The sequence below is a fragment of the Pleurodeles waltl genome, chromosome 5, assembly GCF_031143425.1.
Source record: "Pleurodeles waltl isolate 20211129_DDA chromosome 5, aPleWal1.hap1.20221129, whole genome shotgun sequence".
Classification (NCBI taxonomy): domain Eukaryota; kingdom Metazoa; phylum Chordata; class Amphibia; order Caudata; family Salamandridae; genus Pleurodeles; species Pleurodeles waltl.
Window position 1 is genome coordinate 286,020,319 of NC_090444.1, and position 144,179 is coordinate 286,164,497.

Sequence of the window (144,179 nt, forward strand, 5' to 3'; positions counted from 1 at the left end):
GGGTGACTTGTGGGGCTCTGACCAGGTTCTGTTACCCAGAATCCTTTGCAAACCTCAAAATTTGGCTAAAAAAACACATGTTCCTCACATTTCTGTGACAGAAAGTTCTGGAATCTGAGAGAAGGCACAAATTTCCTTCCACCCAGCGTTCCCCAAAGTCTCCCGATAAAAATGATACCTCACTTGTGTGGGTAGGCCTAGCGCCCCCGACAGGAAATGCCTCAAAACACAACGTGGACACATCCCATTTTTTAAAGAAAACAGAGGTGTTTTTTGCAAAGTGCCTACCTGTAGATTTTGGCCTCTAGCTCAGCCGGCACCTAGGGAAACCTACCAAACCTGTGCATTTTTTAAAACCAGAGACCTAGGGGAATCCAAGATGGGGTGAATTGTGGGGCTCTGACCAGGTTCTGTTACCCAGAATCCTTTGCAAACCTCAAAATTTGGCTACAAAACATATTTTCCTCACATTTCGGTGACAGAAAGTTCTGGAATCTGAGAGGAGCCACAAATTTCCTTCCACCCAGCGTTCCCCCAAGTCTCCCGATAAAAATGGTACCTCACTTGTGTGGGTAGGCCTAGCGCCCGTGACAGGATATGCCCCAAAACACAACGTGGACACATCAAAGAAAACAGAGCTGTTTTTTGCAAAGTGCCTACCTGTAGATTTTGGCCTCTAGCTCAGCCGGCACCTAGGGAAACCTACCAAGCCTGTGCATTTTTTAAAACTAGAGATCTAGGGGAATCCAAGATGGGGTGACTTGTGGGGCTCTGACCAGGTTCTGTTACCCAGAATCATTTGCAAACCTCAAAATTTGGCCACAAAATATATTTTCCTCACATTTCGGTGACAGAAAGTTCTGGAATCTGAGAGGAGCCACAAATTTCCTTCCACCCATCGTTCTCCCAAGTGTCCCGATAAAAATGATACCTCACTTGTGTGGGTAGGCCTAGCGCCCGTGACAGGATATGCCCCAAAACACAACGTGGACACATCAAAGAAAACAGAGCTGTTTTTTGCAAAGTGCCTACCTGTAGATTTTGGCCTCTAGCTCAGCCGGCACCTAGGGAAACCTACCAAGCCTGGGCATTTTTTAAAACTAGAGATCTAGGGGAATCCAAGATGGGGTGACTTGTGGGGCTCTGACCAGGTTCTGTTACCCAGAATCCTTTGCAAACCTCAAAATTTGGCCACAAAATATATTTTCCTCACATTTCGGTGACAGAAAGTTCTGGAATCTGAGAGGAGCCACAAATTTCCTTCCACCCAGCGTTCCCCCAAGTCTCCCGATAAAAATGGTACCTCACTTGTGTGGGTAGGCCTAGCGCCCACGACAGGATATGCCCCAAAACACAACGTGGACACATTACAGAAAACAGAGCTGTTTTTTGCAAAGTGCCTACCTGTAGATTTTGGCCTCTAGCTCAGCCGGCACCTAGGGAAACCTACCAAACCTGTGCATTTTTGAAAACTAGAGACCTAGGGCAATCCAAGATGGGGTGACTTGTGGGGTTCTGACCAGGTTCTGTTACCCAGAATCCTTTGCAAACCTCAAAATTTGGCTAAAAAAACACATGTTCCTCACATTTCTGTGACAGAAAGTTCTGGAATCTGAGAGGAGGCACAAATTTCCTTCCACCCATCGTTCCCCCAAGTCTCCCGATAAAAATGATACCTCACTTGTGTGGGTAGGCCTAGCTCCCGCGACAGGATATGCCCCAAAACACAACGTGGACCCATCCCATTTTTTTAAAGAAAACAGAGGTGTTTTTTGCAAAGTGCCTACCTGTAGATTTTGGCCTCTAGCTCAGCCGGCACCTAGGGAAACCTACCAAACCTGTGCATTTTTGAAAACTAGTGACCTAGGGCAATCCAAGATGGGGTGACTTGTGGGGTTCTGACCAGGTTCTGTTACCCAGAATCCTTTGCAAACCTCAAAATTTGGCTAAAAAAACACATTTTCCTCACATTTCGGTGACAGAAAGTTGTGGAATCTGAGAGGAGCCCCAAATATCCTTCCACCCAGCGTTCCCCCAAGTCTCCCGATAAAAATGATACCTCACTTGTGTGGGTAGGCCTAGCGCCCGCGACAGGAAACGCCCAAAAACATAACGTGGACACCTCCCATTTTTTGAAAGAAAACAGAGGTGTTTTTTGCAAAGTGCCTACCTGTAGATTTTGGCCTCTAGCTCAGCCGGCACCTAGGGAAACCTACCGAACATGTGCATTTTTGAAAACTAGAGACCTTGGGGAATCCAAGATGGGGTGACTTGTGGGGCTCTGACCAGGTTCTGTTACCCAGAATCCTTTGCAAACCTCAAAATTTGGCTAAAAAAACACATGTTCCTCACATTTCTGTGACAGAAAGTTCTGGGATCTGAGAGGAGGCACAAATTTCCTTCCACCCATCGTTCCCCAAAGTCTCCCGATAAAAATGATACCTCACTTGTGTGGGTAGGCCTAGCACCTGCGACAGGATATGCCCCAAAACACAACGTGGACACATCCCATTTTTTGAAAGAAAACAGAGGTGTTTTTTGCAAAGTGTCTACCTGTAGATTTTGGCCTCTAGCTCAGCCGGCACCTAGTGAAACCTACCAAACCTGTGCATTTTTTAAAACCAGAGACCTAGGGGAATCCAAGATGGGGTGAATTGTGGGGCTCTGACCAGGTTCTGTTACCCAGAATCCTTTGCAAACCTCAAAATTTGGCTACAAAACATATTTTCCTCACATTTCGGTGACAGAAAGTTCTGGAATCTGAGAGGAGCCACAAATTTCCTTCCACCCAGCGTTCCCCCAAGTCTCCCGATAAAAATGGTACCTCACTTGTGTGGGTAGGCCTAGCGCCCGCGACAGGATATGCCCCAAAACACAACGTGGACACATCAAAGAAAACAGAGCTGTTTTTTGCAAAGTGCCTACCTGTAGATTTTGGCCTCTAGCTCAGCCGGCACCTAGGGAAACCTACCAAACCTGTGCATTTTTTAAAACTAGAGACCTAGGGGAATCCAAGATGGGGTGACTTGTGGGGCTCTGACCAGGTTCTGTTACCCAGAATCCTTTGCAAACCTCAAAATTTGGCTACAAAGCATATTTTCCTCACATTTCGGTGACAGAAAGTTCTGGAATCTGAGAGAAGCCACAAATGTCCTTCCACCCAGCGTTCCCCCAAGTCTCCCGATAAAAATGGTACCTCACTTGTGTGGGTAGGCCTAGCGCCCACAACAGGATATGCCCCAAAACACAACGTGGACACATTACAGAAAACAGAGCTGTTTTTTGCAAAGTGCCTACCTGTAGATTTTGGCCTCTAGCTCAGCCGGCACCTAGGGAAACCTACCAAACCTGTGCATTTTTAAAAAATAGAGACGTAGGGGATCCCAACATGGGGTGACTTGTGGGGCTCTGACCAGGTTCTGTTACCCAGAATCCTTTGCAAACCTCAAAATTTGGCTAAAAAAACACATGTTCCTCACATTTCTGTGACAGAAAGTTCTGGAATCTGAGAGGAGGCACAAATTTCCTTCCACCCAGCGTTCCCCCAAGTGTCCCGATAAAAATGATACCTCACTTGTGTGGGTAGGCCTAGCGCCCGTGACAGGAAATGCCCCAAACCACAGCATGGACACATCCCATTTTTTGAAAGAAAACAGAGGTGTTTTTTGCAAAGTGCCTACCTGTAGATTTTGGCCTCTAGCTCAGCCGGCACCTAGGGAAACCTACCAAACCTGTGCATTTTTGAAAACTAGAGACCTAGGGCAATCCAAGATGGGGTGACTTGTGGGGTTCTGACCAGGTTCTGTTACCCAGAATCCTTTGCAAACCTCAAAATTTGGCTAAAAAAACACATGTTCCTCACATTTCTGTGACAGAAAGTTCTGGAATCTGACAGGAGGCACAAATTTCCTTCCAACCATCGTTCCCCCAAGTGTCCCGATAAAAATGATACCTCACTTGTGTGGGTAGGCCTAGCGCCCGCGACAGGATATGCCCCAAAACACAACGTGGACACATCCCATTTTTTGAAAGAAAACAGAGGTGTTTTTTGCAAAGTGCCTACCTGTAGATTTTGGTGTCTAGCTCAGCCGGCACCTAGGGAAACCTACCAAACCTGTGCATTTTTGAAAACTAGAGACCTAGGGGATTCCAAGATGGGGTGACTTGTGGGGTTCTGACCAGGTCTGTTACCCAGAATCCTTTGCAAACCTCAACATTTGGCTAAAAAAACACATTTTCCTCACATTTCGATGACAGAAAGTTCTGGAATCTGAGAGGAGCCACAAATATCCTTCCACCCAGCGTTCCCCCAAGTCTCCCGATAAAAATGATACCTCACTTGTGTGGGTAGGCCTAGCGCCCGCGACAGGAAACGCCCCAAAACATAACGTGGACACATCCCATTTTTTGAAAGAAAACAGAGGTGTTTTTTGCAAAGTGCCTACCTGTAGATTTTGGCCTCTAGCTCAGCCGGCACCTAGGGAAACCTACCAAACCTGTGCATTTTTGAAAACTAGAGACCTAGGGGAATCCAAGATGGGGTGACTTGTGGGGCTCTGACCAGGTTCTGTTACCCAGAATCCTTTGCAAACCTCAAAATTTGGCTAAAAAAACACATGTTCCTCACATTTCTGTGACAGAAAGTCTGGGATCTGAGAGGAGGCACAAATTTCCTTCCACCCATCGTTCCCCCAAGTCTCCCGATAAAAATGATACCTCACTTGTGTGGGTAGGCCTAGCGCCTGCAACAGGATATGCCCCAAAACACAACGTGGACACATCCCATTTTTTGAAAGAAAACAGAGGTGTTTTTTGCAAAGTGCCTACCTGTAGATTTTGGCCTCTAGCTCAGCCGGCACCTAGTGAAACCTACCAAACCTGTGCATTTTTTTAAACTAGAGACCTAGGGGACCTCACTTGTGTGGGTAGGCCTAGCGCCCACGACAGGATATGCCCCAAAACACAACGTGGACACATTACAGAAAACAGAGGTGTTTTTTGCAAAGTGCCTACCTGTAGATTTTGGCCTCTAGCTCAGCCGGCACCTAGGGAAACCTACCAAACCTGTGCATTTTTGAAAACTAGAGACCTAGGGGAATCCAAGATGGGGTGACTTGTGGGGCTCTGACCAGGTTCTGTTACCCAGAATCCTTTGCAAACCTCAAAATTTGGCTACAAAGCATATTTTCCTCACATTTCGGTGACAGAAAGTTCTGGAATCTGAGAGAAGCCACAAATTTCCTTCCACCCAGCGTTCCCCCAAGTCTCCCGATAAAAATGGTACCTCACTTGTGTGGGTAGGCCTAGCGCCCGCGACAGGATATGCCCCAAAACACAACGTGGACACATCAAAGAAAACAGAGCTGTTTTTTGCAAAGTGCCTACCTGTAGATTTTGGCCTCTAGCTCAGCCGGCACCTAGGGAAACCTACCAAACCTGTGCATTTTTTAAAACTAGAGACCTAGGGGAATCCAAGATGGGGTGACTTGTGGGGCTCTGACCAGGTTCTGTTACCCAGAATCCTTTGCAAACCTCAAAATTTGGCTACAAAGCATATTTTCCTCACATTTCGGTGACAGAAAGTTCTGGAATCTGAGAGAAGCCACAAATATCCTTCCACCCAGCGTTCCCCCAAGTCTCCCGATAAAAATGGTACCTCACTTGTGTGGGTAGGCCTAGCGCCCACAACAGGATATGCCCCAAAACACAACGTGGACACATTACAGAAAACAGAGCTGTTTTTTGCAAAGTGCCTACCTGTAGATTTTGGCCTCTAGCTCAGCCGGCACCTAGGGAAACCTACCAAACCTGTGCATTTTTAAAAAATAGAGACGTAGGGGATCCCAACATGGGGTGACTTGTGGGGCTCTGACCAGGTTCTGTTACCCAGAATCCTTTGCAAACCTCAAAATTTGGCTAAAAAAACACATGTTCCTCACATTTCTGTGACAGAAAGTTCTGGAATCTGAGAGGAGGCACAAATTTCCTTCCACCCAGCGTTCCCCCAAGTGTCCCGATAAAAATGATACCTCACTTGTGTGGGTAGGCCTAGCGCCCGTGACAGGAAATGCCCCAAACCACAGCATGGACACATCCCATTTTTTGAAAGAAAACAGAGGTGTTTTTTGCAAAGTGCCTACCTGTAGATTTTGGCCTCTAGCTCAGCCGGCACCTAGGGAAACCTACCAAACCTGTGCATTTTTTAAAACTAGAGACCTAGGGCAATCCAAGATGGGGTGACTTGTGGGGTTCTGACCAGGTTCTGTTACCCAGAATCCTTTGCAAACCTCAAAATTTGGCTAAAAAAACACATGTTCCTCACATTTCTGTGACAGAAAGTTCTGGAATCTGACAGGAGGCACAAATTTCCTTCCAACCATCGTTCCCCCGAGTGTCCCGATAAAAATGATACCTCACTTGTGTGGGTAGGCCTAGCGCCCGCGACAGGATATGCCCCAAAACACAACGTGGACACATCCCATTTTTTGAAAGAAAACAGAGGTGTTTTTTGCAAAGTGCCTACCTGTAGATTTTGGTGTCTAGCTCAGCCGGCACCTAGGGAAACCTACCAAACCTGTGCATTTTTGAAAACTAGAGACCTAGGGGATTCCAAGATGGGGTGACTTGTGGGGTTCTGACCAGGTCTGTTACCCAGAATCCTTTGCAAACCTCAACATTTGGCTAAAAAAACACATTTTCCTCACATTTCGATGACAGAAAGTTCTGGAATCTGAGAGGAGCCACAAATATCCTTCCACCCAGCGTTCCCCCAAGTCTCCCGATAAAAATGATACCTCACTTGTGTGGGTAGGCCTAGCGCCCGCGACAGGAAACGCCCCAAAACATAACGTGGACACATCCCATTTTTTGAAAGAAAACAGAGGTGTTTTTTGCAAAGTGCCTACCTGTAGATTTTGGCCTCTAGCTCAGCCGGCACCTAGGGAAACCTACCAAACCTGTGCATTTTTGAAAACTAGAGACCTAGGGGAATCCAAGATGGGGTGACTTGTGGGGCTCTGACCAGGTTCTGTTACCCAGAATCCTTTGCAAACCTCAAAATTTGGCTAAAAAAACACATGTTCCTCACATTTCTGTGACAGAAAGTTCTGGGATCTGAGAGGAGGCACAAATTTCCTTCCACCCATCGTTCCCCCAAGTCTCCCGATAAAAATGATACCTCACTTGTGTGGGTAGGCCTAGCGCCTGCAACAGGATATGCCCCAAAACACAACGTGGACACATCCCATTTTTTGAAAGAAAACAGAGGTGTTTTTTGCAAAGTGCCTACCTGTAGATTTTGGCCTCTAGCTCAGCCGGCACCTAGTGAAACCTACCAAACCTGTGCATTTTTTTAAACTAGAGACCTAGGGGAATCCAAGATGGGGTGACTTGTGGGGCTCTGACCAGGATCTGTTACCCAGAATCCTTTGCAAACCTCAAAATTTGGCTACAAAACATATTTTCCTCACATTTCGGTGACAGAAAGTTCTGGAATCTGAGAGGAGCCACAAATTTCCTTCCACCCAGCGTTCCCCCAAGTCTCCCGATAAAAATGGTACCTCACTTGTGTGGGTAGGCCTAGCGCCCACGACAGGATATGCCCCAAAACACAACGTGGACACATTACAGAAAACAGAGGTGTTTTTTGCAAAGTGCCTACCTGTAGATTTTGGCCTCTAGCTCAGCCGGCACCTAGGGAAACCTACCAAACCTGTGCATTTTTGAAAACTAGAGACCTAGGGGAACCCAACATGGGGTGACTTGTGGGGCTCTGACCAGGTTCTGTTGCCCAGAATCCTTTGGAAACCTCAAAATGTGGCTAAAAAAACACATGTTGCTCACATTTCTGTGACAGAAAGTTCTGGAATCTGAGAGGAGGCACAAATTTCCTTCCACCCAGCGTTCCCCCAAGTGTCCCGATAAAAATGATACCTCTCTTGTGTGGGTAGGCCTAGCGCCCCCGACAGGAAATGCCTCAAAACACAACGTGGACACATCCCATTTTTTAAAGAAAACAGAGGTGTTTTTTGCAAAGTGCCTACCTGTAGATTTTGGCCTCTAGCTCAGCCGGCACCTAGGGAAACCTACCAAACCTGTGCATTTTGCAAAACCAGAGACCTAGGGGAATCCAAGATGGGGTGAATTGTGGGGCTCTGACCAGGTTCTGTTACCCAGAATCCTTTGCAAACCTCAAAATTTGGCTACAAAACATATTTTCCTCACATTTCGGTGACAGAAAGTTCTGGAATCTGAGAGGAGCCACAAATTTCCTTCCACCCAGCGTTCCCCCAAGTCTCCCGATAAAAATGGTACCTCACTTGTGTGGGTAGGCCTAGCGCCCGTGACAGGATATGCCCCAAAACACAACGTGGACACATCAAAGAAAACAGAGCTGTTTTTTGCAAAGTGCCTACCTGTAGATTTTGGCCTCTAGCTCAGCCGGCACCTAGGGAAACCTACCAAGCCTGGGCATTTTTTAAAACTAGAGATCTAGGGGAATCCAAGATGGGGTGACTTGTGGGGCTCTGACCAGGTTCTGTTACCCAGAATCCTTTGCAAACCTCAAAATTTGGCCACAAAATATATTTTCCTCACATTTCGGTGACAGAAAGTTCTGGAATCTGAGAGGAGCCACAAATTTCCTTCCACCCATCGTTCTCCCAAGTTTCCCGATAAAAATGATACCTCACTTGTGTGGGTAGGCCTAGCGCCCGCGACAGGAAATGCCCCAAAACACAGCATGGACACATCCCATTTTTTGAAAGAAAACAGAGGTGTTTTTTGCAAAGTGCCTACCTGTAGATTTTGGCCTCTAGCTCAGCCGGCACCTAGGGAAACCTACCAAACCTGTGCATTTTTGAAAACTAGAGACCTAGGGGAATCCAAGATGGGGTGACTTGTGGGGTTCTGACCAGGTTCTGTTACCCAGAATCCTTTGCAAACCTCAAAATTTGGCTACAAAACATATTTTCCTCACATTTCGGTGACAGAAAGTTCTGGAATCTGAGAGGAGCCACAAATTGCCTTCCACCCAGCGTTCCCCCAAGTCTCCCGATAAAAATGGTACCTCACTTGTGTGGGTAGGCCTAGCGCCCACGACAGGATATGCCCCAAAACACAACGTGGACACATTACAGAAAACAGAGCTTTTTTTTGCAAAGTGCCTACCTGCAGATTTTGGCCTCTAGCTCAGCCGGCACCTAGGGAAACCTACCAAACCTGTGCATTTTTTTAAACTAGAGACGTAGGGGAACCCAACATGGGGTGCTTGTGGGGCTCTGACCAGGTTCTGTTACCCAGAATCCTTTGCAAACCTCAAAATTTGGCTAAAAAAACACATGTTCCTCACATTTCTGTGACAGAAAGTTCTGGAATCTGAGAGGAGGCACAAATTTCCTTCCACCCAGCGTTCCCCCAAGTGTCCCGATAAAAATGATACCTCTCTTGTGTGGGTAGGCCTAGCGCCCCCGACAGGAAATGCCTCAAAACACAACGTGGACACATCCCATTTTTTAAAGAAAACAGAGGTGTTTTTTGCAAAGTGTCTACCTGTAGATTTTGGCCTCTAGCTCAGCCGGCACCTAGGGAAACCTACCAAACCTGTGCATTTTGTAAAACCAGAGACCTAGGGGAATCCAAGATGGGGTGAATTGTGGGGCTCTGACCAGGTTCTGTTACCCAGAATCCTTTGCAAACCTCAAAATTTGGCTACAAAACATATTTTCCTCACATTTCGGTGACAGAAAGTTCTGGAATCTGAGAGGAGCCACAAATTTCCTTCCACCCAGCGTTCCCCCAAGTCTCCCGATAAAAATGGTACCTCACTTGTGTGGGTAGGCCTAGCGCCCGTGACAGGATATGCCCCAAAACACAACGTGGACACATCAAAGAAAACAGAGCTGTTTTTTGCAAAGTGCCTACCTGTAGATTTTGGCCTCTAGCTCAGCCGGCACCTAGGGAAACCTACCAAGCCTGGGCATTTTTTAAAACTAGAGATCTAGGGGAATCCAAGATGGGGTGACTTGTGGGGCTCTGACCAGGTTCTGTTACCCAGAATCCTTTGCAAACCTCAAAATTTGGCCACAAAATATATTTTCCTCACATTTCGGTGACAGAAAGTTCTGGAATCTGAGAGGAGCCACAAATTTCCTTCCACCCATCGTTCTCCCAAGTTTCCCGATAAAAATGATACCTCACTTGTGTGGGTAGGCCTAGCGCCCGCGACAGGAAATGCCCCAAAACACAGCATGGACACATCCCATTTTTTGAAAGAAAACAGAGGTGTTTTTTGCAAAGTGCCTACCTGTAGATTTTGGCCGCTAGCTCAGCCGGCACCTAGGGAAACCTACCAAACCTGTGCATTTTTGAAAACTAGAGACCTAGGGGAATCCAAGATGGGGTGACTTGTGGGGTTCTGACCAGGTTCTGTTACCCAGAATCCTTTGCAAACCTCAAAATTTGGCTACAAAACATATTTTCCTCACATTTCGGTGACAGAAAGTTCTGGAATCTGAGAGGAGCCACAAATTGCCTTCCACCCAGCGTTCCCCCAAGTCTCCCGATAAAAATGGTACCTCACTTGTGTGGGTAGGCCTAGCGCCCACGACAGGATATGCCCCAAAACACAACGTGGACACATTACAGAAAACAGAGCTTTTTTTTGCAAAGTGCCTACCTGCAGATTTTGGCCTCTAGCTCAGCCGGCACCTAGGGAAACCTACCAAACCTGTGCATTTTTTTAAACTAGAGACGTAGGGGAACCCAACATGGGGTGCTTGTGGGGCTCTGACCAGGTTCTGTTACCCAGAATCCTTTGCAAACCTCCAAATTTGGCTAAAAAAACACATGTTCCTCACATTTCTGTGACAGAAAGTTCTGGAATCTGAGAGGAGGCACAAATTTCCTTCCACCCAGCGTTCCCCCAAGTGTCCCGATAAAAATGATACCTCACTTGTGTGGGTAGGCCTAGCGCCCGCGACAGGAAATGCCCCAAAACACAGCATGGACACATCCCATTTTTTGAAAGAAAACAGAGGTGTTTTTTGTAAAGTGCCTACCTGTAGATTTTGGCCTCTAGCTCAGCCGGCACCTAGGGAAACCTACCAAACCTGTGCATTTTTTTAAACTAGAGACGTAGGGGAACCCAACATGGGGTGCTTGTGGGGCTCTGACCAGGTTCTGTTACCCAGAATCCTTTGCAAACCTCAAAATTTGGCTAAAAAAACACATGTTCCTCACATTTCTGTGACAGAAAGTTCTGGAATCTGAGAGGAGGCACAAATTTCCTTCCACCCAGCGTTCCCCCAAGTGTCCCGATAAAAATGATACCTCACTTGTGTGGGTAGGCCTAGCGCCCGCGACAGGAAATGCCCCAAAACACAGCATGGACACATCCCATTTTTTGAAAGAAAACAGAGGTGTTTTTTGTAAAGTGCCTACCTGTAGATTTTGGCCTCTAGCTCAGCCGGCACCTATGGAAACCTACCAAACCTTTGCATTTTTGAAAACTAGAGACCTAGGAGAATCCAAGATGGGGTGACTTGTGGGGTTCTGACCAGGTTCTGTTACCCAGAATCCTTTGCAAACCTCAAAATTTGGCTACAAAACATATTTTCCTCACATTTCGGTGACAGAAAGTTCTGGAATCTGAGAGGAGCCACAAATTTCCTTCCACCCAGAGTTCCCCCAAGTTTCCCGATAAAAATGATACCTCACTTGTGTGGGTAGGCCTAGCGCCTGCGACAGAAAATGCCCCAAAACACAACGTGGACACATCCCATTTTTTGAAAGAAAACAGAGGTGTTTTTTGCAAAGTGTCTACCTGTAGATTTTGGCCTCTTGCTCAGCCGTCACTTAGTGAAACCTACCAAACCTGTGCATGTTTTAAAACCAGAGACCTAGGGGAATCCAAGATGGGGTGAATTGTGGGGCTCTGACCAGGTTCTGTTACCCAGAATCCTTTGCAAACCTCAAAATTTGGCTACAAAACATATTTTCATCACATTTCGGTGACAGAAAGTTCTGGAATCTGAGAGGAGCCACAAATTTCCTTCCACCCAGCGTTCCCCCAAGTCTCCCGATAAAAATGGTACGTCACTTGTGTGGGTAGGCCTAGCGCCCGCGACAGGATATGCCCCAAAACACAACGTGGACACATCAAAGAAAACAGAGCTGTTTTTTGCAAAGTGCCTACCTGTAGATTTTGGCCTCTAGCTCAGCCGGCACCTAGGGAAACCTACCAAACCTGTGCATTTTTTAAAACTAGAGACCTAGGGGAATCCAAGATGGGGTGACTTGTGGGGCTCTGACCAGGTTCTGTTACCCAGAATCCTTTGCAAACCTCAAAATTTGGCTACAAAGCATATTTTCCTCACATTTCGGTGACAGAAAGTTCTGGAATCTGAGAGAAGCCACAAATTTCCTTCCACCCAGCGTTCCCCCAAGTCTCCCGATAAAAATGGTACCTCACTTGTGTGGGTAGGCCTAGCGCCCACGACAGGATATGCCCCAAAACACAACGTGGACACATTACAGAAAACAGAGCTTTTTTTTGCAAAGTGCCTACCTGCAGATTTTGGCCTCTAGCTCAGCCGGCACCTAGGGAAACCTACCAAACCTGTGCATTTTTTTAAACTAGAGACGTAGGGGAACCCAACATGGGGTGCTTGTGGGGCTCTGACCAGGTTCTGTTACCCAGAATCCTTTGCAAACCTCAAAATTTGGCTAAAAAAACACATGTTCCACACATTTCTGTGACAGAAAGTTCTGGAATCTGAGAGGAGGCACAAATTTCCTTCCACCCAGCGTTCCCCCAAGTGTCCCGATAAAAATGATACCTCACTTGTGTGGGTAGGCCTAGCGCCCACGACAGGATATGCCCCAAAACACAACGTGGACACATTACAGAAAACAGAGCTTTTTTTTGCAAAGTGCCTACCTGCAGATTTTGGCCTCTAGCTCAGCCGGCACCTAGGGAAACCTACCAAACCTGTGCATTTTTTTAAACTAGAGACGTAGGGGAACCCAACATGGGGTGCTTGTGGGGCTCTGACCAGGTTCTGTTACCCAGAATCCTTTGCAAACCTCAAAATTTGGCTAAAAAAACACATGTTCCTCACATTTCTGTGACAGAAAGTTCTGGAATCTGAGAGGAGGCACAAATTTCCTTCCACCCAGCGTTCCCCCAAGTGTCCCGATAAAAATGATACCTCACTTGTGTGGGTAGGCCTAGCGCCCGCGACAGGAAATGCCCCAAAACACAGCATGGACACATCCCATTTTTTGAAAGAAAACAGAGGTGTTTTTTGTAAAGTGCCTACCTGTAGATTTTGGCCTCTAGCTCAGCCGGCACCTATGGAAACCTACCAAACCTTTGCATTTTTGAAAACTAGAGACCTAGGAGAATCCAAGATGGGGTGACTTGTGGGGTTCTGACCAGGTTCTGTTACCCAGAATCCTTTGCAAACCTCAAAATTTGGCTACAAAACATATTTTCCTCACATTTCGGTGACAGAAAGTTCTGGAATCTGAGAGGAGCCACAAATTTCCTTCCACCCAGAGTTCCCCCAAGTTTCCCGATAAAAATGATACCTCACTTGTGTGGGTAGGCCTAGCGCCTGCGACAGAAAATGCCCCAAAACACAACGTGGACACATCCCATTTTTTGAAAGAAAACAGAGGTGTTTTTTGCAAAGTGTCTACCTGTAGATTTTGGCCTCTTGCTCAGCCGTCACTTAGTGAAACCTACCAAACCTGTGCATGTTTTAAAACCAGAGACCTAGGGGAATCCAAGATGGGGTGAATTGTGGGGCTCTGACCAGGTTCTGTTACCCAGAATCCTTTGCAAACCTCAAAATTTGGCTACAAAACATATTTTCATCACATTTCGGTGACAGAAAGTTCTGGAATCTGAGAGGAGCCACAAATTTCCTTCCACCCAGCGTTCCCCCAAGTCTCCCGATAAAAATGGTACGTCACTTGTGTGGGTAGGCCTAGCGCCCGCGACAGGATATGCCCCAAAACACAACGTGGACACATCAAAGAAAACAGAGCTGTTTTTTGCAAAGTGCCTACCTGTAGATTTTGGCCTCTAGCTCAGCCGGCACCTAGGGAAACCTACCAAACCTGTGCATTTTTTAAAACTAGAGACCTAGGGGAATCCAAGATGGGGTGACTTGTGGGGCTCTGACCAGGTTCTGTTACCCAGAATCCTTTGCAAACCTCAAAATTTGGCTACAAAGCATATTTTCCTCACATTTCGGTGACAGAAAGTTCTGGAATCTGAGAGAAGCCACAAATTTCCTTCCACCCAGCGTTCCCCCAAGTCTCCCGATAAAAATGGTACCTCACTTGTGTGGGTAGGCCTAGCGCCCACGACAGGATATGCCCCAAAACACAACGTGGACACATTACAGAAAACAGAGCTGTTTTTTGCAAAGTGCCTACCTGTAGATTTTGGCCTCTAGCTCAGCCGGCACCTAGGGAAACCTACCAAACCTGTGCATTTTTAAAAAATAGAGACGTAGGGGATCCCAACATGGGGTGACTTGTGGGGCTCTGACCAGGTTCTGTTACCCAGAATCCTTTGCAAACCTCAACATTTGGCTAAAAAAACACATGTTCCTCACATTTCTGTGACAGAAAGTTCTGGAATCTGAGAGGAGGCACAAATTTCCTTCCACCCAGCGTTCCCCCAAGTGTCCCGATAAAAATGATACCTCACTTGTGTGGGTAGGCCTAGCGCCCGTGACAGGAAATGCCCCAAAACACAGCATGGACACATCCCATTTTTTGAAAGAAAACAGAGGTGTTTTTTGCAAAGTGCCTACCTGTAGATTTTGGCCTCTAGCTCAGCCGGCACCTAGGGAAACCTACCAAACCTGTGCATTTTTGAAAACTAGAGACCTAGGGCAATCCAAGATGGGGTGACTTGTGGGGTTCTGACCAGGTTCTGTTACCCAGAATCCTTTGCAAACCTCAAAATTTGGCTAAAAAAACACATGTTCCTCACATTTCTGTGACACAAAGTTCTGGAATCTGAGAGGAGGCACAAATTTCCTTCCACCCATCGTTCCCCCAAGTCTCCCGATAAAAATGATACCTCACTTGTGTGGGTAGGCCTAGCGCCCGAGACAGGATATGCCCCAAAACACAATGTGGACCCATCCCATTTTTTTAAAGAAAACAGAGGTGTTTTTTGCAAAGTGCCTACCTGTAGATTTTGGCCTCTAGCTCAGCCGGCACCTAGGGAAACCTACCGAACATGTGCATTTTTGAAAACTAGAGACCTTGGGGAATCCAAGATGGGGTGACTTGTGGGGCTCTGACCAGGTTCTGTTACCCAGAATCCTTTGCAAACCTCAAAATTTGGCTAAAAAAACACATGTTCCTCACATTTCTGTGACAGAAAGTTCTGGGATCTGAGAGGAGGCACAAATTTCCTTCCACCCATCGTTCCCCCAAGTCTCCCGATAAAAATGATACCTCACTTGTGTGGGTAGGCCTAGCACCTGCGACAGGATATGCCCCAAAACACAACGTGGACACATCCCATTTTTTGAAAGAAAACAGAGGTGTTTTTTGCAAAGTGTCTACCTGTAGATTTTGGCCTCTAGCTCAGCCGGCACCTAGTGAAACCTACCAAACCTGTGCATTTTTTAAAACCAGAGACCTAGGGGAATCCAACATGGGGTGAATTGTGGGTCTCTGACCAGGTTCTGTTACCCAGAATCCTTTGCAAACCTCAAAATTTGGCTACAAAACATATTTTCCTCAAATTTCGGTGACAGAAAGTTCTGGAATCAGAGAGGAGGCACAAATTTCCTTCCACCCAGCGTTCCCCCAAGTGTCCCGATAAAAATGATACCTCACTTGTGTGGGTAGGCCTAGCGCCCGTGACAGGAAATGCCCCAAAACACAGCATGGACACATCCCATTTTTTGAAAGAAAACAGAGGTGTTTTTTGCAAAGTGCCTACCTGTAGATTTTGGCCTCTAGCTCAGCCGGCACCTAGGGAAACCTACCAAACCTGTGCATTTTTGAAAACTAGAGACCTAGGGCAATCCAAGATGGGGTGACTTGTGGGGTTCTGACCAGGTTCTGTTACCCAGAATCCTTTGCAAACCTCAAAATTTGGCTAAAAAAACACATGTTCCTCACATTTCTGTGACACAAAGTTCTGGAATCTGAGAGGAGGCACAAATTTCCTTCCACCCATCGTTCCCCCAAGTCTCCCGATAAAAATAATACCTCACTTGTGTGGGTAGGCCTAGCGCCCGAGACAGGATATGCCCCAAAACACAACGTGGACCCATCCCATTTTTTTAAAGAAAACAGAGGTGTTTTTTGCAAAGTGCCTACCTGTAGATTTTGGCCTCTAGCTCAGCCGGCACCTAGGGAAACCTACCGAACATGTGCATTTTTGAAAACTAGAGACCTTGGGGAATCCAAGATGGGGTGACTTGTGGGGCTCTGACCAGGTTCTGTTACCCAGAATCCTTTGCAAACCTCAAAATTTGGCTAAAAAAAACACATGTTCCTCACATTTCTGTGACAGAAAGTTCTGGGATCTGAGAGGAGGCACAAATTTCCTTCCACCCATCGTTCCCCCAAGTCTCCTGATAAAAATGGTACCTCACTTGTGTGGGTAGGCCTAGCGCCCGCGACAGGATATGCCCCAAAACACAACGTGGACACATCAAAGAAAACAGAGCTGTTTTTTGCAAAGTGCCTACCTGTAGATTTTGGCCTCTAGCTCAGCCGGCACCTAGGGAAACCTACCAAACCTGTGCATTTTTTAAAACTAGAGACCTAGGGGAATCCAAGATGGGGTGACTTGTGGGGCTCTGACCAGGTTCTGTTACCCAGAATCCTTTGCAAACCTCAAAATTTGGCTACAAAGCATATTTTCCTCACATTTCGGTGACAGAAAGTTCTGGAATCTGAGAGAAGCCACAAATTTCCTTCCACCCAGCGTTCCCCCAAGTCTCCCGATAAAAATGGTACCTCACTTGTGTGGGTAGGCCTAGCGCCCACGACAGGATATGCCCCAAAACACAACGTGGACACATTACAGAAAACAGAGCTGTTTTTTGCAAAGTGCCTACCTGTAGATTTTGGCCTCTAGCTCAGCCGGCACCTAGGGAAACCTACCAAACCTGTGCATTTTTCAAAACTAGAGACCTAGGGCAATCCAAGATGGGGTGACTTGTGGGGTTCTGACCAGGTTCTGTTACCCAGAATCCTTTGCAAACCTCAAAATTTGGCTAAAAAAACACATGTTCCTCACATTTCTGTGACAGAAAGTTCTGGAATCTGAGAGGAGGCACAAATTTCCTTCCACCCATCGTTCCCCCAAGTGTCCCGATAAAAATGATACCTCACTTGTGTGGGTAGGCCTAGCGCCCGCGACAGGATATGCCCCAAAACACAACGGGGACACATCCCATTTTTTTAAAGAAAACAGAGGTGTTTTTTGCAAAGTGCCTACCTGTAGATTTTGGTCTCTAGCTCAGCCGGCACCTAGGGAAACCTGCCAAACCTGTGCATTTTTGAAAACTAGAGACCTAGGGGATTCCAAGATGGGGTGACTTGTGGGGTTCTGACCAGGTCTGTTACCCAGAATCCTTTGCAAACCTCAAAATTTGGCTAAAAAAACACATTTTCCTCACATTTCGGTGACAGAAAGTTCTGGAATCTGAGAGGAGCCACAAATATCCTTCCACCCAGCGTTCCCCCAAGTCTCCCGATAAAAATGGTACCTCACTTGTGTGGGTAGGCCTAGCGCCCACGACAGGATATGCCCCAAAACACAACGTGGACACATTACAGAAAACAGAGGTGTTTTTTGCAAAGTGCCTACCTGTAGATTTTGGCCTCTAGCTCAGCCGGCACCTAGGGAAACCTACCAAACCTTTGCATTTTTGAAAACTAGAGACCTAGGGGAACCCAACATGGGGTGACTTGTGGGGCTCTGACCAGGTTCTGTTACCCAGAATCCTTTGGAAACCTCAAAATGTGGCTAAAAAAACACATGTTCCTCACATTTCTGTGACAGAAAGTTCTGGAATCTGAGAGGAGGCACAAATTTCCTTCCACCCAGCGTTCCCCCAAGTGTCCCGATAAAAATGATACCTCACTTGTGTGGGTAGGCCTAGCGCCCCCGACAGGAAATGCCCCAAAACACAACGTGGACACATCCCATTTTTTAAAGAAAACAGAGGTGTTTTTTGCAAAGTGCCTACCTGTAGATTTTGGCCTCTAGCTCAGCCGGCACCTAGGGAAACCTACCAAACCTGTGCATTTTCTAAAACCAGAGACCTAGGGGAATCCAAGATGGGGTGAATTGTGGGGCTCTGACCAGGTTCTGTTACCCAGAATCCTTTGCAAACCTCAAAATTTGGCTACAAAACATATTTTCCTCACATTTCGGTGACAGAAAGTTCTGGAATCTGAGAGGAGCCACAAATTTCCTTCCACCCAGCGTTCCCCCAAGTCTCCCGATAAAAATGGTACCTCACTTGTGTGGGTAGGCCTAGCGCCCACGACAGGATATGCCCCAAAACACAACGTGGACCCATTACAGAAAACAGAGGTGTTTTTTGCAAAGTGCCTACCTGTAGATTTTGGCCTCTAGCTCAGCCGGCACCTAGGGAAACCTACCAAACCTGTGCATTTTGGAAAACTAGAGACGTAGGGGAACCCAACAGGGGGGGCTTGTGGGGCTCTGACCAGGTTCTGTTACCAAGAATCCTTTGCAAACCTCAACATTTGGCTAAAAAAACACATGTTCCTTACATTTCTGTGAGAGAAAGTTCTGGAATCTGAGAGGAGGCACAAATTTCCTTCCACCCAGCGTTCCCCAAGTGTCCCGATAAAAATGATACCTCACTTGTGTGGGTAGGCCTAGCGCCCGCGACAGGAAATGCCCCAAAACACAGCATGGACACATCCCATTTTTTGAAAGAAAACAGAGGTGTTTTTTGCAAAGTGCCTACCTGTAGATTTTGGCCTCTAGCTCAGCCGGCACCTAGGGAAACCTACCAAACCTGTGCATTCTTTAAAACTAGAGACGTAGGGGAATCCAAGATGGGGTGACTTGTGGGGCTCTGACCAGGTTCTGTTACCCAGAATCCTTTGCAAACCTCAAAATTTGGCTACAAAACATATTTTCCTCACATTTCGGTGACAGAAAGTTCTGGAATCTGAGAGGAGCCACTAATTTCCTTCCACCCAGCGTTCCCCCAAGTCTCCCGATAAAAATGGTACCTCACTTGTGTGGGTAGGCCTAGCGCCCACGACAGGATATGCCCCAAAACACAACGTGGACCCATTACAGAAAACAGAGGTGTTTTTTGCAAAGTGCCTACCTGTAGATTTTGGCCTCTAGCTCAGCCGGCACCTAGGGAAACCTACCAAACCTGTGCATTTTTGAAAACTAGAGACCTAGGGGAATCCAAGATGGGGTGACTTGTGGGGTTCTGACCAGGTTCTGTTACCCAGAATCCTTTGCAAATCTCAAAATTTGGCTAAAAAAACACATGTTCCTCACATTTCTGTGACAGAAAGTTCTGGAATCTGAGAGGAGGCACAAATTTCCTTCCACCCATCGTTCCCCCAAGTCTCCCGATAAAAATTATACCTCACTTGTTTGGGTAGGCCTAGCGCCCGCGACAGTATATGCCCCAAAACACAACGTGGACACATCCCATTTTTTGAAAGAAAACAGAGGTGTTTTTTGCAAAGTGCCTACCTGTAGATTGTGGCCTCTAGCTCAGCCGGCACCTAGGGAAACCTACCAAACCTGTGCATTTTTGAAAACTAGAGACCTAGGGGAATCCAAGATGGGGTGACTTGTGGGGTTCTGACCAGGTCTGTTACCCAGAATCCTTTGCAAACCTCAAAATTTGGCTAAAAAAACACATGTTCCTCACATTTCGGTGACAGAAAGTTCTGGAATCTGAGAGGAGCCACAAATATCCTTCCACCCAGCGTTCCCCCAAGTCTCCCGATAAAAATGATACCTCACTTGTGTGGGTAGGCCTAGCGCCCGCGACAGGAAACGCCCCAAAACACAACGAGGACACATCCCATTTTTTGAAAGAAAACAGAGGTGTTTTTTGCAAAGTGCCTACCTGTAGATTTTGGCCTCTAGCTCAGCCGGCACCTAGGGAAACCTACCGAACCTGTGCATTTTTGAAAACTAGAGACCTAGGGGAATCCAAGATGGGGTGACTTGTGGGGCTCTGACCAGGTTCTGTTACCCAGAATCCTTTGCAAACCTCAAAATTTGGCTACAAAACATATTTTCCTCACATTTCGGTGACAGAAAGTTCTGGAATCTGAGAGGAGCCACAAATTTCCTTCCACCCAGCGTTCCCCCAAGTCTCCCGATAAAAATGGTACCTCACTTGTGTGGTTAGGCCTAGCGCACACGACAGGATATGCCCCAAAACACAACGTGGACACATTACAGAAAACAGAGCTGTTTTTTGCAAAGTGCCTACCTCTAGATTTTGGCCTCTAGCTCAGCCGGCACCTAGGGAAACCTACCAAACCTGTGCATTTTTGAAAACTAGAGACCTAGGGAACCCAACATGGGGTGACTTGTGGGGCTCTGACCAGGTTCTGTTACCCAGAATCCTTTGCAAACCTCAAAATTTGGCTAAAAAAACACATGTTCCTCACATTTCTGTGACAGAAAGTTCTGGAATCTGAGAGGAGGCACAAATTTCCTTCCACCCAGCGTTCCCCCAAGTGTCCCGATAAAAATGATACCTCACTTGTGTGGGTAGGCCTAGCGCCCGTGACAGGAAATGCCCCAAAACACAACGTGGACACATCCCATTTTTTGAAAGAAAACAGAGGTGTTTTTTGCATAGTGCCTACCTGTAGATTTTGGCCTCTAGCTCAGCCGGCACCTAGGGAAACCTACCAAACCTGTGCATTTTTTAAAACCAGAGACCTAGGGGAATCCAAGATGGGGTGAATTGTGGGGCTCTGACCAGGTTCTGTTACCCAGAATCCTTTGCAAACCTCAAAATTTGGCTACAAAACATATTTTCCTCACATTTCGGTGACAGAAAGTTCTGGAATCTGAGAGGAGCCTCAAATTTCCTTCCACCCAGCGTTCCCCCAAGTCTCCCGATAAAAATGGTACGTCACTTGTCTGGGTAGGCCTAGCGCCCGCGACAGGATATGCCCCAAAACACAACGTGGACACATCAAAGAAAACAGAGCTGTATTTTGCAAAGTGCCTACCTGTAGATTTTGGCCTCTAGCTCAGCCAGAACCTAGGGAAACATACCAAACCTGTGCAGTTTTTTAAAACTAGAGACCTTGGGGAATCCAAGATGGGGTGACTTGTGGGGCTCTGACCAGGTTCTGTTACCCAGAATCCTTTGCAAACCTCAAAATTTGGCTACAAAACATATTTTCCTCACATTTCGGTGACAGAAAGTTCTGGAATCTGAGAGGAGCCACAAATTTCCTTCCACCCAGCGTTCCCCCAAGTCTCCCGATAAAAATGGTACCTCACTTGTGTGGGTAGGCCTAGCGCCCACGACAGGATATGCCCCAAAACACAACGTGGACACATTACAGAAAACAGAGGTGTTTTTTGCAAAGTGCCTACCTGTAGATTTTGGCCTCTAGCTCAGCCGGCACCTAGGGAAACCTACCAAACCTGTGCATTTTTTAAAACTAGAGACGTAGGGGAACCCAACAGGGGGGGCTTGTAGGGCTCTGACCAGGTTCTGTTACCAAGAATCCTTTGCAAACCTCAAAATTTGGCTAAAAAAACACATGTTCCTCACATTTCTGTGACAGAAAGTTCTGGAATCTGAGAGGAGGCACAAATTTCCTTCCACCCAGCGTTCCCCCAAGTGTCCCGATAAAAATGATACCTCACTTGTGTGGGTAGGCCTAGCGCCCGCGACAGGAAATGCCCCAAAACACAGCATGGACACATCCCATTTTTTGAAAGAAAACAGAGGTGTTTTTTGCAAAGTGCCTACCTGTAGATTTTGGCCTCTAGCTCAGCCGGCACCTAGGGAAACCTACCAAACTTGTGCATTTTTGAAAACTAGAGACCTAAGGGAATCCAAGATGGGGTGACTTGTGGGGTTCTGACCAGGTTCTGTTACCCAGAATCCTTTGCAAACCTCAAAAATTGGCTAAAAAAACACATGTTCTTCACATTTCTGTGACAGAAAGTTCTGGAATCTGAGAGGAGGCACAAATTTCCTTCCACCCAGCGTTCCCCCAAGTCTCCCGATAAAAATGATACCTCACTTGTGTGGGTAGGCCTAGCGCCCGCGACAGGATATGCCCCAAAACACAACGTGGACACATCGCATTTTTTGAAAGAAAACAGAGGTGTTTTTTGCAAAGTGCCTACCTGTAGATTTTGGCCTCTAGGTCAGCCGGCACCTAGGGAAACCTACCGATCCTGTGCATTTTTGAAAACTAGAGACCTAGGGGATTCCAAGATGGGGTGACTTGTGGGGCTCTGACCAGGTTCTGTTACCCAGAATCCTTTGCAAACCTCAAAATTTGGCTAAAAAAACACATGTTCCTTACATTTCTGTGACAGAAAGTTCTGGAATCTGAGAGGAGGCACAAATTTCCTTCCACCCATCGTTCCCCCAAGTCTCCCGATAAAAATGATACCTCACTTGTGTGGGTAGGCCTAGCGCCCGCGACAGGATATGCCCCAAAACACAACGTGGACACATCCCATTTTTTTAAAGAAAACAGAGGTGTTTTTTGCAAAGTGCCTACCTGTAGATTTTGGCCTCTAGCTCAGCCGGCACCTAGGGAAACCTACCAAACCTGTGCATTTTTTAAAACTAGAGACCTAGGGGAATCCAAGATGGGGTGACTTGTGGGGTTCTGACCAGGTCTGTTACCCAGAATCCTTTGCAAACCTCAAAATTTGGCTAAAAAAACACATGTTCCTCACATTTCGGTGACAGAAAGTTCTGGAATCTGAGAGGAGCCACAAATATCCTTCCACCCAGCGTTCCCTCAAGTCTCCCGATGAAAATGATACCTCACTTGTGTGGGTAGGCCTAGCGCCCGCGACAGGAAACGCCCCAAAACACAACGTGGACACATCCCATTTTTTGAAAGAAAACAGAGGTGTTTTTTGCAAAGTGCCTACCTGTAGATTTTGGCCTCTAGCTCAGCCGGCACCTAGGGAAACCTACCGAACCTGTGCATTTTTGAAAACTAGAGACCTAGGGGAATCCAAGATGGGTTGACTTGTGGGGCTCTGACCAGGTTCTGTTACCCAGAATCCTTTGCAAACCTCAAAATTTGGCTAAAAAAACACATGTTCCTCACATTTCTGTGACAGAAAGTTCTGGGATCTGAGAGGAGGAACAAATTTCCTTCCACCCATCGTTCCCCCAAGTCTCCCGATAAAAATGATACCTCACTTGTGTGGGTAGGCCTAGCGCCTGCGACAGGATATGCCCCAAAACACAACGTGGACACATCCCATTTTTTGAAAGAAAACAGAGGTGTTTTTTGCAAAGTGCCTACCTGTAGATTTTGGCCTCTAGCTCAGCCGGCACCTAGGGAAACCTACCAAACCTGTGCATTTTTTTAAACTAGAGACCTAGGGGAATCCAAGATGGGGTGACTTGTGGGGCTCTGACCAGGATCTGTTACCCAGAATCCTTTGCAAACCTCAAAATTTGGCTGCAAAACATATTTTCCTCACATTTCGGTGACAGAAAGTTCTGGAATCTGAGAGGAGCCACAAATTTCCTTCCACCCAGCGTTCCCCCAAGTCTCCCGATAAAAATGGTACCTCACTTGTGTGGGTAGGCCTAGCGCCCACGACAGGATATGCCCCAAAACACAACGTGGACACATTACAGAAAACAGAGGTGTTTTTTGCAAAGTGCCTACCTGTAGATTTTGGCCTCTAGCTCAGCCGGCACCTAGGGAAACCTACCAAACCTGTGCATTTTTTAAAACTAGAGACCTAGGGGAATCCAAGATGGGGGGACTTGTGAGGCTCTGACCAGGTTCTGTTACCCAGAATCCTTTGCAAACCTCAAAATTTGGCTAAAAAAACACATGTTCCTCACATTTCTGTGACAGAAAGTTCTGGGATCTGAGAGGAGGCACAAATTTCCTTCCACCCATCGTTCCCCCAAGTCTCCCGATAAAAATGATACCGCACTTGTGTGGGTAGGCCTAGCGCCTGCGACAGGATATGCCCCAAAACACAACGTGGACACATCCCATTTTTTGAAAGAAAACAGAGGTGTTTTTTGCAAAGTGCCTACCTGTAGATTTTGGCCTCTAGCTCAGCCGGCACCTAGGGAAACCTACCAAACCTGTGCATTTTTTAAAACTAGAGACGTAGGGGAACCCAACAGGGGGGGCTTGTAGGGCTCTGACCAGGTTCTGTTACCAAGAATCCTTTGCAAACCTCAAAATTTGGCTAAAAAAACACATGTTCCTCACATTTCTGTGACAGAAAGTTCTGGAATCTGAGAGGAGGCACAAATTTCCTTCCACCCAGCGTTCCCCCAAGTGTCCCGATAAAAATGATACCTCACTTGTGTGGGTAGGCCTAGCGCCCGCGACAGGAAATGCCCCAAAACACAGCATGGACACATCCCATTTTTTGAAAGAAAACAGAGGTGTTTTTTGCAAAGTGCCTACCTGTAGATTTTGGCCTCTAGCTCAGCCGGCACCTAGGGAAACCTACCAAACTTGTGCATTTTTGAAAACTAGAGACCTAAGGGAATCCAAGATGGGGTGACTTGTGGGGTTCTGACCAGGTTCTGTTACCCAGAATCCTTTGCAAACCTCAAAAATTGGCTAAAAAAACACATGTTCTTCACATTTCTGTGACAGAAAGTTCTGGAATCTGAGAGGAGGCACAAATTTCCTTCCACCCATCGTTCCCCCAAGTCTCCCGATAAAAATGATACCTCACTTGTGTGGGTAGGCCTAGCGCCCGCGACAGGATATGCCCCAAAACACAACGTGGACACATCCCATTTTTTGAAAGAAAACAGAGGTGTTTTTTGCAAAGTGCCTACCTGTAGATTTTGGCCTCTAGGTCAGCCGGCACCTAGGGAAACCTACCGATCCTGTGCATTTTTGAAAACTAGAGACCTAGGGGATTCCAAGATGGGGTGACTTGTGGGGCTCTGACCAGGTTCTGTTACCCAGAATCCTTTGCAAACCTCAAAATTTGGCTAAAAAAACACATGTTCCTTACATTTCTGAGACAGAAAGTTCTGGAATCTGAGAGGAGGCACAAATTTCCTTCCACCCATCGTTCCCCCAAGTCTCCCGATAAAAATGATACCTCACTTGTGTGGGTAGGCCTAGCGCCCGCGACAGGATATGCCCCAAAACACAACGTGGACACATCCCATTTTTTGAAAGAAAACAGAGGTGTTTTTTGCAAAGTGCCTACCTGTAGATTTTGGCCTCTAGCTCAGCCGGCACCTAGGGAAACCTACCAAACCTGTGCATTTTTTAAAACTAGAGACCTAGGGGAATCCAAGATGGGGTGACTTGTGGGGTTCTGACCAGGTCTGTTACCCAGAATCCTTTGCAAACCTCAAAATTTGGCTAAAAAAACACATGTTCCTCACATTTCGGTGACAGAAAGTTCTGGAATCTGAGAGGAGCCACAAATATCCTTCCACCCAGCGTTCCCTCAAGTCTCCCGATAAAAATGATACCTCACTTGTGTGGGTAGGCCTAGCGCCCGCGACAGGAAACGCCCCAAAACACACCGTGGACACATCCCATTTTTTGAAAGAAAACAGAGGTGTTTTTTGCAAAGTGCCTACCTGTAGATTTTGGCCTCTAGCTCAGCCGGCACCTAGGGAAACCTACCGAACCTGTGCATTTTTGAAAACTAGAGACCTAGGGGAATCCAAGATGGGTTGACTTGTGGGGCTCTGACCAGGTTCTGTTACCCAGAATCCTTTGCAAACCTCAAAATTTGGCTAAAAAAACACATGTTCCTCACATTTCTGTGACAGAAAGTTCTGGGATCTGAGAGGAGGCACAAATTTCCTTCCACCCATCGTTCCCCCAAGTCTCCCGATAAAAATGATACCTCACTTGTGTGGGTAGGCCTAGCGCCTGCGACAGGATATGCCCCAAAACACAACGTGGACACATCCCATTTTTTGAAAGAAAACAGAGGTGTTTTTGGCAAAGTGCCTACCTGTAGATTTTGGCCTCTAGCTCAGCCGGCACCTAGGGAAACCTACCAAACCTGTGCATTTTTTTAAACTAGAGACCTAGGGGAATCCAAGATGGGGTGACTTGTGGGGCTCTGACCAGGATCTGTTACCCAGAATCCTTTGCAAACCTCAAAATTTGGCTGCAAAACATATTTTCCTCACATTTCGGTGACAGAAAGTTCTGGAATCTGAGAGGAGCCACAAATTTCCTTCCACCCAGCATTCCCCCAAGTCTCCCGATAAAAATGGTACCTCACTTGTGTGGGTAGGCCTAGCGCCCACGACAGGATATGCCCCAAAACACAACGTGGACACATTACAGAAAACAGAGGTGTTTTTTGCAAAGTGCCTACCTGTAGATTTTGGCCTCTAGCTCAGCCGGCACCTAGGGAAACCTACCAAACCTGTGCATTTTTTAAAACTAGAGACCTAGGGGAATCCAAGATGGGGGGACTTGTGGGGCTCTGACCAGGTTCTGTTACCCAGAATCCTTTGCAAACCTCAAAATTTGGCTAAAAAAACACATGTTCCTCACATTTCTGTGACAGAAAGTTCTGGGATCTGAGAGGAGGCACAAATTTCCTTCCACCCATCGTTCCCCCAAGTCTCCCGATAAAAATGATACCTCACTTGTGTGGGTAGGCCTAGCGCCTGCGACAGGATATGCCCCAAAACACAACGTGGACACATCCCATTTTTTGAAAGAAAACAGAGGTGTTTTTTGCAAAGTGCCTACCTGTAGATTTTGGCCTCTAGCTCAGCCGGCACCTAGGGAAACCTACCAAACCTGTGCATTTTTTTAAACTAGAGACCTAGGGGAATCCAATATGTGGTGACTTGTGGGGCTCTGACCAGGATCTGTTACCCAGAATCCTTTGCAAACCTCAAAATTTGGCTGCAAAACATATTTTCCTCACATTTCGGTGACAGAAAGTTCTGGAATCTGAGAGGAGCCACAAATTTCCTTCCACCCAGCGTTCCCCCAAGTCTCCCGATAAAAATGGTACCTCACTTGTGTGGGTAGGCCTAGCGCCCACGACAGGATATGCCCCAAAACACAACGTGGACACATTACAGAAAACAGAGGTGTTTTTTGCAAAGTGCCTACCTGTAGATTTTGGCCTCTAGCTCAGCCGGCACCTAGGGAAACCTACCAAACCTGTGCATTTTTTAAAACTAGAGACCTAGGGGAATCCAAGATGGGGGGACTTGTGGGGCTCTGACCAGGTTCTGTTACCCAGAATCCTTTGCAAACCTCAAAATTTGGCTAAAAAAACACATGTTCCTCACATTTCTGTGACAGAAAGTTCTGGGATCTGAGAGGAGGCACAAATTTCCTTCCACCCATCGTTCCCCCAAGTCTCCCGATAAAAATGATACCGCACTTGTGTGGGTAGGCCTAGCGCCTGCGACAGGATATGCCCCAAAACACAACGTGGACACATCCCATTTTTTGAAAGAAAACAGAGGTGTTTTTTGCAAAGTGCCTACCTGTAGATTTTGGCCTCTAGCTCAGCCGGCACCTAGGGAAACCTACCAAACCTGTGCATTTTTTAAAACTAGAGACGTAGGGGAACCCAACAGGGGGGGGCTTGTAGGGCTCTGACCAGGTTCTGTTACCAAGAATCCTTTGCAAACCTCAAAATTTGGCTAAAAAAACACATGTTCCTCACATTTCTGTGACAGAAAGTTCTGGAATCTGAGAGGAGGCACAAATTTCCTTCCACCCAGCGTTCCCCCAAGTGTCCCGATAAAAATGATACCTCACTTGTGTGGGTAGGCCTAGCGCCCGCGACAGGAAATGCCCCAAAACACAGCATGGACACATCCCATTTTTTGAAAGAAAACAGAGGTGTTTTTTGCAAAGTGCCTACCTGTAGATTTTGGCCTCTAGCTCAGCCGGCACCTAGGGAAACCTACCAAACTTGTGCATTTTTGAAAACTAGAGACCTAAGGGAATCCAAGATGGGGTGACTTGTGGGGTTCTGACCAGGTTCTGTTACCCAGAATCCTTTGCAAACCTCAAAAATTGGCTAAAAAAACACATGTTCTTCACATTTCTGTGACAGAAAGTTCTGGAATCTGAGAGGAGGCACAAATTTCCTTCCACCCATCGTTCCCCCAAGTCTCCCGATAAAAATGATACCTCACTTGTGTGGGTAGGCCTAGCGCCCGCGACAGGATATGCCCCAAAACACAACGTGGACACATCCCATTTTTTGAAAGAAAACAGAGGTGTTTTTTGCAAAGTGCCTACCTGTAGATTTTGGCCTCTAGGTCAGCCGGCACCTAGGGAAACCTACCGATCCTGTGCATTTTTGAAAACTAGAGACCTAGGGGATTCCAAGATGGGGTGACTTGTGGGGCTCTGACCAGGTTCTGTTACCCAGAATCCTTTGCAAACCTCAAAATTTGGCTAAAAAAACACATGTTCCTTACATTTCTGTGACAGAAAGTTCTGGAATCTGAGAGGAGGCACAAATTTCCTTCCACCCATCGTTCCCCCAAGTCTCCCGATAAAAATGATACCTCACTTGTGTGGGTAGGCCTAGCGCCCGCGACAGGATATGCCCCAAAACACAACGTGGACACATCCCATTTTTTGAAAGAAAACAGAGGTGTTTTTTGCAAAGTGCCTACCTGTAGATTTTGGCCTCTAGCTCAGCCAGCACCTAGGGAAACCTACCAAACCTGTGCATTTTTTAAAACTAGAGACCTAGGGGAATCCAAGATGGGGTGACTTGTGGGGTTCTGACCAGGTCTGTTACCCAGAATCCTTTGCAAACCTCAAAATTTGGCTAAAAAAACACATGTTCCTCACATTTCGGTGACAGAAAGTTCTGGAATCTGAGAGGAGCCACAAATATCCTTCCACCCAGCGTTCCCTCAAGTCTCCCGATAAAAATGATACCTCACTTGTGTGGGTAGGCCTAGCGCCCGCGACAGGAAACGCCCCAAAACACAACGTGGACACATCCCATTTTTTGAAAGAAAACAGAGGTGTTTTTTGCAAAGTGCCTACCTGTAGATTTTGGCCTCTAGCTCAGCCGGCACCTAGGGAAACCTACCGAACCTGTGCATTTTTGAAAACTAGAGACCTAGGGGAATCCAAGATGGGTTGACTTGTGGGGCTCTGACCAGGTTCTGTTACCCAGAATCCTTTGCAAACCTCAAAATTTGGCTAAAAAAACACATGTTCCTCACATTTCTGTGACAGAAAGTTCTGGGATCTGAGAGGAGGCACAAATTTCCTTCCACCCATCGTTCCCCCAAGTCTCCCGATAAAAATGATACCTCACTTGTGTGGGTAGGCCTAGCGCCTGCGACAGGATATGCCCCAAAACACAACGTGGACACATCCCATTTTTTGAAAGAAAACAGAGGTGTTTTTTGCAAAGTGCCTACCTGTAGATTTTGGCCTCTAGCTCAGCCGGCACCTAGGGAAACCTACCAAACCTGTGCATTTTTTTAAACTAGAGACCTAGGGGAATCCAAGATGGGGTGACTTGGGGGGCTCTGACCAGGATCTGTTACCCAGAATCCTTTGCAAACCTCAAAATTTGGCTGCAAAACATATTTTCCTCACATTTCGGTGACAGAAAGTTCTGGAATCTGAGAGGAGCCACAAATTTCCTTCCACCCAGCGTTCCCCCAAGTCTCCCGATAAAAATGGTACCTCACTTGTGTGGGTAGGCCTAGCGCCCACGACAGGATATGCCCCAAAACACAACGTGGACACATTACAGAAAACAGAGGTGTTTTTTGCAAAGTGCCTACCTGTAGATTTTGGCCTCTAGCTCAGCCGGCACCTAGGGAAACCTACCAAACCTGTGCATTTTTTAAAACTAGAGACCTAGGGGAATCCAAGATGGGGGGACTTGTGGGGCTCTGACCAGGTTCTGTTACCCAGAATCCTTTGCAAACCTCAAAATTTGGCTAAAAAAACACATGTTCCTCACATTTCTGTGACAGAAAGTTCTGGGATCTGAGAGGAGGCACAAATTTCCTTCCACCCATCGTTCCCCCAAGTCTCCCGATAAAAATGATACCTCACTTGTGTGGGTAGGCCTAGCGCCTGCGACAGGATATGCCCCAAAACACAACGTGGACACATCCCATTTTTTGAAAGAAAACAGAGGTGTTTTTTGCAAAGTGCCTACCTGTAGATTTTGGCCTCTAGCTCAGCCGGCACCTAGGGAAACCTACCAAACCTGTGCATTTTTTTAAACTAGAGACCTAGGGGAATCCAAGATGTGGTGACTTGTGGGGCTCTGACCAGGATCTGTTACCCAGAATCCTTTGCAAACCTCAAAATTTGGCTACAAAACATATTTTCCTCACATTTCGGTGACAGAAAGTTCTGGAATCTGAGAGGAGCCACAAATTTCCTTCCACCCAGCGTTCCCCCAAGTCTCCCGATAAAAATGGTACCTCACTTGTGTGGGTAGGCCTAGCGCCCACGACAGGATATGCCCCAAAACACAACGTGGACACATTACAGAAAACAGAGGTGTTTTTTGCAAAGTGCCTACCTGTAGATTTTGGCCTCTAGCTCAGCCGGCACCTAGGGAAACCTACCAAACCTTTGCATTTTTGAAAACTAGAGACCTAGGGGAACCCAACATGGGGTGACTTGTGGGGCTCTGACCAGGTTCTGTTACCCAGAATCCTTTGGAAACCTCAAAATGTGGCTAAAAAAACACATGTTCCTCACATTTCTGTGACAGAAAGTTCTGGAATCTGAGAGGAGGCACAAATTTCCTTCCACCCAGCGTTCCCCCAAGTGTCCCGATAAAAATGATACCTCACTTGTGTGGGTAGGCCTAGCGCCCCCGACAGGAAATGCCCCAAAACACAACGTGGACACATCCCATTTTTTAAAGAAAACAGAGGTGTTTTTTGCAAAGTGCCTACCTGTAGATTTTGGCCTCTAGCTCAGCCGGCACCTAGGGAAACCTACCAAACCTGTGCATTTTCTAAAACTAGAGACCTAGGGGAATCCAAGATGGGTTGACTTGTGGGGCTCTGACCAGGTTCTGTTACCCAGAATCCTTTGCAAACCTCAAAATTTGGCTAAAAAAACACATGTTCCTCACATTTCTGTGACAGAAAGTTCTGGGATCTGAGAGGAGGCACAAATTTCCTTCCACCCATCGTTCCCCCAAGTCTCCCGATAAAAATGATACCTCACTTGTGTGGGTAGGCCTAGCGCCTGCGACAGGATATGCCCCAAAACACAACGTGGACACATCCCATTTTTTGAAAGAAAACAGAGGTGTTTTTTGCAAAGTGCCTACCTGTAGATTTTGGCCTCTAGCTCAGCCGGCACCTAGGGAAACCTACCAAACCTGTGCATTTTTTTAAACTAGAGACCTAGGGGAATCCAAGATGGGGTGACTTGTGGGGCTCTGACCAGGATCTGTTACCCAGAATCCTTTGCAAACCTCAAAATTTGGCTGCAAAACATATTTTCCTCACATTTCGGTGACAGAAAGTTCTGGAATCTGAGAGGAGCCACAAATTTCCTTCCACCCAGCGTTCCCCCAAGTCTCCCGATAAAAATGGTACCTCACTTGTGTGGGTAGGCCTAGCGCCCACGACAGGATATGCCCCAAAACACAACGTGGACACATTACAGAAAACAGAGGTGTTTTTTGCAAAGTGCCTACCTGTAGATTTTGGCCTCTAGCTCAGCCGGCACCTAGGGAAACCTACCAAACCTGTGCATTTTTTAAAACTAGAGACCTAGGGGAATCCAAGATGGGGGGACTTGTGGGGCTCTGACCAGGTTCTGTTACCCAGAATCCTTTGCAAACCTCAAAATTTGGCTAAAAAAACACATGTTCCTCACATTTCTGTGACAGAAAGTTCTGGGATCTGAGAGGAGGCACAAATTTCCTTCCACCCATCGTTCCCCCAAGTCTCCCGATAAAAATGATACCTCACTTGTGTGGGTAGGCCTAGCGCCTGCGACAGGATATGCCCCAAAACACAACGTGGACACATCCCATTTTTTGAAAGAAAACAGAGGTGTTTTTTGCAAAGTGCCTACCTGTAGATTTTGGCCTCTAGCTCAGCCGGCACCTAGGGAAACCTACCAAACCTGTGCATTTTTTTAAACTAGAGACCTAGGGGAATCCAAGATGTGGTGACTTGTGGGGCTCTGACCAGGATCTGTTACCCAGAATCCTTTGCAAACCTCAAAATTTGGCTACAAAACATATTTTCCTCACATTTCGGTGACAGAAAGTTCTGGAATCTGAGAGGAGCCACAAATTTCCTTCCACCCAGCGTTCCCCCCAAGTCTCCCGATAAAAATGGTACCTCACTTGTGTGGGTAGGCCTAGCGCCCACGACAGGATATGCCCCAAAACACAACGTGGACACATTACAGAAAACAGAGGTGTTTTTTGCAAAGTGCCTACCTGTAGATTTTGGCCTCTAGCTCAGCCGGCACCTAGGGAAACCTACCAAACCTTTGCATTTTTGAAAACTAGAGACCTAGGGGAACCCAACATGGGGTGACTTGTGGGGCTCTGACCAGGTTCTGTTACCCAGAATCCTTTGGAAACCTCAAAATGTGGCTAAAAAAACACATGTTCCTCACATTTCTGTGACAGAAAGTTCTGGAATCTGAGAGGAGGCACAAATTTCCTTCCACCCAGCGTTCCCCCAAGTGTCCCGATAAAAATGATACCTCACTTGTGTGGGTAGGCCTAGCGCCCCCGACAGGAAATGCCCCAAAACACAACGTGGACACATCCCATTTTTTAAAGAAAACAGAGGTGTTTTTTGCAAAGTGCCTACCTGTAGATTTTGGCCTCTAGCTCAGCCGGCACCTAGGGAAACCTACCAAACCTGTGCATTTTCTAAAACCAGAGACCTAGGGGAATCCAAGATGGGGTGAATTGTGGGGCTCTGACCAGGTTCTGTTACCCAGAATCCTTTGCAAACCTCAAAATTTGGCTACAAAACATATTTTCCTCACATTTCGGTGACAGAAAGTTCTGGAATCTGAGAGGAGCCACAAATTTCCTTCCACCCAGCGTTCCCCCAAGTCTCCCGATAAAAATGGTACCTCACTTGTGTGGGTAGGCCTAGCGCCCACGCCAGGATATGCCCCAAAACACAACGTGGACCCATTACAGAAAACAGAGGTGTTTTTTGCAAAGTGCCTACCTGTAGATTTTGGCCTCTAGCTCAGCCGGCACCTAGGGAAACCTACCAAACCTGTGCATTTTTGAAAACTAGAGACGTAGGGGAACCCAACAGGGGGGGCTTGTGGGGCTCTGACCAGGTTCTGTTACCAAGAATCCTTTGCAAACCTCAACATTTGGCTAAAAAAACACATGTTCCTTACATTTCTGTGAGAGAAAGTTCTGGAATCTGAGAGGAGGCACAAATTTCCTTCCACCCAGCGTTCCCCAAGTGTCCCGATAAAAATGATACCTCACTTGTGTGGGTAGGCCTAGCGCCCGCGACAGGAAATGCCCCAAAACACAGCATGGACACATCCCATTTTTTGAAAGAAAACAGAGGTGTTTTTTGCAAAGTGCCTACCTGTAGATTTTGGCCTCTAGCTCAGCCGGCACCTAGGGAAACCTACCAAACCTGTGCATTCTTTAAAACTAGAGACGTAGGGGAATCCAAGATGGGGTGACTTGTGGGGCTCTGACCAGGTTCTGTTACCCAGAATCCTTTGCAAACCTCAAAATTTGGCTACAAAACATATTTTCCTCACATTTCGGTGACAGAAAGTTCTGGAATCTGAGAGGAGCCACTAATTTCCTTCCACCCAGCGTTCCCCCAAGTCTCCCGATAAAAATGGTACCTCACTTGTGTGGGTAGGCCTAGCGCCCACGACAGGATATGCCCCAAAACACAACGTGGACCCATTACAGAAAACAGAGGTGTTTTTTGCAAAGTGCCTACCTGTAGATTTTGGCCTCTAGCTCAGCCGGCACCTAGGGAAACCTACCAAACCTGTGCATTTTTGAAAACTAGAGACCTAGGGGAATCCAAGATGGGGTGACTTGTGGGGTTCTGACCAGGTTCTGTTACCCAGAATCCTTTGCAAATCTCAAAATTTGGCTAAAAAAACACATGTTCCTCACATTTCTGTGACAGAAAGTTCTGGAATCTGAGAGGAGGCACAAATTTCCTTCCACCCATCGTTCCCCCAAGTCTCCCGATAAAAATTATACCTCACTTGTTTGGGTAGGCCTAGCGCCCGCGACAGGATATGCCCCAAAACACAACGTGGACACATCCCATTTTTTGAAAGAAAACAGAGGTGTTTTTTGCAAAGTGCCTACCTGTAGATTGTGGCCTCTAGCTCAGCCGGCACCTAGGGAAACCTACCAAACCTGTGCATTTTTGAAAACTAGAGACCTAGGGGAATCCAAGATGGGGTGACTTGTGGGGTTCTGACCAGGTCTGTTACCCAGAATCCTTTGCAAACCTCAAAATTTGGCTAAAAAAACACATGTTCCTCACATTTCGGTGACAGAAAGTTCTGGAATCTGAGAGGAGCCACAAATATCCTTCCACCCAGCGTTCCCCCAAGTCTCCCGATAAAAATGATACCTCACTTGTGTGGGTAGGCCTAGCGCCCGCGACAGGAAACGCCCCAAAACACAACGAGGACACATCCCATTTTTTGAAAGAAAACAGAGGTGTTTTTTGCAAAGTGCCTACCTGTAGATTTTGGCCTCTAGCTCAGCCGGCACCTAGGGAAACCTACCGAACCTGTGCATTTTTGAAAACTAGAGACCTAGGGGAATCCAAGATGGGGTGACTTGTGGGGCTCTGACCAGGTTCTGTTACCCAGAATCCTTTGCAAACCTCAAAATTTGGCTACAAAACATATTTTCCTCACATTTCGGTGACAGAAAGTTCTGGAATCTGAGAGGAGCCACAAATTTCCTTCCACCCAGCGTTCCCCCAAGTCTCCCGATAAAAATGGTACCTCACTTGTGTGGTTAGGCCTAGCGCACACGACAGGATATGCCCCAAAACACAACGTGGACACATTACAGAAAACAGAGCTGTTTTTTGCAAAGTGCCTACCTGTAGATTTTGGCCTCTAGCTCAGCCAGAACCTAGGGAAACATACCAAACCTGTGCATTTTTGAAAACTAGAGACCTAGGGAACCCAACATGGGGTGACTTGTGGGGCTCTGACCAGGTTCTGTTACCCAGAATCCTTTGCAAACCTCAAAATTTGGCTAAAAAAACACATGTTCCTCACATTTCTGTGACAGAAAGTTCTGGAATCTGAGAGGAGGCACAAATTTCCTTCCACCCAGCGTTCCCCCAAGTGTCCCGATAAAAATGATACCTCACTTGTGTGGGTAGGCCTAGCGCCCGTGACAGGAAATGCCCCAAAACACAACGTGGACACATCCCATTTTTTGAAAGAAAACAGAGGTGTTTTTTGCATAGTGCCTACCTGTAGATTTTGGCCTCTAGCTCAGCCGGCACCTAGGGAAACCTACCAAACCTGTGCATTTTTTAAAACCAGAGACCTAGGGGAATCCAAGATGGGGTGAATTGTGGGGCTCTGACCAGGTTCTGTTACCCAGAATCCTTTGCAAACCTCAAAATTTGGCTACAAAACATATTTTCCTCACATTTCGGTGACAGAAAGTTCTGGAATCTGAGAGGAGCCTCAAATTTCCTTCCACCCAGCGTTCCCCCAAGTCTCCCGATAAAAATGGTACGTCACTTGTCTGGGTAGGCCTAGCGCCCGCGACAGGATATGCCCCAAAACACAACGTGGACACATCAAAGAAAACAGAGCTGTATTTTGCAAAGTGCCTACCTGTAGATTTTGGCCTCTAGCTCAGCCAGAACCTAGGGAAACATACCAAACCTGTGCAGTTTTTTAAAACTAGAGACCTTGGGGAATCCAAGATGGGGTGACTTGTGGGGCTCTGACCAGGTTCTGTTACCCAGAATCCTTTGCAAACCTCAAAATTTGGCTACAAAACATATTTTCCTCACATTTCGGTGACAGAAAGTTCTGGAATCTGAGAGGAGCCACAAATTTCCTTCCACCCAGCGTTCCCCCAAGTCTCCCGATAAAAATGGTACCTCACTTGTGTGGGTAGGCCTAGCGCCCACGACAGGATATGCCCCAAAACACAACGTGGACACATTACAGAAAACAGAGGTGTTTTTTGCAAAGTGCCTACCTGTAGATTTTGGCCTCTAGCTCAGCCGGCACCTAGGGAAACCTACCAAACCTGTGCATTTTTTAAAACTAGAGACGTAGGGGAACCCAACAGGGGGGGCTTGTAGGGCTCTGACCAGGTTCTGTTACCAAGAATCCTTTGCAAACCTCAAAATTTGGCTAAAAAAACACATGTTCCTCACATTTCTGTGACAGAAAGTTCTGGAATCTGAGAGGAGGCACAAATTTCCTTCCACCCAGCGTTCCCCCAAGTGTCCCGATAAAAATGATACCTCACTTGTGTGGGTAGGCCTAGCGCCTGCGACAGGATATGCCCCAAAACACAACGTGGACACATCCCATTTTTTGAAAGAAAACAGAGGTGTTTTTTGCAAAGTGCCTACCTGTAGATTTTGGCCTCTAGCTCAGCCGGCACCTAGGGAAACCTACCAAACCTGTGCATTTTTTAAAACTAGAGACCTAGGGGAATCCAAGATGGGGGGACTTGTGGGGCTCTGACCAGGTTCTGTTACCCAGAATCCTTTGCAAACCTCAAAATTTGGCTAAAAAAACATATGTTCCTCACATTTCTGTGACAGAAAGTTCTGGGATCTGAGAGGAGGCACAAATTTCCTTCCACCCATCGTTCCCCCAAGTCTCCCGATAAAAATGATACCTCACTTGTGTGGGTAGGCCTAGCGCCTGCGACAGGATATGCCCCAAAACACAACGTGGACACATCCCATTTTTTGAAAGAAAACAGAGGTGTTTTTTGCAAAGTGCCTACCTGTAGATTTTGGCCTCTAGCTCAGCCGGCACCTAGGGAAACCTACCAAACCTGTGCATTTTTTTAAACTAGAGACCTAGGGGAATCCAAGATGTGGTGACTTGTGGGGCTCTGACCAGGATCTGTTACCCAGAATCCTTTGCAAACCTCAAAATTTGGCTGCAAAACATATTTTCCTCACATTTCGGTGACAGAAAGTTCTGGAATCTGAGAGGAGCCACAAATTTCCTTCCACCCAGCGTTCCCCCAAGTCTCCCGATAAAAATGGTACCTCACTTGTGTGGGTAGGCCTAGCGCCCACGACAGGATATGCCCCAAAACACAACGTGGACACATTACAGAAAACAGAGGTGTTTTTTGCAAAGTGCCTACCTGTAGATTTTGGCCTCTAGCTCAGCCGGCACCTAGGGAAACCTACCAAACCTGTGCATTTTTTAAAACTAGAGACCTAGGGGAATCCAAGATGGGGGGACTTGTGGGGCTCTGACCAGGTTCTGTTACCCAGAATCCTTTGCAAACCTCAAAATGTGGCTAAAAAAACACATGTTCCTCACATTTCTGTGACAGAAAGTTCTGGAATCTGAGAGGAGGCACAAATTTCCTTCCACCCAGCGTTCCCCCAAGTGTCCCGATAAAAATGATACCTCACTTGTGTGGGTAGGCCTAGCGCCCCCGACAGGAAATGCCCCAAAACACAACGTGGACACATCCCATTTTTTAAAGAAAACAGAGGTGTTTTTTGCAAAGTGCCTACCTGTAGATTTTGGCCTCTAGCTCAGCCGGCACCTAGGGAAACCTACCAAACCTGTGCATTTTCTAAAACCAGAGACCTAGGGGAATCCAAGATGGGGTGAATTGTGGGGCTCTGACCAGGTTCTGTTACCCAGAATCCTTTGCAAACCTCAAAATTTGGCTACAAAACATATTTTCCTCACATTTCGGTGACAGAAAGTTCTGGAATCTGAGAGGAGCCACAAATTTCCTTCCACCCAGCGTTCCCCCAAGTCTCCCGATAAAAATGGTACCTCACTTGTGTGGGTAGGCCTAGCGCCCACGCCAGGATATGCCCCAAAACACAACGTGGACCCATTACAGAAAACAGAGGTGTTTTTTGCAAAGTGCCTACCTGTAGATTTTGGCCTCTAGCTCAGCCGGCACCTAGGGAAACCTACCAAACCTGTGCATTTTTGAAAACTAGAGACGTAGGGGAACCCAACAGGGGGGGCTTGTGGGGCTCTGACCAGGTTCTGTTACCAAGAATCCTTTGCAAACCTCAACATTTGGCTAAAAAAACACATGTTCCTTACATTTCTGTGAGAGAAAGTTCTGGAATCTGAGAGGAGGCACAAATTTCCTTCCACCCAGCGTTCCCCAAGTGTCCCGATAAAAATGATACCTCACTTGTGTGGGTAGGCCTAGCGCCCGCGACAGGAAATGCCCCAAAACACAGCATGGACACATCCCATTTTTTGAAAGAAAACAGAGGTGTTTTTTGCAAAGTGCCTACCTGTAGATTTTGGCCTCTAGCTCAGCCGGCACCTAGGGAAACCTACCAAACCTGTGCATTCTTTAAAACTAGAGACGTAGGGGAATCCAAGATGGGGTGACTTGTGGGGCTCTGACCAGGTTCTGTTACCCAGAATCCTTTGCAAACCTCAAAATTTGGCTACAAAACATATTTTCCTCACATTTCGGTGACAGAAAGTTCTGGAATCTGAGAGGAGCCACTAATTTCCTTCCACCCAGCGTTCCCCCAAGTCTCCCGATAAAAATGGTACCTCACTTGTGTGGGTAGGCCTAGCGCCCACGACAGGATATGCCCCAAAACACAACGTGGACCCATTACAGAAAACAGAGGTGTTTTTTGCAAAGTGCCTACCTGTAGATTTTGGCCTCTAGCTCAGCCGGCACCTAGGGAAACCTACCAAACCTGTGCATTTTTGAAAACTAGAGACCTAGGGGAATCCAAGATGGGGTGACTTGTGGGGTTCTGACCAGGTTCTGTTACCCAGAATCCTTTGCAAATCTCAAAATTTGGCTAAAAAAACACATGTTCCTCACATTTCTGTGACAGAAAGTTCTGGAATCTGAGAGGAGGCACAAATTTCCTTCCACCCATCGTTCCCCCAAGTCTCCCGATAAAAATTATACCTCACTTGTTTGGGTAGGCCTAGCGCCCGCGACAGGATATGCCCCAAAACACAACGTGGACACATCCCATTTTTTGAAAGAAAACAGAGGTGTTTTTTGCAAAGTGCCTACCTGTAGATTGTGGCCTCTAGCTCAGCCGGCACCTAGGGAAACCTACCAAACCTGTGCATTTTTGAAAACTAGAGACCTAGGGGAATCCAAGATGGGGTGACTTGTGGGGTTCTGACCAGGTCTGTTACCCAGAATCCTTTGCAAACCTCAAAATTTGGCTAAAAAAACACATGTTCCTCACATTTCGGTGACAGAAAGTTCTGGAATCTGAGAGGAGCCACAAATATCCTTCCACCCAGCGTTCCCCCAAGTCTCCCGATAAAAATGATACCTCACTTGTGTGGGTAGGCCTAGCGCCCGTGACAGGAAACGCCCCAAAACACAACGAGGACACATCCCATTTTTTGAAAGAAAACAGAGGTGTTTTTTGCAAAGTGCCTACCTGTAGATTTTGGCCTCTAGCTCAGCCGGCACCTAGGGAAACCTACCGAACCTGGGCATTTTTGAAAACTAGAGACCTAGGGGAATCCAAGATGGGGTGACTTGTGGGGCTCTGACCAGGTTCTGTTACCCAGAATCCTTTGCAAACCTCAAAATTTGGCTACAAAACATATTTTCCTCACATTTCGGTGACAGAAAGTTCTGGAATCTGAGAGGAGCCACAAATTTCCTTCCACCCAGCGTTCCCCCAAGTCTCCCGATAAAAATGGTACCTCACTTGTGTGGTTAGGCCTAGCGCACACGACAGGATATGCCCCAAAACACAACGTGGACACATTACAGAAAACAGAGCTGTTTTTTGCAAAGTGCCTACCTGTAGATTTTGGCCTCTAGCTCAGCCAGAACCTAGGGAAACATACCAAACCTGTGCATTTTTGAAAACTAGAGACCTAGGGAACCCAACATGGGGTGACTTGTGGGGCTCTGACCAGGTTCTGTTACCCAGAATCCTTTGCAAACCTCAAAATTTGGCTAAAAAAACACATGTTCCTCACATTTCTGTGACAGAAAGTTCTGGAATCTGAGAGGAGGCACAAATTTCCTTCCACCCAGCGTTCCCCCAAGTGTCCCGATAAAAATGATACCTCACTTGTGTGGGTAGGCCTAGCGCCCGTGACAGGAAATGCCCCAAAACACAACGTGGACACATCCCATTTTTTGAAAGAAAACAGAGGTGTTTTTTGCATAGTGCCTACCTGTAGATTTTGGCCTCTAGCTCAGCCGGCACCTAGGGAAACCTACCAAACCTGTGCATTTTTTAAAACCAGAGACCTAGGGGAATCCAAGATGGGGTGAATTGTGGGGCTCTGACCAGGTTCTGTTACCCAGAATCCTTTGCAAACCTCAAAATTTGGCTACAAAACATATTTTCCTCACATTTCGGTGACAGAAAGTTCTGGAATCTGAGAGGAGCCTCAAATTTCCTTCCACCCAGCGTTCCCCCAAGTCTCCCGATAAAAATGGTACGTCACTTGTCTGGGTAGGCCTAGCGCCCGCGACAGGATATGCCCCAAAACACAACGTGGACACATCAAAGAAAACAGAGCTGTATTTTGCAAAGTGCCTACCTGTAGATTTTGGCCTCTAGCTCAGCCAGAACCTAGGGAAACATACCAAACCTGTGCAGTTTTTTAAAACTAGAGACCTTGGGGAATCCAAGATGGGGTGACTTGTGGGGCTCTGACCAGGTTCTGTTACCCAGAATCCTTTGCAAACCTCAAAATTTGGCTACAAAACATATTTTCCTCACATTTCGGTGACAGAAAGTTCTGGAATCTGAGAGGAGCCACAAATTTCCTTCCACCCAGCGTTCCCCCAAGTCTCCCGATAAAAATGGTACCTCACTTGTGTGGGTAGGCCTAGCGCCCACGACAGGATATGCCCCAAAACACAACGTGGACACATTACAGAAAACAGAGGTGTTTTTTGCAAAGTGCCTACCTGTAGATTTTGGCCTCTAGCTCAGCCGGCACCTAGGGAAACCTACCAAACCTGTGCATTTTTTAAAACTAGAGACGTAGGGGAACCCAACAGGGGGGGCTTGTAGGGCTCTGACCAGGTTCTGTTACCAAGAATCCTTTGCAAACCTCAAAATTTGGCTAAAAAAACACATGTTCCTCACATTTCTGTGACAGAAAGTTCTGGAATCTGAGAGGAGGCACAAATTTCCTTCCACCCAGCGTTCCCCCAAGTGTCCCGATAAAAATGATACCTCACTTGTGTGGGTAGGCCTAGCGCCTGCGACAGGATATGCCCCAAAACACAACGTGGACACATCCCATTTTTTGAAAGAAAACAGAGGTGTTTTTTGCAAAGTGCCTACCTGTAGATTTTGGCCTCTAGCTCAGCCGGCACCTAGGGAAACCTACCAAACCTGTGCATTTTTTAAAACTAGAGACCTAGGGGAATCCAAGATGGGGGGACTTGTGGGGCTCTGACCAGGTTCTGTTACCCAGAATCCTTTGCAAACTCTCAAAATTTGGCTAAAAAAACACATGTTCCTCACATTTCTGTGACAGAAAGTTCTGGGATCTGAGAGGAGGCACAAATTTCCTTCCACCCATCGTTCCCCCAAGTCTCCCGATAAAAATGATACCTCACTTGTGTGGGTAGGCCTAGCGCCTGCGACAGGATATGCCCCAAAACACAACGTGGACACATCCCATTTTTTGAAAGAAAACAGAGGTGTTTTTTGCAAAGTGCCTACCTGTAGATTTTGGCCTCTAGCTCAGCCGGCACCTAGGGAAACCTACCAAACCTGTGCATTTTTTTAAACTAGAGACCTAGGGGAATCCAAGATGTGGTGACTTGTGGGGCTCTGACCAGGATCTGTTACCCAGAATCCTTTGCAAACCTCAAAATTTGGCTGCAAAACATATTTTCCTCACATTTCGGTGACAGAAAGTTCTGGAATCTGAGAGGAGCCACAAATTTCCTTCCACCCAGCGTTCCCCCAAGTCTCCCGATAAAAATGGTACCTCACTTGTGTGGGTAGGCCTAGCGCCCACGACAGGATATGCCCCAAAACACAACGTGGACACATTACAGAAAACAGAGGTGTTTTTTGCAAAGTGCCTACCTGTAGATTTTGGCCTCTAGCTCAGCCGGCACCTAGGGAAACCTACCAAACCTGTGCATTTTTTAAAACTAGAGACCTAGGGGAATCCAGGATGGGGGGACTTGTGGGGCTCTGACCAGGTTCTGTTACCCAGAATCCTTTGCAAACCTCAAAATGTGGCTAAAAAAACACATGTTCCTCACATTTCTGTGACAGAAAGTTCTGGAATCTGAGAGGAGGCACAAATTTCCTTCCACCCAGCGTTCCCCCAAGTGTCCCGATAAAAATGATACCTCACTTGTGTGGGTAGGCCTAGCGCCCCCGACAGGAAATGCCCCAAAACACAACGTGGACACATCCCATTTTTTAAAGAAAACAGAGGTGTTTTTTGCAAAGTGCCTACCTGTAGATTTTGGCCTCTAGCTCAGCCGGCACCTAGGGAAACCTACCAAACCTGTGCATTTTCTAAAACCAGAGACCTAGGGGAATCCAAGATGGGGTGAATTGTGGGGCTCTGACCAGGTTCTGTTACCCAGAATCCTTTGCAAACCTCAAAATCTGGCTACAAAACATATTTTCCTCACATTTCGGTGACAGAAAGTTCTGGAATCTGAGAGGAGCCACAAATTTCCTTCCACCCAGCGTTCCCCCAAGTCTCCCGATAAAAATGGTACCTCACTTGTGTGGGTAGGCCTAGCGCCCACGCCAGGATATGCCCCAAAACACAACGTGGACCCATTACAGAAAACAGAGGTGTTTTTTGCAAAGTGCCTACCTGTAGATTTTGGCCTCTAGCTCAGCCGGCACCTAGGGAAACCTACCAAACCTGTGCATTTTTGAAAACTAGAGACGTAGGTGAACCCAACAGGGGGGGCTTGTGGGGCTCTGACCAGGTTCTGTTACCAAGAATCCTTTGCAAACCTCAACATTTGGCTAAAAAAACACATGTTCCTTACATTTCTGTGAGAGAAAGTTCTGGAATCTGAGAGGAGGCACAAATTTCCTTCCACCCAGCGTTCCCCAAGTGTCCCGATAAAAATGATACCTCACTTGTGTGGGTAGGCCTAGCGCCCGCGACAGGAAATGCCCCAAAACACAGCATGGACACATCCCATTTTTTGAAAGAAAACAGAGGTGTTTTTTGCAAAGTGCCTACCTGTAGATTTTGGCCTCTAGCTCAGCCGGCACCTAGGGAAACCTACCAAACCTGTGCATTCTTTAAAACTAGAGACGTAGGGGAATCCAAGATGGGGTGACTTGTGGGGCTCTGACCAGGTTCTGTTACCCAGAATCCTTTGCAAACCTCAAAATTTGGCTACAAAACATATTTTCCTCACATTTCGGTGACAGAAAGTTCTGGAATCTGAGAGGAGCCACTAATTTCCTTCCACCCAGCGTTCCCCCAAGTCTCCCGATAAAAATGGTACCTCACTTGTGTGGGTAGGCCTAGCGCCCACGACAGGATATGCCCCAAAACACAACGTGGACCCATTACAGAAAACAGAGGTGTTTTTTGCAAAGTGCCTACCTGTAGATTTTGGCCTCTAGCTCAGCCGGCACCTAGGGAAACCTACCAAACCTGTGCATTTTTGAAAACTAGAGACCTAGGGGAATCCAAGATGGGGTGACTTGTGGGGTTCTGACCAGGTTCTGTTACCCAGAATCCTTTGCAAATCTCAAAATTTGGCTAAAAAAACACATGTTCCTCACATTTCTGTGACAGAAAGTTCTGGAATCTGAGAGGAGGCACAAATTTCCTTCCACCCATCGTTCCCCCAAGTCTCCCGATAAAAATTATACCTCACTTGTTTGGGTAGGCCTAGCGCCCGCGACAGGATATGCCCCAAAACACAACGTGGACACATCCCATTTTTTGAAAGAAAACAGAGGTGTTTTTTGCAAAGTGCCTACCTGTAGATTGTGGCCTCTAGCTCAGCCGGCACCTAGGGAAACCTACCAAACCTGTGCATTTTTGAAAACTAGAGACCTAGGGGAATCCAAGATGGGGTGACTTGTGGGGTTCTGACCAGGTCTGTTACCCAGAATCCTTTGCAAACCTCAAAATTTGGCTAAAAAAACACATGTTCCTCACATTTCGGTGACAGAAAGTTCTGGAATCTGAGAGGAGCCACAAATATCCTTCCACCCAGCGTTCCCCCAAGTCTCCCGATAAAAATGATACCTCACTTGTGTGGGTAGGCCTAGCGCCCGCGACATGAAACGCCCCAAAACACAACGAGGACACATCCCATTTTTTGAAAGAAAACAGAGGTGTTTTTTGCAAAGTGCCTACCTGTAGATTTTGGCCTCTAGCTCAGCCGGCACCTAGGGAAACCTACCGAACCTGTGCATTTTTGAAAACTAGAGACCTAGGGGAATCCAAGATGGGGTGACTTGTGGGGCTCTGACCAGGTTCTGTTACCCAGAATCCTTTGCAAACCTCAAAATTTGGCTACAAAACATATTTTCCTCACATTTCGGTGACAGAAAGTTCTGGAATCTGAGAGGAGCCACAAATTTCCTTCCACCCAGCGTTCCCCCAAGTCTCCCGATAAAAATGGTACCTCACTTGTGTGGTTAGGCCTAGCGCACACGACAGGATATGGCCCAAAACACAACGTGGACACATTACAGAAAACAGAGCTGTTTTTTGCAAAGTGCCTACCTGTAGATTTTGGCCTCTAGCTCAGCCAGAACCTAGGGAAACATACCAAACCTGTGCATTTTTGAAAACTAGAGACCTAGGGAACCCAACATGGGGTGACTTGTGGGGCTCTGACCAGGTTCTGTTACCCAGAATCCTTTGCAAACCTCAAAATTTGGCTAAAAAAACACATGTTCCTCACATTTCTGTGACAGAAAGTTCTGGAATCTGAGAGGAGGCACAAATTTCCTTCCACCCAGCGTTCCCCCAAGTGTCCCGATAAAAATGATACCTCACTTGTGTGGGTAGGCCTAGCGCCCGTGACAGGAAATGCCCCAAAACACAACGTGGACACATCCCATTTTTTGAAAGAAAACAGAGGTGTTTTTTGCATAGTGCCTACCTGTAGATTTTGGCCTCTAGCTCAGCCGGCACCTAGGGAAACCTACCAAACCTGTGCATTTTTTAAAACCAGAGACCTAGGGGAATCCAAGATGGGGTGAATTGTGGGGCTCTGACCAGGTTCTGTTACCCAGAATCCTTTGCAAACCTCAAAATTTGGCTACAAAACATATTTTCCTCACATTTCGGTGACAGAAAGTTCTGGAATCTGAGAGGAGCCTCAAATTTCCTTCCACCCAGCGTTCCCCCAAGTCTCCCGATAAAAATGGTACGTCACTTGTCTGGGTAGGCCTAGCGCCCGCGACAGGATATGCCCCAAAACACAACGTGGACACATCAAAGAAAACAGAGCTGTATTTTGCAAAGTGCCTACCTGTAGATTTTGGCCTCTAGCTCAGCCAGAACCTAGGGAAACATACCAAACCTGTGCAGTTTTTTAAAACTAGAGACCTTGGGGAATCCAAGATGGGGTGACTTGTGGGGCTCTGACCAGGTTCTGTTACCCAGAATCCTTTGCAAACCTCAAAATTTGGCTACAAAACATATTTTCCTCACATTTCGGTGACAGAAAGTTCTGGAATCTGAGAGGAGCCACAAATTTCCTTCCACCCAGCGTTCCCCCAAGTCTCCCGATAAAAATGGTACCTCACTTGTGTGGGTAGGCCTAGCGCCCACGACAGGATATGCCCCAAAACACAACGTGGACACATTACAGAAAACAGAGGTGTTTTTTGCAAAGTGCCTACCTGTAGATTTTGGCCTCTAGCTCAGCCGGCACCTAGGGAAACCTACCAAACCTGTGCATTTTTTAAAACTAGAGACGTAGGGGAACCCAACAGGGGGGGCTTGTAGGGCTCTGACCAGGTTCTGTTACCAAGAATCCTTTGCAAACCTCAAAATTTGGCTAAAAAAACACATGTTCCTCACATTTCTGTGACAGAAAGTTCTGGAATCTGAGAGGAGGCACAAATTTCCTTCCACCCAGCGTTCCCCCAAGTGTCCCGATAAAAATGATACCTCACTTGTGTGGGTAGGCCTAGCGCCTGCGACAGGATATGCCCCAAAACACAACGTGGACACATCCCATTTTTTGAAAGAAAACAGAGGTGTTTTTTGCAAAGTGCCTACCTGTAGATTTTGGCCTCTAGCTCAGCCGGCACCTAGGGAAACCTACCAAACCTGTGCATTTTTTAAAACTAGAGACCTAGGGGAATCCAAGATGGGGGGACTTGTGGGGCTCTGACCAGGTTCTGTTACCCAGAATCCTTTGCAAACCTCAAAATTTGGCTAAAAAAACACATGTTCCTCACATTTCTGTGACAGAAAGTTCTGGGATCTGAGAGGAGGCACAAATTTCCTTCCACCCATCGTTCCCCCAAGTCTCCCGATAAAAATGATACCTCACTTGTGTGGGTAGGCCTAGCGCCTGCGACAGGATATGCCCCAAAACACAACGTGGACACATCCCATTTTTTGAAAGAAAACAGAGGTGTTTTTTGCAAAGTGCCTACCTGTAGATTTTGGCCTCTAGCTCAGCCGGCACCTAGGGAAACCTACCAAACCTGTGCATTTTTTTAAACTAGAGACCTAGGGGAATCCAAGATGTGGTGACTTGTGGGGCTCTGACCAGGATCTGTTACCCAGAATCCTTTGCAAACCTCAAAATTTGGCTGCAAAACATATTTTCCTCACATTTCGGTGACAGAAAGTTCTGGAATCTGAGAGGAGCCACAAATTTCCTTCCACCCAGCGTTCCCCCAAGTCTCCCGATAAAAATGGTACCTCACTTGTGTGGGTAGGCCTAGCGCCCACGACAGGATATGCCCCAAAACACAACGTGGACACATTACAGAAAACAGAGGTGTTTTTTGCAAAGTGCCTACCTGTAGATTTTGGCCTCTAGCTCAGCCGGCACCTAGGGAAACCTACCAAACCTGTGCATTTTTTAAAACTAGAGACCTAGGGGAATCCAAGATGGGGGGACTTGTGGGGCTCTGACCAGGTTCTGTTACCCAGAATCCTTTGCAAACCTCAAAATTTGGCTAAAAAAACACATGTTCCTCACATTTCTGTGACAGAAAGTTCTGGGATCTGAGAGGAGGCACAAATTTCCTTCCACCCATCGTTCCCCCAAGTCTCCCGATAAAAATGATACCGCACTTGTGTGGGTAGGCCTAGCGCCTGCGACAGGATATGCCCCAAAACACAACGTGGACACATCCCATTTTTTGAAAGAAAACAGAGGTGTTTTTTGCAAAGTGCCTACCTGTAGATTTTGGCCTCTAGCTCAGCCGGCACCTAGGGAAACCTACCAAACCTGTGCATTTTTTAAAACTAGAGACGTAGGGGAACCCAACAGGGGGGGCTTGTAGGGCTCTGACCAGGTTCTGTTACCAAGAATCCTTTGCAAACCTCAAAATTTGGCTAAAAAAACACATGTTCCTCACATTTCTGTGACAGAAAGTTCTGGAATCTGAGAGGAGGCACAAATTTCCTTCCACCCAGCGTTCCCCCAAGTGTCCCGATAAAAATGATACCTCACTTGTGTGGGTAGGCCTAGCGCCCGCGACAGGAAATGCCCCAAAACACAGCATGGACACATCCCATTTTTTGAAAGAAAACAGAGGTGTTTTTTGCAAAGTGCCTACCTGTAGATTTTGGCCTCTAGCTCAGCCGGCACCTAGGGAAACCTACCAAACTTGTGCATTTTTGAAAACTAGAGACCTAAGGGAATCCAAGATGGGGTGACTTGTGGGGTTCTGACCAGGTTCTGTTACCCAGAATCCTTTGCAAACCTCAAAAATTGGCTAAAAAAACACATGTTCTTCACATTTCTGTGACAGAAAGTTCTGGAATCTGAGAGGAGGCACAAATTTCCTTCCACCCATCGTTCCCCCAAGTCTCCCGATAAAAATGATACCTCACTTGTGTGGGTAGGCCTAGCGCCCGCGACAGGATATGCCCCAAAACACAACGTGGACACATCCCATTTTTTGAAAGAAAACAGAGGTGTTTTTTGCAAAGTGCCTACCTGTAGATTTTGGCCTCTAGGTCAGCCGGCACCTAGGGAAACCTACCGATCCTGTGCATTTTTGAAAACTAGAGACCTAGGGGATTCCAAGATGGGGTGACTTGTGGGGCTCTGACCAGGTTCTGTTACCCAGAATCCTTTGCAAACCTCAAAATTTGGCTAAAAAAACACATGTTCCTTACATTTCTGTGACAGAAAGTTCTGGAATCTGAGAGGAGGCACAAATTTCCTTCCACCCATCGTTCCCCCAAGTCTCCCGATAAAAATGATACCTCACTTGTGTGGGTAGGCCTAGCGCCCGCGACAGGATATGCCCCAAAACACAACGTGGACACATCCCATTTTTTGAAAGAAAACAGAGGTGTTTTTTGCAAAGTGCCTACCTGTAGATTTTGGCCTCTAGCTCAGCCGGCACCTAGGGAAACCTACCAAACCTGTGCATTTTTTAAAACTAGAGACCTAGGGGAATCCAAGATGGGGTGACTTGTGGGGTTCTGACCAGGTCTGTTACCCAGAATCCTTTGCAAACCTCAAAATTTGGCTAAAAAAACACATGTTCCTCACATTTCGGTGACAGAAAGTTCTGGAATCTGAGAGGAGCCACAAATATCCTTCCACCCAGCGTTCCCTCAAGTCTCCCGATAAAAATTATACCTCACTTGTGTGGGTAGGCCTAGCGCCCGCGACAGGAAACGCCCCAAAACACAACGTGGACACATCCCATTTTTTGAAAGAAAACAGAGGTGTTTTTTGCAAAGTGCCTACCTGTAGATTTTGGCCTCTAGCTCAGCCGGCACCTAGGGAAACCTACCGAACCTGTGCATTTTTGAAAACTAGAGACCTAGGGGAATCCAAGATGGGTTGACTTGTGGGGCTCTGACCAGGTTCTGTTACCCAGAATCCTTTGCAAACCTCAAAATTTGGCTAAAAAAACACATGTTCCTCACATTTCTGTGACAGAAAGTTCTGGGATCTGAGAGGAGGCACAAATTTCCTTCCACCCATCGTTCCCCCAAGTCTCCCGATAAAAATGATACCTCACTTGTGTGGGTAGGCCTAGCGCCTGCGACAGGATATGCCCCAAAACACAACGTGGACACATCCCATTTTTTGAAAGAAAACAGAGGTGTTTTTTGCAAAGTGCCTACCTGTAGATTTTGGCCTCTAGCTCAGCCGGCACCTAGGGAAACCTACCAAACCTGTGCATTTTTTTAAACTAGAGACCTAGGGGAATCCAAGATGGGGTGACTTGTGGGGCTCTGACCAGGATCTGTTACCCAGAATCCTTTGCAAACCTCAAAATTTGGCTGCAAAACATATTTTCCTCACATTTCGGTGACAGAAAGTTCTGGAATCTGAGAGGAGCCACAAATTTCCTTCCACCCAGCGTTCCCCCAAGTCTCCCGATAAAAATGGTACCTCACTTGTGTGGGTAGGCCTAGCGCCCACGACAGGATATGCCCCAAAACACAACGTGGACACATTACAGAAAACAGAGGTGTTTTTTGCAAAGTGCCTACCTGTAGATTTTGGCCTCTAGCTCAGCCGGCACCTAGGGAAACCTACCAAACCTGTGCATTTTTTAAAACTAGAGACCTAGGGGAATCCAAGATGGGGGGACTTGTGGGGCTCTGACCAGGTTCTGTTACCCAGAATCCTTTGCAAACCTCAAAATTTGGCTAAAAAAACACATGTTCCTCACATTTCTGTGACAGAAAGTTCTGGGATCTGAGAGGAGGCACAAATTTCCTTCCACCCATCGTTCCCCCAAGTCTCCCGATAAAAATGATACCTCACTTGTGTGGGTAGGCCTAGCGCCTGCGACAGGATATGCCCCAAAACACAACGTGGACACATCCCATTTTTTGAAAGAAAACAGAGGTGTTTTTTGCAAAGTGCCTACCTGTAGATTTTGGCCTCTAGCTCAGCCGGCACCTAGGGAAACCTACCAAACCTGTGCATTTTTTTAAACTAGAGACCTAGGGGAATCCAAGATGTGGTGACTTGTGGGGCTCTGACCAGGATCTGTTACCCAGAATCCTTTGCAAACCTCAAAATTTGGCTACAAAACATATTTTCCTCACATTTCGGTGACAGAAAGTTCTGGAATCTGAGAGGAGCCACAAATTTCCTTCCACCCAGCGTTCCCCCAAGTCTCCCGATAAAAATGGTACCTCACTTGTGTGGGTAGGCCGAGCGCCCACGACAGGATATGCCCCAAAACACAACGTGGACACATTACAGAAAACAGAGGTGTTTTTTGCAAAGTGCCTACCTGTAGATTTTGGCCTCTAGCTCAGCCGGCACCTAGGGAAACCTACCAAACCTTTGCATTTTTGAAAACTAGAGACCTAGGGGAACCCAACATGGGGTGACTTGTGGGGCTCTGACCAGGTTCTGTTACCCAGAATCCTTTGGAAACCTCAAAATGTGGCTAAAAAAACACATGTTCCTCACATTTCTGTGACAGAAAGTTCTGGAATCTGAGAGGAGGCACAAATTTCCTTCCACCCAGCGTTCCCCCAAGTGTCCCGATAAAAATGATACCTCACTTGTGTGGGTAGGCCTAGCGCCCCCGACAGGAAATGCCCCAAAACACAACGTGGACACATCCCATTTTTTAAAGAAAACAGAGGTGTTTTTTGCAAAGTGCCTACCTGTAGATTTTGGCCTCTAGCTCAGCCGGCACCTAGGGAAACCTACCAAACCTGTGCATTTTCTAAAACCAGAGACCTAGGGGAATCCAAGATGGGGTGAATTGTGGGGCTCTGACCAGGTTCTGTTACCCAGAATCCTTTGCAAACCTCAAAATTTGGCTACAAAACATATTTTCCTCACATTTCGGTGACAGAAAGTTCTGGAATCTGAGAGGAGCCACAAATTTCCTTCCACCCAGCGTTCCCCCAAGTCTCTCGATAAAAATGGTACCTCACTTGTGTGGGTAGGCCTAGCGCCCACGCCAGGATATGCCCCAAAACACAACGTGGACCCATTACAGAAAACAGAGGTGTTTTTTGCAAAGTGCCTACCTGTAGATTTTGGCCTCTAGCTCAGCCGGCACCTAGGGAAACCTACCAAACCTGTGCATTTTTTAAAACTAGAGACGTAGGGGAACCCAACAGGGGGGGCTTGTGGGGCTCTGACCAGGTTCTGTTACCAAGAATCCTTTGCAAACCTCAACATTTGGCTAAAAAAACACATGTTCCTTACATTTCTGTGAGAGAAAGTTCTGGAATCTGAGAGGAGGCACAAATTTCCTTCCACCCAGCGTTCCCCAAGTGTCCCGATAAAAATGATACCTCACTTGTGTGGGTAGGCCTAGCGCCCGCGACAGGAAATGCCCCAAAACACAGCATGGACACATCCCATTTTTTGAAAGAAAACAGAGGTGTTTTTTGCAAAGTGCCTACCTGTAGATTTTGGCCTCTAGCTCAGCCGGCACCTAGGGAAACCTACCAAACCTGTGCATTCTTTAAAACTAGAGACGTAGGGGAATCCAAGATGGGGTGACTTGTGGGGCTCTGACCAGGTTCTGTTACCCAGAATCCTTTGCAAACCTCAAAATTTGGCTACAAAACATATTTTCCTCACATTTCGGTGACAGAAAGTTCTGGAATCTGAGAGGAGCCACTAATTTCCTTCCACCCAGCGTTCCCCCAAGTCTCCCGATAAAAATGGTACCTCACTTGTGTGGGTAGGCCTAGCGCCCACGACAGGATATGCCCCAAAACACAACGTGGACCCATTACAGAAAACAGAGGTGTTTTTTGCAAAGTGCCTACCTGTAGATTTTGGCCTCTAGCTCAGCCGGCACCTAGGGAAACCTACCAAACCTGTGCATTTTTGAAAACTAGAGACCTAGGGGAATCCAAGATGGGGTGACTTGTGGGGTTCTGACCAGGTTCTGTTACCCAGAATCCTTTGCAAATCTCAAAATTTGGCTAAAAAAACACATGTTCCTCACATTTCTGTGACAGAAAGTTCTGGAATCTGAGAGGAGGCACAAATTTCCTTCCACCCATCGTTCCCCCAAGTCTCCCGATAAAAATTATACCTCACTTGTTTGGGTAGGCCTAGCGCCCGCGACAGGATATGCCCCAAAACACAACGTGGACACATCCCATTTTTTGAAAGAAAACAGAGGTGTTTTTTGCAAAGTGCCTACCTGTAGATTGTGGCCTCTAGCTCAGCCGGCACCTAGGGAAACCTACCAAACCTGTGCATTTTTGAAAACTAGAGACCTAGGGGAATCCAAGATGGGGTGACTTGTGGGGTTCTGACCAGGTCTGTTACCCAGAATCCTTTGCAAACCTCAAAATTTGGCTAAAAAAACACATGTTCCTCACATTTCGGTGACAGAAAGTTCTGGAATCTGAGAGGAGCCACAAATATCCTTCCACCCAGCGTTCCCCCAAGTCTCCCGATAAAAATGATACCTCACTTGTGTGGGTAGGCCTAGCGCCCGCGACAGGAAACGCCCCAAAACACAACGAGGACACATCCCATTTTTTGAAAGAAAACAGAGGTGTTTTTTGCAAAGTGCCTACCTGTAGATTTTGGCCTCTAGCTCAGCCGGCACCTAGGGAAACCTACCGAACCTGTGCATTTTTGAAAACTAGAGACCTAGGGGAATCCAAGATGGGGTGACTTGTGGGGCTCTGACCAGGTTCTGTTACCCAGAATCCTTTGCAAACCTCAAAATTTGGCTACAAAACATATTTTCCTCACATTTCGGTGACAGAAAGTTCTGGAATCTGAGAGGAGCCACAAATTTCCTTCCACCCAGCGTTCCCCCAAGTCTCCCGATAAAAATGGTACCTCACTTGTGTGGTTAGGCCTAGCGCACACGACAGGATATGCCCCAAAACACAACGTGGACACATTACAGAAAACAGAGCTGTTTTTTGCAAAGTGCCTACCTGTAGATTTTGGCCTCTAGCTCAGCCAGAACCTAGGGAAACATACCAAACCTGTGCATTTTTGAAAACTAGAGACCTAGGGAACCCAACATGGGGTGACTTGTGGGGCTCTGACCAGGTTCTGTTACCCAGAATCCTTTGCAAACCTCAAAATTTGGCTAAAAAAACACATGTTCCTCACATTTCTGTGACAGAAAGTTCTGGAATCTGAGAGGAGGCACAAATTTCCTTCCACCCAGCGTTCCCCCAAGTGTCCCGATAAAAATGATACCTCACTTGTGTGGGTAGGCCTAGCGCCCGTGACAGGAAATGCCCCAAAACACAACGTGGACACATCCCATTTTTTGAAAGAAAACAGAGGTGTTTTTTGCATAGTGCCTACCTGTAGATTTTGGCCTCTAGCTCAGCCGGCACCTAGGGAAACCTACCAAACCTGTGCATTTTTTAAAACCAGAGACCTAGGGGAATCCAAGATGGGGTGAATTGTGGGGCTCTGACCAGGTTCTGTTACCCAGAATCCTTTGCAAACCTCAAAATTTGGCTACAAAACATATTTTCCTCACATTTCGGTGACAGAAAGTTCTGGAATCTGAGAGGAGCCTCAAATTTCCTTCCACCCAGCGTTCCCCCAAGTCTCCCGATAAAAATGGTACGTCACTTGTCTGGGTAGGCCTAGCGCCCGCGACAGGATATGCCCCAAAACACAACGTGGACACATCAAAGAAAACAGAGCTGTATTTTGCAAAGTGCCTACCTGTAGATTTTGGCCTCTAGCTCAGCCAGAACCTAGGGAAACATACCAAACCTGTGCAGTTTTTTAAAACTAGAGACCTTGGGGAATCCAAGATGGGGTGACTTGTGGGGCTCTGACCAGGTTCTGTTACCCAGAATCCTTTGCAAACCTCAAAATTTGGCTACAAAACATATTTTCCTCACATTTCGGTGACAGAAAGTTCTGGAATCTGAGAGGAGCCACAAATTTCCTTCCACCCAGCGTTCCCCCAAGTCTCCCGATAAAAATGGTACCTCACTTGTGTGGGTAGGCCTAGCGCCCACGACAGGATATGCCCCAAAACACAACGTGGACACATTACAGAAAACAGAGGTGTTTTTTGCAAAGTGCCTACCTGTAGATTTTGGCCTCTAGCTCAGCCGGCACCTAGGGAAACCTACCAAACCTGTGCATTTTTTAAAACTAGAGACGTAGGGGAACCCAACAGGGGGGGCTTGTAGGGCTCTGACCAGGTTCTGTTACCAAGAATCCTTTGCAAACCTCAAAATTTGGCTAAAAAAACACATGTTCCTCACATTTCTGTGACAGAAAGTTCTGGAATCTGAGAGGAGGCACAAATTTCCTTCCACCCAGCGTTCCCCCAAGTGTCCCGATAAAAATGATACCTCACTTGTGTGGGTAGGCCTAGCGCCCGCGACAGGAAATGCCCCAAAACACAGCATGGACACATCCCATTTTTTGAAAGAAAACAGAGGTGTTTTTTGCAAAGTGCCTACCTGTAGATTTTGGCCTCTAGCTCAGCCGGCACCTAGGGAAACCTACCAAACTTGTGCATTTTTGAAAACTAGAGACCTAAGGGAATCCAAGATGGGGTGACTTGTGGGGTTCTGACCAGGTTCTGTTACCCAGAATCCTTTGCAAACCTCAAAAATTGGCTAAAAAAACACATGTTCTTCACATTTCTGTGACAGAAAGTTCTGGAATCTGAGAGGAGGCACAAATTTCCTTCCACCCATCGTTCCCCCAAGTCTCCCGATAAAAATGATACCTCACTTGTGTGGGTAGGCCTAGCGCCCGCGACAGGATATGCCCCAAAACACAACGTGGACACTTCCCATTTTTTGAAAGAAAACAGAGGTGTTTTTTGCAAAGTGCCTACCTGTAGATTTTGGCCTCTAGGTCAGCCGGCACCTAGGGAAACCTACCGATCCTGTGCATTTTTGAAAACTAGAGACCTAGGGGATTCCAAGATGGGGTGACTTGTGGGGCTCTGACCAGGTTCTGTTACCCAGAATCCTTTGCAAACCTCAAAATTTGGCTAAAAAAACACATGTTCCTCACATTTCTGTGACAGAAAGTTCTGGAATCTGAGAGGAGGCACAAATTTCCTTCCACCCATCGTTCCCCCAAGTCTCCCGATAAAAATGATACCTCACTTGTGTGGGTAGGCCTAGCGCCCGCGACAGGATATGCCCCAAAACACAACGTGGACACATCCCATTTTTTGAAAGAAAACAGAGGTGTTTTTTGCAAAGTGCCTACCTGTAGATTTTGGCCTCTAGCTCAGCCGGCACCTAGGGAAACCTACCAAACCTGTGCATTTTTTAAAACTAGAGACCTAGGGGAATCCAAGATGGGGTGACTTGTGGGGTTCTGACCAGGTCTGTTACACAGAATCCTTTGCAAACCTCAAAATTTGGCTAAAAAAACACATGTTCCTCACATTTCGGTGACAGAAAGTTCTGGAATCTGAGAGGAGCCACAAATATCCTTCCACCCAGCGTTCCCTCAAGTCTCCCGATAAAAATGATACCTCACTTGTGTGGGTAGGCCTAGCGCCCGCGACAGGAAACGCCCCAAAACACAACGTGGACACATCCCATTTTTTTAAAGAAAACAGAGGTGTTTTTTGCAAAGTGCCTACCTGTAGATTTTGGCCTCTAGCTCAGCCGGCACCTAGGGAAACCTACCGAACCTGTGCATTTTTGAAAACTAGAGACCTAGGGGAATCCAAGATGGGTTGACTTGTGGGGCTCTGACCAGGTTCTGTTACCCAGAATCCTTTGCAAACCTCAAAATTTGGCTAAAAAAACACATGTTCCTCACATTTCTGTGACAGAAAGTTCTGGGATCTGAGAGGAGGCACAAATTTCCTTCCACCCATCGTTCCCCCAAGTCTCCCGATAAAAATGATACCTCACTTGTGTGGGTAGGCCTAGCGCCTGCGACAGGATATGCCCCAAAACACAACGTGGACACATCCCATTTTTTGAAAGAAAACAGAGGTGTTTTTTGCAAAGTGCCTACCTGTAGATTTTGGCCTCTAGCTCAGCCGGCACCTAGGGAAACCTACCAAACCTGTGCATTTTTTTAAACTAGAGACCTAGGGGAATCCAAGATGGGGTGACTTGTGGGGCTCTGACCAGGATCTGTTACCCAGAATCCTTTGCAAACCTCAAAATTTGGCTGCAAAACATATTTTCCTCACATTTCGGTGACAGAAAGTTCTGGAATCTGAGAGGAGCCACAAATTTCCTTCCACCCAGCGTTCCCCCAAGTCTCCCGATAAAAATGGTACCTCACTTGTGTGGGTAGGCCTAGCGCCCACGACAGGATATGCCCCAAAACACAACGTGGACACATTACAGAAAACAGAGGTGTTTTTTGCAAAGTGCCTACCTGTAGATTTTGGCCTCTAGCTCAGCCGGCACCTATGGAAACCTACCAAACCTGTGCATTTTTTAAAACTAGAGACCTAGGGGAACCCAACATGGGGTGACTTGTGGGGCTCTGACCAGGTTCTGTTACCCAGAATCCTTTGCAAACCTCAAAATGTGGCTAAAAAAACACATGTTCCTCACATTTCTGTGACAGAAAGTTCTGGAATCTGAGAGGAGGCACAAATTTCCTTCCACCCAGCGTTCCCCCAAGTGTCCCGATAAAAATGATACCTCACTTGTGTGGGTAGGCCTAGCGCCCCCGACAGGAAATGCCCCAAAACACAACGTGGACACATCCCATTTTTTAAAGAAAACAGAGGTGTTTTTTGCAAAGTGCCTACCTGTAGATTTTGGCCTCTAGCTCAGCCGGCACCTAGGGAAACCTACCAAACCTGTGCATTTTTTAAAACCAGAGACCTAGGGGAATCCAAGATGGGGTGAATTGTGGGGCTCTGACCAGGTTCTGTTACCCAGAATCCTTTGCAAACCTCAAAATTTGGCTACAAAACATATTTTCCTCACATTTCGGTGACAGAAAGTTCTGGAATCTGAGAGGAGCCACAAATTTCCTTCCACCCAGCGTTCCCCCAAGTCTCCCGATAAAAATGGTACCTCACTTGTGTGGGTAGGCCTAGCGCCCGCGACAGGATATGCCCCAAAACACAACGTGGACACATCAAAGAAAACAGAGCTGTTTTTTGCAAAGTGCCTACCTGTAGATTTTGGCCTCTAGCTCAGCCGGCACCTAGGGAAACCTACCAAACCTGTGCATTCTTTAAAACTAGAGACCTAGGGGAATCCAAGATGGGGTGACTTGTGGGGCTCTGACCAGGTTCTGTTACCCAGAATCCTTTGCAAACCTCAAAATTTGGCTACAAAACATATTTTCCTCACATTTCGGTGACAGAAAGTTCTGGAATCTGAGAGGAGCCACAAATTTCCTTCCACCCAGCGTTCCCCCAAGTGTCCCGATAAAAATGATACCTCACTTGTGTGGGTAGGCCTAGCGCCCCCGACAGGAAATGCCCCAAAACACAACGTGGACACATCCCATTTTTTAAAGAAAACAGAGGTGTTTTTTGCAAAGTGCCTACCTGTAGATTTTGGCCTCTAGCTCAGCCGGCACCTAGGGAAACCTACCAAACCTGTGCATTCTTTAAAACTAGAGACCTAGGGGAATCCAAGATGGGGTGACTTGTGGGGCTCTGACCAGGATCTGTTACCCAGAATCCTTTGCAAACCTCAAAATTTGGCTACAAAACATATTTTCCTCACATTTCGGTGACAGAAAGTTCTGGAATCTGAGAGGAGCCACAAATTTCCTTCCACCCAGCGTTCCCCCAAGTCTCCCGATAAAAATGGTACCTCACTTGTGTGGGTAGGCCTAGCGCCCACGACAGGATATGCCCCAAAACACAACGTGGACACATTACAGAAAACAGAGGTGGTTTTTGCAAAGTGCCTACCTGTAGATTTTGGCCTCTAGCTCAGCCGGCACCTAGGGAAACCTACCAAACCTGTGCATTTTTTAAAACTAGAGACCTAGGGGAACCCAACATGGGGTGACTTGTGGGGCTCTGACCAGGTTCTGTTACCCAGAATCCTTTGCAAACCTCAAAATGTGGCCTAAAAAACACATGTTCCTCACATTTCTGTGACAGAAAGTTCTGGAATCTGAGAGGAGGCACAAATTTCCTTCCACCCAGCGTTCCCCCAAGTGTCCCGATAAAAATGATACCTCACTTGTGTGGGTAGGCCTAGCGCCCCCGACAGGAAATGCCCCAAAACACAACGTGGACACATCCCATTTTTTAAAGAAAACAGAGGTGTTTTTTGCAAAGTGCCTACCTGTAGATTTTGGCCTCTAGCTCAGCCGGCACCTAGGGAAACCTACCAAACCTGTGCATTTTTTAAAACCAGAGACCTAGGGGAATCCAAGATGGGGTGAATTGTGGGGCTCTGACCAGGTTCTGTTACCCAGAATCCTTTGCAAACCTCAAAATTTGGCTACAAAACATATTTTCCTCACATTTCGGTGACAGAAAGTTCTGGAATCTGAGAGGAGCCACAAATTTCCTTCCACCCAGCGTTCCCCCAAGTCTCCCGATAAAAATGGTACCTCACTTGTGTGGGTAGGCCTAGCGCCCGCGACAGGATATGCCCCAAAACACAACGTGGACACATCAAAGAAAACAGAGCTGTTTTTTGCAAAGTGCCTACCTGTTGATTTTGGCCTCTAGCTCAGCCGGCACCTAGGGAAACCTACCAAACCTGTGCATTCTTTAAAACTAGAGACCTAGGGGAATCCAAGATGGGGTGACTTGTGGGGCTCTGACCAGGTTCTGTTACCCAGAATCCTTTGCAAACCTCAAAATTTGGCTACAAAACATATTTTCCTCACATTTCGGTGACAGAAAGTTCTGGAATCTGAGAGGAGCCACAAATTTCCTTCCACCCAGCGTTCCCCCAAGTCTCCCGATAAAAATGGTACCTCACTTGTGTGGGTAGGCCTAGCGCCCACGACAGGATATGCCCCAAAACACAACGTGGACCCATTACAGAAAACAGAGGTGTTTTTTGCAAAGTGCCTACCTGTAGATTTTGGCCTCTAGCTCAGCCGGCACCTAGGGAAACCTACCAAGCCTGTGCATTTTTGAAAACTAGAGACGTAGGGGAACCCAACAGGGGGGGCTTGTGGGGCTCTGACCAGGTTCTGTTACCAAGAATCCTTTGCAAACCTCAACATTTGGCTAAAAAAACACATGTTCCTTACATTTCTGTGACAGAAAGTTCTGGAATCTGAGAGGAGGCACAAATTTCCTTCCACCCAGCGTTCCCCCAAGTGTCCCGATAAAAATGATACCTCACTTGTGTGGGTAGGCCTAGCGCCCGCGACAGGAAATGCCCCAAAACACAGCATGGACACATCCCATTTTTTTAAAGAAAACAGAGGTGTTTTTTGCAAAGTGCCTACCTGTAGATTTTGGCCTCTAGCTCAGCCGGCACCTAGGGAAACCTACCAAACCTGTGCATTTTTGAAAACTAGAGACCTAGGGGAATCCAAGATGGGGTGACTTGTGGGGTTCTGACCAGGTCTGTTACCCAGAATCCTTTGCAAACCTCAAAATTTGGCTAAAAAAACACATGTTCCTCACATTTCGGTGACAGAAAGTTCTGGAATCTGAGAGAAGCCACAAATATCCTTCCACCCAGCGTTCCCCCAAGTCCCGATAAAAATGATACCTCACTTGTGTGGGTAGGCCTAGCGCCTGCAACAGGAAATGCCCCAAAACACAACGAGGACACATCCCATTTTTTGAAAGAAAACAGAGGTGTTTTTTTGCAAAGTGCCTACCTCTAGATTTTGGCTTCTAGCTCAGCCGGCACCTAGGGAAACCTACCAAACCTGTGCATTTTTGAAAACTAGAGACCTAGGGGAACCCAACATGGGGTGACTTGTGGGGCTCTGACCAGGTTCTGTTACCCAGAATCCTTTGCAAACCTCAAAATTTGGCTAAAAAAACACATGTTCCTCACATTTCTGTGACAGAAAGTTCTGGGATCTGAGAGGAGGCACAAATTTCCTTCCACCCATCGTTCCCCCAAGTCTCCCGATAAAAATGATACCTCACTTGTGTGGGTAGGCCTAGCGCCTGCGACAGGATATGCCCCAAAACACAACGTGGACACATCCCATTTTTTTAAAGAAAACAGAGGTGTTTTTTGCAAAGTGTCTACCTGTAGATTTTGGCCTCTAGCTCAGCCGGCACCTAGTGAAACCTACCAAACCTGTGCATTTTTTAAAACCAGAGACCTAGGGGAATCCAAGATGGGGTGAATTGTGGGGCTCTGACCAGGTTCTGTTACCCAGAATCCTTTGCAAACCTCAAAATTTGGCTACAAAACATATTTTCCTCACATTTCGGTGACAGAAAGTTCTGGAATCTGAGAGGAGCCACAAATTTCCTTCCACCCAGCGTTCCCCCCAAGTCTCCCGATAAAAATGGTACCTCACTTGTGTGGGTAGGCCTAGCGCCCCGCGACAGGATATGCCCCAAAACACAACGTGGACACATCAAAGAAAACAGAGCTGTTTTTTGGCAAAGTGCCTACCTGTAGATTTTGGCCTCTAGCTCAGCCGGCACCTAGGGAAACCTACCAAACCTGTGCATTTTTTAAAACCAGAGACCTAGGGGAATCCAACATGGGGTGACTTGTGGGGCTCTGACCAGGTTCTGTTACCCAGAATCCTTTGCAAACCTCAAAATTTGGCTACAAAACATATTTTCCTCACATTTCGGTGACAGAAAGTTCTGGAATCTGAGAGGAGCCACAAATTTCCTTCCACCCAGCGTTCCCACCAAGTCTCCCCGATAAAAATGGTACCTCACTTGTGTGGGTAGAGCCTAGCGCCCGCGACAGGATATGCCCCAAAACACAACGTGGACACATCAAAGAAAACAGAGCTGTTTTTTTGCAAAGTGCCTACCTGTAGATTTTGGCCTCTAGCTCAGCCGGCACCTAGGGAAACCTACCAAACCTGTGCATTTTTTTAAACTAGAGACCTAGGGGAATCCAAGATGGGGTGACTTGTGGGGCTCTGACCAGGTTCTGTTACCCCAGAATCCTTTGCAAACTTCAAAATTTGGCTACAAAGCATATTTTCCTCACATTTCGGTGACAGAAAGTTCTGGAATCTGAGAGAAGCCACAAATTTCCTTCCACCCAGCGTTCCCCAAGTCTCCCGATAAAATGGTACCTCACTTGTGTGGGTAGGCCTAGCGCCCCGCGACAGGATATGCCCCAAAACACAACGTGGACACATCAAAGAAAACAGAGCTGTTTTTTGCAAAGTGCCTACCTGTAGATTTTGGCCTCTAGCTCAGCCGGCACCTCGTGAAACCTACCAAACCTGTGCATTTTTTAAAACCAGAGACCTAGGGGAATCCAAGATGGGGTGAATTGTGGGGCTCTGACCAGGTTCTGTTACCCAGAATCCTTTGCAAACTTCAAAATTTGGCTACAAAGCATATTTTCCTCACATTTCGGTGACAGAAAGTTCTGGAATCTGAGAGAAGCCACAAATTTCCTTCCACCCAGCGTTCCCCCAAGTCTCCCGATAAAAATGGTACCTCACTTGTGTGGGTAGGCCTAGCGCCCGCGACAGGATATGCCCCAAAACACAACGTGGACACATCAAAGAAAACAGAGCTGTTTTTTGCAAAGTGCCCTACCTCTAGATTTTGGCCTCTAGCTCAGCCGGCACCCTCGTGAAAACCTACCAAACCTGTGCATTTTTTAAAACCAGAGACCTAGGGGAATCCAAGATGGGGTGAATTGTGGGGCTCTGACCAGGTTCTGTTACCCAGAATCCTTTGCAAACCTCAAAATTTGGCTACAAAACATATTTTCCTCACATTTCGGTGACAGAAAGTTCTGGAATCTGAGAGGAGCCACAAATGTCCTTCCACCCAGCGTTCCCCCAAGTCTCCCGATAAAACTGATACCTCACTTGTGTGGGTAGGTCTAGCACCTGCGACAGGATATGCCCCAAAACACAACGTGGACACATCCCATTTTTTTGAAAGAAAACAGAGGTGTTTTTTGCAAAGTGCCTACCTGAGATTTTGGCCTCTAGCTCAGCCGGCACCTAGGGAAACCTACCAAACCTGTGCATTTTTTTAAACTAGAGACCTAGGGAAATCCAAGATGGGGTGACTTGTGGGGCTCTGACCAGGTTCTGTTACCCAGAATCCTTTGCAAACCTCAAAATTTGGCTACAAAGGCATATTTTACTCATATTTCGGTGACAGAAAGTTCTGGAATCTGAGAGAAGCCACAAATTTCCTTCCACCCAGCGTTCCCCCAAGTCCTCCCGATAAAAATGGTACCTCACTTGTGTGGGTAGGCCTAGCGCCCGCGACAGGATATGCCCCAAAACACAACGTGGACACATCAAAGAAAACAGAGCTGTTTTTTGCAAAGTGCCTACCTGTAGATTTTGGCATCTAGCTCAGCCGGCACCTAGGGAAACCTACCAAACCTGTGCATTTTTTTAAACTAGAGACCTAGGGGAATCCAAGATGGGGTGACTTGTGGGGCTCTGACCAGGTTCTGTTACCCAGAATCCTTTGCAAACCTCAAAATTTGGCTACAAAGCATATTTTCCTCACATTTCTGTGACAGAAAGTTCTGGAATCTGAGAGGAGGCACAAATTTCCTTCCGCCCAGCGTTCCCCCAAGTGTCCCGATAAAAATGATACCTCACTTGTGTGGGTAGGCCTAGCGCCCGCGACAGGAAATGCCCCAAAACACAACGTGGACACATCCCATTTTTTGAAAGAAAACAGAGGTGTTTTTTGCAAAGTGCCTACCTCTAGATTTTGGGTTCTAGCTCAGCCGGCACCTAGGGAAACCTACCAAACCTGTGCATTTTTGAAAACTAGAGACCTAGGAGAACCCAACATGGGGTGACTTGTGGGGCTCTGACCAGGTTCTGTTACCCAGAATCCTTTGCAAACCTCAAAATTTGGCTAAAAAAACACATGTTCCTCACATTTCTGTGACAGAAAGTTCTGGGATCTGAGAGGAGGCACAAATTTCCTTCCACCCATCGTTCCCCCAAGTCTCCCGATAAAAATGATACCTCACTTGTGTGGGTAGGCCTAGCGCCTGCGACAGGATATGCCCCAAAACACAACGTGGACACATCCCATTTTTTTAAAGAAAACAGAGGTGTTTTTTGCAAAGTGTCTACCTGTAGATTTTGGCCTCTAGCTCAGCCGGCACCTAGTGAAACCTACCAAACCTGTGCATTTTTTTAAACCAGAGACCTAGGGGAATCCAAGATGGGGTGAATTGTGGGGCTCTGACCAGGTTCTGTTACCCAGAATCCTTTGCAAACCTCAAAATTTGGCTACAAAACATATTTTCCTCACATTTCGGTGACAGAAAGTTCTGGAATCTGAGAGGAACCACAAATTTCCTTCCACCCAGCGTTCCCCCAAGTCTCCCGATAAAAATGGTACCTCACTTGTGTGGGTAGGCCTAGCGCCCGCGACAGGATATGCCCCAAAACACAACGTGGACACATCAAAGAAAACAGAGCTGTTTTTTGCAAAGTGCCTACCTGTAGATTTTGGCCTCTAGCTCAGCCGGCACCTAGGGAAACCTACCAAACCTGTGCATTTTTTTAAACTAGAGACCTATGGGAATCCAAGATGGGGTGACTTGTGGGGCTCTGACCAGGTTCTGTTACCCAGAATCCTTTGCAAACCTCAAAATTTGGCTACAAAGCATATTTTCCTCACATTTCGGTGACAGAAAGTTCTGGAATCTGAGAGAAGCCACAAATTTCCTTCCACCCAGCGTTCCCCCAAGTCTCCCGATAAAAATGGTACCTCACTTGTGTGGGTAGGCCTAGCGCCCCCGACAGGAAATGCCCCAAAACACAACGTGGACACATCCCATTTTTTAAAGAAAACAGAGGTGTTTTTTGCAAAGTGCCTACCTGTAGATTTTGGCCTCTAGCTCAGCCGGCACCTAGGGAAACCTACCAAACCTGTGCATTTTTTAAAACCAGAGACCTAGGGGAATCCAAGATGGGGTGAATTGTGGGGCTCTGACCAGGTTCTGTTACCCAGAATCCTTTGCAAACCTCAAAAATTTGGCTACAAAACATATTTTCCTCACATTTCGGTGACAGAAAGTTCTGGAATCTGAGAGGAGCCACAAATTTCCTTCCACCCAGCGTTCCCCCAAGTCTCCCGATAAAAATGGTACCTCACTTGTGTGGGTAGGCCTAGCGCCCGCGACAGGATATGCCCCAAAACACAACGTGGACACATCAAAGAAAACAGAGCTGTTTTTTGCAAAGTGCCTACCTGTAGATTTTGGCCTCTAGCTCAGCCGGCACCTAGGGAAACATACCAAACCTGTGCATTCTTTAAAACTAGAGACCTAGGGGAATCCAAGATGGGGTGACTTGTGGGGCTCTGACCAGGTTCTGTTACCCAGAATCCTTTGCAAACCTCAAAATTTGGCTACAAAACATATTTTCCTCACATTTCGGTGACAGAAAGTTCTGGAATCTGAGAGGAGCCACAAATTTCCTTCCACCTAGCGTTCCCCCAAGTCTCCCGATAAAAATGGTACCTCACTTGTGTGGGTAGGCCTAGCGCCCACGAAAGGATATGCCCCAAAACACAACGTGGACCCATTACAGAAAACAGAGGTGTTTTTTGCAAAGTGCCTACCTGTAGATTTTGGCCTCTAGCTCAGCCGGCACCTAGGGAAACCTACCAAACCTGTGCATTTTTGAAAACTAGAGACGTAGGGGAACCCAACAGGGGGGGCTTGTGGGGCTCTGACCAGGTTCTGTTACCAAGAATCCTTTGCAAATCTCAAAATTTGACTAAAAAAACACATTTTCCTCACATTTCTGTGACAGAAAGTTCTGGAATCTGAGAGGAGGCACAAATTTCCTTCCACCCATCGTTCCCCCAAGTCTCCCGATAAAAATGATACCTCACTTGTTTGGGTAGGCCTAGCGCCCGCGACAGGATATGCCCCAAAACACAACGTGGACACATCCCATTTTTTGAAAGAAAACAGAGGTGTTTTTTGCAAAGTGCCTACCTGTAGATTTTGGCATCTAGCTCAGCCGGCACCTAGGGAAACCTACCAAACCTGTGCATTTTTGAAAACTAGAGACCTAGGGGAATCCAAGATGGGGTTACTTGTGGGGTTCTGACCAGGTCTGTTACCCAGAATCCTTTGCAAACCTCAAAATTTGGCTAAAAAAACACATGTTCCTCACATTTCGGTGACAGAAAGTTCTGGAATCTGAGAGGAGCCACAAATATCCTTCCACCCAGCGTTCCCCCAAGTCTCCCGATAAAAATGATACCTCACTTGTGTGGGTAGGCCTAGCGCCCGCGACAGGAAACGCCCCAAAACACAACGAGGACACATCCCATTTTTTGAAAGAAAACAGAGGTGTTTTTTGCAAAGTGCCTACCTGTAGATTTTCGCCTCTAGCTCAGCCGGCACCTAGGGAAACCTACCGAACCTGTGCATTTTTGAAAACTAGAGACCTACGGGAATCCAAGATGGGGTGACTTGTGGGGCTCTGACCAGGTTCTGTTACCCAGAATCCTTTGCAAACCTCAAAATTTGGCTACAAAACATATTTTCCTTACATTTCGGTGACAGAAAGTTGTGGAATCTGAGAGGAGCCACAAATTTCCTTCCACCCAGCGTTCCCCCAAGTCTCCCGATAAAAATGGTACCTCACTTGTGTGGTTAGGCCTAGCGCCCACGACAGGATATGCCCCAAAACACAACGTGGACACATTACAGAAAACAGAGCTGTTTTTTGCAAAGTGCCTACCTCTAGATTTTGGCCTCTAGCTCAGCCGGCACCTAGGGAAACCTACCAAACCTGTGCATTTTTGAAAACTAGAGACCTAGGGGAACCCAACATTGGGTGACTTGTGGGGCTCTGACCAGGTTCTGTTACCCAGAATCCTTTGCAAACCTCAAAATTTGGCTAAAAAAACACATGTTCCTCACATTTCTGTGACAGAAAGTTCTGGAATCTGAGAGGAGGCACAAATTTCCTTCCACCCAGCGTTCCCCCAAGTGTCCCGATAAAAATGATACCTCACTTGTGTGGGTAGGCCTAGCGCCCGCGACAGGAAATGCCCCAAAACACAACGTGGACACATCCCATTTTTTGAAAGAAAACAGAGGTGTTTTTTGCAAAGTGCCTACCTGTAGATTTTGGCCTCTAGCTCAGCTGGCACCTAGGGAAACCTACCAAACCTGTGCATTTTTTAAAACCAGAGACCTAGGGGAATCCAAGATGGGGTGAATTGTGGGGCTCTGACCAGGTTCTGTTACCCAGAATCCTTTGCAAACCTCAAAATTTGGCTACAAAACATATTTTCCTCACATTTCGGTGACAGAAAGTTCTGGAATCTGAGAGGAGCCTCAAATTTCCTTCCACCCAGCGTTCCCCCAAGTCTCCCGATAAAAATGGTACCTCACTTGTGTGGGTAGGCCTAGCGCCCGCGACAGGATATGCCCCAAAACACAACGTGGACACATCAAAGAAAACAGAGCTGTATTTTGCAATGTGCCTACCTGTAGGTTTTGGCCTCTAGCTCAGCCAGCACCTAGGGAAACATACCAAACCTGTGCAGTTTTTTAAAACTAGAGACCTTGGGGAATCCAAGATGGGGTGACTTGTGGGGCTCTGACCAGGTTCTGTTACCCAGAATCCTTTGCAAACCTCAAAATTTGGCTTCAAAACATATTTTCCTCACATTTCGGTGACAGAAAGTTCTGGAATCTGAGAGGAGCCACAAATTTCCTTCCACCCAGCGTTCCCCCAAGTCTCCCGATAAAAATGGTACCTCACTTGTGTGGGTAGGCCTAGCGCCCACGACAGGATATGCCCCAAAACACAACGTGGACACATTACAGAAAACAGAGGTGTTTTTTGCAAAGTGCCTACCTGTAGATTTTGGCCTCTAGCTCAGCCGGCACCTAGGGAAACCTACCAAACCTGTCCATTTTTTAAAACTAGAGACGTAGGGGAACCCAACAGGGGGGGCTTGTGGGGCTCTGACCAGGTTCTGTTACGAAGAATCCTTTGCAAACCTCAAAATTTGGCTAAAAAAACACATGTTCCTCACATTTCTGTGACAGAAAGTTCTGGAATCTGAGAGGAGGCACAAATTTCCTTCCACCCAGCGTTCCCCCAAGTGTCCCGATAAAAATGATACCTCACTTGTGTGGGTAGGCCTAGCGCCCGCGACAGGAAATGCCCCAAAACACAGCATGGACATATCCCATTTTTTGAAAGAAAACAGAGGTGTTTTTTGCAAAGTGCCTACCTGTAGATTTTGGCCTCTAGCTCAGCCGGCACCTAGGGAAACCTACCAAACCTGTGCATTTTTGAAAACTAGAGACCTAGGGGAATCCAAGATGGGGTGACTTGTGGGGTTCTGACCAGGTTCTGTTACCCAGAATCCTTTGCAAACCTCAAAAATTGGCTAAAAAAACACATGTTCTTCACATTTCTGTGACAGAAAGTTCTGGAATCTGAGAGGAGGCACAAATTTCCTTCCACCCATCGTTCCCCCAAGTCTCCCGATAAAAATTATACCTCACTTGTGTGGGTAGGCCTAGCGCCCGCGACAGGATATGCCCCAAAACACAACGTGGACACATCCCATTTTTTGAAAGAAAACAGAGGTGTTTTTTGCAAAGTGCCTACCTGTAGATTTTGGCCTCTAGCTCAGCCGGCACCTAGGGAAACCTACCGATCCTGTGCATTTTTGAAAACTAGAGACCTAGGGGAATCCAAGATGGGGTGACTTGTGGGGCTCTGACCAGGTTCTGTTACCCAGAATCCTTTGCAAACCTCAAAATGTGGCTAAAAAAACACATGTTCCTCACATTTCTGTGACAGAAAGTTCTGGAATCTGAGAGGAGGCACAAATTTCCTTCCACCCATCGTTCCCCCAAGTCTCCCGATAAAAATGATACCTCACTTGTGTGGGTAGGCCTAGCGCCCGCGACAGGATATGCCCCAAAACACAACGTGGACACATCCCATTTTTTGAAAGAAAACAGAGGTGTTTTTTGCAAAGTGCCTACCTGTAGATTTTGGCCTCTAGCTCAGCCGGCACCTAGGGAAACCTACCAAACCTGTGCATTTTTTAAAACTAGAGACCTAGGGGAATCCAAGATGGGGTGACTTGTGGGGTTCTGACCAGGTCTGTTACCCAGAATCCTTTGCAAACCTCAAAATTTGGCTAAAAAAACACATGTTCCTCACATTTCGGTGACAGAAAGTTCTGGAATCTGAGAGGAGCCACAAATATCCTTCCACCCAGCGTTCCCCCAAGTCTCCCGATAAAAATGATACCTCACTTGTGTGGGTAGGCCTAGCGCCCGCGACAGGAAACGCCCCAAAACACAACGTGGACACATCCCATTTTTTGAAAGAAAACAGAGGTGTTTTTTGCAAAGTGCCTACCTGTAGATTTTGGCCTCTAGCTCAGCCGGCACCTAGGGAAACCTACCGAACCTGTGCATTTTTGAAAACTAGAGACCTAGGGGAATCCAAGATGGGGTGACTTGTGGGGCTCTGACCAGGTTCTGTTACCCAGAATCCTTTGCAAACCTCAAAATTTGGCTACAAAACATATTTTCCTCACATTTCGGTGACAGAAAGTTCTGGAATCTGAGAGGAGCCACAAATTTCCTTCCACCCAGCGTTCCCCCAAGTCTCCCGATAAAAATGGTACCTCACTTGTGTGGTTAGGCCTAGCGCCCACGACAGGATATGCCCCAAAACACAACGTGGACACATTACAGAAAACAGAGCTGTTTTTTGCAAAGTGCCTACCTGTAGATTTTGGCCTCTAGCTCAGCCGGCACCTAGGCAAACCTACCAAACCTGTGCATTTTTGAAAACTAGAGACCTAGGGGAACCCAACATGGGGTGACTTGTGGGGCTCTGACCAGGTTCTGTTACCCAGAATCCTTTGCAAACCTCAAAATTTGGCTAAAAAAACACATGTTCCTCACATTTCTGTGACAGAAAGTTCTGGAATCTGAGAGGAGGCACAAATTTCCTTCCGCCCAGCGTTCCCCCAAGTGTCACGATAAAAATGATACCTCACTTGTGTGGGTAGGCCTAGCGCCCGCGACAGGAAATGCCCCAAAACACAACGTGGACACATCCCATTTTTTGAAAGAAAACAGAGGTGTTTTTTGCAAAGTGCCTACCTCTAGATTTTGGCTTCTAGCTCAGCCGGCACCTAGGGAAACCTACCAAACCTGTGCATTTTTGAAAACTAGAGACCTAGGGGAACCCAACATGGGGTGACTTGTGGGGCTCTGACCAGTTTCTGTTACCCAGAATCCTTTGCAAACCTCAAAATTTGGCTAAAAAAACATATGTTCCTCACATTTCTGTGACAGAAAGTTCTGGGATCTGAGAGGAGGCACAAATTTCCTTCCACCCATCGTTCCCCCAAGTCTCCCGATAAAAATGATACCTCACTTGTGTGGGTAGGCCTAGCGCCTGCGACAGGATATGCCCCAAAACACAACGTGGACACATCCCATTTTTGTAAAGAAAACAGAGGTGTTTTTTGCAAAGTGCCTACCTGTAGATTTTGGCCTCTAGCTCAGCCGGCACCTAGGGAAACCTACCAAACCTGTGCATTTTTGAAAACTAGAGACCTAGGGGAATCCAAGATGGGGTGACTTGTGGGGTTCTGACCAGGTTCTGTTACCCAGAATCCTTTGCAAACCTCAAAAATTGGCTAAAAAAACACATGTTCTTCACATTTCTGTGACAGAAAGTTCTGGAATCTGAGAGGAGGCACAAATTTCCTTCCACCCATCGTTCCCCCAAGTCTCCCGATAAAAATTATACCTCACTTGTGTGGGTAGGCCTAGCGCCCGCGACAGGATATGCCCCAAAACACAACGTGGACACATCCCATTTTTTGAAAGAAAACAGAGGTGTTTTTTGCAAAGTGCCTACCTGTAGATTTTGGCCTCTAGCTCAGCCGGCACCTAGGGAAACCTACCGATCCTGTGCATTTTTGAAAACTAGAGACCTAGGGGAATCCAAGATGGGGTGACTTGTGGGGCTCTGACCAGGTTCTGTTACCCAGAATCCTTTGCAAACCTCAAAATGTGGCTAAAAAAACACATGTTCCTCACATTTCTGTGACAGAAAGTTCTGGAATCTGAGAGGAGGCACAAATTTCCTTCCACCCATCGTTCCCCCAAGTCTCCCGATAAAAATGATACCTCACTTGTGTGGGTAGGCCTAGCGCCCGCGACAGGATATGCCCCAAAACACAACGTGGACACATCCCATTTTTTGAAAGAAAACAGAGGTGTTTTTTGCAAAGTGCCTACCTGTAGATTTTGGCCTCTAGCTCAGCCGGCACCTAGGGAAACCTACCAAACCTGTGCATTTTTTAAAACTAGAGACCTAGGGGAATCCAAGATGGGGTAACTTGTGGGGTTCTGACCAGGTCTGTTACCCAGAATCCTTTGCAAACCTCAAAATTTGGCTAAAAAAACACATGTTCCTCACATTTCGGTGACAGAAAGTTCTGGAATCTGAGAGGAGCCACAAATATCCTTCCACCCAGCGTTCCCCCAAGTCTCCCGATAAAAATGATACCTCACTTGTGTGGGTAGGCCTAGCGCCCGCGACAGGAAACGCCCCAAAACACAACGTGGACACATCCCATTTTTTGAAAGAAAACAGAGGTGTTTTTTGCAAAGTGCCTACCTGTAGATTTTGGCCTCTAGCTCAGCCGGCACCTAGGGAAACCTACCGAACCTGTGCATTTTTGAAAACTAGAGACCTAGGGGAATCCAAGATGGGGTGACTTGTGGGGCTCTGACCAGGTTCTGTTACCCAGAATCCTTTGCAAACCTCAAAATTTGGCTACAAAACATATTTTCCTCACATTTCGGTGACAGAAAGTTCTGGAATCTGAGAGGAGCCACAAATTTCCTTCCACCCAGCGTTCCCCCAAGTCTCCCGATAAAAATGGTACCTCACTTGTGTGGTTAGGCCTAGCGCCCACGACAGGATATGCCCCAAAACACAACGTGGACACATTACAGAAAACAGAGCTGTTTTTTGCAAAGTGCCTACCTGTAGATTTTGGCCTCTAGCTCAGCCGGCACCTAGGCAAACCTACCAAACCTGTGCATTTTTGAAAACTAGAGACCTAGGGGAACCCAACATGGGGTGACTTGTGGGGCTCTGACCAGGTTCTGTTACCCAGAATCCTTTGCAAACCTCAAAATTTGGCTAAAAAAACACATGTTCCTCACATTTCTGTGACAGAAAGTTCTGGAATCTGAGAGGAGGCACAAATTTCCTTCCGCCCAGCGTTCCCCCAAGTGTCACGATAAAAATGATACCTCACTTGTGTGGGTAGGCCTAGCGCCCGCGACAGGAAATGCCCCAAAACACAACGTGGACACATCCCATTTTTTGAAAGAAAACAGAGGTGTTTTTTGCAAAGTGCCTACCTCTAGATTTTGGCTTCTAGCTCAGCCGGCACCTAGGCAAACCTACCAAACCTGTGCATTTTTGAAAACTAGAGACCTAGGGGAACCCAACATGGGGTGACTTGTGGGGCTCTGACCAGGTTCTGTTACCCAGAATCCTTTGCAAACCTCAAAATTTGGCTAAAAAAACATATGTTCCTCACATTTCTGTGACAGAAAGTTCTGGGATCTGAGAGGAGGCACAAATTTCCTTCCACCCATCGTTCCCCCAAGTCTCCCGATAAAAATGATACCTCACTTGTGTGGGTAGGCCTAGCGCCTGCGACAGGATATGCCCCAAAACACAACGTGGACACATCCCATTTTTGTAAAGAAAACAGAGGTGTTTTTTGCAAAGTGCCTACCTGTAGATTTTGGCCTCTAGCTCAGCCGGCACCTAGGGAAACCTACCAAACCTGTGCATTTTTGAAAACTAGAGACCTAGGGGAATCCAAGATGGGGTGACTTGTGGGGTTCTGACCAGGTTCTGTTACCCAGAATCCTTTGCAAACCTCAAAAATTGGCTAAAAAAACACATGTTCTTCACATTTCTGTGACAGAAAGTTCTGGAATCTGAGAGGAGGCACAAATTTCCTTCCACCCATCGTTCCCCCAAGTCTCCCGATAAAAATTATACCTCACTTGTGTGGGTAGGCCTAGCGCCCGCGACAGGATATGCCCCAAAACACAACGTGGACACATCCCATTTTTTGAAAGAAAACAGAGGTGTTTTTTGCAAAGTGCCTACCTGTAGATTTTGGCCTCTAGCTCAGCCGGCACCTAGGGAAACCTACCGATCCTGTGCATTTTTGAAAACTAGAGACCTAGGGGAATCCAAGATGGGGTGACTTGTGGGGCTCTGACCAGGTTCTGTTACCCAGAATCCTTTGCAAACCTCAAAATGTGGCTAAAAAAACACATGTTCCTCACATTTCTGTGACAGAAAGTTCTGGAATCTGAGAGGAGGCACAAATTTCCTTCCACCCATCGTTCCCCCAAGTCTCCCGATAAAAATGATACCTCACTTGTGTGGGTAGGCCTAGCGCCCGCGACAGGATATGCCCCAAAACACAACGTGGACACATCCCATTTTTTGAAAGAAAACAGAGGTGTTTTTTGCAAAGTGCCTACCTGTAGATTTTGGCCTCTAGCTCAGCCGGCACCTAGGGAAACCTACCAAACCTGTGCATTTTTTAAAACTAGAGACCTAGGGGAATCCAAGATGGGGTGACTTGTGGGGTTCTGACCAGGTCTGTTACCCAGAATCCTTTGCAAACCTCAAAATTTGGCTAAAAAAACACATGTTCCTCACATTTCGGTGACAGAAAGTTCTGGAATCTGAGAGGAGCCACAAATATCCTTCCACCCAGCGTTCCCCCAAGTCTCCCGATAAAAATGATACCTCACTTGTGTGGGTAGGCCTAGCGCCCGCGACAGGAAACGCCCCAAAACACAACGTGGACACATCCCATTTTTTGAAAGAAAACAGAGGTGTTTTTTGCAAAGTGCCTACCTGTAGATTTTGGCCTCTAGCTCAGCCGGCACCTAGGGAAACCTACCGAACCTGTGCATTTTTGAAAACAAGAGACCTAGGGGAATCCAAGATGGGGTGACTTGTGGGGCTCTGACCAGGTTCTGTTACCCAGAATCCTTTGCAAACCTCAAAATTTGGCTACAAAACATATTTTCCTCACATTTCGGTGACAGAAAGTTCTGGAATCTGAGAGGAGCCACAAATTTCCTTCCACCCAGCGTTCCCCCAAGTCTCCCGATAAATATGGTACCTCACTTGTGTGGTTAGGCCTAGCGCCCACGACAGGATATGCCCCAAAACACAACGTGGACACATTACAGAAAACAGAGCTGTTTTTTGCAAAGTGCCTACCTGTAGATTTTGGCCTCTAGCTCAGCCGGCACCTAGGCAAACCTACCAAACCTGTGCATTTTTGAAAACTAGAGACCTAGGGGAACCCAACATGGGGTGACTTGTGGGGCTCTGACCAGGTTCTGTTACCCAGAATCCTTTGCAAACCTCAAAATTTGGCTAAAAAAACACATGTTCCTCACATTTCTGTGACAGAAAGTTCTGGAATCTGAGAGGAGGCACAAATTTCCTTCCGCCCAGCGTTCCCCCAAGTGTCACGATAAAAATGATACCTCACTTGTGTGGGTAGGCCTAGCGCCCGCGACAGGAAATGCCCCAAAACACAACGTGGACACATCCCATTTTTTGAAAGAAAACAGAGGTGTTTTTTGCAAAGTGCCTACCTCTAGATTTTGGCTTCTAGCTCAGCCGGCACCTAGGGAAACCTACCAAACCTGTGCATTTTTGAAAACTAGAGACCTAGGGGAACCCAACATGGGGTGACTTGTGGGGCTCTGACCAGGTTCTGTTACCCAGAATCCTTTGCAAACCTCAAAATTTGGCTAAAAAAACATATGTTCCTCACATTTCTGAGACAGAAAGTTCTGGGATCTGAGAGGAGGCACAAATTTCCTTCCACCCATCGTTCCCCCAAGTCTCCCGATAAAAATGATACCTCACTTGTGTGGGTAGGCCTAGCGCCTGCGACAGGATATGCCCCAAAACACAACGTGGACACATCCCATTTTTGTAAAGAAAACAGAGGTGTTTTTTGCAAAGTGTCTACCTGTAGATTTTGGCCTCTAGCTCAGCCGGCACCTAGTGAAACCTACCAAACCTGTGCATTTTTTAAAACCAGAGACCTAGGGGAATCCAAGATGGGGTGAATTGTGGGGCTCTGACCAGGTTCTGTTACCCAGAATCCTTTGCAAACCTCAAAATTTGGCTACAAAACATATTTTCCTCACATTTCGGTGACAGAAAGTTCTGGAATCTGAGAGGAGCCACAAATATTCTTCCACCCAGCGTTCCCCCAAGTCTCCCGATAAAAATGGTACCTCACTTGTGTGGGTAGGCCTAGCGCCCGCGACAGGATATGCCCCAAAACACAACGTGGACACATCAAAGAAAACAGAGCTGTTTTTTGCAAAGTGCCTACCTGTAGATTTTGGCCTCTAGCTCAGCCGGCACCTAGGGAAACCTACCAAACCTGTGCATTTTTTTAAACTAGAGACCTAGGGGAATCCAAGATGGGGTGACTTGTGGGGCTCTGACCAGGTTCTGTTACCCAGAATCTTTTGCAAACCTCAAAATTTGGCTACAAAGCATATTTTCCTCACATTTCGGTGACAGAAAGTTCTGGAATCTGAGAGAAGCCACAAATTTCCTTCCACCCAGCGTTCCCCCAAGTCTCCCGATAAAAATGGTACCTCACTTGTGTGGGTAGGCCTAGCGCCCGCGACAGGATATGCCCCAAAACACAACGTGGACACATCAAAGAAAACAGAGCTGTTTTTTGCAAAGTGCCTACCTGTAGATTTTGGCCTCTAGCTCAGCCGGCACCTAGGGAAACCTACCAAACCTGTGCATTTTTTTAAACTAGAGACCTAGGGGAATCCAAGATGGGGTGACTTGTGGGGCTCTGACCAGGTTCTGTTACCCAGAATCCTTTGCAAACCTCAAAATTTGGCTACAAAGCATATTTTCCTCACATTTCTGTGACAGAAAGTTCTGGAATCTGAGAGGAGGCACAAATTTCCTTCCGCCCAGCGTTCCCCCAAGTGTCCCGATAAAAATGATACCTCACTTGTGTGGGTAGGCCTAGCGCCCGCGACAGGAAATGCCCCAAAACACAACGTGGACACATCCCATTTTTTGAAAGAAAACAGAGGTGTTTTTTGCAAAGTGCCTACCTCTAGATTTTGGCTTCTAGCTCAGCCGGCACCTAGGGAAACCTACCAAACCTGTGCATTTTTGAAAACTAGAGACCTAGGGGAACCCAACATGGGGTGACTTGTGGGGCTCTGACCAGGTTCTGTTACCCAGAATCCTTTGCAAACCTCAAAATTTGGCTAAAAAAACACATGTTCCTCACATTTCTGTGACAGAAAGTTCTGGGATTTGAGAGGAGGCACAAATTTCCTTCCACCCATCGTTCCCCCAAGTCTCCCGATAAAAATGATACCTCACTTGTGTGGGTAGGCCTAGCGCCTGCGACAGGATATGCCCCAAAACACAACGTGGACTCATCCCATTTTTTTAAAGAAAACAGAGGTGTTTTTTGCAAAGTGTCTACCTGTAGATTTTGGCCTCTAGCTCAGCCGGCACCTAGTGAAACCTACCAAACCTGTGCATTTTTTAAAACCAGAGACCTAGGGGAATCCAAGATGGGGTGAATTGTGGGGCTCTGACCAGGTTCTGTTACCCAGAATCCTTTGCAAACCTCAAAATTTGGCTTCAAAACATATTTTCCTCACATTTCGGTGACAGAAAGTTCTGGAATCTGAGAGGAGCCACAAATTTCCTTCCACCCAGCGTTCCCCCAAGTCTCCCGATAAAAATGGTACCTCACTTGTGTGGGTAGGCCTAGCGCCCGCGACAGGATATGCCCCAAAACACAACGTGGACACATCAAAGAAAACAGAGCTGTTTTTTGCAAAGTGCCTACCTGTAGATTTTGGCCTCTAGCTCAGCCGGCACCTAGGGAAACCTACCAAACCTGTGCATTTTTCTAAACTAGAGACCTAGGGGAATCCAAGATGGGGTGACTTGTGGGGCTCTGACCAGGTTCTGTTACCCAGAATCCTTTGCAAACCTCAAAATTTGGCTACAAAACATATTTTCCTCACATTTCGGTGACAGAAAGTTCTGGAATCTGAGAGGAGCCACAAATTTCCTTCCACCCAGCGTTCCCCCAAGTCTCCCGATAAAAATGGTACCTCACTTGTGTGGGTAGGCCTAGCGCCCACGACAGGATATGCCCCAAAACACAACGTGGACACATTACAGAAAACAGAGCTGTTTTTTGCAAAGTGCCTACCTGTAGATTTTGGCCTCTAGCTCAGCCGGCACCTAGGGAAACCTACCAAACCTGTGCATTTTTAAAAAATAGAGACGTAGGGGATCCCAACATGGGGTGACTTGTGGGGCTCTGACCAGGTTCTGTTACCCAGAATCCTTTGCAAACCTCAAAATTTGGCTAAAAAAACACATGTTCCTCACATTTCTGTGACAGAAAGTTCTGGAATCTGAGAGGAGGCACAAATTTCCTTCCACCCAGCGTTCCCCCAAGTGTCCCGATAAAAATGATACCTCACTTGTGTGGGTAGGCCTAGCGCCCGTGACAGGAAATGCCCCAAAACACAGCATGGACACATCCCATTTTTTGAAAGAAAACAGAGGTGTTTTTTGCAAAGTGCCTACCTGTAGATTTTGGCCTCTAGCTCAGCCGGCACCTAGGGAAACCTACCAAACCTGTGCATTTTTGAAAACTAGAGACCTAGGGCAATCCAAGATGGGGTGACTTGTGGGGTTCTGACCAGGTTCTGTTACCCAGAATCCTTTGCAAACCTCAAAATTTGGCTAAAAAAACACATGTTCCTCACATTTCGGTGACAGAAAGTTCTGGAATCTGAGAGGAGGCACAAATTTCCTTCCACCCATCGTTCCCCCAAGTGTCCCGATAAAAATGAAACCTCACTTGTGTGGGTAGGCCTAGCGCCCGCGACAGGATATGCTCCAAAACACAATGTGGACACATCCCATTTTTTGAAAGAAAACAGAGGTGTTTTTTGCAAAGTGCCTACCTGTAGATTTTGGTCTCTAGCTCAGCCGGCACCTAGGGAAACCTACCAAACCTGTGCATTTTTTAAAACTAGAGACCTAGGGGATTCCAAGATGGGGTGACTTGTGGGGTTCTGACCAGGTCTGTTACCCAGAATCCTTTGCAATCCTCAAATTTGGCTAAAAAAACACATTTTCCTCACATTTCGGTGACAGAAAGTTCTGGAATCTGAGAGGAGCCACAAATATCCTTCCACCCAGCGTTCCCCCAAGTCTCCCGATAAAAATGATACCTCACTTGTGTGGGTAGGCCTAGCGCCCGCGACAGGAAATGCCCCAAAACATAACGTGGACACATCCCATTTTTTGAAAGAAAACAGAGGTGTTTTTTGCAAAGTGCCTACCTGTAGATTTTGGCCTCTAGCTCAGCCGGCACCTAGGGAAACCTACCGAACCTGTGCATTTTTGAAAACTAGAGACCTAGGGGAATCCAAGATGGGGTGACTTGTGGGGCTCTGACCAGGTTCTGTTACCCAGAATCCTTTGCAAACCTCAAAATTTGGCTAAAAAAACACATGTTCCTCAAATTTCTGTGACAGAAAGTTCTGGGATCTGAGAGGAGCCACAAATTTCCTTCCACCCAGCGTTCCCCCAAGTCTCCCGATAAAAATGGTACCTCACTTGTGTGGGTAGGCCTAGCGCCCGCGAAAGGATGTGCCCCAAAACACAACGTGGACACATCAAAGAAAACAGAGCTGTTTCTTGCAAAGTGCCTACCTGTAGATTTTGGCCTCTAGCTCAGCCGGCACCTAGGGAAACCTACCAAACTTGTGCATTCTTTAAAACTAGAGACCTAGGGGAATCCAAGATGGGGTGACTTGTGGGGCTCTGACCAGGTTCTGTTACCCAGAATCCTTTGCAAACCTCAAAATTTGGCTACAAAACATATTTTCCTCACATTTCGGTGACAGAAAGTTCTGGAATCTGAGAGGAGCCACAAATTTCCTTCCACCCAGCGTTCCCCCAAGTCTCCCGATAAAAATCGTACCTCACTTGTGTGGGTAGGCCTAGCGCCCACGACAGGATATGCCCCAAAACACAACGTGGACACATTACAGAAAACAGAGGTGTTTTTTGCAAAGTGCCTACCTGTAGATTTTGGCCTCTAGCTCAGCCGGCACCTAGGGAAACCTACCAAACCTGTGCATTTTTGAAAACTAGAGACGTAGGGGAACCCAACAGGGGGGGCTTGTGGGGCTCTGACCAGGTTCTGTTACCAAGAATCCTTTGCAAACCTCAAAATTTGGCTAAAAAAACACATGTTCCTTACATTTCTGTGACAGAAAGTTCTGGAATCTGAGAGGAGGCACAAATTTCCTTCCACCCAGCGTTCCCCCAAGTGTCCCGATAAAAATGATACCTCAGTTGTGTGGGTAGGCCTAGCGCCCACGACAGGATATGCCCCAAAACACAACGTGGACACATTACAGAAAACAGAGCTTTTTTTTGCAAAGTGCCTACCTGTAGATTTTGGCCTCTAGCTCAGCCGGCACCTAGGGAAACCTACCAAACCTGTGCATTTTTTAAAACTAGAGACGTAGGGGAACCCAACATGGGGTGCTTGTGGGGCTCTGACCAGGTTCTGTTACCCAGAATCCTTTGCAAACCTCAAAATTTGGCTAAAAAAACACATGTTCCTCACATTTCTGTGACAGAAAGTTCTGGAATCTGAGAGGAGGCACAAATTTCCTTCCACCCAGCGTTCCCCCAAGTGTCCCGATAAAAATGATACCTCATTTGTGTGGGTAGGCCTAGCGCCCGCGACAGGAAATGCCCCAAAACACAGCATGGACACATCCCATTTTTTGAACGAAAACAGAGGTGTTTTTTGCAAAGTGCCTACCTGTACATTTTGGCCTCTAGCTCAGCCGGCACCTAGGGAAACATACCAAACCTGTGCATTTTTGAAAACTAGAGACCTAGGGGAATCCAAGATGGGGTGACTTGTGGGGTTCTGACCAGGTTCTGTTACCCAGAATCCTTTGCAAACCTAAAAATTTTGCTAAAAAAACACATGTTCCTCACATTTCGGTGACAGAAAGTTCTGGAATCTGAGAGGAGCCACAAATATCCTTCCACCCATCGTTCCCCCAAGTCTCCCGATAAAAATTATACCTCACTTGTGTGGGTAGGCCTAGCGCCCGCGACAGGAAACGCCCCAAAACACAACGTGGACACATCCCATTTTTTGAAAGAAAACAGAGGTGTTTTTTGCAAAGTGCCTACCTGTAGATTTTGGCCTCTAGCTCAGCCGGCACCTAGGGAAACCTACCGAACCTGTGCATTTTTTAAAACTAGAGACCAAGGGGAATCTAAGATGGGGTGACTTGTGGGGCTCTGACCAGGTTCTGTTACCCAGAATCCTTTGCAAACCTCAAAATTTGGCTAAAAAAACACATGTTCCTCACATTTCTGTGACAGAAAGTTCTGGAATCTGAGAGGAGGCACAAATTTCCTTCCACCCATCGTTCCCCCAAGTCTCCCGATAAAAATGATACCTCACTTGTGTGGGTAGGCCTAGCGCCCGTGACAGGATATGCCCCAAAACACAACGTGGACACATCCCATTTTTTGAAAGAAAACAGAGGTGTTTTTTGCAAAGTGCCTACCTGTAGATTTTGGCCTCTAGCTCAGCCGGCACCTAGGGAAACCTACCAAACCTGTGCATTTCTGAAAACTAGAGACCTAGGGGAATCCTAGATGGGGTGACTTGTGGGGCTCTGACCAGGTTCTGTTACCCAGAATCCTTTGCAAACCTCAAAATTTGGCTAAAAAAACACATGTTCCTCACATTTCGGTGACAGAAAGTTCTGGAATCTGAGAGGAGGCACAAATTTCCTTCCACCCAGCGTTCCCCCAAGTCTCCCGATAAAAATGGTACCTCACTTGTGTGGGTAGGCCTAGCGCCCGCGACAGGATATACCCCAAAACACAACGTGGACACATCAAAGAAAACAGAGCTGTTTTTTGCAAAGTGCCTACCTGTAGATTTTGGCCTCTAGCTCAGCCGGCACCTAGGGAAACCTACCAAACCTGTGCATTTTTTAAAACTAGAGACCTAGGGGAATCCAAGATGGGGTGACTTGTGGGGCTCTGACCAGGTTCTGTTACCCAGAATCCTTTGCAAACCTCAAAATTTGGCTACAAAACATATTTTCCTCACATTTCTGTGACAGAAAGTTCTGGAATCTGAGAGGAGCCACAAATTTCCTTCCACCCAGCGTTCCCCGAAGTCTCCCGATAAAAATGGTACCTCACTTGTGTGGGTAGGCCTAGCGCCCACAACAGGATATGCCCCAAAACACAACGTGGACACATTACAGAAAACAGAGCTGTTTTTTGCAAAGTGCCTACCTGTAGATTTTGGCCTCTAGCTCAGCCGGCACCTAGGGACACCTACCAAACCTTTGCATTTTTTAAAACTAGAGACCTAGGGGAATCCAAGATGGGGTGACTTGTGGGGCTCTGACCAGGTTCTGTTACCCAGAATCCTTTGCAACCCTCAAAATTTGGCTACAAAACATATTTTCCTCACATTTTGGTGACAGAAAGTTCTTGAATCTGAGAGGAGCCACAAATTTTCTTCCATCCAGCGTTCCCCCAAGTCTCCCGATAAAAATGGTACCTCACTTGTGTGGGTAGGCCTAGCGCCCACGACAGGATATGCCCCAAAACACAACGTGGACACATTACAGAAAACAGAGCTTTTTTTTGCAAAGTGCCTACCTGTAGATTTTGGCCTGTAGCTCAGCCGGCACCTAGGGAAACCTACCAAACCTGTGCATTTTTTAAAACTAGAGACGTAGGGGAACCCAACATGGGGTGCTTGTAGGGCTCTGACCAGGTTCTGTTACCCAGAATCCTTTCCAAACCTCAAAATTTGGCTAAAAAAACACATGTTCCTCACATTTCTGTGACAGAAAGTTCTGGAATCTGAGAGGAGGCACACATTTCCTTCCACCCAGCGTTCCCCCAAGTGTCCCGATAAAAATGATACCTCATTTGTGTGGGTAGGCCTAGCGCCCGCGACAGGAAATGCCCCAAAACACAGCATGGACACATCCCATTTTTTGAAAGAAAACAGAGGTGTTTTTTGCAAAGTGCCTACCTGTAGATTTTGGCCTCTAGCTCAGCCGGCACCTAGGGAAACATACCAAACCTGTGCATTTTTGAAAACTAGAGACCTAGGGGAATCCAAGATGGGGTGACTTGTGGGGTTCTGACCAGGTTCTGTTACCCAGAATCCTTTGCAAACCTCAAAATTTGGCTAAAAAAACACATGTTCCTCACATTTCGGTGACAGAAAGTTCTGGAATCTGAGAGGAGCCACAAATATCCTTCCACCCATCGTTCCCCCAAGTCTCCCGATAAAAATGATACCTCACTTGTGTGGGTAGGCCTAGCGCCCGCGACAGCAAACGCCCCAAAACACAACGTGGACACATCCCATTTTTTGAAAGAAAACAGAGGTGTTTTTTGCAAAGTGCCTACCTGTACATTTTGGCCTCTAGCTCAGCCGGCACCTAGGGAAACCTACCGAACCTGTGCATTTTTGAAAACTAGAGACCAAGGGGAATCTAAGATGGGGTAACTTGTGGGGCTCTGACCAGGTTCTGTTACCCAGAATCCTTTGCAAACCTCAAAATTTGGCTAAAAAAACACATGTTCTTCACATTTCTGTGACAGAAAGTTCTGGAATCTGAGAGGAGGCACAAATTTCCTTCCACCCATCGTTCCCCCAAGTCTCCCGATAAAAATGATACCTCACTTGTGTGGGTAGGCCTAGCGCCCGTGACAGGATATGCCCCAAAACACAACGTGGACACATCCCATTTTTTGAAAGAAAACAGAGGTGTTTTTTGCAAAGTGCCTACCTGTAGATGTTGGCCTCTAGCTCAGCCGGCACCTAGGGAAACCTACCAAACCTGTGCATTTCTGAAAACTAGAGACCTAGGGGAATCCTAGATGGGGTGACTTGTGGGGCTCTGACCAGGTTCTGTTACCCAGAATCCTTTGCAAACCTCAAAATTTGGCTACAAAACATATTTTCCTCACATTTCTGTGACAGAAAGTTCTGGAATCTGAGAGGAGCCACAAATTTCCTTCCACCCAGCGTTCCCCGAAGTCTCCCGATAAAAATGGTACCTCACTTGTGTGGGTAGGCCTAGCGCTCACAACAGGATATGCCCCAAAACACAACGTGGACACATTACAGAAAACAGAGCTGTTTTTTGCAAAGTGCCTACCTGTAGATTTTGGCCTCTAGCTCAGCCAGCACCTAGGGAAACCTACCAAACCTGTGCATTTTTTAAAACTAGAGACGTAGGGGAACCCAACATGGGGTGCTTCTGGGGCTCTGACCAGGTTCTGTTACCCAGAATCCTTTGCAAACCTCAAAATTTGGCTAAAAAAACACATGTTCCTCACATTTCTGTGACAGAAAGTTCTGGAATCTGAGAGGAGGCACAAATTTCCTTCCACGCATCGTTCCCCCAAGTCTGTCTGTAAAAATGATACCTCACTTGTGTGGGTAGGCCTAGTGCCCGTGACAGGATATGCCCCAAAACACAACGTGGACACATCCCATTTTTTGAAAGAAAACAGAGGTGTTCTTTGCAAAGTGCCTACCTGTAGATTTTGGCCTCTAGCTCAGCCGGCACCTAGGGAAACCTACCAAAGCTGTGCATTTTTGAAGACTAGAGACCTAGGGGAATCCAAGATGGGGTGACTTGTGGGGTTCTGACCAAGTTCTGTTGCCCAGAATCCTTTGCAAACCTCAAAATTTGGCTAAAAAAACACATGTTCCTCACATTTCTGTGACAGAAAGTTCTGGAATCTGAGAGGAGGCACAAATTTCCTTCCACACATCGTTCCCCCAAGTCTCCCGATAAAAATGATACCTCACTTGTTTGGGTAGGCCTAGCGCCCGCGACAGAATATGCCCCAAAACACAACGTGGACACATCCCATTTTTTTAAAGAAAACAGAGGTGTTTTTTGCAAAGTGCCTACCTGTAGATTTTGGCCTCTAGCTCAGCCGGCACCTAGGGAAACCTACCGAATCTGTGCATTTTTGAAAACTAGAGACCTAGGGGAATCCAAGATGGGGGGACTTGTGGGGTTCTGACCAGGTCTGTTACCCAGAATCCTTTGCAAACCTCAAAATTTGGCTAAAAAAACACATTTTCCTCACATTTCGGTGCCAGAAAGTTCTGGAATCTGAGAGGAGCCACAAATATCCTTCCACCCAGCGTTCCCCCAAGTCTCCCGATAAAAATGATACCTCACTTGTGTGGGTAGGCCTAGCGCCCGCGACAGGAAACGCCCCAAAACACAACGTGGACACATCCCATTTTTTGAAAAAAAACAGAGATGTTTTTTGCAAAGTGCCTACCTGTAGATTTTGGCCTCTAGCTCAGCCGGCACCTAGGGAAACCTACCAAACCTGTGCATTTCTGAAAACTAGAGACCTAGGGGAATCCAAGATGGGGTGAATTGTGGGGTTCTGACCAGGTTCTGTTACCCAGAATCCTTTGCAAACCTCAAAATGTGGCTAAAAAAACACATGTTCCTCACATTTCTGTTTCAGAAAGTTCTGGAATCTGAGAGGAGGCACAAATTTCCTTCCACCCATCGTTCCCCAAAGTCTCCCGATAAAAATGATACCTCACTTGTGTGGGTAGGCCTAGCGCCCGCGACAGGAAACGCCCCAAAACACAACGTGGAGACATCCCATTTTTTGAAAGAAAACAGAGGTGTTTTTTGCAAAGTGACTACCTGTAGATTTTGGCCTCTAGCTCAGCCGGCACCTAGGGAAACCTACCGAACCTGTGCATTTTTGAAAACTAGAAACCTAGGGGAATCCAAGATGGGGTGACTTGTGGGGCTCTGACCAGGTTCTGTTACCCAGAATCCTTTGCAAACCTCAAAATTTGGCTAAAAAAACACATGTTCCTCACATTTCTGTGACAGAAAGTTCTGGAATCTGAGAGGAGGCACAAATTTCCTTCCACGCATCGTTCCCCCAAGTCTGCCGATAAAAATGATACCTCACTTGTGTGGGTAGGCCTAGTGCCTGTGACAGGATATGCCCCAAAACACAACGTGGACACATCCCATTTTTTGAAAGAAAACAGAGGTGTTTTTTGCAAAGTGCCTACCTGTAGATTTTGGCCTCTAGCTCAGCCGGCACCTAGGGAAACCTACCAAAGCTGTGCATTTTTGAAGACTAGAGACCGAGGGGAATCCAAGATGGGGTGACTTGTGGGGCTCTGACCAGGTTCTGTTACCCAGAATCCTTTGCAAACCTCAAAATTTGGCTAAAAAAACACATGTTCCTCACATTTCTGTGACAGAAAGTTCTGGAATCTGAGGGGAGGCACAAATTTCCTTCCACCCAGCGTTCCCCCAAGTCTCCCGATAAAAATGATACCTCACTTGTGTGGGTAGGTCTAGCGCCTGCGACAGGATATACCCCAAAACACAACGTGGACACATCCCATTTTTTGAAAGAAAACAGAGGTGTTTTTGCAAAGTGCCTACCTGTAGATTTTGGCCTCTAGCTCAGCCGGCACCTAGGGAAACCTACCAAACCGGTGCATTTCTGAAAACTAGAGACCTAGGGGAATCCAAGATGGGGTGACTTGTGGGGCTCTGATCAGGTTCTGTTACCCAGAATCCTTTGCAAACCTCAAAATTTGGCTAAAAAAACACATTTTCCTCACATTTCGGTGACAGAAAGTTCTGGAATCTGAGAGGAGCCACAAATATCCTTCCCCCCAGCGTTCCCCCAAGTCTCCCAAAAAAAATGATACCTCACTTGTGTGGGTAGGCCTAGCGCCCGCGACAGGAAACGCCCCAAAACACAACGTGGACACATCCCATTTTTTGAAAGAAAACAGAGGTGTTTTTTGCATAGTGCCTACCTGTAGATTTTGGCCTCTAGCTCAGCCAGCACCTAGGGAAACCTACCAAAGCTGTGCATTTTTGAAAACTAGAGACCTAGGGGAATCAAAGATGGGGTGACTTGTGGGGTTCTGACCAGGTTCTGTTACCCAGAATCCTTTGCAAACCTCAAAATTTGGCTAAAAAAAACACATTTTCCTCACATTTCGGTGACAGAAAGTTCTGGAATCTGAGAGGAGCCACAAATTTCCATCCACCCAGCATTTCCCCAAGTCTCCAGATAAAAATGATACCTCAATTGTGTGGGTAGGCCTAGCGCCCGCGACAGGATATGCCCCAAAACACAACGTGGACACATCCCATTTTTTGAAAGAAAACAGAGGTGTTTTTTGCAAAGTGCCTACCTGTAGATTTTGGCCTCTAGCTCAGCCGGCACCTAGGGAAACCTACCAAACCTGTGCATTTCTGAAAACTAGAGACCTAGGGGAATCCAAGATGGGGTGACTTGTGGGGTTCTGACCAGGTTCTGTTACCCAGAATCCTTTGCAAACCTCAAAATGTGGCTAAAAAAACACATGTTCCTCACATTTCTGTTTCAGAAAGTTCTGGAATCTGAGAGGAGGCACAAATTTCCTTCCACCCATCGTTCCCCCAAGTCTCCCGATAAAAATGATACCTCACTTGTGTGGGTAGGCCTAGCGCCCGCGACAGGATATGCCCCAAAACACAACGTGGACACATCCCATTTTTTTGAAAGAAAACAGAGGTGTTTTTTGCAAAGTGCCTACCTGTAGATTTTGGCCTCTAACTCAGCCGGCACCTAGGGAAACCTACCAAACTTGTGCATTTGTGAAAACTAGAGACCTAGGGGAATCCAAGATGGGGTGACTTGTGGGGTTCTGACCAGGTCTGTTACCCAGAATCCTTTGCAAACCTCAAAATTTGGCTAAAAAAACACATTTTCCTCACATTTCGGTGACAGAAAGTTCTGGAATCTGAGAGGAGCCACAAATATCCTTCCACCCAGCGTTCCCCCAAGTCTCCCGATAAAAATGATACCTCACTTGTGTGGGTAGCCTAGCGCCCGCGACAGGAAACGCCCCAAAACACAACGTGGACACATCCCATTTTTTGAAAGAAAACAGAGGTGTTTTTTGCAAAGTGCCTACCTGTAGATTTTGGCCTCTAGCTCAGCCGGCACCTAGGGAAACCTACCAAACCTGTGCATTTTTGAAAACTAGAGACCTAGGGGAATCCAAGATGGGGTGACTTGTGAGGTTCTGACCAGGTTCTGTTACCCAGAATCCTTTGCAAACCTCAAAATGTGGCTAAAAAAACACATTTTCCTCACATTTCGGTGACAGAAAGTTCTGGAATCTGAGAGGAGCCACAAATATCCTTCCACCCAGCGTTCCCCCAAGTCTCCCGATAAAAATGATACCTCACTTGTGTGGGTGGGTCTAGCGCCTGCGACAGGATATACCCCAAAACACAACGTGGACACATCCCATTTTTTGAAAGAAAACAGAGGTGTTTTTTGCAAAGTGCCTACCTGTAGATTTTGGCCTCTAGCTCAGCCGGCACCTAGGGAAACCTACCAAACCTGTGCATTTCTGAAAACTAGAGACCTAGGGGAATCCAAGATGGGGTGACTTGTGGGGCTCTGACCAGGTTCTGTTACCCAGAATCCATTGCAAACCTCAAAATTTGGCTAAAAAAACACATTTTCCTCACATTTCGGTGACAGAAAGTTCTGGAATCTGAGAGGAGCCACAAATATCCTTCCCCCCAGCGTTCCCCCAAGTCTCCCGATAAAAATGATACCTCACTTGTGTGGGTATGCCTAGCGCCCGCGACAGGAAACGCCCCAAAACACAACGTGGACACATCCCATTTTTTGAAAAAAAACAGAGATGTTTTCTGCAAAGTGCCTACCTGTAGATTTTGGCCTCTAGCTCAGCCGGCACCTAGGGAAACCTACCAAACCTGTGCATTTGTGAAAACTAGAGACCTAGGGGAATCAAAGATGGGGTGACTTGTGGGGTTCTGACCAGGTTCTGTTACCCAGAATCCTTTGCAAACCTCAAAAATTGGCTAAAAAAAAACACATTTTCCTCACATTTCGGTGACAAAAAGTTCTGGAATCTGAGAGGAGCCACAAATATCCTTCCACCCAGCGTTCCCCCAAGTCTCCCGATAAAAATGATACCTCACTTGTGTGGGTGGGTCTAGCGCCTGCGACAGGATATACCCCAAAACACAACGTGGACACATCCCATTTTTTGAAAGAAAACAGAGGTGTTTTTTGCAAAGTGCCTACCTGTAGATTTTGGCCTCTAGCTCAGCCGGCACCTAGGGAAACCTACCAAACCTGTGCATTTCTGAAAACTAGAGACCTAGGGGAATCCAAGATGGGGTGACTTGTGGGGCTCTGACCAGGTTCTGTTACCCAGAATCCATTGCAAACCTCAAAATTTGGCTAAAAAAACACATTTTCCTCACATTTCGGTGACAGAAAGTTCTGGAATCTGAGAGGAGCCACAAATATCCTTCCCCCCAGCGTTCCCCCAAGTCTCCCGATAAAAATGATACCTCACTTGTGTGGGTAGGCCTAGCGCCCGCGACAGGAAACGCCCCAAAACACAACGTGGACACATCCCATTTTTTGAAAAAAAACAGAGATGTTTTTTGCAAAGTGCCTACCTGTAGATTTTGGCCTCTAGCTCAGCCGGCACCTAGGGAAACCTACCAAACCTGTGCATTTCTGAAAACTAGAGACCTAGGGGAATCCAAGATGGGGTGAATTGTGGGGTTCTGACCAGGTTCTGTTACCCAGAATCCTTTGCAAACCTCAAAATGTGGCTAAAAAAACACATGTTCCTCACATTTCTGTTTCAGAAAGTTCTGGAATCTGAGAGGAGGCACAAATTTCCTTCCACCCATCGTTCCCCAAAGTCTCCCGATAAAAATGATACCTCACTTGTGTGGGTAGGCCTAGCGCCCGCGACAGGATATGCCCCAAAACACAACGTGGACACATCCCATTTTTTGAAAGAAAACAGAGGTGTTTTTTGCAAAGTGCCTACCTGTAGATTTTGGCCTCTAGCTCAGCCGGCACCTAGGGAAACCTACCAATCTTGTGCATTTGTGAAAACTAGAGACCTAGGGGAATCCAAGATGGGGTGACTTGTAGGGTTCTGACCAGGTCTGTTACCCAGAATCCTTTGCAAACCTCAAAATTTGGCTAAAAAAACACATTTTCCTCACATTTCGGTGACAGAAAGTTCTGGAATCTGAGAGGAGCCACAAATATCCTTCCACCCAGCGTTCCCCCAAGTCTCCCGATAAAAATGATACCTCACTTGTGTGGGTAGGCCTAGCGCCCGCGACAGGAAACGCCCCAAAACACAACGTGGACACATCCCATTTTTTGAAAGAAAACAGAGGTGTTTTTTGCAAAGTGCCTACCTGTAGATTTTGGCCTCTAGCTCAGCCGGCACCTAGGGAAACCTACCAAACCTGTGCATTTTTTAAAACTAGAGACCTAGGGGAATCCAAGATGGGGTGACTTGTGAGGTTCTGACCAGGTTCTGTTACCCAGAATCCTTTGCAAACCTCAAAATGTGGCTAAAAAAACAAATTTTCCTCACATTTCGGTGACAGAAAGTTCTGGAATCTGAGAGGAGCCACAAATATCCTTCCCCACAGCGTTCCCCCAAGTCTCCCGATAAAAATGATACCTCACTTGTGTGGGTAGGCCTAGCGCCCGCGACAGGAAACGCCCCAAAACACAACGTGGACACATCCCATTTTTTGAAAAAAAACAGAGATGTTTTTTGCAAAGTGCCTACCTGTAGATTTTGGCCTCTAGCTCAGCCGGCACCTAGGGAAACCTACCAAACCTGTGCATTTGTGAAAACTAGAGACCTAGGGGAATCAAAGATGGGGTGACTTGTGGGGTTCTGACCAGGTTCTGTTACCCAGAATCCTTTGCAAACCTCAAAATTTGGCTAAAAAAAAACACATTTTCCTCACATTTCGGTGACAGAAAGTTCTGGAATCTGAGAGGAGCCACAAATATCCTTCCACCCAGCGTTCCCCCAAGTCTCCCGATAAAAATGATACCTCACTTGTGTGGGTGGGTCTAGCGCCTGCGACAGGATATACCCCAAAACACAACGTGGACACATCCCATTTTTTGAAAGAAAACAGAGGTGTTTTTTGCAAAGTGCCTACCTGTAGATTTTGGCCTCTAGCTCAGCCGGCACCTAGGGAAACCTACCAAACCTGTGCATTTCTGAAAACTAGAGAACTAGGGGAATCCAAGATGGGGTGACTTGTGGGGCTCTGACCAGGTTCTGTTACCCAGAATCCATTGCAAACCTCAAAATTTGGCTAAAAAAACACATTTTCCTCACATTTCGGTGACAGAAAGTTCTGGAATCTGAGAGGAGCCACAAATATCCTTCCCCCCAGCGTTCCCCCAAGTCTCCCGATAAAAATGATACCTCACTTGTGTGGGTAGGTCTAGCGCCCGCGACAGGAAACGCCCCAAAACACAACGTGGACACATCCCATTTTTTTAAAGAAAACAGAGGTGTTTTTTGCAAAGTGCCTACCTGTAGATTTTGGCCTCTAGCTCAGCCGGCACCTAGGGAAACCTACCAAACCTGTGCATTTCTGAAAACTAGAGACCTAGGGGAATCCAAGATGGGGTGAATTGTGGGGTTCTGACCAGGTTCTGTTACCCAGAATCCTTTGCAAACCTCAAAATGTGGCTAAAAAAACACATGTTCCTCACATTTCTGTTTCAGAAAGTTCTGGAATCTGAGAGGAGGCACAAATTTCCTTCCACCCATCGTTCCCCAAAGTCTCCCGATAAAAATGATACCTCACTTGTGTGGGTAGGCCTAGCGCCCGCGACAGGATATGCCCCAAAACACAACGTGGACACATCCAATTTTTTGAAAGAAAACAGAGGTGTTTTTTGCAAAGTGCCTACCTGTAGATTTTGGCCTCTAGCTCAGCCGGCACCTAGGGAAACCTACCAATCTTGTGCATTTGTGAAAACTAGAGACCTAGGGGAATCCAAGATGGGGTGACTTGTGGGGTTCTGACCAGGTCTGTTACCCAGAATCCTTTGCAAACCTCAAAATTTGGCTAAAAAAACACATTTTCCTCACATTTCGGTGACAGAAAGTTCTGGAATCTGAGAGGAGCCACAAATATCCTTCCACCCAGCGTTCCCCCAAGTCTCCCGATAAAAATGATACATCACTTGTGTGGGTAGGCCTAGCGCCCGCGACAGGAAACGCCCCAAAACACAACGTGGACACATCCCATTTTTTTAAAGAAAACAGAGGTGTTTTTTGCAAAGTGCCTACCTGTAGATTTTGGCCTCTAGCTCAGCCGGCACCTAGGGAAACCTACCAAACCTGTGCATTTTTGAAAACTAGAGACCTAGGGGAATCCAAGATGGGGTGACTTGTGAGGTTCTGACCAGGTTCTGTTACCCAGAATCCTTTGCAAACCTCAAAATGTGGCTAAAAAAACAAATTTTCCTCACATTTCGGTGACAGAAAGTTCTGGAATCTGAGAGAAGCCACAAATATCCTTCCACCCAGCGTTCCCCCAAGTCTCCCGATAAAAATGATACCTCACTTGTGTGGGTAGGCCTAGCGCCCGAGACAGGAAACGCCCCAAAACACAACGTGGACACATCCCATTTTTTGAAAGAAAACAGAGGTGTTTTTTGCAAAGTGCCTACCTGTAGATTTTGGCCTCTAGCTCAGCCGGCACCTAGGGAAACCTACCAAACCTGTGCATTTTTGAAAACTAGAGACCTAGGGGAATCCAAGATGGGGTGACTTGTGAGGTTCTGACCAGGTTCTGTTACCCAGAATCCTTTGCAAACCTCAAAATGTGGCTAAAAAAACAAATTTTCCTCACATTTCGGTGACAGAAAGTTCTGGAATCTGAGAGGAGCCACAAATATCCTTCCCCACAGCGTTCCCCCAAGTCTCCCGATAAAAATGATACCTCACTTGTGTGGGTAGGCCTAGCGCCCGCGACAGGAAACGCCCCAAAACACAACGTGGACACATCCCATTTTTTGAAAAAAAACAGAGATGTTTTTTGCAAAGTGCCTACCTGTAGATTTTGGCCTCTAGCTCAGCCGGCACCTAGGGAAACCTACCAAACCTGTGCATTTGTGAAAACTAGAGACCTAGGGGAATCAAAGATGGGGTGACTTGTGGGGTTCTGACCAGGTTCTGTTACCCAGAATCCTTTGCAAACCTCAAAATTTGGCTAAAAAAAACCACATTTTCCTCACATTTCGGTGACAGAAAGTTCTGGAATCTGAGAGGAGCCACAAATATCCTTCCACCCAGCGTTCCCCCAAGTCTCCCGATAAAAATGATACCTCACTTGTGTGGGTGGGTCTAGCGCCTGCGACAGGATATACCCCAAAACACAACGTGGACACATCCCATTTTTTGAAAGAAAACAGAGGTGTTTTTTGCAAAGTGCCTACCTGTAGATTTTGGCCTCTAGCTCAGCCGGCACCTAGGGAAACCTACCAAACCTGTGCATTTCTGAAAACTAGAGAACTAGGGGAATCCAAGATGGGGTGACTTGTGGGGCTCTGACCAGGTTCTGTTACCCAGAATCCATTGCAAACCTCAAAATTTGGCTAAAAAAACACATTTTCCTCACATTTCGGTGACAGAAAGTTCTGGAATCTGAGAGGAGCCACAAATATCCTTCCCCCCAGCGTTCCCCCAAGTCTCCCGATAAAAATGATACCTCACTTGTGTGGGTAGGTCTAGCGCCCGCGACAGGAAACGCCCCAAAACACAACGTGGACACATCCCATTTTTTTAAAGAAAACAGAGGTGTTTTTTGCAAAGTGCCTACCTGTAGATTTTGGCCTCTAGCTCAGCCGGCACCTAGGGAAACCTACCAAACCTGTGCATTTCTGAAAACTAGAGACCTAGGGGAATCCAAGATGGGGTGAATTGTGGGGTTCTGACCAGGTTCTGTTACCCAGAATCCTTTGCAAACCTCAAAATGTGGCTAAAAAAACACATGTTCCTCACATTTCTGTTTCAGAAAGTTCTGGAATCTGAGAGGAGGCACAAATTTCCTTCCACCCATCGTTCCCCAAAGTCTCCCGATAAAAATGATACCTCACTTGTGTGGGTAGGCCTAGCGCCCGCGACAGGATATGCCCCAAAACACAACGTGGACACATCCCATTTTTGAAAGAAAACAGAGGTGTTTTTTGCAAAGTGCCTACCTGTAGATTTTGGCCTCTAGCTCAGCCGGCACCTAGGGAAACCTACCAATCTTGTGCATTTGTGAAAACTAGAGACCTAGGGGAATCCAAGAGGGGGTGACTTGTGGGGTTCTGACCAGGTCTGTTACCCAGAATCCTTTGCAAACCTCAAAATTTGGCTAAAAAAACACATTTTCCTCACATTTCGGTGACAGAAAGTTCTGGAATCTGAGAGGAGCCACAAATATCCTTCCACCCAGCGTTCCCCCAAGTCTCCCGATAAAAATGATACATCACTTGTGTGGGTAGGCCTAGCGCCCGCGACAGGAAACGCCCCAAAACACAACGTGGACACATCCCATTTTTTTAAAGAAAACAGAGGTGTTTTTTGCAAAGTGCCTACCTGTAGATTTTGGCCTCTAGCTCAGCCGGCACCTAGGGAAACCTACCAAACCTGTGCATTTTTGAAAACTAGAGACCTAGGGGAATCCAAGATGGGGTGACTTGTGAGGTTCTGACCAGGTTCTGTTACCCAGAATCCTTTGCAAACCTCAAAATGTGGCTAAAAAAACAAATTTTCCTCACATTTCGGTGACAGAAAGTTCTGGAATCTGAGAGGAGCCACAAATATCCTTCCACCCAGCGTTCCCCCAAGTCTCCCGATAAAAATGATACCTCACTTGTGTGGGTAGGCCTAGCGCCCGAGACAGGAAACGCCCCAAAACACAACGTGGACACATCCCATTTTTTGAAAGAAAACAGAGGTGTTTTTTGCAAAGTGCCTACCTGTAGATTTTGGCCTCTAGCTCAGCCGGCACCTAGGGAAACCTACTGAACCTGTGCATTTTTGAAAACTAGAGACCTAGGGGAATCCAAGATGGGGTGACTTGTGGGGCTCTGACCAAGTTCTGTTGCCCAGAATCCTTTGCAAACCTCAAAATTTGGCTAAAAAAACACATGTTCCTCACATTTCTGTGACAGAAAGTTCTGGAATCTGAGAGGAGGCACAAATTTCCTTCCACCCATCGTTCCCCCAAGTCTCCCGATAAAAATGATACCTCACTTGTGTGGGTAGGCCTAGCGCCCGCGACAGAATATGCCCCAAAACACAACGTGGACACATCCCATTTTTTGAAAGAAAACAGAGGTGTTTTTTGCAAAGTGCCTACCTGTAGATTTTGGCCTCTAGCTCAGCCGGCACCTAGGGAAACCTACCGAACCTGTGCATTTTTGAAAACTAGAGACCTAGGGGAATCCAAGATGGGGGGGACTTGTGGGGTTCTGACCAGGTCTGTTACCCAGAATCCTTTGCAAACCTCAAAATTTGGCTAAAAAAACACATTTTCCTCACATTTCGGTGACAGAAAGTTCTGGAATCTGAGAGGAGCCACAAATATCCTTCCACCCAGCGTTCCCCCAAGTCTCCCGATAAAAATGATACCTCACTTGTGTGGGTAGGCCTAGCGCCCGCGACAGGAAACGCCCCAAAACACAGCGTGGAGACATCCCATTTTTTGAAAGAAAACAGAGGTGTTTTTTGCAAAGTGCCTACCTGTAGATTTTGGCCTCTAGCTCAGCCGGCACCTAGGGAAACCTACCGAACCTGTGCATTTTTGAAAACTAGAAACCTAGGGGAATCCAAGATGGGGTGACTTGTGGGGCTCTGACCAGGTTCTGTTACCCAGAATCCTTTGCAAACCTCAAAATTTGGCTAAAAAAACACATGTTCCTCACATTTCTGTGACAGAAAGTTCTGGAATCTGAGAGGAGGCACAAATTTCCTTCCACGGATCGTTCCCCCAAGTCTGCCGATAAAAATGATACCTCACTTGTGTGGGTAGGCCTAGTGCCCGTGACAGGATATGCCCCAAAACACAACGTGGACACATCCCATTTTTTGAAAGAAAACAGAGGTGTTTTTTGCAAAGTGCCTACCTGTAGATTTTGGCCTCTAGCTCAGCCGGCACCTAGGGAAACCTACCAAAGCTGTGCATTTTTGAAGACTAGAGACCGAGGGGAATCCAAGATGGGGTGTCTTGTGGGGCTCTGACCAGGTTCTGTTACCCAGAATCCTTTGCAAACCTCAAAATATGGCTAAAAAAACACATGTTCCTCACATTTCTGTGACAGAAAGTTCTGGAATCTGAGGGGAGCCACAAATTTCCTTCCACCCAGCGTTCCCCCAAGTCTCCCGATAAAAATGATACCTCACTTGTGTGGGTAGGTCTAGCGCCTGCGACAGGATATACCCCAAAACACAACGTGGACACATCCCATTTTTTGAAAGAAAACAGAGGTGTTTTTTGCAAAGTGCCTACCTGTAGATTTTGGCCTCTAGCTCAGCCGGCACCTAGGGAAACCTACCAAACCGGTGCATTTCTGAAAACTAGAGACCTAGGGGAATCCAAGATGGGGTGACTTGTGGGGCTCTGATCAGGTTCTGTTACCCAGAATCCTTTGCAAACCTCAAAATTTGGCTAAAAAAACACATTTTCCTCACATTTCGGTGACAGAAAGTTCTGGAATCTGAGAGGAGCCACAAATATCCTTCCCCCCAGCGTTCCCCCAAGTCTCCCAAAAAAAATGATACCTCACTTGTGTGGGTAGGCCTAGCGCCCGCGACAGGAAACGCCCCAAAACACAACGTGGACACATCCCATTTTTTTAAAGAAAACAGAGGTGTTTTTTGCAAAGTGCCTACCTGTAGATTTTGGCCTCTAGCTCAGCCGGCACCTAGGGAAACCTACCAAAGCTGTGCATTTTTGAAAACTAGAGACCTAGGGGAATCAAAGATGGGGTGACTTGTGGGGTTCTGACCAGGTTCTGTTACCCAGAATCCTTTGCAAACCTCAAAATTTGGCTAAAAAAAAACTCATTTTCCTCACATTTCGGTGACAGAAAGTTCTGGAATCTGAGAGGAGCCACAAATTTCCATCCACCCAGCATTCCCCCAAGTCTCCAGATAAAAATGATACCTCAATTGTGTGGGTAGGCCTAGCGCCCGCGACAGGATATGCCCCAAAACACAACGTGGACACATCCCATTTTTTGAAAGAAAACAGAGGTGTTTTTTGCAAAGTGCCTACCTGTAGATTTTGGCCTCTAGCTCAGCCGGCACCTAGGGAAACCTACCAAACCTGTGCATTTCTGAAAACTAGAGACCTAGGGGAATCCAAGATGGGGTGACTTGTGGGGTTCTGACCAGGTTCTGTTACCCAGAATCCTTTGCAAACCTCAAAATGTGGCTAAAAAAACACATGTTCCTAACATTTCTGTTTCAGAAAGTTCTGGAATCTGAGAGGAGGCACAAATTTCCTTCCACCCATCGTTCCCCCAAGTCTCCCGATAAAAATGATACCTCACTTGTGTGGGTAGGCCTAGCGCCCGCGACAGGATATGCCCCAAAACACAACGTGGACACATCCCATTTTTTGAAAGAAAACAGAGGTGTTTTTTGCAAAGTGCCTACCTGTAGATTTTGGCCTCTAGCTCAGCCGGCACCTAGGGAAACCTACCGTACCTGTGCATTTTTGAAAACTAGAGACCTAGGGGAATCCAAGATGGGGTGACTTGTGGGGCTCTGACCAAGTTCTGTTGCCCAGAATCCTTTGCAAACCTCAAAATTTGGCTAAAAAAACACATGTTCCTCACATTTCTGTGACAGAAAGTTCTGGAATCTGAGAGGAGGCACAAATTTCCTTCCACCCATCGTTCCCCCAAGTCTCCCGATAAAAATGATACCTCACTTGTGTGGGTAGGCCTAGCGCCCGCGACAGAATATGCCCCAAAACACAACGTGGACACATCCCATTTTTTGAAAGAAAACAGAGGTGTTTTTTGCAAAGTGCCTACCTGTAGATTTTGGCCTCTAGCTCAGCCAGCACCTAGGGAAACCTACCGAACCTGTGCATTTTTGAAAACTAGAGACCTAGGGGAATCCAAGATGGGGGGACTTGTGGGGTTCTGACCAGGTCTGTTACCCAGAATCCTTTGCAAACCTCAAAATTTGGCTAAAAAAACACATTTTCCTCACATTTCGGTGACAGAAAGTTCTGGAATCTGAGAGGAGCCACAAATATCCTTCCACCCAGCGTTCCCCCAAGTCTCCCGATAAAAATGATACCTCACTTGTGTGGGTAGGCCTAGCGCCCGTGACAGGAAACGCCCCAAAACACAACGTGGAGACATCCCATTTTTTGAAAGAAAACAGAGGTGTTTTTTGCAAAGTGCCTACCTGTAGATTTTGGCCTCTAGCTCAGCCGGCACCTAGGGAAACCTACCGAACCTGTGCATTTTTGAAAACTAGAAACCTAGGGGAATCCAAGATGGGGTGACTTGTGGGGCTCTGACCAGGTTCTGTTACCCAGAATCCTTTGCAAACCTCAAAATTTGGCTAAAAAAACACATGTTCCTCACATTTCTGTGACAGAAAGTTCTGGAATCTGAGAGGAGGCACAAATTTCCTTCCACGCATCGTTCCCCCAAGTCTGCCGATAAAAATGATACCTCACTTGTGTGGGTAGGCCTAGTGCCCGTGACAGGATATGCCCCAAAACACAACGTGGACACATCCCATTTTTTGAAAGAAAACAGAGGTGTTTTTTGCAAAGTGCCTACCTGTAGATTTTGGCCTCTAGCTCAGCCGGCACCTAGGGAAACCTACCAAAGCTGTGCATTTTTGAAGACTAGAGACCGAGGGGAATCCAAGATGGGGTGTCTTGTGGGGCTCTGACCAGGTTCTGTTACCCAGAATCCTTTGCAAACCTCAAAATTTGGCTAAAAAAACACATGTTCCTCACATTTCTGTGACAGAAAGTTCTGGAATCTGAGGGGAGGCACAAATTTCCTTCCACCCAGCGTTCCCCCAAGTCTCCCGATAAAAATGATACCTCACTTGTGTGGGTAGGTCTAGCGCCTGCGACAGGATATACCCCAAAACACAACGTGGACACATCCCATTTTTTGAAAGAAAACAGAGGTGTTTTTTGCAAAGTGCCTACCTGTAGATTTTGGCCTCTAGCTCAGCCGGCACCTAGGGAAACCTACCAAACCTGTGCATTTCTGAAAACTAGAGACCTAGGGGAATCCAAGATGGGGTGACTTGTGGGGCTCTGATCAGGTTCTGTTACCCAGAATCCTTTGCAAACCTCAAAATTTGGCTAAAAAAACACATTTTCCTCACATTTCGGTGACAGAAAGTTCTGGAATCTGAGAGGAGCCACAAATATCCTTCCCCCCAGCGTTTCCCCAAGTCTCCCAAAAAAAATGATACCTCACTTGTGTGGGTAGGCCTAGCGCCCGCGACAGGAAACGCCCCAAAACACAACGTGGACACATCCCATTTTTTTAAAGAAAACAGAGGTGTTTTTTGCAAAGTGCCTACCTGTAGATTTTGGCCTCTAGCTCAGCCGGCACCTAGGGAAACCTACCAAAGCTGTGCATTTTTGAAAACTAGAGACCTAGGGGAATCAAAGATGGGGTGACTTGTGGGGTTCTGACCAGGTTCTGTTACCCAGAATCCTTTGCAAACCTCAAAATTTGGCTAAAAAAAAACACATTTTCCTCACATTTCGGTGACAGAAAGTTCTGGAATCTGAGAGGAGCCACAAATTTCCATCCACCCAGCATTCCCCCAAGTCTCCAGATAAAAATGATACCTCAATTGTGTGGGTAGGCCTAGCGCCCGCGACAGGATATGCCCCAAAACACAACGTGGACACATCCCATTTTTTTAAAGAAAACAGAGGTGTTTTTTGCAAAGTGCCTACCTGTAGATTTTGGCCTCTAGCTCAGCCGGCACCTAGGGAAACCTACCAAACCTGTGCATTTCTGAAAACTAGAGACCTAGGGGAATCCAAGATGGGGTGACTTGTGGGGTTCTGACCAGGTTCTGTTACCCAGAATCCTTTGCAAACCTCAAAATGTGGCTAAAAAAACACATGTTCCTCACATTTCTGTTTCAGAAAGTTCTGGAATCTGAGAGGAGGCACAAATTTCCTTCCACCCATCGTTCCCCCAAGTCTCCTGATAAAAATGATACCTCACTTGTGTGGGTAGGCCTAGCGCCCGCGACAGGATATGCCCCAAAACACAACGTGGACACATCCCATTTTTTGAAAGAAAACAGAGGTGTTTTTTGCAAAGTGCCTACCTGTAGATTTTGGCCTCTAGCTCAGCCGGCACCTAGGGAAACCTACCGTACCTGTGCATTTTTGAAAACTAGAGACCTAGGGGAATCCAAGATGGGGTGACTTGTGGGGCTCTGACCAAGTTCTGTTGCCCAGAATCCTTTGCAAACCTCAAAATTTGGCTAAAAAAACACATGTTCCTCACATTTCTGTGACAGAAAGTTCTGGAATCTGAGAGGAGGCACAAATTTCCTTCCACCCATCGTTCCCCCAAGTCTCCCGATAAAAATGATACCTCACTTGTGTGGGTAGGCCTAGCGCCCGCGACAGAATATGCCCCAAAACACAACGTGGACACATCCCATTTTTTGAAAGAAAACAGAGGTGTTTTTTGCAAAGTGCCTACCTGTAGATTTTGGCCTCTAGCTCAGCCAGCACCTAGGGAAACCTACCGAACCTGTGCATTTTTGAAAACTAGAGACCTAGGGGAATCCAAGATGGGGGGACTTGTGGGGTTCTGACCAGGTCTTTTACCCAGAATCCTTTGCAAACCTCAAAATTTGGCTAAAAAAACACATTTTCCTCACATTTCGGTGACAGAAAGTTCTGGAATCTGAGAGGAGCCACAAATATCCTTCCACCCAGCGTTCCCCCAAGTCTCCCGATAAAAATGATACCTCACTTGTGTGGGTAGGCCTAGCGCCCGCGACAGGAAACGCCCCAAAACACAACGTGGAGACATCCCATTTTTTGAAAGAAAACAGAGGTGTTTTTTGCAAAGTGCCTACCTGTAGATTTTGGCCTCTAGCTCAGCCGGCACCTAGGGAAACCTACCGAACCTGTGCATTTTTGAAAACTAGAAACCTAGGGGAATCCAAGATGGGGTGACTTGTGGGGCTCTGACCAGGTTCTGTTACCCAGAATCCTTTGCAAACCTCAAAATTTGGCTAAAAAAACACATGTTCCTCACATTTCTGTGACAGAAAGTTCTGGAATCTGAGAGGAGGCACAAATTTCCTTCCACGCATCGTTCCCCCAAGTCTGCCGATAAAAATGATACCTCACTTGTGTGGGTAGGCCTAGTGCCCGTGACAGGATATGCCCCAAAACACAACGTGGACACATCCCATTTTTTGAAAGAAAACAGAGGTGTTCTTTGCAAAGTGCCTACCTGTAGATTTTGGCCTCTAGCTCAGCCGGCACCTAGGGAAACCTACCAAAGCTGTGCATTTTTGAAGACTAGAGACCGAGGGGAATCCAAGATGGGGTGTCTTGTGGGGCTCTGACCAGGTTCTGTTACCCAGAATCCTTTGCAAACCTCAAAATTTGGCTAAAAAAACACATGTTCCTCACATTTCTGTGACAGAAAGTTCTGGAATCTGAGGGGAGGCACAAATTTCCTTCCACCCAGCGTTCTCCCAAGTCTCCCGATAAAAATGATACCTCACTTGTGTGGGTAGGTCTAGCGCCTGCGACAGGATATACCCCAAAACACAATGTGGACACATCCCATTTTTTGAAAGAAAACAGAGGTGTTTTTTGCAAAGTGCCTACCTGTAGATTTTGGCCTCTAGCTCAGCCGGCACCTAGGGAAACCTACCAAACCTGTGCATTTCTGAAAACTAGAGACCTAGGGGAATCCAAGATGGGGTGACTTGTGGGGCTCTGATCAGGTTCTGTTACCCAGAATCCTTTGCAAACCTCAAAATTTGGCTAAAAAAACACATTTTCCTCACATTTCGGTGACAGAAAGTTCTGGAATCTGAGAGGAGCCACAAATATCCTTCCCCCCAGCGTTCCCCCAAGTCTCCCAAAAAAAATGATACCTCACTTGTGTGGGTAGGCCTAGCGCCCGCGACAGGAAACGCCCCAAAACACAACGTGGACACATCCCATTTTTTTAAAGAAAACAGAGGTGTTTTTTGCAAAGTGCCTACCTGTAGATTTTGGCCTCTAGCTCAGCCGGCACCTAGGGAAACCTACCAAAGCTGTGCATTTTTGAAAACTAGAGACCTAGGGGAATCAAAGATGGGGTGACTTGTGGAGTTCTGACCAGGTTCTGTTACCCAGAATCCTTTGCAAACCTCAAAATTTGGCTAAAAAAAAACACATTTTCCTCACATTTCGGTGACAGAAAGTTCTGGAATCTGAGAGGAGCCACAAATTTCCATCCACCCAGCATTCCCCCAAGTCTCCAGATAAAAATGATACCTCAATTGTGTGGGTAGGCCTAGCGCCCGCGACAGGATATGCCCCAAAACACAACGTGGACACATCCCATTTTTTGAAAGAAAACAGAGGTGTTTTTTGCAAAGTGCCTACCTGTAGATTTTGGCCTCTAGCTCAGCCGGCACCTAGGGAAACCTACCAAACCTGTGCATTTCTGAAAACTAGAGACCTAGGGGAATCCAAGATGGGGTGACTTGTGGGGTTCTGACCAGGTTCTGTTACCCAGAATCCTTTGCAAACCTCAAAATGTGGCTAAAAAAACACATGTTCCTCACATTTCTGTTTCAGAAAGTTCTGGAATCTGAGAGGAGGCACAAATTTCCTTCCACCCATCGTTCCCCCAAGTCTCCCGATAAAAATGATACCTCACTTGTGTGGGTAGGCCTAGCGCCCGCGACAGGATATGCCCCAAAACACAACGTGGACACATCCCATTTTTTTAAAGAAAAAAGAGGTGTTTTTTGCAAAGTGCCTACCTGTAGATTTTGGCCTCTAACTCAGCCGGCACCTAGGGAAACCTACCAAACTTGTGCATTTGTGAAAACTAGAGACCTTGGGGAATCCAAGATGGGGTGACTTGTGGGGTTCTGACCAGGTCTGTTACCCAGAATCCTTTGCAAACCTCAAAATTTGGCTAAAAAAACACATTTTCCTCACATTTCGGTGACAGAAAGTTCTGGAATCTGAGAGGAGCCACAAATATCCTTCCACCCAGCGTTCCCCCAAGTCTCCCGATAAAAATGATACCTCACTTGTGTGGGTAGCCTAGCGCCCGCGACAGGAAACGCCCCAAAACACAACGTGGACACATCCCATTTTTTGAAAGAAAACAGAGGTGTTTTTTGCAAAGTGCCTACCTGTAGATTTTGGCCTCTAGCTCAGCCGGCACCTAGGGAAACCTACCAAACCTGTGCATTTCTGAAAACTAGAGACCTAGGGGAATCCAAGATGGGGTGACTTGTGGGGCTCTGATCAGGTTCTGTTACCCAGAATCCTTTGCAAACCTCAAAATTTGGCTAAAAAAACACATTTTCCTCACATTTCGGTGACAGAAAGTTCTGGAATCTGAGAGGAGCCACAAATATCCTTCCCCCCAGCGTTCCCCCAAGTCTCCCAAAAAAAATGATACCTCACTTGTGTGGGTAGGCCTAGCGCCCGCGACAGGAAACGCCCCAAAACACAACGTGGACACATCCCATTTTTTTAAAGAAAACAGAGGTGTTTTTTGCAAAGTGCCTACCTGTAGATTTTGGCCTCTAGCTCAGCCGGCACCTAGGGAAACCTACCAAAGCTGTGCATTTTTGAAAACTAGAGACCTAGGGGAATCAAAGATAGGGTGACTTGTGGGGTTCTGACCAGGTTCTGTTACCCAGAATCCTTTGCAAACCTCAAAATTTGGCTAAAAAAAAACACATTTTCCTCACATTTCGGTGACAGAAAGTTCTGGAATCTGAGAGGAGCCACAAATTTCCATCCACCCAGCATTCCCCCAAGTCTCCAGATAAAAATGATACCTCAATTGTGTGGGTAGGCCTAGCGCCCGCGACAGGATATGCCCCAAAACACAACGTGGACACATCCCATTTTTTGAAAGAAAACAGAGGTGTTTTTTGCAAAGTGCCTACCTGTAGATTTTGGCCTCTAGCTCAGCCGGCACCTAGGGAAACCTACCAAACCTGTGCATTTCTGAAAACTAGAGACCTAGGGGAATCCAAGATGGGGTGACTTGTGGGGTTCTGACCAGGTTCTGTTACCCAGAATCCTTTGCAAACCTCAAAATGTGGCTAAAAAAACACATGTTCCTCACATTTCTGTTTCAGAAAGTTCTGGAATCTGAGAGGAGGCACAAATTTCCTTCCACCCATCGTTCCCCCAAGTCTCCCGATAAAAATGATACCTCACTTGTGTGGGTAGGCCTAGCGCCCGCGACAGGATATGCCCCAAAACACAACGTGGACACATCCCATTTTTTTAAAGAAAAAAGAGGTGTTTTTTGCAAAGTGCCTACCTGTAGATTTTGGCCTCTAACTCAGCCGGCACCTAGGGAAACCTACCAAACTTGTGCATTTGTGAAAACTAGAGACCTTGGGGAATCCAAGATGGGGTGACTTGTGGGGTTCTGACCAGGTCTGTTACCCAGAATCCTTTGCAAACCTCAAAATTGGCTAAAAAAACACATTTTCCTCACATTTCGGTGACAGAAAGTTCTGGAATCTGAGAGGAGCCACAAATATCCTTCCACCCAGCGTTCCCCCAAGTCTCCCGATAAAAATGATACCTCACTTGTGTGGGTAGCCTAGCGCCCGCGACAGGAAACGCCCCAAAACACAACGTGGACACATCCCATTTTTTGAAAGAAAACAGAGGTGTTTTTTGCAAAGTGCCTACCTGTAGATTTTGGCCTCTAGCTCAGCCGGCACCTAGGGAAACCTACCAAACCTGTGCATTTCTGAAAACTAGAGACCTAGGGGAATCCAAGATGGGGTGACTTGTGGGGCTCTGACCAGGTTCTGTTACCCAGAATCCTTTGCAAACCTCAAAATTTGGCTAAAAAAACACATTTTCCTCACATTTCGGTGACAGAATGTTCTGGAATCTGAGAGGAACCACAAATATCCTTCCCCCCAGCGTTCCCCCAAGTCTCCCGATAAAAATGATACCTCGCTTGTGTGGGTAGGCCTAGCGCCCGCGACAGGAAACGCCCCAAAACACAACGTGGACACATCCCATTTTTTGAAAAAAAACAGAGATGTTTTTTACAAAGTGCCTACCTGTAGATTTTGGCCTCTAGCTCAGCCGGCACCTAGGGAAACCTACCAAACCTGTGCATTTCTGAAAACGAGAGACCTAGGGGAATCCAAGATGGGGTGACTTGTGGGGTTCTGACCAGGTTCTGTTACCCAGAATCCTTTGCAAACCTCAAAATGTGGCTAAAAAAACACATGTTCCTCACATTTCTGTTTCAGAAAGTTCTGGAATCTGAGAGGAGGCACAAATTTCCTTCCACCCATCGTTCCCCCAAGTCTCCCGATAAAAATGATACCTCACTTGTGTGGGTAGGCCTAGCGCCCGCGACAGGATATGCCCCAAAACACAACGTGGACACATCCCATTTTTTGAAAGAAAACAGAGGTGTTTTTTGCAAAGTGCCTACCTGTAGATTTTGGCCTCTAGCTCAGCCGGCACCTAGGGAAACCTACCAATCTTGTGCATTTGTGAAAACTAGACACCTTGGGGAATCCAAGATGGGGTGACTTGTGGGGTTCTGACCAGGTCTGTTACCCAGAATCCTTTGCAAACCTCAAAATTTTGCTAAAAAAACACATTTTCCTCACATTTCGGTGACAGAAAGTTCTGGAATCTGAGAGGAGCCACAAATATCCTTCCACCCAGCGTTCCCCCAAGTCTCCCGATAAAAATGATACCTCACTTGTGTGGGTAGCCTAGCGCCCGCGACAGGAAACGCCCCAAAACACAACGTGGACACATCCCATTTTTTGAAAGAAAACAGAGGTGTTTTTTGCAAAGTGCCTACCTGTAGATTTTGGCCTCTAGCTCAGCCGGCACCTAGGGAAACCTACCAAACCTGTGCATTTTTGAAAACTAGAGACCTAGGGGAATCCAAGATGGGGTGACTTGTGAGGTTCTGACCAGGTTCTGTTACCCAGAATCCTTTGCAAACCTCAAAATGTGGCTAAAAAAACACATTTTCCTCACATTTCGGTGACAGAAAGTTCTGGAATCTGAGAGGAGCCACAAATATCCTTCCACCCAGCGTTCCCCCAAGTCTCCCGATAAAAATGATACCTCACTTGTGTGGGTAGGTCTAGCGCCTGCGACAGGATATACCCCAAAACACAACGTGGACACATCCCATTTTTTGAAAGAAAACAGAGGTGTTTTTTGCAAACTGCCTACCTGTAGATTTTGGCCTCTAGCTCAGCCGGCACCTAGGGAAACCTACCAAACCTGTGCATTTCTGAAAACTAGAGACCTAGGGGAATCCAATATGGGGTGACTTGTGGGGCTCTGACCAGGTTCTGTTACCCAGAATCCTTTGCAAACCTCAAAATTTGGCTAAAAAAACACATTTTCCTCACATTTCGGTGACAGAAAGTTCTGGAATCTGAGAGGAGCCACAAATATCCTTCCACCCATCGTTCCCCCAAGTCTCCCGATAAAAATGATACCTCACTTGTGTGGGTAGGCCTAGCGCCCGCGACAGGATATGCCCCAAAACACAACGTGGACACATCCCATTTTTTGAAAGAAAACAGAGGTGTTTTTTGCAAAGTGCCTACCTGTAGATTTTGGCCTCTAGCTCAGCCGGCACCTAGGGAAACCTACCAATCTTGTGCATTTGTGAAAACTAGAGACCTAGGGGAATCCAAGATGGGGTGACTTGTGGGGTTCTGACCAGTTCTGTTACCCAGAATCCTTTGCAAACCTCAAAATTTGGCTAAAAAAACACATTTTCCTCACATTTCGGTGACAGAAAGTTCTGGAATCTGAGAGGAGCCACAAATATCCTTCAACCCAGCGTTCCCCCAAGTCTCCCGATAAAAATGATACCTCACTTGTGTGGCTAGGCCTAGCGCCCGCGACAGGAAACGCCCCAAAACACAACGTGGACACATCCCATTTTTTGAAAGAAAACAGAGGTGTTTTTTGCAAAGTGCCTACCTGTAGATTTTGGCCTCTAGCTCAGCCGGCACCTAGGGAAACCTACCAAACCTGTGCATTTCTGAAAACTAGAGACCTAGGGGAATCCAAGATGGGGTGACTTGTGGGGCTCTGACCAGGTTCTGTTACCCAGAATCCTTTGCAAACCTCAAAATTTGGCTAAAAAAACACATTTTCCTCACATTTCGGTGACAGAAAGTTCTGGAATCTGAGAGGAGCCACAAATATCCTTCCACCCATCGTTCCCCCAAGTCTCCCGATAAAAATGATACCTCACTTGTGTGGGTAGGCCTAGCGCCCGCGACAGGATATGCCCCAAAACACAACGTGGACACATCCCATTTTTTGAAAGAAAACAGAGGTGTTTTTTGCAAAGTGCCTACCTGTAGATTTTGGCCTCTAGCTCAGCCGGCACCTAGGGAAACCTACCAATCTTGTGCATTTGTGAAAACTAGAGACCTAGGGGAATCCAAGATGGGGTGACTTGTGGGGTTCTGACCAGTTCTGTTACCCAGAATCCTTTGCAAACCTCAAAATTTGGCTAAAAAAACACATTTTCCTCACATTTCGGTGACAGAAAGTTCTGGAATCTGAGAGGAGCCACAAATATCCTTCAACCCAGCGTTCCCCCAAGTCTCCCGATAAAAATGATACCTCACTTGTGTGGGTAGGCCTAGCGCCCGCGACAGGAAACGCCCCAAAACACAACGTGGACACATCCCATTTTTTGAAAGAAAACAGAGGTGTTTTTTGCAAAGTGCCTACCTGTAGATTTTGGCCTCTAGCTCAGCCGGCACCTAGGGAAACCTACCAAACCTGTGCATTTTTGAAAACTAGAGACCTAGGGAATCCAAGATGGGGTGACTTGTGAGGTTCTGATCAGGTTCTGTTACCCAGAATCCTTTGCAAACCTCAAAATGTGGCTAAAAAAACAAATTTTCCTCACATTTCTGTGACAGAAAGTTCTGGAATCTGAGAGAAGGCACAAATTTCCTTCCACCCATCGTTCCCCCAAGTCTCCCGATAAAAATGATACCTCACTTGTGTGGGTAGGCCTAGCGCCTGCGACAGGATATGCCCCAAAACACAACATGGACACATCCCATTTTTTGAAAGAAAACAGAGGTGTTCTTTGCAAAGTGCCTCCCTGTAGATTTTGGCCTCTAGCTCAGCCGGCACCTAGGGAAACCTACCAAACCTGTGCATTTTTGAAAACTAGAGACCTAGGGGAATACAAGATGGGGTGACTTGTGGGGCTCTGACCAGGTTCTGTTACCCAGAATCCTTTGCAAACCTCAAAATTTGGCTAAAAAAAACACATGTTCCTCACATTTCTGTGACAGAAAGTTCTGGAATCTGAGAGGAGGCACGAATTTCCTTCCACCCAGCGTTCCCCCAAGTCTCCTGATAAAAATTATACCTCACTTGTGTGGGTAGGCCTAGCGCCCGCGCCAGGAAACGCCCCAAAACACAACGTGGACACATCCCATTTTTTGAAAGAAAACAGAGGTGTTTTTTGCAAAGTGCCTACCTGTAGATTTTGGCCTCTAGCTCAGCCGGCACCTAGGGAAACCTACCAAACCTGTGCATTTTTGAAAACTAGAGACCTAGGGGAATCCAAGATGGGGTGACTTGTGAGGTTCTGACCAGGTTCTGTTACCCAGAATCCTTTGCAAACCTCAAAATGTGGCTAAAGAAACACATTTTCCTCACATTTCGGTGACAGAAAGTTCTGGAATCTGAGAGGAGCCACAAATATCCTTCCACCCAGCGTTCCCCCAAGTCTCCCGATAAAAATGATACCTCACTTGTGTGGGTAGGCCTAGCGCCCGCGACAGGAAACGCCCCAAAACACAACGTGGACACATCCCATTTTTTGAAAGAAAACAGAGGTGTTTTTTGCAAAGTGCCTACCTGTAGATTTTGGCCTCTAGCTCAGCCGGCACCTAGGGAAACCTACCGAACCTGTGCATTTTTGAAAACTAGAGACCTAGGGGAATCCAAGATGGGGTGACTTGTGGGGCTCTGACCAGGTTCTGTTACCCAGAATCCTTTGCAAACCTCAAAATTTGGCTAAAAAAACACATGTTCCTCACATTTCTGTGACAGAAAGTTCTGGAATCTGAGAGGAGGCACGAATTTCCTTCCACCCATCGTTCCCCCAAGTCTTCCGATAAAAATGATACCTCACTTGTGTGGGTAGGCCTAGCGCCCGTGACAGGATATGCCCCAAAACACAACGTGGACACATCCCATTTTTTGAAAGAAAACAGAGGTGTTTTTTGCAAAGTGCCTACCTGTAGATTTTGGCCTCTAGCTCAGCCGGCACCTAGGGAAACCTACCAAAGCTGTTCATTTCTGAAGACTAGAGACCTAGGGGAATCCAAGATGGGGTGACTTGTGGGGCTCTGACCAGGTTCTGTTACCCAGAATCCTTTGCAAACCTCAAAATTTGGCTAAAAAAACACATGTTCCTCACATTTCTGTGACAGAAAGTTCTGGAATCTGAGAGAAGGCACAAATTTCCTTCCACCCATCGTTCCCCCAAGTCTCCCGATAAAAATGATACCTCACTTGTGTAGGTAGGCCTAGCGCCCGCGACAGGAAACGCCCCAAAACACAACGTGGACACATCCCATTTTTTGAAAGAAAACAGAGGTGTTTTTTGCAAAGTGCCTACCTGTAGATTTTGGCCTCTAGCTCAGCCGGCACCTAGGGAAACCTACCAAAGCTGTGCAGTTTTTTAAAACTAGAGACCTAGGGGAATCCAAGATGGGGTGACTTGTGGGGCTCTGACCAGGTTCTGTTACCCAGAATCCTTTGCAAACCTCAAAATTTGGCTAAAAAAAACACATGTTCCTCACATTTCTGTGACAGAAAGTTCTGGAATCTGAGAGGAGGCACGAATTTCCTTCCACCCAGCGTTCCCCCAAGTCTCCCGATAAAAATTATACCTCACTTGTGTGGGTAGGCCTAGCACCCGCGACAGGAAACGCCCCAAAACACAACATGGACACATCCCATTTTTTGAAAGAAAACAGAGATGTTTTTTGCAAAGTGCCTACCTGTAGATTTTGGCTTCTAGCTCAGCCGGCACCTAGGGAAACCTACCAAACCTGTGCATTTTTGAAAACTAGAGACCTAGGGGAATCCAACATCGGGTGACTTGTGGGGTTCTGACCAGGTTCTGTTACCCAGAATCCTTTGCAAACCTCAAAATTTGGCTAAAAAAACACATGTTCCTCACATTTCTGTGACAGAAAGTTCTGGAATCTGAGAGGAGCCACAAATTTCCATCCACCCAGCGTTCCCCCAAGTCTCCCGATAAAAATGGTACCTCACTTGTGTGGGTAGGCCTAGCGCCCGCAACAGGATATGCCCCAAAACACAACGTGGACACATCCCATTTTTTGAAAGAAAACAGTGGTGTTTTTTGCAAAGTGCCTACCTGTAGATTTTGGCCTCTAGCTCAGCCGGCACCTAGGGAAACCTACAAAAGCTGTGCATTTCTGAAAACTAGAGACCTAGGGGAATCCAAGATGGGGTGACTTGTGGGGTTCTGACAAGGTCTGTTACCCAGAATCCTTTGCAAACCTCAAAATTTGGCTAAAAAAAACAATTTTCCTCACATTTCGGTGACAGAATGTTCTGGAATCTGAGAGGAGCCACAAATATCCTTCCACCCAGCGTTCCCCCAATTCTCCCGATAAAAATGATACCTCACTTGTGTGGGTAGGCCTAGCGCCCGCGACAGGAAACACCCCAAAACAAAACGTGGACACATCCCATTTTTTGAAAGAAAACAGAGGTGTTTTTTGCAAAGTACCTACCTGTAGATTTTGGCCTCTAGCTCAGCCGGCACCTAGGGCAACCTACCGAACCTGTGCATTTTTGAAAACTGGAGACCTAGGGGAATCCAAGATAGGGTGACTTGTGGGGCTCAGACCAGGTTCTGTTACCCAGAATCCATTGCAAACCTCAAAATTTGGCTAAAAAAACACATGTTCCTCACATTTCTGTGACAGAAAGTTCTGGAATCTGAGAGGAGGCACAAATTTCCTTCCACCCAGCGTTCCCCCAAGTCTCCCGATAAAAATGATACCTCACTTGTGTGGGTAGGCCTAGCGCCCGTGACAGGATATGCCCCAAAACACAACGTGGACACATCCCATTTTTTGAAAGAAAACAGAGGTGTTTTTTGCAAAGTGCCTACCTGTAGATTTTGGCCTCTAGCTCAGTCGGCACCTTGGGAAACCTACCAAACCTGTGCATTTTTGAAAACTAGAGACCTAGGGGAATCCAAGATGAGGTGACTTGTGGGGCTCTGACCAGGTTCTGTTACCCAGAATCCTTTGCAAACCTCAAAATTTGGCTAAAAAAAACACATGTTCCTCACATTTCTGTGACAGAAAGTTCTGGAATCTGAGAGGAGGCACAAATTTCCTTCCACCCAGTGTTCCCCCAAGTCTCCCGATAAAAATGATACCTCACTTGTGTGGGTAGGCCTAGTGCCCGCGACAGGAAACGCCCCAAAACACAACGTGGACACATCCCATTTTTTTAAAGAAAACAGAGATGTTTTTTGCAAAGTGCCTACCTGTAGATTTTGGCCTCTAGCTCAGCCGGCACCTAGGGAAACCTACCAAACCTGTGCATTTTTGAAAACTAGAGACCTAGGGGAATCCAAGATGGGGTGACTTGTGGGGTTCTGACCAGGTTCTGTTACCCAGAATCCTTTGCAAACCTTAAAAGTTGGCTAAAAAAACACATTTTCCTCATATTTCGGTGACAGAAAGTTCTGGAATCTGAGAGGAGCCACAAATTTCCTTCCACCCAGCGTTCCCCCAAGTCTCCCGGTAAAAATGATACCTTATTTGTGTGGGTAGGCCTAGCTCCCGCGACAGGATATGCCCCAAAACACAACGTGGACACATCCAATTTTTTTAAAGAAAACAGAGGTATTTTTATGCAAAGTGCCTACCTGTAGATTTTGGCCTCTAGCTCAGCCGGCACCTAGGGAAATCTACCAAACCTGTGCATTTTTGAAAACTAGAGACCTAGGGGAATCCAAGATGGGGTGACTTGTGGGGTTCTGACCAGGTTCTGTTACCCAGAATCCTTTGCAAACCTCAAAATTTGGCTAAAAAAACACATTTTCCTCACATTTCAGTGACAGAAAGTATGGAATCTGAGAGGAGCCACAAATTTCCTTCCACCCAGCGTTCCCCCAAGTCTCCCGGTAAAAATGATAACTTACTTGTGTGGGTAGGCCTAGCGCCCGCGACAGGATATGCCCCAAAACACAACGTGGACACATCCCATTTTTTGAAAGAAAACAGAGGTATTTTTTTGCAAAGTGCCTACCTGTAGATTTTGGCCTCCAGCTCAGCCGGCACCTAGGGAAACCTACCAAACCTGTGCATTTTTGAAAACTAGAGACCTAGGGGAATCCAAGATGGGGTGACTTGTGGGGTTCTGACCAGGTTCTGTTACCCAGAATCCTTTGCAAACCTCAAAATTTGGCTAAAAAAAAACATTTTCCTCACATTTCGGTGACAGAAAGTTCTGGAATCTGAGAGGAGCCACAAATTTCCTTCCACCCAGCGTTCCCCCAAGTCTCCCGGTAAAAATGATACCTTACTTGTGTGGGTAGGCCTAGCGCCCGCGACAGGATATGCCCCAAAACACAACGTGGACACATCCCATTTTTTTAAAGAAAACAGAGGGTATTTTTTGGCAAAGTGCCTACCTATAGATTTTGGCCTCTAGCTCAGCCGGCACCTAGGGAAACCTACCAAACCTGTGCATTTATGAAAACTAGAGACCTAGGGGAATCCAAGATGGGGTGACTTGTGGGGTTCTGACCAGGTTCTGTTACCCAGAATCCTTTGCAAACCTCAAAATTTGGCTAAAAAAACACATTTTCCTCATATTTCGGTGACAGAAAGTTCTGGAATCTGAGAGGAGCCACAAATTTCCTTCCACCCAGCGTTCCCCCAAGTCTCCCGGTAAAAATGATACCTTACTTGTGTGGGCGGGCCAGGTGCCTGCAACAGAATAAGGCCCAAAACTTATAGAGATAGAGGGGATGGCACAGCGAGTTTATAAGGACATATTCTTTTATACATATTTAGATTGACTCTGCTTTGGGGACCCACATAAGTGAGGTGTCATTTTACTTGGGAGACTGAGGGGAACACTGGGGAGTAGGAATTTTGTGCTGGAGCGGTGATCGTACAAACAAAAGTCAGGAAAATATGCTTTTTTAAGCACATTTTGTGGTTTGCAGAGGCGTCTGGGTAAGAAAATGTTGGGGGATCCACGCAAGCCACATCTCCCTGCACTCCTTGGGGTGTCTAGTTTTAAAAAATGATTGGGTTTGGTAGGTTTCCCTAGTTGAAGGCCTCACCCAGGACCAAAAACACAGGTGGCCCCTACCCCCCAAACACAGGTAGTTTTGTAATATATCATTTTGATGTGTCCACATACGTCTGTGATGTGCCAAACACTAAAATTGTGAAAAGAAACGCACTTAGGTTATGTGAAAAAGACCCCTCACCCACCAACCAAGTTGGTGGCATGCTTCATCATCGGGGTCCCACCTGAGACACCTTGCGTGTCTCAAGTGTGCTGCGACGCCTGATTACAGCGGAGCAGGTTTTGTCATTTGTACCACACATACTGGTTGGATTTGGCACGAGGGTGAGTGATGGTTCAGTAGATCAAATTTTATTAACAAGAGATTTCACAAAAGTGAAATGCACTGGTAATAACTGAAAGGCCAAAAAACTGAACCAAAGACTCACAGCTCATGAGCTGTAAAGCCACGACAAGGCACCAACCGCTTTACAGTCCATTCACACACCTTTCATACATGACATGCACAAGACCATTCACGCCGCCAGCCACGGGCCCAGCACATTACAAGACTCGCATCCACAGACAGCGCTAGTCAAGGGCCCATCACTTTCATACGCCCACAAGCCTGATACAGCAATCACACCAGCTGATGAGTGTGTGGACTGGCGTTTGGCTGGCACCGCCAGCCAAGCGCCACACCACCAGCCAAGCCCCACGCACACCACCAGCCAAGCGCCACCCCACCCACACCGCCAGCCAAGCGCCACCCCACCCACACCGCCAGCCAAGCGCCACCCCACCCACCCACACCGCCAGCCAAGCGCCACCCCACCCACACCGCCAGCCAAGCGCCACCCCACGCACACCGCCAGCCAAGCGCCACCCCACGCACACTGCCAGCCAAGCGCCACCCCACGCACAACGCCAGCCAAGCGCCACCCTACACATACCATCCCTTTTTTTTGTTTTTAAACAACAAAGAAACCACTAATCATAAATAAGTACAAAACTACAAACACAAAAGCTCTAACTGAATACATGACTAATGCCAACCGTGAAACCGAACATATAAAAATATAAAACAGCAGTTTACGCTCACGGAATTTCCCTATAATTCTTCTGTGTGTGGTAGCTCCTGAAACAGCCACCCACACACAGCCCAGGCTTTGAAGGACAATCAGGGCAGTACATCCTAGTCTCCTTCCTGATACCTCTTCGAGCACAGACTCTACATCTCTTAGCAGGAAAGTTTTTTTGGGCCATGGGAGGAATGTGCTCAGCAAAGTGACGATCTTTCAATCTAGCCACATCCTCCACCACTGCTTCTCTAGGAACTCTTGCCTGTTCCAGCACAACAAGGCTAGCTAGGATAGACTATCCTTGAACACAACAAAAGCATTAAAAGTTGCCAAGTGGAACACGTGAACCGCTAATTTCTTATACCACACATAAGACTTACGAGCAGCAGTGTAAGGTTCTAACCTCTGATCTACTCTATCAACACCACCCATGTGCTTATTATAGTCTAAGATGCACACAGGTTTGCGCACTTCGGCAACCTGACCCCAAACAGTCACAGGTGAAGTACTCTCATCATGGATGGTGCTTAGCATGTATACATCCCTCTTGTCTACAAATTTCAGAGCTAGCAGCTCATCATTCCGCAAGGCACTGCACTGTCCCTTCTCAAGTTTTTTACAGACAAGCTCTCTTGGATAGCCTTTCCGATTAGAGCGGATTGTGCCACAAGCAACAGTGTCCATTCTGAACAACTCCTTGAACAATTGAACTCCAGTGTAGAAGTTATCTACATATAAATGGTGACCTTTGTTAAACAGTCGTCTACCAAGTTCCCACACAATTTTCTCACTAACTCCAAAAGTGGGTGGACAACCAGGGGGGTCAATATTGGAATCCCTACCAGTGTAGACCCGGAAATTATAAACATATCCTGTACTACTTTCAGACAGCATATACATTTTAATTCCATACCGTGCCCTCTTGCTAGGAATGTACTGCCTAAAAACCAAACGACCCTTGAACAGGACCAAAGACTCATCTACAGATATCTCTTTCCCTGGAACATAGATCTCTGAAAACCGATCTACCAAATGATCAAGGACAGGTCTAATCTCAGAATCAGGATGATCTAGTGGCAAGGCTAAAGCATTATCTACAAAATGCAACATCGGAAGAAGGAGCTCATACCGGTTACGACTCATGATGGCAGGAAATATAGCAGTTGCCATCAAGGGACTAGTAGACCAATATGAAGACAGCGATGGCTTCCTTATCAGCCCCATCAAAAAAGTTAAACCCAAGAGCTTTTTCAACTCTTCCAGATTTGTGGGATTCCACCGGCTAGCTCTAGAGTGTGGCCTAAGTCTGGCAGCGTTGTCCCTCAAAAACTGCTCTGCATACAAATTAGTCTGCTCAACAATCTCTTCCAAAAATATATCGTCCATAAACAACTCAAAAAAGTTGCCGGGCAAAAAGTTTTCCATATTAAATCGACACCCTGGAAAACCAGTAAACCCAGGCAACTGTGGCTGCTCCATGTTTGGTGCAACCCACGTGTCAGGTCTTCCAATGGGAAGCCTTTCAGCCGCTGGCTCCTGCACCATTGGCACATCACTGTCCTCCTCTAAAACAGGCCCTTCATCAGCACTGAGAGTGGCTTCATCATCAGATGATTCATCTCTGACAGAAAATTCGCTTTCAGAATCCTGCACTTCCTCCTCTGCCTCAGATGCAGAGTCAGTCTCATAATCATGGTCAGAAGATGACTCAAAAAGCACACTAACAACCTGCTGAGCGGTCATCCTACGGCTAGCCATGATCCTTCCTACAAAAATTAACTGGACAAATACACCACCAACAACCAGCACTGTGTAAGATGAGTAACAAAGTATAGCTTTATCACTAAGAGTTATAAACTCAAAAACTATACTGCTCACTTGCCTGAAAAACCTTGACTCACCAGCAACTACTCTGCACAGCCACAGCAATCACCAATGATATCCCACTAAAAAGAGAAAAAAAAAAAAGCAAATTAGACATAAGACAACACAATAATCATTGTGCATAAATCTAAGGATAATTTCACACACAATCCTGCATTCAGTACACCACCTACAAACATGTCATTCATGCATGGCAACAATACTCACTTGGAGTAAATTTATTTACTTACCTAAAACATGCAACTATGCAAACCGCAGGACAACTACTGCCAAAACTGCAACAAGCCACAGCAAAGTCAGCAAAAACTTTTATTATCATAAAAGCAAATACTTCGCCAGTCGACAAACACTCCGCCACCAACCATTTTTAAATTTTCCCTTGTTTCTAGTGTTCTCTGCTTGTGGGAAGATGGGCCTAAAAAAAAATAGGCCAATCTACCCCCAAGGGGGGGCGGGGGGCAGAAATCGCCCAGATTATATTGCACCCTTTGGGGGGGCGACCCTTGCCCAAGGGGCCACACCGCCACACAAAGCACACACATATAGTATCCCTGGCGCTATGGGGATTCTGCCCCCCCCCCAAAGATAGGCCTATCTGCCCCCAAGGGGGGCAGAACTGCCCAATAATACATATGGGCCCCTGGGGGCGACCCTTGCCCAAGGGGCCGCTCCCCAACACAAGAAAAAAAAAACAACAATAAAATCCCTGGTGTCTAGTGGCTTTCTGCCCCCCTTGGGGGCAGATCGGCCTAAAAATAAGGCCAATCTGCCCCCAAGGGGGGCAGAAATGCCGATAAATACATTGGCCCCCCAAGGGGAGCGACCCTTGCCCAAGGGGCCACACCCCCACACAAAGCACACATACACACATATAATATCCCTGGTGCTATTGGGATTCTGCCCCATTGGGGGCAGAAAGACCTAAAAAAAATAGGCCTATCTGCCCCCAAGGGGGGCAGAACTGCCCAATAATACATATGGGCCCCTGGGGGCGACCCTTGCCCAAGGGGCCGCCCCCCAACACAAATAAAAAAAAAACAACAATAAAATCCCTGGTGTCTAGTGGCTTTCTGCTCCCCTTGGGGGCAGATTGGCCTAAAAATAAGGCCAATCTGCTCCCAAGGGAGGCAGAAACGATGATAAATACATTGCCCCCCAGGGGGAGCGACCCTTGCCCAAGGGGCCACCCCCCCTAACACAAAGCACACATACAAACAGTATTTCTGGCGCTATTGGGATTCTGCCCCCCTTAGGGGCAGAAAGGCCTAAAAAAAATAGGCCTATCTGCCCCCAAGGGGGGCAGAACTGCCCAAAAATACATGTGGGCCCCTGGGGGCGACCCTTGCCCAAGGGGCCGCCCCCCAACACAAAAAAAAAAACAACAATAAAATCCCTGGTGTCTAGTGGCTTTCTGCCCCCCTTGGGGGCAGATCGGCCTAAAAATAGGGCCAATCTGCCCCCAAGGGGGGCAGAAACGATGAAAAATACATGTGCCCCCAAAGGGGAGCGACCCTTGCCCAAGGGGTCGCTCCCCCACACTATAAACACACACAACCATAGACAAATCCCTGGTGTCTAGTGGGCATTCCTGCTGCCCGATCGCATTGCGATCGGGCAGCAGGAATGCTCAAAGAGACATCGAGGGAAAGGCACCCCCCCGCACGAAGGTGAAAAACTCACCTTCTCCCTTAGATGCGCTGGAAGCAAATGGCTTCCAGTGCGTCTTTCCCCCTTTGATGAAATCAGCGCGCGATCGCGCGCGGACGTCATGGGGGGGGGGTGGAGGGGAGGGGGTGAAAGGGGAAGGGATTCCCCTTTCAGCCCTGGCCTGGGGGGTGGGGGGGTGGCCCTCGGGGGAAGCACCAGCGCTTCCCCCGACTGCCAGTCCCAGGACGTAATGGTTACGTCCATGGCGCCACACGGGCGCTGCCATGGACGTAACCATTACGTCCGTGGCAGGGAAGGGGTTAAAGGGTTAGTGCATAAAATAAGAGTCAATGATAATGCCCAACCTGTAGTTCACAAGGTCTGATTTGTACCTTTGGCTTTACCGAAAGAGTTGAGAAAAGAACTTGACATGTTGTGAAAAAAATATGTGATAGAACCCATTGAGACATTAGATTGGGTGCCCCCATTGTTCTGGCCCGAAAAGCCAATGGTTCTATTCGCATGTGTGTTGAATTGAGAGATTTAAATTATCAAATTTGGATAGATCAATTTCCCCTACCTCACCCAGACATCACACTCAAATGTAGTAGTGTATTTAGTTTGCTACATATGATTTCTGCTTATCATCAAATACATTTGCATCCAAGTTCTAGGCATTACACAGCTATCATAACTTCTGAAGGCTTGTTCCAGTTTATACGCATGCCCTTTGGGCTAGCTTCAGCATCTGCTGTATTCCAAAGAACCGTGACAAGTTTGTTTAACGGCATTGATTGGGTGAAAGGTTTCTAGGATGTGTTAGTTTATGGAGTAAATGATAAACAGCATGATGAGAGATTACATAAGGTTCTTAATTTTGGGGTGTGTGGTCAAGAAGGCGACCAGGTGAGACGTTTGAATTTGCAGCTCCATGCAAGCCCTTCATTTATCCTCTCTGGATCCGTGACATCCGGCTAGATTAAAGTGGTGCCCTGTGGTTCAACGACCAGTTGATTTGTGGCCCGCAGATGTGAGACACTGCAGGTAGCAGGAGTGCTGCTGGTGTGCTGAGGCAGACGCGCTCTGTCGTTGAATGGCTGCTGCGTTTTGAAGCGGTGGAGGTGCCGCACGGCGTGCTGCAGAGGGTTGGAGCATGTAACGGACGGCTCCTTTGAAGAGCTGAAGCTGGATACCGTGAGGCCGTGACCTGCGGGCTTTGTCTCTGCCTCATGCTGGGCCTGCCTGAGGCCGTGACTTTGAGGATCCCTGGCAGCGCACGCCTGAAAGGGCTTACCTTCAGAGGCAGCTTGGAAGATACCTAGCAACGCATGCCTGGGGGAGCTTGGGCATGCTTCTTTCAACACCCAGGCCCCTACGGAATAAACGGCTGGAATCAGGTGAGCAATTGAATATTGTAACCTGTGTGATGGGCTTTTGGCCTGACCTGGTGGAACTGCTTGCATGCGAACTGGGGCAACTCAATTCAAGCACCATTGCTACTATTGCTCACAACCCTGTTACCCCCCCCGTGGATGCTTGGTGCTTTGGGTGGATCAGCTGTTACCTGTTCTCTTTTCAGCATGTTACCACACCTGCTGACCTGCACTAGCGGTCTCCTAGTTTTTCTGACAGTCTCAGCGCTTGACTGTAATAGTGGTCCTTCTAACCCGCTGCCTTGGATGTACATCCACTTAACATAATGGGTAAGCCAAAAATCATCCTCCGTGGGTACAGATGACACTACGATGTCCTCTGCGCCTCCTGGCACAACCCTGGATAGTCTCCGCCACTTAGAGGTGACTGTTCAAGCACACTTGCACAATTTGATAGGGTCCTTCAAGCTTATCTGGACACCAAAGCCTCCCTTGAGGCCCCCATTGACACAATATCTATAGATGTCAACCTACTACGAGCGGGCCATCACAAACTGGTGGACCGAGCGGAGGAGTCAGATTCCACCCTAGCCATGGTCCGTCCATTAGGGCAGGAGCTTCAAAACCACCGGACTCATGTAGAGGCTGAAGGAGCTGCCTTGCAAAGCAGAGCAGAAGACGTGGAGGGGCAATCTCAATGCAACAAGATGTGTTTCTTGAGATTCCCTGAGTGTGTCGATGGCCCTAGCATGGAGCTGTTCCTTGAGGCCTGGCTCTCCAACACAGTCCTGGCAGACAAACTTCTGAAGTTCTTCTCCATTGAAAGGGCGCACCATACGCCTGGTCAACCTCCTCCACCTGGTGCCTCTCCCCACCGAGTAATAGCCCGCCTGCCCAATTATCGGGATCGGGATTTGATCCTACAACGCTTCCACACTAAAGAGCCCTGGCATATATGATACCACCACCATTACAGCATATCCTGATTTCACCATGGCAGTTCAGTGGTAACTGAACTCCCACATTAAGGTTAAACAGCGCCTCTGGGTAGTGAAGCTGAAATACGCCTTATTATTCCCAGCAAAACTCTGAGTCATAGATGGCGAGACGAGCCATGTTTTCCACTCCCCTGAGGATGTGCGGACTAGCCTGAAGGCAAAAAACTTGGCTGGATCACCGGAGGAGATACCTGAAACCGCCAATTGGAAAACACCTAAATTGAGGAATCGTAGGGAGAAATCAATCAAGACAAAACTATCCAAGGACCAGGTGGTGGCCGAGCAAGCACGAGCTGTCACAGAGGCCTCTCTCCATAGCACAAATCCCTTTGCAACCCTACCTACAGACCAGGTATCGGACAGTGGCTCGGAATCTGGGGGCTCGATCTCTTCCAGTGGCGGGATGCACTCAGGACCGAAGATTACCCCACGTTCGGCCGACAGTTTATAAGGGAGCCTGTTTTATCATCAATGAGTAAATAAATGACTGGAAGTGTGACTCCGTCTGCCTTGCTTCCTCTCAAGGCGAGCAACATGCAGCTAGATAATTTATTTGTTTTGCTTGACTGTTTGCTGTGGGCTCGCACTGACACTGTCTTTGATCGCTTACTGGCCTGTCCCCTCCAAACCATTCCAGATGGACTCAACTATACTGCAGGCAACTGCTCCACACCTGTTAAATTGTTTACAAGGGGGTGCTACCAAGCATCCAGGCCAGAGATATGGGAGTTGTTTCTTTTGACTGTTCAATTGTTTTACTTCTTTGCTGTCTGGAAGATGGGTCGTGTGGTGGTGTACAGGGGTGTGAGGAAAAGGGGATCTGGGAGCTTGTGGGAAGTATGGTCCAGGACTTTATATACTCATGCCTGATTAAATGGCTACTGCCCATAATGTACTCACATTGAATGTATAGCTACTCCGAATCGGAGACATAGAATCTATGGTTACCTTAGATTCCGACTTGTTCACTTTGCCTTTTTGAGCACCTTGTCACCTACTATGTTATCCATTCCACAGGCACCTGGAATGTGGGGTGGGGATTTCAATAGTGTGTATAACACTGATTGGAACTGTTCATTGCCCACAATGCTGGGCGTGGCCTCTGTCCATCCCACAAAACACTTTCACCAATGGCCCAAGATGTTAGATTTGCATGATGTATGGCAATTAGGCCATCCAGATAAAAAGGAATACTCTTACTATGCTCTGGGCCATGTTCATTCATAACTAGATTATCTCTTTTGTAACTCAGACTGTTGGCCCTCAGTATGTGACTCTGAATATTTGGGCTGGACATTATCAGATCACAATCCACTCAAGGTCATATTTCAATGGGGTAGACCCTGACCCCCAACCCCTCTTGGCACCTCCACACTGAGGCCCTGTATGACACAGTCTACCGAGATACACTAACCACTCACATCTCCACATATTTCTCCGAAAATCCAGGAACAGGGAGTATCAGAGGGGCGGACGGGGAAACTATGAAAGTAGTTATGCGGGGCCCTCTATCTCTACATCATGGGGTATTAGAACTGCCCTCAATGGGAGTGTGCTGGAATTAGAAAAAACGATTTGCTAGCTAGAACTAATTACTCCCATGGACTCTACATCATGCCCACAATTGGCAGATGCATGGGAAGAGCTAAAGCAGCTTGAGGACTTGGACTACAGGTCCTATATTGCTCTCCAGCACATCAACAGCGACAAACCCGGGCACAGGTTGGCTTGGCTTCTGAGGACTGAGACTCCCAGGACCTTAGAGGGTGCCATTCATGACAATACAGGAGCCATCAAAAATACTCAACTAGACATTAATTAAGTATTTACCAGGTATTACAAACACTTGTACTCCTCTCCAGGAGACCCTCCCTCTACTCAACTACGAGAGTATCTTCACTCAGGACTGCTTGCCACCATCTCCCCTGTACAACTACAGGTATTAGAACAGCCTCTCAAAATTGAAGAAATCACGCTAGCAATACAACAAATAGCACAAGGCAAAACGCCAGACATAGACGGGTTCCCTGTCGAATTTTACACGACATTTAGAGCCACACTGGCCCCTTGAGGCCTCAGTGAAATGCACCGTGTTGGTACCCTTCCTGAATCCTTGCGCGAGGCACTGATCTTTGTGCTACCAAAACCTGGTAAGGACTCTGTAAGTGGGTTCATATAGACCGCTGTCAATGCTCAACTTTGACTATAAGATCTTAAGTAAAATCTTGGCTAATAGATTATTACTACTCTTGAGCACTTTGAAACACCCTGATCAGAACGGTTTCATTCCTGGCAGAGCGACACACTTTAACATCCAGCGGTTATGTTATATCTTGGATGCCATTATTTCAGAACCCGACCTTCTGTTGGTGGTCCCCTTAGATTTTGAAAAGGCATTAAACACTCTCAGTTGGTCATATATGCTGCAAGTGCTAAGTGACTTTGGCCCTGATTTTTTTAAATGGATTAAACTCCTATGTACTGCTCCAAGAGCACGGGTTTGTACAGGCCAGTGCATCTCACGCTCCTTTTCTATTGAACGGGGCACCTGCCAGGGCTACACTTTATCACCTGTATTATTCGCCTTAGCCATGGAACCCCTGGCTGCCAGGCTATGGTCTAGAGGATTGGAATGAGGCATTAGGATTGGGCCTGATTGGCATGTTGTATCACTATATGCGGACGATGTCCTCATATATTTACAAGACAATCCCTTTACATTGGCATCTCTTTATGCCTTCCTTACACGTTTTGGAGATCTGGTGGGGGAAATTGGGGGAAATCCTGCATTTTCCCCCTGCAGAAGGTCGACCAAGACCACTGCAGCTTCTTGGATGGATGCTGCCTTCCCTGGGCCTTTGACACCTTCCGGTATTTTGGGGTGAATGTTTATTACACAGACAAGGATCTACTGGATGGCATCGACAAAAAAAGGGGGGATAGGGAGGATTAAAGGTCCAGTGTACGTTCTCCCAATCAGATATAGTCAACAAAAAGGTACACTGTTCCTGGAACTAGGGGGACAGTTTTAGTTTCAGGAGCAAGAGCCCTCACACACCCAGATGGGTGTCATGCTTCATCATCGGGAAGCTCCTCGTCAGACCGGCGGTGCAATATCTGACGGGCTCCCCTTTCGGGGGCTCTTTACCGGAGATCTTTTGATATGTCAGGGGTGGCTGCCGTAAAGTTCATAAAGGTCAGACACTCCTTATGGCAGGAGAGTGGATATTAAAATTGATTAGGAACTCCTACGTAATCTATTTTTACTGGTTTATCTCAAGGAGTTGCGATCAAGATTAAAAACAAACAAAAAGTGGAAAATGAGGATAATGATCAACCACTTTTTAAAAAAGTATATATGCCTGGAGATCTGGGAAATTGTCACCTGACCCCTAGGGTCTGGTCAACATGTTTAGCGTAGTGTGGTCATGAAAGATCCATTAACGCTTCATCAGGGCCTACAATCAACTAAGCTTCTCCTGGCTGTATCGAAAACAAAAAGGACACTATCTATTATATATGTGAAAAGAAATAGCAGTCACTTACATTTGTGTGTACTGTCTCGTCAAAAATCCGAATCAAAAAAAGTCGCCCAGCCCTTATCATGAGGGGGGCCCCCTGGGGAATAGCACGGCCCGCCAGTCGCTTTTGCGCATCGGCGTTGGTTGTTGCGGTAACCTACCCGCGGCGTGCTGACCCCGAAATGTTCCAGGAACAGTGTACCTTTTTGTTGTCTACTGGATGGCAACCATGGAAAAGCCTTGTCCTCCATATGCGAGTCCCTGCATTTTTGGACGTGGCTGCCTTTGTCACCAATGGGCAGAGCCGTGGTGGCTAAACTGTTGGTTCTTCCTCGGTTGTTATATTTTTTTGCTGCACTGCCCTTGGTGCCACCAAGGTTCTTTTTTCACACCTTGTGTACCCTGGAGACTGCCCTGATATGGGGCCTGGCACGTAAACGTGTCTCATTACCAATGCTGCAGCGTCCCTTTGTGGAAGGTGGCCTGGGCATCCCAGACCAAGAACTATACTATGCAGCAGCACAGCTCCAGTGGCCCATGCTCTGGCTAGTTGGTGATAAGTCAGCAGAGGGGTGGGTAATACATGCAGAACTCAGGAATGTCACTCTCTTAGAATGGCTTTTTTGGTCTACTAAACAGGAAGGTCAGCCCAGGATATTAATGCGTACCCTCCAAACTTACTTGGACTCACTACATTTCTCCCAAGCGGACAAGGGTCCCATATGCACCTCAACTGTCGCTTTGGGGACTGCCGGCTCTGATAAAGTTATTAGACTCCCATGACTCATCCCCATTGAGAGAGACTGATATGAACCAATTAGAAGGTCTTTATCATGAGGGTTCCCTTCTCCCCTTCCAAGACTTACAGGAAAGACATGAAGTGGGTGCAGATCTCTTTCTCACTTATTCAGCTATTAGATCAATGATGGCACTTCTTTGGCCCCCAGGAGACGCAGAACAACCAATATACCCTGGACTACATAGCTTTCTCACACATGGTCATGCACGCCTGAAATATACACAGTCAACTACACCCACCCGACCTATCTCACTTCACACCGGTTAAATGAAATGTTTTGTGGGACACTCTATAGATGCCCTAGATGTAGTCTTGATTCTCCACCCTTCATACATATGGTATGGGAATGCCCTCCCCTGCTCCAAGCCTGAACTCAGGTGCCGGAGGTAATATCCTCCATCATAGAGGTCCAGATGCCACCAACTCCACTCACCTGCCTCTTGGGGGCCTTTACCCGGACCAAACATAACAACTATTGCTTACGATTCGTTGACCTGGGGATTATCCTATTTAAACACCTGATAGCCATGTCCTGGAAAGCGTCTCAGGCTCCTGCGATAAAATGTTGGCTTTGTGCAACATATAAATGGGTGCTTGCGGAAGCTGAAGCCTTGACAAGGGCTCGAAGATCATATGGAGGCATGAATGTGACTACAACATGGGACATGTGTGTCCTACGCTTGTTTGACAAAATGCATCCTACACAAGACACATGATCTCATCTGCTCAATTACTTATACTAGCGCTGATTATTCTGCTGCTCTAACCTGTCATATCAAATATTTCTGATGCAATCTCCACTTTTTCCCCCACAACACCTGTGACCTATGTGTTTTATATTGCTGCTTCCATGAGGCAACAGTAGCGCCTGGGCTTTTCTTTGCTTCCCCCTTTTCTACCCCCCTCCACCTCCAGATGAAACCTGGATGAGATAGGTGTAAAGTACTACCCAGAAATCTTTATTCTCTTGTTCTCTTTTTCTTTTATTTTCTTTACTTTTCTTTTCTTTTCTTTTCTTTTATCTTCTTGTTTTCTTCCTTGGTTTGATTAACCTGATGTTATAATAAAGATATCTTTCATTATATAATATACAGTCTGGTTCCTCCTGCGGCTTCCTGTTTGCAATGTAAGTTTGTTTGACCATGAGCGAGTACCCCCTTGTGTCCATATTGATGGAACGTTTCATGACTTTTGACCTTAATTTTGGTAGGCTGGGAAGTCCGACTGTAACTAATGTTATTTTATTCTTTTGCATTGTATATGTTTCACTGACTATGAATCATATTTTCATGTATGTTGCCCACAGAAGATATAAATGCCAATAAAGAAATCAAACAAAAAAAAGGTTCTTAATATTGTAAGAAGCAAGTCCTAAAAGTGTAAAATGAATACTACCACAATAGAATATTTAGGGTACAAGTTATCAGAACAAGGACTAGAACCAAAAAATAGTTTAGTGAAGGCAATTGAAGATTTCCATGCACCTGACACTAAGGATCAATTGTGGTCGTTCATGGGCCTAACTTAGTTTTATGCAAGATTTGTACCTAATTGTGCAGGAAAAACATTTAACATGAGGGGTCTTTTGAAAAAGAATGCCAAATCTACATGGAATGGAACGTGTGAAAAGGAGTTCAACCAAATTAAGAAAGAAATTGCACATCTTCTTCCTCTGAAGTCTTTTGATACATGTGATCAAACTGTTATAAGGACTAGTACTACTCAAAGGGGCTTAGATGCTGTGCTTATGCAACACAGAGATGGAAAAGATGAAGTAGTTGCTTTCACTTCAAGAAGTTTGAGGGGGCTGATGCAACTTATTATGTGATACAATGAGAAGCACTGGCTTGTTGGGAGGGGCATAGTACATTTTAAATCATACAAGAGTCACGGTGCTGATGGACCATAAACCACCTGTGCAATTGTTTACCACTACAGGAAGAAAGCGAACCACACCTAGAAGTGCTAAATGTCAATACAGACTTCAAGAACTTAACTTTAAAGCAGAGTACGTACTCGCTGTTTGCGACGTGCAAAAAGCTTGGTACATCTGGCCCTTGGTTCCTGAGTCCTGAACTTTTATTTTTAAAAGTCTATTAGGGGGCAGGATGGGCTAGGCCATGTGGTGCTGATCCCTAAAGAAGGGTCAGGGACAGCAAAACAGACCATGAAGGGAAGGTGGGAGGGGAAGGGGGCAGAAAGCTGACCATGGATGGAAGATGGTACGGGCAGGGATAGAGACAGCACAGTGGACCACAGAGATCAGGCGGGAGGGACAGCACACAGACCACAGAGGGCAGACAGGAAAACACTGTTAAAAACATTTTAAAAACAGACTTGGGGCAGCAGGTACTCCATTACCAAACAGATGGTACTGTAGTACTGCAAATCCTTTTAAAATCAAACATGCCTAGTCTGACAAGGGATCAGGAATTAGACAACAGCAGGTTTGCAGAAGTGGCAGGGGGAGCACACAAACAGAGAGTGGATGGGAGAGAAAATGGCAGCACATTGTACCAGGGAGCAAGACAGGACTGGCAGAGGTAGCCCACAGACCACAGAGGGCAGGCAAGAGGGACGGGGGCAGCAAGCTGAAAATTATGGTCAGGTGTAAGGGCCAGCACAAGGATCATGGATGGCAGGCATGAGGGGTAGTGAAATGGCCACAGAGGGCAAGCTGACCATGGAGGGCACACGGAAGGGACAGGGGCAGCTCAATGGACCATGCAGATGGGAGGGAAGGGGCCATGCAGGAGGGCAACGGCAGAAAGTTGAGCAAAGAGGGTAAGCGTCGGGCAGGAGCAGCACATGGACTGCTGAAGACAGGCAGGAGAAATAGGGGCAGCAAGCTGACCAAAACGGGGAGGTTGGAGTTGCAGTACAATGGATCACTAGGGCTAGGTGGGAGGAACAGGGGCAACCTATGGACCATGGAGGGCAGCTCAAAAGGGGAAGCAAGCTGATCATGGGGGGCAAGTAGGAAAATGTGGCAATACAGTGGACCTTGGACGGGAGGCAGGAGGGGCAGGGGCAGCACACAGACAATGGAGGACAGGCAGGAGAAACAGGGGAGCAAACTGACAACAAAGAGCAAGTGAGAGTTGCAGGGGCAGCACATAGACTACAGACGGCAGGCGGAAGGGGCAGTGCACCAAGCTGACCACAGGGGACAGGCAGGAGGAGAATGGGGCAATAGAATGAATCATGGATCGCAGGCAGGAAGGGTAGGGGCAGTAAGCTGACCATAGAGGGCAGGCGGGAGCGGCAGGGACAGCACATGAACAACGGAGGACAGGCGGGAGAAGAAGGGGACCAAGCTGATGATGGAGGTGCAGGAGCGGGCATGGAACACAGGCAACAGGGGGCAGTCCAGGGGCAGCAAGCTGACCAAAGACGGCAGACAGAAGTGGAGAGGGCATGGGGAATGGTTCACGGACGGCAGGCAGGAGACCACAGAGGGCAGGCAGGAGGAACAGGCAGGAGGAACAGAAAGCTGACCACAGAGGGCCGGTGGGGGGGGGCAAGGACAGAACAGTGGACCATGGAGGGCAGGCAGTAGAGGCAGCAGCAGCAAATAAACTATGAAGGACAGGCCAAAGAAGTAGGGGAAGCAAGTTGGCAATGGAGAGCAAATGGGAGGTGTAGGGGCAGCACACGGACTGCAGATGGCAGGCAAAATGGGCAGGGGAAGCAAGCTAACCACAGAGGGCAGGCCGAAGGGGGCAGTAGACTGGATAATGGATGGCAGGCAGGAGGAGGGGAAGCAAGATGACCAAAGAGAGCAATCGGAGGATCAGGGGCAGTACATGGACAACAGAGGACAGACAAGAGAAGAAAGGGCAGCAATCTGACAATGGAGAGCTGGTGAGAGGTGCAGGGGCAGCACACAGACCACAGGCAGCAGACAGAAGGGGCAGGGGCAGCAAGCTGACCACAGAGGGCAAACAGGAGTTGGGGGCAGCAGAATGTTTCATGGATGACAGTCAGGAGGGTCAGGGGCTGGTAGCTGACAACAGAGGGTAGGCGGGAGGCGCAGGGACATACAGTGAGCTAGAGAGGGCAGACAAGAGGGGTAGGGGCAGCATGTGAGTCACAGAGGGCAGGTGGAATGGAGAGAGGAATTAGGAGGACCACATAGTACAGACATGATGGACAGGGGTAGCAGGAAGGACCACAGACAGCAGGCAGGAGGGACAGCAGCAGCCCACAGACCATGGAAGGCAGGTGGGAGGGGCCATTGCAGCACACTGACCACAGGGGGCAGGTGGGAGAAGCAGAGGAAGCAAGCTGGCCATGAAGGGCAGACAGGATGGGCAAGAGCATCTAGCTGAGTACGAGGGCAGGCGGGAGAGGCAAGGACAGCACAGCAGACTACAGAGGGCAGGCAAGAGGGGCAGGGACAGCACAATCGACAAAATTATGGAAATACTCAAGTGGGGATCTAGCCATTAGACACCAGGGATCTGTTTTATCTGTTTTTGAAGGGTAGAGCGGTCCCCCTGGCAATGGGCTATTTCCCCTATTCCATAGGCACAACAGTCTTTTTGCCTCCTGTGCATCATAAATAAGGTATTTACCTCATATCTAGCCCAGGGGTATGGAAATCTCACTAGATCCCAGGATGTTTTTGTTGTACAGAAAAGGTAAAGGTGGAGTCAGCCCACCCTGGCATGGGGCTTTGGCCCCAACCTAAAGGGGCTATTCAGTCTTTCTGCCCCCTGAGAGGCAGATTGTTTTTTTTTCCTAAAAGGCCACTAGCCACCAGACATTTAAAAAAAGGTGGTGTCGTTCCACACAGGCCATGTCCATACCCTAAAGTGGACAAAAACATTTCTGCTACCCCTGCCCTAGCCTGCCAGGAGGCTGATTTGGTAGTTTACCCAAAATTTGCTCTGGGGAAGGGTGTAGAAAGAGCACTAGACACTGGAGAAATACATTTTAAGAAGAAAGGTTTTGAGGCAGCACGCCGTGGGGGGAGTCGAAAGCCTACTACACACCATGGAAAATTGAAAAAAGACACAGTGAGGGTAGCCCTTCCTGGCAGAGGGTCTTGCCCCCAAACCAAGAAGGGACAATAAAGTCTTTCTGGCCCTCCCTGTGGGGGAGAATGCCTACTAGATACTAGGGATTTCAGAGTGGGCAAAAAAAAGCGTCAGTTGTCTGACCCAAGCATTGGGGTATTACCCCCTCAAAAAGGGACAACACAGGTGCTTTTCCTGGGGCAGATAAGGAATTTGTCTCCATTTGCCCCTCAGGAGCACAGAAAGCCCTCTAGGCTCCAGGGAAAATATGTATTTTATAAAGGGGGTGGGGCAGCCCACCCTGACATAGTGACATGGACCAACACCAAAGTGGACAATTAGGTCTTACTGCCCCACTAACCACCAGGGATTTTACATTTGGACAAAGAAAGGAGCGCAGGCATCCCTCCCTGGTTTGGGCCATGCTGCCACCCTAGTATGGGCAAACCAGTCCTTCTGTCCCTCAGGCCAAAAGCATCCCTATCCCTATGGTGAAGAAGAGGGAATTTTATTTTTTTGCCCATTGTTTTTGCATATGGGCCAGCAGAGTGGGGATAAATCCCAATATCATCTCAGTTGCCTTACTGAATGGCTGAAGATACCAAACTCATAGATTTCTGTAAACTTGATACTGAGGGGAGTCCACGGTGTTGTGCCTCACATTGATCCCACTACATTTTCACCCCCACAATGCTCTGCAAACCTCAAACTTTGCCTAAAATCACATATTTTTATTGCATTTCCGTGGCATAAACTTCCAGAATCTGCAGGGATCCACAAAATTCCTACCACCTAGTAATCTCTTGTCCCAGTGAAAACATTACTCCGCTTTTGTGGCTCGGCCTGGTGCCTACAACACTAAAGGCCCCAATAACATGGAAGCATGTGCAGTATGGTGATCTGTGGTATTTGGGCCAAGGCCCCGCCGTCACCTTGGGAAGCCTACAAACCCAGACATTTCTGTGAACTAGACACTTGTGAGAGTCCAGGTTGATGTGTCTTGCTTAGATCTCAAAAAATGTTCCTACCCACAATGCCCTGCAAACCTCAAACTGTCTAAAATCCCATTTACTTTCCATTTTTGGGATGTAAACTTCTGGAATCTAGGGATCAGCAAATTTCCTACCACCCAGCATTCCTTCACTTTTCCCGATAACAACCCTACCCCACTTGTATAGATGGGTCAGTGCCTGTGACAGGAAAGGCCCCAAACGCAATGTGAAGACATAACATTTCCTGTAAAAATGTTTACCTGATTTGGCAATGAGGGTAGCTGAGGAAATTGGTCCCGGGTTTGGCCCACACTTAGCGAAACCTGCCAAACCTAGACATTTCTGAAAAACTAGAACCGGAGGAGTCCATGGTGATGTGCTTCTCATGGATCTCACAAAGTTTTCTTACCTGCACTGCCCTGTAAACCTCTAACATTGCCTAAAATCATACATTTTCCTCGCATTTCTGTGACTTAAACTTCCAAAAACCGAGGGGATCCACATAATTCCTACCACCCAGAGTTTCCCCACTTGCCCTAATAAAACCTCTACTCAAGTTGTGTGGCCAGTGCGAGTGCCTGTGTCACAGACACTAGGCCCAGTGGTCCATGATCACTGTAGGAGCCTGTTTCTAAAAAGTCCTAGAAAAGGATCCTGGACCAAACTAGAGTCACTACTCTTAAACTGAAAGGCAGCTTTGCCAAGGTAGGAGTACTTCAATGACTGACTTACTTAAAATAAGTCAAGTCTAGCAAAATAAAAGCAACCCAGATATGTAGTCTGCCTCAAAATATGGTATTATGACAAGTTTGTTATATGCAAATTTTATGTTGTTTATCAAATACAGAAAAATACTAGTGTCTCTCATAGGTTGTGGGAATACAAGAGTGACAGCTATTCTAAATGGCTGAGAGATTTCCTGGCGAATGAGCTCCTTGGGTGAGATGAAAATAGCACATCTACAGGTTATCACACACTGTGCCTTTTTCATACAAAAGAGACAATTTGTGCTATGGGTCCTTGGCTAAATAGAGTGCATTGGTGTTCAGTGAATAGGTTCACATTGTTTGCATTAGGTTTGACATGGATATTATTTTTGTCTCCGAAGTTGGGAAGAACCGGACATTGTGAAATACACGTTGGGCTTGTCTGGACAATCAGATAAGATAGTCCAGCATGTAATGTGTGTTCCTACTGCTGCACTCCTCATGTGCAGGGCCGGCTCTAGGGCGGTGTGACAGGTACCACCGCATTGGGTGCTGACTTCGGTAGGGGGCGCTATGTTTGCAGGTATATTATGGTTTTAAAAGTACCTGCTGCTGCGTTCCTTGCCTCCAGCATTTTCAAGGCAACAATAAAAATGTCAAGAAAACTCTGGTGATTAATAATCTGACAGGAGAGGGGAGGCATTTTCTTTAGTGGAGGTTTTGAGATAGCACAGAGGGTTACTATGCCTACTGCACAGAACGTGTACCATGCAGATCACAAAGTGCAAATAATGAAAATAGGCCGGTGGGTTACTGCTTTTGCCAGAGAGGTCCTTTTGTTACTTGCAGTTTATAAGCTAAAATCTTAATATAGAACAGTAACTGTCATCAAAGAACTGCATGCATACTGCAAGGTATTGATTAGAGTGTTATGTTTCCTCCTCTCTCCCCCCCACGTCTTTCATCATCCTAATGTTGCACAACATGGTTCATTTGATTCAAGAGAACCCCCAACCATGGTGTTACATTTTAAATTCTGAGTTTGTCCTTCTCTAAACCAAGCACTCAAACTATACTGCCTAAAAGGATGAATTACATGTGAAGCCTACACCTTGTAGTCCTCTGCCTTATTTAATATTTCTTATACACTAATTTACACACCTATGATTGATTTTGTCTGTGTAATGTGTGTGCAATGTAAAGTACTCTTAACCCTACACTGGTATGAGTGGCACTATAAAAATAATTAAATTCATCACAGAAAGGGTGGTAATGGAGACTTGAGGGGTACTATTAAAGCATGGTAGTGAGAGAATCCGTGGTGGAGGTGGTTATTGGGGGGCGCCAACAAATTCTGTTGCACATGGCGCCACCAGTGCTTAGGCTGGCCCTGCTCATATGAGTTTTTTAATATTAATATAGTCATTGAGGTCAGCTGTTGTTGACACCAGTAGCAGTTTCCACCAGCTGCTTTTGTTACCCTGGTACAATGCAAAAAGAAGCAAAGTATATTTAATTAAAAGGATCTTTTCACTTTCTACTCCTTGGCTTCCCTGTGATCTTTGGCAATATTTGATGGAACAGATACAGCAGAATGAAAGGTCAGGAAACTTTACAGCTGCAGTGGGGCAATTGCACAAGCAAGAGAATGTAGTACTAGGAGACAGGGAAGGAAGAGGAGGGATTTCAGTGGCTTCTGCATCACTCGTAAAGTGACATTTCATTTGGTAATCATCAAAATATTTGAGTGAAGAAGTTGGGGTATCCTGTTGCTTGTTTCACAGTGCTTTATTTTGCACTACAGCTCTGCATTTTGAGGCATGGCTGCATACTTAAACCTTGAAGAATTTAAAAGTATAGTAGGAAGCGGTCAAAGTGCATTAAAAAAGTATGGGAACTGTGATGCTGCATGCAGTGAGGGTGAGGTCAATGAATGTGGGGGCGGGGTCAAAGGTGTGGCCAAAAAAAATAAAATAGCCTCTTTCAGGTAGATACATATATAATAACTCACGGATTAAATGAAAAAAAAAGTTGCATTAATCAGTGATATGTACACTATTGTGTATTATGAAACATCTATTAATGCACTGAGAGGTCTGTGTGTAATCTGAAAGCTAAAGAAGGAAATCTTGGTTGGTGCAATGGAGAATTGTGGCTTGTGTGTTGTTAGTGCTAAGAGGGCCCAGCCCGTGACAGGAGGCACTAAGAAAATGTAAACCATTATGTTAAACTTGCATTACATGGATTATATGACAGACTACTTGTAAATGTCCCCTTTACTTTTGCAGATTAACCAGTTGTGCATTTGAATTTCTTTAGAGGAGGAGGCACCCTTGCAAGAAGGACTGTTTATTGTTAAGATGCCTGCCCCTCCCTCGGTTTCACAACACAGGGGACTCCCTGCATGAAACTTAAACTGAAGCATTTGCACGATCGGAGTTCACTCTCCCGGGTGGATGTATTTTAATAAGAAGTAGAGGAACCGTTTTTCATATATTAAAAAAGTAGGGGCACATCGTGCACCTCCGATCCCGCCAACTTCGACCAGTGATAGTGGTAATTCACTGGGTGTACCGCCTCCTTCTGAGTGATCAGTGAAGCCTTGGGGTTGATGTATATTTGGTTGTAAGTAAAACACAATGCGGCATCGTCGGGCTTGACATGAACAATTTATGGCAACTCTACACGGAAATCCCGCACCAAGGTATGTTCTCTCAGTTCATAAAGAATTCAGTAATTTTAATATGATTACACCAAACTTTCTTTCATAGTTTACTAAGTGATACGGATTACTGGAAAATATATTTATCTTTTTGTCGTGGTGTGGTCTTGTGATCAAAACCACATTGGCATTTTAGAAGAGATAAAAACGATGCCCTAAATTAACTTCTTTGGACTTCGTTGTTTACCAAAAATGACTGCGTTTTAGTTTCCGTGCTCTATATATTTATTCAAGTTCGTTGCACAGAAAACAGCCGAGCGGATTGTGCACCTCCAAACGTCTATTTTTAAAGGGTTCAGCTGTGGCACGCGTGGTTTACAGCAAGAACAAACAAACTGGGAGTAGTGAGTAATAGTCCTAAAAGAGCTCCACCCAAGCCTTCTGGATAAAACTCGGCTCTGTTAAACTAGCTGTGACTCACCTCGGGGTGGGGCGGAGCCAGAGGAATGTGGGGCAGAACAGCGTGCTGATGCTAGAAGTGAAGCAACAAGCTGCAAACCTTGCGCCCTTTAACTATCCGAGAGAAGCTGATTGTGTTTTATTTGAGCGTTAGTGAGGGAAAACAGTGCAAACTGTGAAACGAATGACAGTTTAGTCATTGGAAGCTGCTTGACATGTCACTGTACACTGAGATGCTGCAGAGAATGTTTCTGGAATTTCCGTCTCACCTCCTACTGGACTGATGATAAGTAATGACTGATGAAAATTGTTTAACAAATGTATTTCTATACTACAGTGGCAGCCCGTCCTTTAGGGCGGAGGGGCCACCCCTCTCCCCCCTCCCCCACCTTTTGCTCCTCATGAAGAGTGTCTGTCAGGCTGAGCAAAGGTCAGCCTGACAGACACTCTCCATGTTCAGCTCAGGCAGCCAGGAGCAGACATGCGCAATTTGCGCACACTCCTGGCTGCCTGAGCTGAACTTTGCTGGGATGAGGAGGTCACAGCTCCTATGGGCGTGACCTCCTCGGCTCAGCAAAGGTGCCTCAAGGCCCTCCCCTGGGTGAAGAGGAAAGCATCATCAATTGACACTCTCCCTGGACGCTTCAGGTTTAAGCCCTGAAGTGCCCAGGGCGAGTGTCAATCAGTGACACTTCGTCACAGAGTGGGGTGGGGTCAGCAGTCTCACTGACCCCATCCCACTCTGTGATGAGGCTCGGACTGCTGCCTTCCCTCATTGGCTGACTTAGGTCAGCCAATGAGGGAAGGCAGCAGTCCCATTTCTCCTGGGACCTGGAGGCTGAAGGTAAGTATGTGTGTTTGTGTGTGTATGTGTGTGATGTTTTAAATTGAATGTTTGGTGCGCGCGTGCATGCTTGAATGTTATGATTGTTGTTAATGGATGTGCGTGCGTGCATGCGTGTGTGTGTGAAAGAATGAGTGTGTGCGATCTTTTAAAATGAAAGGAATGTTTGGTGCGTGCATGTTTGAATGGTATGAGTGTTGTTAATGGATGTGCGTGCGTGCGTGTCTGTGTGTGAAAGAATGAGTGTGTTGTTTGTATCCCACCCGCCCCCCTCCCTCCTAAAGCTGCCGGCCGCCACTGCTATCCTATGAGGTATTAACAGTGGCCTTATACGTATTCCAAAGCAGAGACGTTTTAAGGGATGCAAAGTGAGCTCAGGTCCAAGGACCCCAGTCTTTCAGGGTTCCCCTAATATAGCCAGCTCTGTTCTGCAGAGTCCTGCCCTGATGAACTTGAATAATTCTTTAACAGCGCTATTGAAAATACAGTTTTCCTTGAATTAACATTTTTAATGTGGGTGATATGTGAGAGTCTATTGCAGACATTTTGCTGAGAAATGTGTTTGTTTCATGCAACATCCAGAAAAAAGTGTCTTTTAGTGCAAAACAAGATAACCTCATATATGAGAACTTCGAGGGTGTCACAGAGATTAGTTGCAGTAATAATAGTTAGCTGCTGCTGTGTTACAACATTAAAAAAAAAAAGTCAGTATCCCTAGATACAAACAGGACGTGCCTGTGCGCTGGCAGTGACCTGCCTAAGAGGGCTTTAGAGCTGAAATTAGATCATAAATTCAAAGCTGTTCTGAACAGGGGGCCCCAAAATATGTTTGTCCCAGGGCCCCAAAAATCCTTAAGATGTCCCTGTTCCAAAGTAGCATCCCAGATGTTATGAAAACATCTGCCTTTTCACCACTATATTCCACAGTAGATAAAAAGCATTGGCAAAGCCAATATGTCTGTGTTAAAGCTGCTAATGCATGAAAACACATTGTTACCGCTTTATAGCAAGACAAACATAAGAGCCAAAAGGCAGTCTATATTGAAAGACCCCCTGACTCCATTACAATCCTTTTTTTTGTTTCTGTGTGAAGTATCGTATAGTTATGGTAGGTTAGGCCTGCAGGGTAGTGTGTGGTAAGTAGATATATTGCAGAAGCCGGCTTCAGTCAGCTTGATATCAAAAACCTATGGCACCCGATTTGGGTGACATCCAACAGCTCACATAAAGTGAGCCATTCTCTGTGCATCCAATGAGCATGCTTCTAATTGTTTCCAAAGTGATCTGTTTACCCAGAATTGCTTCTTATTTCTAAATCTGGTAAATGCAATGTCCACATGAGATCTGTGACCTAACCCTGAACGTGGCCTAGCTTTTTGGTGTCTTCTTGCTAAATTTGCATTCATGGCAACTTCAAGAGAATTTTCACCTTTCAAAAATGCACGTTGAAAATTGTGTGCCACAAACAGGCACATTTCAGTTTAAAGTGCATGGTTTTGTACTTGAACAATTAGCTTCACAGACCTGCACTGTGACAGTTAGTTAAATTTCTGTCATGGAGCTCTTGTGTGGTATAACCTGTGGCCTTGAGGATGCCTACTGTAGAATAATTATGATGACAGATGTGCTACTTTAAGGGCTGTGTCTTGGAAATTCATTTGGGTGCCCAGCAAGCAACATTGCATGTGAATGTTGAATGCTGTATTTGATAATGCTGAGCATACCATACCGCGAGAAGAGAGAGTTGGCAGCTTGTAATCTGAAACAAAAACAGGGGTAACTAGAGACTTTTCAGGTGTTCTCTGTAAGTCATGCCGGTTTTCTCTGAAATCACAAAAACATGTTAAAAAGTCAGTGCCACAATGTGGGCCTGCGGGAGCCAGGAACCTGGTATTACTCTGTTCGTGTCGGGAATCAGTGACGCTGTCTTGGGCTCTACACGTCTTCAATGCTGGTTTTAGGGTGGACTGGGGAAGGGAAGGATTTTAGGTGGATATGGGGTGTGGTACAGACCCTCTGGCTGTCATCATAACCATGGGGAGGTCAGTAAGGCAGTGTTTTTGTTATTCAGGAGTAGACAGAGGAAATTAACCAGTCTGGGGCGAGGCAGAACAATAGGTAGGCATTTTCAGTAAATAACATTATGGGAGATAATTATGGGGATAGTCAAGCGGTTGCACTGCAGCAAGTCTCCTTGCTGTGCTGCACTGTGTGACAGGGAATGGACAGAAATGCACCATATTTAAAAGATTATGTTGCAGGGAAACTTTAGTTAAAAAAGACGGAACTCCTCTTAGCAAGGTAAAACACAGCTTTTTACTGCCACAGCGGAGAGAGTAGCTATCTCCACACAGGTAGGAGCTGGACTCAGTTTGCTGCTTCACAGGCAGTCACTTATATAGCAGTACCAACATTTCAAGGAGGTTAATGTGTAAGTTTGGCAATTATATTCTTGTTGTTTAATCACATTCACAATGATCCTTTAAACCTTTATCCTAGTTCTTACGGGAAACGCCGTGAACGACGACTTCGTAACAACAAAGTCGTGGTAAACGGAGGCGGAACAACGCTTTCCTTAACTACGACTTCCTTGTTTTGTGCCTTAACCACACATGTGCTGAACAGTGCACATGAGTGGTTAAGGCACAGAACAAGGGAGTCGGCTGAGGAGGACGACGTGATGAGTCAGGTAAGTGGGGTGGGGGTGGGGATTTGGGGTTTTAGTTTTAGGGGTGGGGGTGGGGGTATTTTTAATGGCGGGTTGGGGTATTAGTTATAGGGGCGGGGTGGCGGGTCAGGGTATTTTTAGTTTTAGGGGTGGGGCGGGGGGGTTGGGGGTTTAGTTTTAGGGGCGGGGTTGGGGGTCGGGGTATTTTTAGTTTTAGGGGAGGGGGCGTTGGGGCGGTTTAGGGGCGAGGAGGGAGGGGAGGGATATTTGTAGTTTTAGGGGCGGGGTGAGGGGTCAGGGTATTTTTAGTTTTAGGGGTGAGGGATTGGGGTTTTTAGGCAGGGAGGGGGGTTGGGGTGGGTTTTAAGTTTTAGGGGCAAGGTGGGGGGTGGGGGGCTCAGGGTAGTTTTAGGGGCGGGAGTGTTGGGGTGGTTTTAGGGATGGGGTGGGAGTTGGGGTGGTTTTAGGGGTGGGTTGGGGGGTCGGGTAATTTTAGGGGCGGGGTGTGGGGGTTGGGGGTGTAGGTTTTAGGGACAGGGTGGGGGGCTCGGGGTAGTTTTAGGGGCGGGGGTGGTTTTAGGTTTAAGGGGTGGGGGTTGGGGTACTTTAGGTTTCAGGGATGGGGTAGGGGTTAGGGTTGTTTTAGCGGCAGGGTGGGGGTCGCTGTAATTTTAGGGACGAGGTGGAGGGTAGTGGTAGTTTTAGGGGCAAGGGTGGGGGGCTGGCGTGGTTTTAGGGGAGGGGGTGGGGGGTCGTGGTAATTTTTAGGGGTGGGGAGAAGGGGGGGCGCATGCTGGAACCATGCATGCCTATCACTAATGCCTTTACCAGGAATGTCTTTACAACAAAAAATCATTGTTAAGGCATTCGTGGTAAAGGTATTAGTGGTAACATCGCGGTAATTGTTCCGACCTCGTTATTTAGGCATGCATTGTTCCAGCATGCGTTGTTCCAACATACTTTCATTTCTTACACATTCTTTATTGCAGTTCTAACAATGCTTATCAACCTGACTATTCACTACTCTTGAATGCATGTGTATTTATGTTTGTGCCTTATTACTCTGCTCCCAAGATCTCTTATCAGTTGTTGCAAACTCTAGGCTAATTTAATCTCCTGCTCCCATTCTTCAGTCACATTTGTAATGTACTGAGACATCAGAATATGTGCCTGTGCGCTTTAAGACTATAAATTCCTTCAGGCTCACAAACATGGGTTTTCCTCTAACTACGACCTTGTGGGTCATGCATTCTATTTTCAAGTGAACTCTTCATCTCTCTGGGGTCAACACAAAGTTTAGGCCTATACTGCTTTTTCATCACTTATGATTCTATATTGTTTTCTACCAGCGTCTGATGTACCGCAAGTTCTTCACATTTAATATCCTCTCTAACATTCCCCTCTTTACTTGATATTTCAACTAATGAATCTAAACATTGGTCTGTACTTGCCACTTGGTGATATTTATTGCCCTGAGTGTCTACTACTAGTGTTGGTGTCCTAACTAGAAATACCCCTCTATCCTTTGTACTGATCCTTCTACAACATGCTAAGATTAATTAAATACCAAAACATATCAGCAGCAGAGCCACAAGAGCTGACAACAAGGCTTCCAAGTGTCCCGAAATCCAGGATGGTAGTAAAGAAAAACACCTACTAAGGCAATCATCTCCTTCAGCTACCATTTTCTTCTGTAGATTATGCAAAGTTTGTATGGCCTCTGACAAAGTTCCATCATCCACATCATTTGTTGGGACAAAAGTACAACAAGCAGTCCCACTTTTTTCATATACCTCTTCTTTCATGATCAAGTACATAATGGTGTTGCATTACCATCATCCTCATGGCACACAACTCTTCTAATTGCGCTGAATCCATCTTTTGTACTGTCTATAGACTTCATAAGTTCACATTGAGTTATCAGAAGCCATCAAGCAGTTGCCTTTACCTGAACCAATGGCAGAATGCTTCCAAATAACAACTGTGCATCATTAAAGAACCAGTACTCTTGGGGAATATCATTCAAAGTGGTTGTGCCATAATACTGTGTGATTCTTATCCTTCGGTGATGAACTAACAAAGTCGTTGGACTGCTCTTGGAGTGTTCATGAAGAATTTACAAACGGACTCCAAGAATTACCAAAACAGGGGTGTGCAAGGTGACCATGGTGAATAGGCCATTCCAGTTCAGTGGTAACTGAGAGTCCGGTAGTTCGCCACACTGCCAATAATACTCCATGAGGCTTGAGGTGCCCCCTGCCTGTCGGTGCTATATATTGTGGCTCTGCAGTTGATATTTCTGCCTACATTAACGGTGCCGCTTCCTCTGAAACAAAAAGAAATAGATGCTAATTTCATGACTGTCTGGGGACTAACTGTACTATCTATCCAAGTGTAACATGCAACATTGTGGTCCCAGATAGTTTGGACACTGTCTTACTGCATTCTGACTAATATCAATTCTGTTCCATAGCAACATAACTCTACACAAAAATTCACTATCAGAATACCAGTGATCAGGGGCATAAACTGATCCAGGAGTTCTAAATCCTGGCCTAGGAACACATTCTGGAGGTAAAGAATTCACTAAATAACTACTACACTCAGTGGGCGGGTGTAACTCCTAAAAACCCGAAACCCAAGACAATTTGTATCCCTTCTGCAGTGCTAGGATGACCTGTTTTCTTCATTCGTGCTATTTCATCTTTGATGTCCTATCTGTAAAGATGTATAAAACTTCTGCTGAAGAGTCATATTTTTGTGACATTAGCTAAAAACTATACTACACTAACATGTGTTGATTGCATTTGGGCCTTGATTCTACACAATTAGAGGCATAAACGACATAGAGCTGTGCTTGGGGGTATTTCCTTAGTTGAATGTAACCTATATGATCCTGTGACATGAGGAATTGAAGAGGAAAGAAAACATGATTCATTAGTATTTTCGGAAACTATATCTAATGTACTGATACCACATATTATCTAATAATCTGGTTTGAATACTAGGGAACACATCCTCGTATGTAGAGAGTTCTCTTTGTGTATGATGTAGCTAGTAGAGATAGAATATACATTACTATGAAAGAGCACAAGCAGAAGTGATGGTAATAAGAGACAAAAAAGGAAAAAGAAAACAAAAATATCTAACCTTTATTTTGCTAGTTCAAAAGATTGTCCAAAATCAAAGAATTGTCCAAAGGCAGAGATGGAGGGTGGTATCTTTACGATTACAATCTTCGCCCCACCTATTTTTCCATTTACATTGCCGGCGGTACTTGGTGTGAGACAGGGTTTATCCGGATATCTGATAAATGGATCCATGGCTTCCTGATGTTGATTTTGACAGCTTGTGAAAGTAGTCACTGTTACTGTTAGTCGAACTTGGGATTTTTCCGGGACATAGCTACGAATGTAAACTTGTTTGCTAGTCGTCACGCAATGGACCTTCTGGTCATTGTTGGGTACTTTATTTCCGAAACACCTGTTTATGAAAGAACTTAGTAGCCTTTGCTAGCTCAGACAAATATGCTGTACTGTATGTATCTGTGGTACTTCATCTACAAAGACATTTTTGGCAATTGTATCTAGGGTGTTAGAGAAGTTTTTGTGAGTGTGTCTATATCTATATATATACATCTATATATATACATATATATATTTTTTTTTCACTGACAAAGCTAAAGTTCACAGGGACGTTATAGTTACGAAACTGATTTTAAAAAATGATCGAACTTGACTTACTCACTCAGCATCATCACCTCCCTCGCCATTGACTCCCTCCACTACATGCTCCTCAACTTCCACATCTAGGACCCTAAGGACTCCAACTCCACATCCCTACTGGAGAACCTCAACAACATCAGGACTCATCCAATTAGTCTCCAAACCTACCCACAGAGCCAGACACACCTTTCTCACCATCTTCTCCTCCAGCGACAGAATCAAATTCACCTACACCGTGGAACTCTCCTGAACCAACCACACAATTGCCTATTTCACCATCTCCAAGACTCGGCACACCACCACTTAGCATTGAAGCGCCACCCACCATAGCTAGGGAAAGGTAACTGAGAGCCAATGGACACAGGCTGTCAGTACCACAACACCCGACACATCAACCAACCTCAACCAGGCTGTCCACAACTTCTTAGCCTGGATCAGCAAATGCACTGACAAAGTTGCCCCTCTGAAACTTTAAAAAACAACAAAATGTCAAGACAATCCAGCTGGCAGACCCCAGAGCTCAGAACCAGCAAGTAAAACTGTCTTTGACTCGACAAACAATGGCGCATCTCCAAGGATCCCTCCAACAGAGCCGCACACAAAACAGCATTCCACAACTACCACTGGTGCATCAAGGAGGCCAAAAAACAGCCATCACCAACTGCATCGATGCCTCAACCAACCACACCAAGGAACTATTCAAGATCATCAAGGAGTTCCCCAACCCGACTGCCACAGAAAACACAGTACACCCCTCACAACAACTTTGCGACTCACTATCCAACTATTTCCCCAGCAAGATTGCCAATATCTAGAACAAATTTAACCCTCAACCCACTTCGCCCAGACCCGACATCCTCATCCAGCCAGCGAACCCCAGCCCAGCCATAACCAACTGGTCTGCACTCGACATCCAGGCCACCACTACCATCATGTCCTCCATCCACTCCGGGGCACCCACTGACCACTGCCCTCACCACCTCTTCCACCTCGGATCCAACATAGTAAGCCCTGAACTCAACAATCTGCTCAAGACTTCCATCTCCACAGCTTCTTTCTCAGATGGATGGAAGCACGCAGAGATCAAACCCCTCCTAAAGAAGCCCTCTGTTCGCCTCTGCTCCAAAGAACCTCACATGCGGCATGCCCCAAGGATCATCGCTCAGTCCCATGCTGTTCAACATCTACATGCCTTCCCTCGCGGACATTGTCAGAGCCCACGGACTCAACATCATCTCCTACACAGATAACAGCCAGCTCGTCCTCTCGCTCATCAAAGACCCCTCTATCCTTTGGGGACCCAACTTGCATCTTCCTTTTCCTCCTCGCCCTCCTCTGCTGCTTCGTTGTGCCCTTACATTATGCTGCTTTTGTGGGTACTGTGGTTGGGTGGTCCCTGGGACGGATCCCACAGACATCGCAGTCCTTTGAGTGATGTCTGCTACTACAGCTCCTTTCAATGCTCCTTTCTTTGCCAACTTTTGCTGCACTAACTGACCTTCTACGTTCTCTGTCACCTCCTACTTGGTTCTCTCTTTCTCTTCCTTCTTTACGAAAATCGATTATATGTGCCTGTATCTCTGTCCAGGGCTTGGCTTCCAATGCCACTATATTATCAAGGTAGTCTTGTACATTAGAGGGTAAACCATTTTTCACTACATTGTAGAGCAATACGGTATTCCCCCGTTACTTCCCAACCATGACCTACTTCTTGAGGGACCCAATGTCCAAACTAAATTGAGTGGGTAGCCATCATATCTAGTCTCAGTGAGGATAATGTTTCTCACTCCAGTCTTCTGAAAAAACAGTAGCTGTCTCATCTCCAATGAGAGAGCTAATTAAACTCTTAATGCCACCTACTGCCAGGGTAATGCCTGCAGTTTGCTTTTCAAAAGACCGAACCAATTTTCCTGCTCCCTCTGTAAGTGACAGTAGCACATTTATAAGATTCTTCTTATCCATTTGTGGCCAAAGAACATAATGAGGTGCTCAAGGCCCCTTACATATCGGGGCAACTGATATATGGGAGTGACAGAATATTGGGGGGGGGTTGTGCTGTCTGGCATATTTTCATGACATGTGTTAACATTTCTGCATGTAGGGATAATCCCAGTCTGCCCAGCGCACTATACTAGCAGCCCTGTCTGCATAGTCATTACGTCTAGCATCATATGCATATCTTTGTTGTGGGGTAGACAACCGTTCCTTAACTACCCTTCCTGTTACATCTCTCTTCTGTAATAGGTGTGATATTGCTCATGAAAAATGAAACTGATTGTCACCTGTCTCCTGGACCCTGCTTTTCACCTCTACCCTCCTGGAGAGAAACTGGATCTAAATGCAGTGTAAACTGTACCTCTAATTGTCCTGAAAACTGAGAATCACCTACCTCTATGTGTTGTATAGGAGTACTCATATATCTTGGCTTTGACATCTGTGAAGCAACATTAGGGGATTCCTGTAGGGATTGTGAAGGGGTCTCAACTTCAGGATTTTTTAATCCCACTGCGGCTTCATGTAGCTCTGTCAGTGGATAAATACTAGGTACCTTAGGGGAAGTACTCATTAAGTCATAGGGAGGCAGGAGAGAGGACAAGGTAATTTGGATATGAACATTTGAAGAGCCTTTAGGCTTCTCACAAAAAACTTGCTGTAGAGTTAAAGTGGCTTCACGTTTCTGCAATTTAGATCCTACATCTTTGCTCCTAAGGATTGTCTTAAAGTGTTCTAATATTTTGTCATCAAGTGTCCATTCCTTTGGCCAGGGATACATATGCTTCTTAGTAGCCTAAACCCACTCCTACAATACTATAATTTTTTCTATTCACCTGAAGAGGTCTTTTGCACATACTCTAAAGAAGTCTCCAAACCCCTCTGTATTTCTAACTAATTTTGTAATGTAATTTTTATCTGTCTAGTCAATATGTCTCCTTTTAATTTTTACACTAGTCCTTACAAACAAGAAATCCATCAACTAGTCTTTTTAGTCAAATGTTAAGCATTAAAACATTATACAGCATAATAACAAAATGGAACATTAACAAAATCACTCTGTGGCTACATTTCTATTTACACACATACACACACAATCACCATCAAGATTTTACATGTATGAACACTTCAACTACTGCTAAATATGAATCAAAATTGTTCTAACTCTAAATGGTAAATACTGTTGGTAGCAACTGGTCACTTTCCTCTGCACTCCAAGAGAGGATAACCATCAAACCATGTGACCATGGAGTGACTTCTGGACATTAGGTCCAGGATGGTGATTCAAGGGTTTAGGTTGTATTTGGGGTAAGGTTTACTGATATGGGGTTTTCAGCTGTCCCTCCATGTCAATATATTTGGAACACTTATTGGAAACCCAACTTCGAATCACCCACATTGACCACTTCCAACTTGTTAGACTGGGATAAATACTCTACCGACTATGCAGAACCCTAACTTAATATTGTGCAACACATGTACACAGTCTTGCATGTGAGACCCTTATAT